This window comes from Schistocerca gregaria, chromosome X (genome assembly GCF_023897955.1).
Source record: "Schistocerca gregaria isolate iqSchGreg1 chromosome X, iqSchGreg1.2, whole genome shotgun sequence".
NCBI classification, from domain to species: Eukaryota; Metazoa; Arthropoda; class Insecta; order Orthoptera; family Acrididae; genus Schistocerca; species Schistocerca gregaria.
In genome coordinates, this window is record NC_064931.1 from 224322649 (window position 1) to 224466827 (window position 144179).

The following is a 144179-nucleotide window of genomic DNA, read 5'->3' on the forward strand; positions in this document are numbered from 1 at the left end:
CTCTTCAAAGAAGAATGGATTGAGAATCTTCTTAATCACATGCGGTCAGTGCACTGTCTCTTTGTGCAGAATACACAATTTAACAGTACCCCAAATTCGAAAATTCTATATATTCACTGAATCCTGGAGCGTAAAGTGTACTTCTTCCCTCCACAGAATATCACCCAGCTACATGCCATGAGCTTCGATCCGTGCCACAAAAGTAAGAGAAATTTCAGAACGTTGATATAGCTCATGAGGTTTGAGTTGTTGCACTATCTGGATCTTGTATGGATATCAGTGTGAAACAGACCACAAAACTAAACGTACTGTTGATCATGGGATTAACAATTCTTGTGACACTGCACGAGCACGAGCTGGAACACATGCTTGATTCTCAGTTACAGCAACAGCAGCTTCGTCAATGACTTTCATTGGGAAAAGAAGTCTTCTCCGTACCGGTGCCACACAGATCTCCCCCATGTTTTCGAAATTCATTATTGTCTTCTTTAAACCGTTTAATGACAATGGACCTCTCTTCATATCTTTCAGTCGGTGATACTCTGTAATGGCTGCCGTTTATATAAGACTTTTTCACTGACATTACATGGTCTCTCTCCTCGAAAGTCATATTGTTCAATCACGTTATGGCTTCTCAAATGACCGTCATACAAGCAGTGTACAGAGCCAGATTTGCATCTGGTGGCCACAACTGCAACTAATTGTTCTCCCGCGTGAATCAGTCCTCCATTAATGCATTAGCATGTCTACGAAGTTACGCTGCCATACGATAATTATAGTCAACACTTGACCTCCGTGAGTTGCTACATTTTAAATGGTTCAAATGGCTCTATGCGCTATAGGACTTAACATCTGAGGTCGTCAGTCCCCTAGAACATAGAACTACTTATGTCTAACTAACCTAAGGACATCACACACATCCATTCCCGAGGCAGGATTCGAAATTGCGACCGTAGCATCAGCGCGGTTCCGGACTGAAGGGCCTAGCTACAATTTAACTATTGCCACTCAGTAAACAAAGTGCTGTTTCCCACCGCGTAGAAACTCTAGGGATTGATAGATCAGAGGATACGCAACAAGAAGAGTCTAACGAACATATGTCCGGAAATGTATGGTTGCCATGCTAAAGACCATGCATCTCAATCGTGTCTTCTCTGCTCGATGGATCAGAAAGGGGGTGAGGGGGGAAGGGGGAGTCAGTTACATGGCCTGCTCGTTCACCGCATCTCACCCCGTGGGATTTCCGGTTATGGCGCCATCTCAGAAGTATCGTTTATACAGAGCCCATTCCAGGTGTGGAGACAATGGAACAGCGTATTCATGCTTCCTCTGACACTTTTCGAATGCAGCCTGGACGATGTGAACGTGTGAGACTGAACATGTTACGCGCGTGCACGCATGCGATGAGACAAATGGAAACCATTTTCAACGCATACTCTGATTGTGCCTGCATGGTACAGCGCGTATTAGACCGCAATCTCTGTAACAATGTATGATGGAGTAATTGGTCTCTAGCATGGAAACCATGAATTTCCGGACATAAGTTCACTAAAACTTTTATGTTCCGTATCCTTTCATCGATTAGTCCCCAGAATTTGTACAGGATGGAAAAAATCATCCTGTATAAGCAGAGCAGAAGAGAATGTGGAACCATTCTGGTGAAAATAGCGGCCACCAATGAAGAAATCCACTGATATAACCGACATTCACAAACCGTGGACAGCTATTACCTGGTGACTGATAATGAAGATCTCGTAAATGACGAAGCAGGCCGCATGTTCATGTAATATCTTCGGAGGCATCTATGGAACGTGTTTCAATGACGGTGAAAGAACGAGTAGGTGACTAACTCCTGTATGTCCATGCCTCATGACATTACGTAGGAGACGGAGAGTAGTGCACTGTGTGAAGCATGATATGCTGTTTCTCAGAAGATAACTAAATGTATTTTATTATTCATTTACGGCACTGTCTATTGATGCTCTGTAGTGTTCCCAGCTACTCTGGTCTGTCTCTTGCTTCCCAGTCTACGAATTACTTTAGTGACCTCCGGAGATGCAACAATAACTTGGTGACGAGGTCTTTTGCTGCGTCCACACTTCAGTACCTGACCTGTTGCCCAAAGCAAGTGTTAATGGCTTACTTGTGAGACACATACTTGAAAATACTAGCCAACCTAAGAGCGTACTACTCGTAATAGTTATAATGATTGGTCTGCAAATTGTAGTCTCATCTTAAGACGCCACTCGAGCACTGGCCGTGTAAACCTCGCCAACGTGAACGTCAGTATCTGTGGATACCGAGAGGTGACGCCAACGTGGCAGTATACGCAAATCAGGCGCCTCACTTCCCCCTTGCCAAGAAGTTTGCTTGACACCAGTGCCCTTCCCGTCGCTGGCATAAAGGACGCAGACGACAGCGCTCGGTGGTGGTGGTGGTGGTGGTTAATGTTTAACGTCCCGTCGACAACGAGGTCATTAGAGACGGAGCTCAAGCTCGGGTTAGGGAAGAATTAGGAAGGAAATCGGCCGTGCCCTTTCAAAGGAACCATCCCGGCATTTGCCTGAAACGATTTAGGGAAATCACGGAAAACCAAAATTAGGATGGCCGGAGACGGGATTGAACCGTCGTCCTCCCGAATGCGAGTATTGTGTGCAAACCACTGCGCCACCTCCCTCGGTGACAGCACTCGCGGGCCAGTTCGTCAGTGCAGATCGTCTCCTCAGTTTGACAGCTCAGCTTCGAGGACAGCGGCTGCCGACGTCATAGTTAGGTCTGCGAGAACTAGCGCAGCTAGAAAGTTAGATTACTGTTGAAATGACGAAAGACTTTTTCAGAGGTGGCATATGCTTTTTATGTTCCACACGACTGCTTCTCAAAAGATAAGTAAACGTGATTATTCTGTTGTAGCACTGTGTATTGATACTCTGTATTGTGCCCAGCTACCCTGGCGTGTCTCGTGCTTCCTAGACTACGAATTACTTGTGTGACGACTCAAGATACAGCAGTAATTTGGGGATGAGTTCTGTATTTGCATCTTCCGCGAAATCATCGAAAAAATTACGTGTTGTTTTTGCCTCGCGGTACCCGCACCTGGCTGTGTTTGTGGTAAGGTAAGGTCCTAGGCCGGCCGTTGTGGCCGAACGGTTCTAGGCGCCTCAGTCCGCAACCGCATTGGTTCTACGGTCACAGGTTAGAATCCTGCCTCGGGCATAGATGTGTGTGATGTTCTTAAGTTAGTTTAAGTAGTTCTAAGTCTAGGGGACTGATGACCTCAGATGTTAAGTCCCATAGTGCTTAGAGCCATGTTGTTGTTGTTGTTGTGATCTTCAGTCCTAAGACTGGTTTGATATAGCTCTCCATGCTACTCTATCCTGTGCAAGCTTCTTCATCACCCAGTACCTACTGCAACCTACATCCTTCTGAATCTGCTTGGTGTATTCATCTTTTGGTCTCCCTCGACGATTTTTACCCTCTACGCTGCCCTCCAATACTAAATTGGTGATCCCTTGATGCCTCAGAACATGTCCTACCAACGGATCTCTTATTCTAGTCAAGTTGTGCCACAAACTTCTCTTCTCCCCAATCCTATTCAACACCTCCTCATTAGTTATGTGATCTACCCAACTAATCTTCAGTATTCTTCTGTAGCACCACATTTCGAAAGCTTCTATTCTCTTCTTGTCCAAACTATTTATCGTCAATGTTTCACTTCCATACACGGCTACACTCCATACAAATACTTTCAGAAACTACTTCCTGACATTTAAATCTATACTCGATGTTAACAAATATCTCTTCTTCAGAAACGCTTTCCTTGCCATTGCCAGTCTACATTTTATATCCTCTCTACTTCGACCATCATCAGTTATTTTGCTCCCTAAATAGCAAAACTCCTTTACTACTTTAAGTGTCTCATTTCCTAATCTAATTCCCTCAGCATCACCCGACTTAATTCGATTACATTCCAGTTTCCTCGTTTTGCTTTTGTTGGTGTTCATCTTATATCCTCCTTTCAAGACACTATCTATTCCGTTAAATTGCTCTTCCAAGTCCTTTGCTATCTCTGACAGAATTACAGTGTCATCGGCGAACCTCGAAGTTTTTATTTCTTCTCCATGGAGTTTAATACCTACTCCAAATTTTTCTTTTGTTTCCTTCACTGCTTGCTCAATATACAGATTGAATAACGTCGGGGAGAGGCTACAACCTTGTCTCACTCCCATCCCAACCACTGCTTCCCTTTCATGCCCCTCAATTCTTATAACTGCCATTTGGTTTCTATACAAATTGTAAATAGCCTTTCGCTCCCTGTATTTTACCCCTGCCGCCTTCAGAATTCGGCTTAGAGCCATTTAAACTATTTTTTGTAAGGTTCTATGGGACCGAACTGCTCGGGTCATCGGTCGCGTTTGTGGACAATATTATGGCAGACCACGGAAAATACTTTGCAACGCGACAGCGCTAAATTTACCGCACACTGCCGTGATGTCTTCTGTGTCGGATTAACATAGTTTATATAGTTTCAGGCGCAGCAGATCTCTTCACTTTTGGACAGCATGACTCGTCTGCTACGGACGATAGTTTCCGCTCATCAAACATCACCACCTCCGACTGAGTAGCAGCCGCCCCACTTATACTCAGCATCGCCATTGCCCGAATGCGATGAGGCTAAATAAAATTCGCAAGACTAATACTGATCTTCTACAGACCACCTTCATTGCACATCACATTACAGGTGAGGCTAGAGTTCCATTTTCTCTGCCAAATGCATATGTATGCGTCTATACACAAACAAAAATGTTGTTTCCTACGTCCCAACGCGAAAACCTTTCTTTCGTTACCTTACTAGTGGCCCTTAATAAATATTTTTAAAGAAAAAGTGCATGTGGCGGCTGACGTTACAATTTTTTTATTGAAGAAATAGCTCGGACACACATACCGTCAATGTTATATTGACTTGCAAGGTCCTCCACGGAAATATCGGTTCACGTGTGTGGCAAACATTATTGCAACGGATCACAGACGCAATCACCCAAAATGTGAAGAATTCTCTTATTTACGAAGATATCTTCAAATACCCCAACCCGATCCTGCAGAAAATATTTAAAATTTTAGTCTATCAGGACCCTACGAAGCTGCATCGGATACCTTTGGTATGACGCCCTAAAGATAACACTTCTGTTCCGTCTTCCTCACCGCTAGTGGCCTGATCTCCAAGGCCGGCCGCGACCGGCCCAGGAAAACGCAGAGTTCGACAGCTGGCCCGTGCACTTCACCGCACAAAACCCTTACACAGCTCAAAACAATGCTCAAACGAGAAAAAGCTGTCCTAGCTGTACTACGGTGGGAGGTGTACAAATTCTCCATTCAGCAGGCCTGCGTCTCTCTGCGCCGCAACCACTAAAGCGGCTCAACGTGCCGCAACGGAGGCACAAGAGTAAATGTGTACTGAAGCACAGTTCAGTCTGCTGAACCTGCCAACAGATTGGGATGTCAGTACATAGTGACTACAGAATATCTAAGTATCTGTATGTCTGCGTAGGTAGTTTCACAGCAACTCAGCTGTCTTAACGGTGGGAGTAACAAAATGAACAAACCAAACGTAAAGGAGACTGGAAATAATTAAAGTACTGGCGAATACATACCAGTCACGAAACAGAGCCAAATTCCAGCATAGCAAAAGTCTTCATGTGTCTATGAGGTAGCTACAGACAAATCGGCAGTTGTCTCGCAGAGCAAATGGTGTAAAAAGTTGCAGAAGGCTCATCCAGGAGCCTTTAGTATCTTACGCCATGTTGGTAAATTTGACCATCAGCTTCCTCAGTCTATAAATATTTTGAATGATGACAAAAACGTAGGGGCTGATAAGTGTGTGGAAATGTTTGCTAAGGACTTCAGGAAAATTAGCATTACATAAGCCTTCTAAACTTATGAAGGACATTGAACGAAAAAGGAAAAACAAACATCTGTGGATATTAAAAACCACATTCCGGTGGTATGCAACATTGTGACAAGAAAGCTTAGTATAGAAAACAAGCTTTTCCTTTCTCATATATAATTTTTACATTAACACTATGTGAAAAACGAAATTTGTGGTTGCTGTTCATCATTTGGGAATTTAGAATGTACTATTTTGGCAACTTAACATGAATTCAACACATCAAAAACTGGTTCAAATGGGTCTGAAAACTATGGGACTTAACATCTGAGGTCATCAGTCCCATAGAACTTATAACTACTTAACCCTACTAACTTAAGTCCATCACACACATCCATGCCCGAGGCAGGATTCGAACCTGCGACCGTAGCAGTCGCATGGTTCCGGAACGAAGCGCCTAAACCCGCTCTGCCACAGCTGCCGACTATTTAGCACATCCTACAAAAAGTAATTGAAAATGGTATAACTGGGCTCATATTTGGCTGAAACACACTGATGTTTCTAAAACTAGACACACAGAACGCTACTTTAGTTGGCGTTGCAGTATAATAGACATTTTCAGAGTCTTAAGTGCAGCGGATCTCGACTTTCAAAGACGGTTTTGCTTACTGCAGTAAATATGTGTTAGAGGTGACCTGATGGTTAAAATTGAGCATGGCCAGTACTAGTCCAAAGAGAGTAATGTTGTAGAGAAGACCGTTCATATCGAAATAAATAAGCTGCGTTGAGCCGAAAATGAACGATAGGACAAATAAAATCCACAGTTTTCTGTGATAACAATGACCCAAAATTAATATACTGTCTATCATATTGAGTCTCGTCTTAGGATACTATGCTAAAAATTCTTCCGACCCGTACTCATAACACTAGAGTGAAAGCACACTGAATAAACTGCTACATAGCGTAGCACAGCGGGAAGATGGAGTGGCAAGCAAAACTCCTACAACTAGCTTGGTCTGGGCAGGAGCAGAGCAGTCTGCCCCTCCTGCTGATAACGTGCGGCAGCTGGCGGCCAGTGTGGCCGAGCGGTTCTAGATGCTTCAGTCTGGAACCGCGCGACCGCCACGGGCGCAGGTTCGATTCCTGCCTCGGGCATGGATATGTATGATGTCCTTAGGTTGGCTAGGTTTAAGTAGTTCTAAGTTATAGGGGACTGATGAATTCAGATCGTTAAGTCCCAAAGTGCTCAGAGCCATTTTGAACCGTGCGGCTTCTTGCCTGCCTGGCTAAAAGGCAAGTTTGGGCGTGTTTTAAGCGGAATGTGTACAACTCTGACTACAGCTCACATGCATAGCTCTTGTCCTTCACGTGAGGCTACTTATGTTGTGGGGAGCGAGGACACATAGAAGTGGTGTGCTTGCAGCGTGGAAAAGACCATGAGCCGGTTTCCGAATTACGATCGCGGACATACCAGTCAGTACAGTGTGTCGTCTAAGCTGCACACAGGGGCACTTTGCACACAAACTAGTAGTGCGTGTGGCGCACAGACTGGCCGCAACCAGCCCTCCTCCCCATCGTCGTTATGGTAGGCGTCCGTACTCGATTATAGCACACAGGTCTGGGGGGAAGAGATGTGCTGTCATCGAAAGACGCCACTAGCGCTCTGGCCGTCAAAAAACCGCCAGCGTGAACGTCAGTATCTGCTGACCGCGAGGGGTCGCACTAGTGTGCCAGTATACGAGACGCACCTTCCCTATCCGGGAAAACTACACGACACCATGTCCTCTCTTGCGTTAGCATGAGGTTCGAGGACGACAGCACATGGTGGCTAGTTTGGCAGCGCAGATAGTCTCCTCAGTTCGATAGCTCAGCTCCACGGGGCAGTGTCTGCCGACGTCATTGTTAGTTAGGTGTTCGGTAACCAGCGCAGCTTGAGAGACAGGTTACTGTTGAAATGATGAAAGATTTAATTCAGAAATTGTTAATATTTGTGATGTTCTACATAACTGCTTCTCAAAAGATAAGTACATTTATTTTATTATTCATTTACAGCGCTGTCTATTAATATTTTGTAGTGTGCCCACCTACCCTGATCTGTCTCCTTCTTCTTGCCTCATAGTCTACGAACTACTTTTGTAACCACCCGTAGTACAACACAAATGAAGAAATTACTTACCTAACATTGTTCAACACACTTTCTTCAGTCATCATTAGAAGTACCTGCACGTATACCGGTAACACCTGTATACTGCGTTAAAAATGTGGACCAACATTCTATTAAGCAGTTGACCATAATGTTTAGCCATATTAGCATAGTTTGGAGGAAATGTCTGGGATCGCTGACATGGATATCGGCTTGGCTTCGGGTAGTCTTTGCAAGGGCTGTTCCTGTCAGGAGCAGTGCTAAAAACACATTACTCCTAAGGCCGCACTGATATAGAAATGGCTACAATGCTCTGGATGAGTGATATACACGTCAGGCATCTAGAAATGCTTGCAAGAGGTGCTAGCCAAGGAAGTAAGAAGTAGCTAACGGGATATAGCAGTGTTGCTAACTACTGCTGGGCCATGACGTAACATTCTTTTCAAGTCTACTTTTACTTGTACGATACAGTTCAGTAGTTGTTGGAAACTAACGAGAAAAATCTGGGGAACTGCGTGAAAATTCAGGTGGACAGTAATAAAACGTACAACAATAACCAGCATTAGGTCTGCACAACCGAATAACAGCTGAAGAACCGAACCCAATACGCGCTAGAGGCGATATATTTGTATATACAATATTTCGGCGTCACATAATACGGTAATCACGGTTGTGACCTACTAGAATTTATACCTCATGAATGGTTTGACAGAGGACTCCTACAAAGCGCTCATTTAGCAGAGTATTACGACAACCGAGCATACATAAAGTGGTATTAGTAGCATATTGAGGCAATGGGCCTAACAGGAGTACGACAAAAGACGTAGGCCTACAGGCTTCCAAATGTAAAACTGCCATTCATGAAAGATAATCAGGACGTCGAATCGTCTATAAGACGAATACTAAAGGAAAGGAGACCAGTTTCCTGTGACGTCTATCAGTCTCGAACCCAGACAGCCAGATGAAGAAACACTGACTGTCGAACACCGTCAGAATGACGATGCATCACTTATGCAAGAAGATGTTTGTTGATGATTGGCTCGAACTTTAAAAATCAGTTCCATAATGAGGAATGAAGTCGGTAACCTAGGACTTGTCCCGCAAGAGGTAGCTAATATTGAAAGATCTCGACAACAGAGATACAACCGACTGCTACGCCAATTTGATGGTCGAGCAAAAATACGTACTGTTGGAGAACTGAGAACAACTCACGCTTTATGTAGCTATTGTGGACTAGCAGGATAAATCGTAAGCCACTGGCAAGAAAGAAGAACAGTGTTTAACGCATTGTCACGTCCTAAATATCAAACTACAGAGCACTTGTGAGCACGCCAGGCAACTGGAGGTACCTATAAGGTAAAACACTTCGCAGCTCCTTACTCGATATTGCTCTTTAGCCAGCCGTTGTAGTAACAAATCACCATTCATTGGTTTCAGCCACTCGCCAAGCCTCCGAAATCAGAACACAAACAAGTCACCTATCTATAGATGTTTACCTTTCTGGAGACTATCTAGCTATATACTGCGGAAGGCTGGAGCTCCAGACTGACATATAACTCTAACTACTCCACGCAACATTGAATGCTCAAGGCGATTGTCTTCCGTTAAAGATACACTTACCCCACTCTCATCAACAGAGACGAGTTATAATTAGCTATCTAGACCCACAGTTAAACTGTGAAGTTGTAATCGAGTACAGTTAACGTTAACAAAACATTACTGTTTCAGTGACGATGATAATCAGCACAGACGGCCAGGGAGTCTCTGGGTCCCCTACTGTCACGAACAGCCGTAATTCATTCAGAAGGTATGCGCACAGGAACAGCTGAACCAATCTTGGATGGACAGCTCAGTGGCAATGATGGAGATTCATGCTGTGGTGCCATTATTGAGAAACAACTAAAGGACTATACTACTCAGCCACCTATAGGTTACAGCTTCACTGAGAAACAATGTCAGCAACTGTTGCCTATTCAATTAGAATTTAAAATTCAGTACTGAGACAAGGTAGACCAGAATTGTTCCCATTGTGATACACCATATCTACAATCGGACCTTTCCTCGCTCGGTCAGCTATCATATAGCGTTTCTCCAACTAAGCGACGACTAATTCATATGAAAGTGGACGAGATACTTCGAGATGATGTCATGCAGCCGTCGGAGATAACGTGGTTCTCCGTGAGGTTCTCGTGAACAATAGGGATAGAATATGGCACTCCTGTGTTGCTTACTGGTGAATGAAATAAGATCACGAATTCAATTTAAATCCGTTGCCATTAGTGATGACACTTATTTTGAAGGAAGCTTGAAATGATACCAACTGTGCCGTTCCCCAACAATGGTAACAACATAACATCGAACGCAGTAATTCAGGCGGCTGCTACGCCACCTTTCATATGACGCGGCCCTGCCATGTCAACGTATGACATTAGTTAAAACATTGTAAATAGGTTTTATGAGTATAGTTATTATTATGAGGTTAGTACTGAAGCGCTATTTGTGTGTATACATCCCACGTCCTACCCCAGACGACTGTTCGCAACAGAGAAACTCTACAGAGTAATACCAACTTAGTTACTTCCACTCTGGGATGTGAGCAGAGAAGAGACAAACAAGTAGTAATCAGAGACAGTCAGTTGACTGGAAAAGCTTGGAGGAGGAGAGGCTGGTCACGGCAGTTTTCTGGCGCGTTCATTCCTTCCACCGAAGCCCAGTAAAAATCCTTAGGTGCCCGCCAATTCGGCAGACTGGAGGAGAGTATAAGAAGACAGGTAAGGGATCAGTACGTCTGTCTGTAAATTTAGGACAATGGTATTGGAATATTTGATAAATGTACTAAGCCGTTCCTGTACATCGTTGCGCATGGAAAGACTTCATGCTTGCTTTCTGTGAAATTTATCAAGATTTGATTCAAAATGTGTAGGAGAGGACTCTGTTCCTTGTTCCTCGTCACGTAGTAGCCACTGCTGAAGTTTAAGCCTCTTACATTCCCCTATAACATTAACTACAAACCCTTATAGCGTGTGAAATGATTAACGAAGGATAAGATCTCCGTTCTGGCTACTGAATTTAGTGACGGTTTGTTCTTTGTGGCCCATATGAGGCTTCACGTGGACCACGTGCGCAGTGCCGCTCTTAAAGCGACTGTTGCCCACCACCGATAAAATCTGATGCCGAACGGAATCGATTCAATAATCCTATTTACTTCAGGGCCCTTTTTCCACACGCGTTAGGTCGATTTTGCAAACAGGGTACCTGCTGATATATTTGACCACGAACACGTGGTCATCAGCACAACAATCGAGCACAGTAAGCTAGGCGCGCACGGACGGAAGAAGTTTAGAAAGAAAAACGTTTTCCTGTGCGCAAAACGTAACCTAATGTTCGTTAAAGATCAGAATGCTAGTAGTGAATCTCTGCTCTCTCCCCAGCACTCTCTATCTTATTACATTCCTGTCATGTTGTATATGATTTCTCATTTCGCGTATCTGAATCCATCCACGCTACACTAACGAATTACGGGTTGTGGGAAGTGGACGAAACGCAATCCTAACCACTCCCCGACGTGGTCACGCAGTGAGCGCTCATAATGATTGGGCGTCAGTGAAAGTTTTATATAAATCGTAGTGAAAGTTTTGTCCAAATCGTAGTGAAAGTTTTGGTTAAATCGTAGGGTTGTTAATAATTGTCTTAACTGTGGTGTATGTCGATTACACTGTTACGTTATTGAGTTAATAAATAAATAAATGATGAATAGAAGAATCTTTAACATGCAGACAAATATCCCCCGGAAATCAGTAGAAAAAGTTGGATGTCATTGGCACAAGCCAACATTGGAATTTGCCAGATCAATCTATGTACGTGAAAATAGTACCTATTTCAGCTGAGTTAATCTGTTCTGTTCCATGTGCGTATTTCATGGTTTACAATAAAAGTGCACTCAGTGATAGTTCTTGTTGGTAATCCTACTCTCATAACAGGAACCCGATTTCAGATTCTACGTGAGAATGTGTTTATGATATTAACATGCACGATAGGACTTCCAAAATGTAGTTGTTCTTTCTTACTGAATGCTGTACTACACTTTAATGTGACACAGATACATGTCACAGTTTTCCAGAATAGCCACTAATTACCTGCCAACCACATTTGGGATGTTCTACCAACTAATCACTTCCTCGGAGATAGAAAATCGCTCGTTGCTCACGGAGTCGTCCGAGAATCGCTGTGTGAACGTCCTCATTTCTGGAAAACCTGCCACTGCTGCGAATCAGTTCCTTAACTGTCTTGACGTCGTCCTCTGTGGTCGATGTAGAAGGCCTTCCTCCCCGACCAGCATCACCCAGTTCTGTGGGGCCTTGGTCAATTTGTTGGCACCATTACATTACGGCTGGACAGGACATTCGATTTGGTGCATATCGCACTAGAATTTCCAGGTGAATTTGCGTAAAATTTAGATGTTTTGCCCACAAGAATCGTACTCTCCCATGTACTTCGTCTTAGGAGTACGTTTCCAATAGCCGTGTCAATTAAATCCCACATAGTGATTTACCTGTTACCCGCATCTCAGGAGAGCTGTATCTGCTGGGAACACAGAACTCGTACTCCCTTCTGACAGTGTGAGATAAACACAGAGAGAGAGGAGGGAGAGAACAGGGACATGGGTGGACAAGAGTTAGAGAGGATGAGGAGGAGATATAGGGGACAGGAAGAGGTGGACTTGAAGGAAGGAGGAGCGGATGAACAGAGGGGAAAGGGCGGATGGACATACAGAGTGGGAAGGAGCACATGGACAGTGAGAGAGGGGTGGAGCAGATGGACAGAGCGAGGGCTTAGAGGAAATATACTGAGAGTGGAGGATGGATTATATGGACCCAGAGCGGGGGAAGAAGTAAATAGATCGAGAAGAGAGGTGAGAAGTGAGGAGGGGGGGGGGGGGTGGAAGAAGGAGATGGACTAATAGTATTGGAATAAATACATAACTGGACAATGCCAACTAATCAGCTAGTATATGAATTAAGCAGAGACCTATTATAAAATGAAAATCTAGAGTAACTTTAGTCTGATCCACCTTTTAGAATCGAAATGAAACTAGTTATAGTAAGGTATTCTTTGTGGCGAATGTCAGATGCTTCAGTTCTTAGAGCTTCACTATGGATAACAGAGAAGCTCATATGAACGTATTAATAATATAAATATAGTGATTGTTATTGCAAGTTACCACATTACAGTATAGGGCTGATCATTATCACGTGCTTTTTCTTCGTTCTACAACAAATGCAGCATGAAATACGAGATGTTGTTAAGATTTTGTTACTGTCGTTGTGGTCATATTCAGCTGCCTTAGAGCAGGAAGAAGAAACTGATATGAAGTATACCATCTCCTCAGTGAGCTTCAAAACTACGGCTATAGCTTTATTAACTTTAGGAAATGAATGTCATAACACATTAATATTGAGAGGGTGGTGAGATGCTCACGTAGTTGTTCCTTTAGAAGCAGCTACGTCAAAGACCGAGGCAAATACCTCACATAACGACAGATAAAATCAGTTACAATTTAACCATTAAAATTATCCACTTGAAGACGAAATTTAATATTTTTAATTTTTTGACATATTTTAGGTAACAAATGCACAGAACATTTCCTCAGAATAAACAGAAATATCAAGCAAACTTAGTAGAAAAACTGGGTGCCAATTGAGAAGAACGTTGATGATCGCAGAGTTGTCAAACATATATTATGATATCGCCAGATTCGGCTGCTGCAGAAACATAGAAAGTTTCTGCGATACTCTCTAAACCTCTCACACTCATGCTGCCATGCAAGGCTGGCACAGCTGGCCATTAGTTTTTCTGGGCTAAATATTTTTGGAATCCTGAGCATACTGTGACACCAGGTATTTATCATAATTCCCATTGTGAACACTGTAAAATGCTGGGAACTCTTCATTTTTACATCCAACTGCCTATTTTGTATTCATGTATTCCTACCGCCTGAACATTTTTATTTGTGGACTTTCTGTCATTAAGTGTTTCAGTAGAGTGAGCGCTGTGATATTTTGCTATCAATAGTATGGGGAAGGTGCAGTCAAAAAGAGTTAATTCATGACAACAGTGAAAACATTTGTGAATAACTGCATCCAGCCCTAAATTCCAGCTGCTACAACATTCCACAAAATTTACAGTGCATTGAAAAAGTGATTATACAGTTTCAAGAACATTAATTAAATATCAACTTTTATATGAAAAACATTTTGTAGTGTCTTCATTTCTATGTATCTCCTTTGAAACTTAAAATGACAAATTACCGTTCAGGGTGCGTTTAACCCGAAAAAGCGAATTTGCGAACAAAGAAAGAATGAATATTGCCTTATTTTGCCCGTTATACAGCCCGCCAGATATCATCAAGCTCGCTTTCTGACACTGGGGAATGTTCCCTTGTGAGCCATATTCAACACAAACTGGAATATTACTTAACACAAGGTTGTGTTCTATCAATTACGCAACGATAATTATCGTACACATTTTCTGATTGCCTAAAGGAAACAATATTGTGAAACTATTATGAACTAAATGAAGATCGAAGTGTAAGAACTTGAAAAAAAATGCGTAAAATCTAGGCCGTTTGCTCAATTTCGTGAGTCTATCAATTTCGTTAGGTCCTATCTTTATTAAAAAAATAAAACGAAATTAAAGTCTTGTTAATCATACTGATTACACTTTTGGCTGGCTTTCAGGTGCTTTCTTGTTCTGTGAAATTCGTTGAGGATCTCCATGTATGCCTTGGAGGTGTACAATGGAAATGCTTCAAATGGAGTAATAATATTGTTAGTGTTTTTAGCTACTCTTCATCAATTATTACTTCAGTTACGTTTACCTTATAGATATCTCCCTCCCCTCGGGTACTATGTGTTGTGTTGTTCTCATCAGCATTTCATCACTGTCGACACACAAGTCGCTGAAGTGGCGTCAGATACAATGATTTGCACCTAGTGGACCAGCTCCTCGAAAGGAAGCTCCTGGCCTAAATATACCATATGCACGTTTCATTTCATCGAGTAGATAAGAACAAAAGTTATCCACCCTAGATCCAAATATCCCAAACTAGGCCTAAAATCCAAACTAATGATAATCTGTTTTAATTGGTGAACGGGAATTGTACTTTATAGTGTAGCGCGAGATGCATTAGTGTCTTCCCCACTAAAATGGTTGTTGGTGAAGTAAAACATTATTCAAAAACTTCTAAAAACATGAAGTGATGGTAGTTTGTTCTTAGTACCTACAGTTCATTGAAGATTATTTACAGTAACAGACGCTGCTCGCACGCTGCAAACAACACTGTAATCTAAATTCAACGAGTATTACTCTGAATAGTGCAGAGTGTAGTATACAGGGAGGTTTTTCAGTACGCGGGAAAACTGCAAGAAATGGTCTTTGAGACTATAAGAAGAAAAAAAGGTCAGGTGAAAATATGGTGACAAATAAACGTAGTCTATGCTACAGGGTATATATTAATTTATCATGTATGAACAGTACAGTGCACTGCATGAAATACTGTGGTGAGAACACCTTTAGACAAAGTGTTCGAAGTGGGCCCCACGGGCGCTTATGCATGCGCGGACACGACGCAGCAGAGACTGATGCATATATGATAAACTCAGACATGCCCATACATTAAACGAAAACAGGAACTGACCAGCTGTCCTATGAAAAAACCGGCTTGGTCTTGGTACAGGCAACCTAAAAGCCGTAGCTAATTCTGTTGTCCCAGGCGAAGAACTTTACCAGTAATTCACGTCACCTAAACCATATTTGAACGGCAGTCGAAACACAGACTCATTGATTACTTCATGGAAGTAAACGACTGTAACCACGAAAAATTGTATGTAAAGCATGTTATTTACTATACCGTCAAAGAAGTCAACATCTATCGGCATCTACTGAACACAATGGCGTCATATTCCAAATGAAGCTTTTTATTGATCCAATACTGCCCACTATAACATATTTTCAACCACTCCTCGCCGGCCGGGGTGGCCGAGCCGTTCTACGCGCTACAGTCTGGAACCGCGCGACCGTTACGGTCACTGGTTCGAATCCTGCCTCGGGCATGGATGTGTGTGATGTCCTTAGGTTAGTTAGGTTTAAGTAGTTCTACGTTCTAGGGGACTGATGACATTAGAAGTTAGGTCCGATAGTGCTCAGAGCCATTTGAACCTTTTGAACCACTCCTCAACAACATGTGTTTCCATAGAGGCCTGAAAACAGTTACTGTAGCCCTGGCCAGGCGTACCGACGGGTGCCTACATGCGCGATTATGTAGTACCTGTTTCTAGCCTCGCTTAACGCTCTCTCCCAACTGTACGAAAACTACACTGTTGCCTAATGCCAACTACAGTAGCGCGGCAATGGGGAGACGATGTGTATGTTTTTGCACAGTTCTTGTTTTCCATTCCGGAAGTACATCTCGCAGTATTCGACCCAAAATGGGAGCCTTAAGGTACCTGTAGGGAAAGCGGTTAGTCTGTTCTGCATATAGGATCACCGAATACTGGTTTCCTTGAAGAAAGTAAATTAGTGTACAGATGTATTGGAACAGACAAATTAGAATGTTTCCACTATGAAATCAACGCAGCTGATTTTCAGAAAAAGTTTTGAGTCCAGTTTCTTGAATTTGTTGGAACAAGGTTCCTTCATCGTCATGAACAACGCCAAGTATCTGCCGGGTTACTCTACTTTTCACCGTAAAGTGCCCGGCAGAGGGTTCAATGAACCACCTTCAAGCGGCCGGCCGCTGTGGTGGAGCGGTTCTAGGAGCTTCTGTCCGCAGGTTCTAATCCTGCCTCGGGCATGTATGTGTGTGATGTCCTTAGGTTAGTTAGGTTTAAGTATTTCTAAGTTTAGGGGACTAATGACCTCAGATTTTAAGTCCCATATTGCTTAGAGCTATTTGAACCATTTGAATTTTAATGTTTTGGCGTTGGATGGGTTGAACTTTAATGCTGAGCTGAAAATAGCTACTCAGGAGGTCATCGACAGCATCCATGTTCCGACACTTCAGTTGGTCATGCAGAATTTGGCTACTCGTCTGTGCCACATCATCGTCAATCATGGCAGGCGTATCGAACATGTCATAAACTAAATCCGAATATCTATAGTGATGTTCACATGTTGACTAAAGTGTGTGCACTTCGTAGTTTGTAACTAATTTACACTTTTTTAAAATATCGTTTAATAACTCAGCTTGTACGTACCTTATTTTCTGAATAATGGCACAGTCGGACATCAGCCTCCCATGGAACACGATGTAATATATATATATATATATATATATATATATATATATATATATATATATATATATATATATATATATATATATATATGGGTTTTGGTTGCGAATGAATACAAAACAGTTACAACACAAATTCTTTAAAACACAATATTTCATAAAATTATATGTTATGAAACGTTGATTTAATAACTGCATAGTAAATTGAAAGGAAAATGTAAAATTTTGCAGATCTCCCGTCTCAATTTTCTTCAGTTGTTTCATCCTCTTCATCGCATTTCAATTTTTCATTTTCTTCTTCGATGGTTACATCGTCTGTTGCAGATGAGTCACCACTGCAGTTGACGTAGGCAGACTCGATTACAGTGTTTCGGGCGTCATCTTGCTCAAAATCTTCTGTCTGTAGATTTTCTGCATGCACAACACATTTCTGTCATTGTTCTATGGGGACATTTGCCACTGCCTCGGAAATAAGCGCTCAACATATACTATTTCATATTTTTGTTTCTGGCGGCTACTTCTTCTTGACTTAAGCCCAGATGAGCTTAGTAGGCTTGTACTGGCAATAATGAAGGGGTAAGCTTCATTTACTATGCATCTAGCTAATAAGTAAGTTCCCCTTTGTTTAAATGAACCTTATCCAACATCTCTGTTCCTGTGCCTGTAGGTTAAAAAGCAATATTTTTCGTGTTAGCTAAGCGGCTATGTCAGCCCTCAGTGAAGTCACGCTTCATGACTACGAAAAGTGGCAGCTGACTTGAATAAAGAAATATGTGAGGTTATTCACATGATTACTAAAAGAAATCCGCTAAATTTCAATTACGCGATAAGGTCACACAAATCTTAAGGCTATAAATTCAACTAAAAACTTTTGGATTACAATTACAAATAACCTAAATTTGAACGAACACATAGATAATATTGAGGGTAAAGCAAACCAAAATCTGTGATTCATTGGCAGAACGCTTAGTAGGTGCAACAGGTCTACTAAAGAGACTGCTTACACCACGGTTGTCCGCCCTATTATAGAGTAATGCTGTGCGGTGTGAGATTCGCATCAGGTGGGACTGACGGATGACATCGAAAAAGTTCAAAGAAGGGCGGCTCGTTTTGTACTATAGCGAAATAGGGGAGAAAGTGCCACAGATATGATATATGAAATGGAATGGCATTCATTAAAACAAAGGCGTTTTTCGTTGCTACTGGATCTTCTCATGAAATTTCAATCACCATTTTCTCCTCCGATTGTGAAAAAATCCTGTTGGCACCCACCTACATAGGGAGAAATGATCATCACGATAAAATAAGAGAAATCAGGGCCCGCACAGAAAAAATTTAGTGCTCGTTCCTCCCGAGCGCCGTTCAAGAGTGGAATGGTAGACAGCTTGAAGGTGGTTCAAAATAGTTGAAATGGCTCTGAGCACTATGGGACTTAACATCTGAGGTCATCAGTCCCCTAGACTTATAACTACTTAAACCTAACTAACCTAAGGACATCCACACACATCCATGCCCGAGGAAGGATTCGAACCTGCGACCATAGCCGCAGCGCTTTTACGGACTAAGGCTCCTAGAACCGCTTGCCACCGAGGCCGTCGGTTAAAGATCAAACCACCCAACACCTGATTGGTACTGGTTGGTCATCCTAGGGTCATTAGCCCCAAATTTCTGGAATTCCTTCCATCTTTAACCCTTCATGGGACAAATACCAACCTCTCTCTCTCAGCGAAGAGTTTAGGAGTGATATATGTAAATCTGAAATCAGCCGGAGTGCATAACTGCAATGTGCGAGAAGGTATCTGCTGCTCTCTACGCTCTAGAAAAATATTAAAAGCTTTTTCCTTCTGACCTGAAGAAGAAACTTGACAAACACATATACTCCCAGTTATTGACTACAGAGATCTTATCCCGCAAGGTCTTTCTCATGAAAGCTCACGGCACCTGGATCTGGTCATGAATGCCTGAGTTCGTTATATCTGTGATGTTCGATCCTTTGAACATATTTTGCCATCATATGCACAGCTATACCGGTGTCTGCCTGCAGCGACGGGTGGTCCCATACGACCGACCGTCCGACGCATCGGACGCAGCTATGGGAGGCGAAGCGACGGCGGCCACTTTCAAAGCTAAGCTGTCATATTGGGTACGAGTTTTCGGATGCGCAAATAACAGAATAGACTGGCTGATTCTGATAGAGACACAGTAAATTCCATTTCAACAGGGAAAATAGACTTTACAACTGGCATGAATAGTCTTAACAAAGAATTATCCTTATCAAGAATATTAGATGATAAGGAAATGTTCTTAGAATCTCCAAGATTAGTCGAGTTATAACAAGGGAAAGTGGAGTCAGTGAACTGTAATTTGGTGATTCACCGCACTGCAGGCATTGACAAGACTTAACTAGCGACAGTCGAAGTGGAATTTCAGTTAACTTCGAGGGCAAAATCGAAAGGGCAACATGTTTTGTTGTCAATTATCAAAGCGTTAAGCAATCTCCAGAAAACAGTTTACCCAATGGCGAACGGTATTAGAAGTGGAGGTAGAGCAAACGTTGAGAACAGTGGTTTCAAAGGTAGATTCAGGTCTGAAAGAAGTACGCCGAAACTATTATACTCAAGCTAAGGAAGCGGAGAATGTATAGCACATCTCACTAAGATATCTGGAGCATCAGAAAGCAGTAAACATAAAATTAAATTATATGGGTAATAAGATAATACTTGACGAAAGTACTAAATTTGATGAACATGTAAATGAGAAGAGGCGCTTGCAGGATGTGGAGAGCACAGCATGCACGTTGTTCCAAACAGAGTAGCTGGCACACGGTGACTCTAAAACTAAACTGAACTCCGCCAGAACAGGCCATGAAGGCCCTACGGTATCGACCGGCCGCCGTCTCATTCTCAGCCCACAGGCGTAACTGGACACTGGATGCCGATATGGAGGGGCATGTGGTCAGCACACCTCTCTCGCGGTCGTATGTCAGTTTACGAGATCGCTGCCTCTAGCTCTCAATCAAGTAGCTCCTCAATTTGCCTCACATGGGCTGAGTGCACTCCGGTTGCCAACAGCGATCGGCAGACCTGATGGTCACCCATCCAAGTACTAGCTCAGCCTGAAAGCGCATAACTTCGGAGGCGGAAACCGTTGGCCACAGAATAAATCAGTAGAGGATAACCGTTCACACAAGGATTTATGGACGTAGAATTCGTACCATGGCTTGTGCCGGAACAAATTTCTTCTGTGGTATACATTGCAGGGAAGACGCCGTGAGGTGGTCAAATGGTATGCCTAATAAGGGCAGTGGTTTACGAGAGCGCAAGGACAAGTTTTTTAAAGCACTATCGGATGGCAGAAATTAAGGGAGAGCGGCTAGTAAGTTTGTGGAGTGCGAACAAGTATGAACCCGAACGCGCGCGGTACGATGAAAGGAATACTGGTAGCAGAGTATTAAGTATCTAGATGGAAGTATTGCTGTATAATTGTTTGGGGCGGAAATAGAATGAGTGTTGCAGTTTAATACTCAGTGCAAATAACTGGCAGCGCCGAGAGATGATTATGAGAACTACACGAGGTTCCTAGAAAGAGTCGAACGCTTGAGTGGCAATTATAGCGAACGGCCAAGTATAGAAACAATTCCGCAGGAGTATGTAAGAGCGGTGAGCGGGACGTGCGGAGGCGGCCGCGGCACATATTGAAGCAACCGACGTCACAGCAGAATCAGTAGTAATAACGATGTTGAACATGGCAGTTACCCTAGCCCATGGGAGCCGTTAAACTAAATATAGCCTCATCAGGGGATCGGCCAGAGAGAGATGTCTGAGACCCCATTTTTAAGGGAACATTGGGAAGTAATGGTAATAGCTAGAGAGCAAAGCCCGATGCCGAATGTAGCAGGGACCGGTTAACTTGGTAGATAAGACGAAATGGCTGGTGGAGATCCTAGGCTTACTGCGTGGCCTGGTGGAACATCACATGGAGTTTTATAGAAACGTGGGCATTAGGCAGGGGAAAACCGACCAGTTAAAACCGATACAGGTGTTTTACTTCCGAGTAACTGGTATTTTTTACTATTTATTTGTTCACGGTTATAGCAGGTGTTTTTTTACTATTAACCGAGTAAGAAACAAAATATCAGTAAGTCATAGCGACAGTGCAAAATTTTTTCATTTTTAAATAAACCTTTCTTGAAAACGAGGTATTTTTTATGAGTAAAATTTATGTTGTTTTGAAATAATGCTTCATTACAGAATATGTGGAAAGTGATCAGTGCTATTTTAGTCACAATACCGACAGAAACAATCAAAAAACACGCGGTATAAGAATTGGTACAGTATCGCTGAGACAATGCTGTCCCCGCTGCAATGCGTCGTGGCTTAAGGTACGTATGTACGTGCAGTGTGCTAGACTTGCCCCGACCTGGTCTATAAAGTAATTTCTCGCTGTCGTCGCCAGGCATCCATTGTATTGCAGATCTGCACCAACACTGGTGTGGAAATATTTTCACAAAGTGGCATTGCAATGAATTAAAATGCTCAATTTGCTATAGTAAATTAAAGATTTGTCTTCCTTTTCTATGAAATAATAAAACGGTAATAAGATGACAGTAACAGTAATAAATTAAAAACCTAACAACAACTAATGCACAATGCACAATAACAATAGAGAGCAGCATATGTACTGCCAGTGTCTACATAATATCTCTTCGTCTGTTTGTAGCTCTTGAAAACGGACAAATTAACAAGAAAAAAAAGACTTCTTCAACCTCAGTTTTCACCCGTTAACTCTGACTGTTCGTAATACACAAATACTGTTATTATCCCTGATTATAACATTATTTTTAGGATAGTTTAAAAGAACTAGAATCTGTACCAGAATTCGTGTGATTCAATCCCCATTCAACCACTTTCGTCTTTTATTAGATCGATTTCGATGTTTATTACAGGAAATAACAGGGACAAAAAACCGAAGATCGAGTTTGCAGCAAGCGAGTCAAGTTAAACTGGTGTGGAAAGAAACCGATATAAAGGAAAAGTTGTTGCTTCAGTGGTAAGCGTCATCTCTACTGGGCAGGCGTTGGAGCGACTCCTTCAAAGCAAACGCGAGTGAGCGTGATCATAGAAACTGCAGTTCAAGCGACCATGATCTGCTTAACGGTGTGACCACGCTGATAACAGCGGTGTGGTGCAATTGTTTTAGGAACCAGAACCGATTGCACCCACTACTATAATAGATAATAATTCAGGGAGTGAGAAAGTATGTTAACTGTTGGCAGTGGAGCAGTCTATTAAACGAAACGAAATTTTGTAATCTTTCAGAAAGCAAGAAAGAAAACCTAAACAAGCAATGGCATTAGCAAGTACAAGTGTGGCTTTAGAGGAAATCAACGCAACTTATAAATTCGTATTCGAAAAATATACTTTACGGTTTGATAACGATTCTGCAAAGCTATCAGATCCCAAGGCCGAATGTTAGGAAGCCCGGCGCATTTGTGTCCTGTCACTTCACGACAGAATTCTAAAAGATGTTAAATGTCAGCCTGTAGGAAGAGTAAATATAGATAAATGGATATTGATGCAAAAGTTTTATCGGAAAGCCATAAACAAGGATTTTTATATGAATCAGGACCATTGCTCATACCACCTGATGTGTACGCTGTTGCAAATATAGCAATACGAAGATTGCACAGTGAGTTATTAATAGACAATGGTTCAGAAATTTCCACAGTTTCGCAGTATGTTTTTCACTGTTGCCAAACAAATGGTATCTCCGGTCTATAATTTTGAAATTGATGGAGCTACAGGCAAGGTGTCCAAATCATTACTGCATGAGGTTACCATGCCAGTGCAGTTCAAGGGTGTTGCTATGGAGCATGCGTGTTTAATCTTCTCCAAACTCCGATTCAACCTGTTTATCAGGACCGATTTTCTGAATTTGCTTCATTATGACGTAATTTTGAACTTGGTTATTTGAAAACTTATGTCAAAAGCAGAGCGTTTAGGATACTGTTTACACTGTAAAAATAATCAGTTAAGAGCACCTCTGAACGTCAGAGTTGGGTCGCGAATAATTATGACAAATATGTATAAAATACAACGCGTAATTACAGGGTGTTTCAAAAATGACCGGTATATTTGAAACGGAAATAAAAACTAAAGGAGCAGCGATATAAATACGCCGTTTGTTGCAATATGCTTGGGACAACAGTACATTTTCAGGCGGACAAACTTTCGAAATTACAAAAGTTACAATTTTCAACAACAGATGGCGCTGCAAGTGATGTGAAAGATATAGAAGACAACGCAGTCTGTGGGTGCGCCATTCTGTACGTCGTCTTTCTGCTGTAAGCGTGTGCTGTTCACAACGTGCAAGTGTGCTGTGGACAACATGGTTTATTCCTTAGAACAGAGGATTTTTCTGGTGTTGGAATTCCACCGCCTAGAACACAGTGTTGTTGCAACAAGACGAAGTTTTCAACGGAGGTTTAATGTAACCAAAGGACCGAAAAGCGATACAATAAAGGATCTGTTTGAAAAATTTCAACGGACTGGGAACGTGACGGACGAACGTGCAGGAAAGGTAGGGCGACCCCGTATGGCACCCACAGAGGGCAACGCACAGCTAGTGCAGCAGGTGATCCAACAGCGGCCTCGGGTTTCCGTTCGCCATGTTGCAGCTGCGGTCCAAATGACGCCAACTTCCACGTATCATCTCATGCGCCAGAGTTTACACCTCTATCCATACAAAATTCAAACGCGGCAACCCCTCAGCGCCACTACCATTGCTGCACGAGAGACATTCGCTAACGATATAGTGCACAGGATTGATGACGGCGATATGCATGTGGGCAGCATTTGGTTTACTGACGAAGCTTATTTTTACCTTGGACGGCTTCGTCAATAAACAGAACTGGCGCATATGGGGAACCGAAAAGCCCCATATTGCAGTCCCATCGTCCCTGCATCCTCAAAAAGTACTGGTCTGGGCCGCCATTTCTTCCAAAGGAATCATTGGCCCATTTTTCAGATCCGAAACGATTACTGCATCACGCTATCTGGACATTCTTCGTGAATTTGTGGCGGTACAAACTGCCTTAGACGACACTGCGAACACCTCGTGGTTTATGCAAGATGGTGCCCGGCCATATCGCACGGCCGACGTCTTTAATTTCCTGAATGAATATTTCGATGATCGTGTGATTGCTTTGGGCTATCCGAAACATACAGGAGGCGTCGTGGATTGGCCTCCCTATTCGCCAGACATGAATCCCTGTGACTTCTTTCTGTGGGGACACTTGAGAGACCAGGTGTACCGCCAGAATCCAGAAACAATCGAACAGCTGAAGCAGTACATCTCATCTGCATGTGATGCCATTCCGCCAGACACGTTGTCAAAGGTTTCGGGTAATTTAATTCAGAGACTATGCCATATTATTGCTACGCATGGTGGATATGTGGAAAATATCGTACTATAGAGTTTCCCAGACCGCAGCGCCATCTGTTGTTGACAATTGTAACTACTGTAATTTCGACAGTTTGTCTGCCTGAAAATGTACAGTTGTCCCAAGCATATTGCAATAAACGGGATATTTCTATCGCTGCTCGTTTAGTTTGTATTGCCGTTTCAAATATACCGGTCATTTTTGAAACACCCTGTACGTGCGAGTTCAAAGAGAAGCAGAAACAAAACCTGGGCCTATCAAAGTGAAAACGAATCACTAACAGCAGAACGTGAGTCAGATAAATGCATGAGAGGGGACGATAAGTTGTTTTAATGTCAAACTGTAAGGGGTTTCTTGTGCTTTATGAAATCTCATATTGAGGCAGGTCCGCACACCTGAAATTTAGTGGAAATTCTCTTGTTTCTGGTTCTGTTATCTTCCTCTATTGCTTTATCTGATTTTTTTAGAGAATGTCTAGAAAGCAGAGAAGTTTCGGGAGAAATTACATAAATAGCCAAAAACAGTCGAAAGGATCAGAGGGTGTTATAATAGGTTATGAGGGTGACAGTAGCAACAGAGAATACTAGAAGGAAAGCCAAGTGAATGAAGTTGTGAAATGTAAGGAAAGTAACCGTATGTAAGTGATGTACAGATTAGATGCAATTCCTGGGAACCTAATAATTGGGATGAACTGCTCTGAAATGTTAATGTACGAATAGTGATCCTGGCAGTTAATTGACAGAATATCAAGAAGTTAAATGTGAAAAGGAAGGTAACTTGTAACTGAAGTAACATGTACGAGAGAAAGATATGTTACGTCAAAATGGCCGGCCGGGGTGGCCGAGCGGTTCTCGGCGCTACAGTCGGAGGTTCGAATCCTGCCTCGGGCGTGGATATTTGTGATGTCCTTAGGTTAGTTATTTTTAAGTAGTTCTAAGTTCTAGGGGACTGATGACCTTAGAAGTTATGTCCCATAGTGCTCAGAGCCATTTGAACCTTTTTTTTTTTTACGTCAGGATGACGAGTACAGGGTGGCACAGATAAATTATAAAATTGAAAGTATGTATTTAGCCTAAGTGAACCAATACTGTGCAGCATAGAGAAAAGAACATTATTAAGAAGGAGACATGAGCAGGTAATGGTTGAATAACTACTGGACTAAGCTGTATAAATCTCACGAATAGAGCTAAGTTTCTGTTTTATAATTAGTTCTAAGTTGGCCAAATAGAAATAATGGACTCCGTAGCATAATGCGTCAGAATAGTTGTACGTTTTGTGTTGTTATGAGTTCTAAGCTGGTGAGAGTACAACATAGATGAGCAGCCACAAGCACTAAATGAGTTCACTAAGCTTATATAAACATAAGGAGGTCTACGATTTAAGTGACAACAGAAAGGAATGCTAAGAAAGTGCGATATTCGGTCTAATAAAAAAATGTATGACGGTACATTAAATGTCAAAGACGGCGAAATGAAATTCTGAGTAAACGTCAGAAGAAGGAAACCGGACGTGTAGTAACATGAAATTTCCTACATTTTCCTTATCCTGTGTAATTATTCATCCAAAAAGCAAAAAATTGAACTGAGAAATTGGGGTCTTGGTCGACAGTTCTTATTATTACGCCGTGAGATAAGTGATGGCCTTCCGGCAACATAGCAAGGTCGAACGCCGGAGAATTGTAAAGCTCGTCAGCAACTGAACAAGACAATAATTTTATCTTGGAACTGTCCCTTTTCGTCCGTGCTTGCATAAAAAAACCACGATATCAGAAACTGAGACCGCCTTGATGCAAATACCATGTTATTCGTTTATTTCTTTATTCTTCCAAACTAGATTCGTCGACAAATGTCACCATCATCAGTTAGTTTTTTAATCTAAAACCTGCAGAAAATAGCATGGTTATACAAACACAGTGTCACATTGAGTAAGGGAGTGAAGAGGCAGTGTTTGGAGCTGCCAGCTTCAGTTACAAGGAAAGAGGTGACGTCACCAATGAGCTGAGATGTATCAGTACCCATCTTGGTCACATGGATAGTGGTAACCCTCAAGATGGAGATGAAGAGATGCTCCTCTCATGTGATTTCGATTGCTATATCAACACTAGTATGTGAAATATTGTGGTGTGATTTGATTTGAAATGGTATCTAATATGTCCAATTAATTGAAAATAAAGGGAATAATTAACCAGGAAGAAATTACATGAGTATAATTTCATGCTCTAGTCTTAAGTTTTAACTAGAATTATTTCCTGTGTTAACCAGTAAAGTAGGGAACCATAATATGTGAAGCGTAGAATATTATTTGGCATAAGAAAATATGGAAGAAGACGGTATTGAACCGTATGATTGAGTAACCACCGAATTAGAAAGATTTAGTATGGTTGTTTTCAGATTCATGATAGTTTTAAAATCAATGCGGCCACGGTTAGACCTGACCGTGGTATTGGTGTCCACTGTCCTCGCTCATGGTACTCCTCGTCCATTACTGGGGAAATTAAAATAATTAATGAAATTATGAGCAATTAATTTCATAGTCCGCAGCTCGTGGTCGTGTTGTGGCGTACTCGCTTCCGACGCCCGGGTTCGATTCCCGGCGGGGTCAGGGATTTTCTCTGCCTCTGATGGCTGGGTGTTGTGTGATGTAGGTCCCATAGTGCTCAGAGCCATTTTTTGAATTATTTTCATAATTAGTCGCATAAAAAATTTATTAGATTAATCGAGGTGAAAACTGGAATGGGATCCGAATAACTGCTCACGGGATATTTGCGTTCTTGTTAAGATTGTCTCTGTCAACGAGGGGCGAAAAGCGAGCGGGCGCCGCCCATGTCGCGTCTTCGGGAGGTATTGGTGCGCAGACATCACTTCTCGGAAGTTCGAAGGCTGAAAGATGGATAGGATATGTGTTCTTTCTGAACGGTTGCGGGAGTCCACAGTAACATATAAAGTAGGGCTTAAGTATGTTAAGGATTGTAATGGTAAGGAGAGGTGTAAAATCCTGCCCGACATCATACTGCAACGATCTCACTTGGAGCTATCTAAGGAAGATATTTTAACATCAAAATTATTCACAATTATTAAAGGTTGTAGCGTGACGTAAGACAGGAGGACGCGCCGTTGTTCGAGGAGAACTCGCCTGGGGTGGAGGCGAGTGGATGTAACAAGAGGTGGCTTCAATTATAGTGGAATACACTTTGTCTTTGCACATACTTCGTAAATAATGTTTTAAATAGTCTAGTGAAGTAGGAAACCATATTGTTAGGGACTAATTATTGTTTTTTGCTTTGTGACATATGCATAGGCTTTCGCGTTGTCAGACAATACGCAAAGCTTTTGCCAGTCTTGACGCCATTGCTACAATGCAAGTAAGTAAGTAGGATGTCTTTACTGTTCCACTGTGTGTTCTCTGAGTGTTATATAATGAACACCGCTGTGATCATTTGTTTGCGACAGCGAAAGATTATGGTCTTTTGTGTTCGTTATGAGATGCCCAGCATTACCAAAACTATCTTATCAGGATGCGGTATCGAGAGCTTCAAGTGAAGAAGAACGGTAGGAGATTATTACTGCGCCTGCTCAGACAAGTAAGTTGTTTTGTACATCGTAGTTTTGGACGAAGAAGCAAAAGTTATGTTCACAAGATTAGTTGGCAATTTATGCTAGTGCTGAAACGAACGTCTACATTCGAAATTCGAGGACGCTGCCCCTCCACAATATATAAAGATTTCATCAACTTTGTGTGTGGTTTGTTTACGAGGATAACCACCTGCAATTAGTATTATTTTCGAAGTTCCTTCATACTCAGAATTCCCAGGCCGGGGTGCAGCGTGAAGTTAGCTGTTATGTAGGTAAATCAGTTAAGTTTGACAGGTGTGCATGGTGCATCGGGATGTCAAATTTTGAGAAAAACAAAGGTATGTCTGTTAAGCACTTGATCCACGCAACCCTGCTATATCATAGCGTCCTGATACAAGCAGTTGATGTGTTACTCGTTGCTGGTTACAGCTGGTATCTCCGCTCGTCACATACTGATGTGTTTTCGTTTGGTAGAGACGGAAAACGTAAGAAGAAAATGTTACTTACAATACGAGAGCGAATATCGTGAACGTTTCGTGCCCATGACCTCCAGCTGCATCTTAGTGCAAAATCGAAAGACTTAAAGACTTCTATAGAGAATCTCATTGCCGACCTGTGCGCAGTACCAAGATGGGCGCCGGATGTAAATTTAAAGTTCAACCCATCCAAAACCCAGGGGCTATTGGTTTGACATTATAGGCCCATTACACTCAATTATCGGCAATTCCTACCGTATTTAATTTTACATGGGATAAATATCCACTTCTCTCCCTCAGCAAAGAGTCTAGGAGTAACTGACTAAAATCTAAAGTGGACTGATCACGTAACTGCAGTGTGCAAGAAAGTTTCGGCATCTGTCTATGCCTTATAAAAATATAAAAATCTCTTCCTTCTAGACCTGAAGAACAAACTTGTATAAATACTTTTACTTCCAATTATTGGCAACAGCTACGTTATCCTGCAAGGCATTTCTCAGGAGAGCTCACACCACCTTGAAGTGAGTATGAATAACTTCTTTCATTATATCGGTGATGATGGACTCTTTGATCATATTTCAACACCATATGCACAGCTATCCTGGTTGCGTGCTGACAAGTGCAAACATTTCCATACGCTCTATCTGCTCCACAGCTTTATCCACATTCATGAACCCCCATATCTCTCCACGACCCTAACGTTCTTATCTGAACAACATGGCAGGAACACCTGTTCCCATTAGAGAAAATTCTTTCTACATCCCCCACCACTTCCTCTCGAAGTCCATCTCACTATCCGGAGCCATAGTCTGGAATAATCTGCTACATTATATTAGAGAACTGAATAACAACTCCAGCTTCGTAACACAGTTAATGTCATATCTAATAAAGAAATAATTAAGATTACGATGATCCGCGCACACACTGGTTAACCCTGTGAATTCTTCTTTCCATCCAGATCTTTCTCATTTCCTAGTATTCTTAGCTGGAGCAGTCTCCTTAAATTTGCTTCATTTAGAAGTTATTATATCGGAAGACAACTATTTTGTACACCTATAAATTCTTTTTACGTATATCAACATCTATCATTATAGTTATTACGTCATTTATTGTTATTATTATGTTCATAAGTTCATGATCAGTACTGTTTACTCGCATGGTCGCTATGGACACACAGATCATCCTAATACTGCTTGTCACATTAAAATCGTTATTTGTTAGGCAACTTTAATGTAAAATGTTTCTGTGTATGTGAAACCGTTGGTTCTATATAAGAGAGGACCTCACGGCCGTAAGCAGATCAGGATACATAAATAAATAAATTATACATTCAAATGAGTCATCCTGCTTCTGAAAGGCATGACGGATAACATAAATGCGCTGTTACAATGTCTGTGTATCCGCTATGGGCTCAGCATACATGACTTGTTACAGATGACCCTAAAGGTACAATCTAAATTGTTGTGTCCCACTAATGAGTGTGCAGTGTTACTGTATCACCTGGACCGATCTGTCAGCCAAGATAGGTGTTCAGATGGCTCTGTATGCAAAAGTGGAGGTGAGCCTGGGTAATCATCATATTGCAGCCACATTACTCTTCGTATCAACAAAGGCACTTGTTCCAGCAGAGTACGCAGACTCACTTGCTGGAAGTGCTGAGACTTCTCGCCTGTGAGGCGTTGTGAAAGCTTGACTGCTACCACGGAACGTCTCCCAATAATCAGTGCTCACACATTGACGTTGAACCTGTACTTACGCCTCGCTACCATCGTACTAAGGGGATTCCGCGTAGTTCACTAGTGGGAGCTGTGAAAATCGACAGTACACACTTTCTGAAAGCAGCCTCATTTGCGTATATTGGATAAATGCCAGAAATCCCAGCACCGTGGTTGCCTGTTCTATGAACCAGGAATAAAATCATCGCTGCAGGGGAATTCCATTGGTAATGAGGATTGTGTGCGTTGTATGTGAACGTTCCACATGATGATTGACCGCCTGACAGGTGCTGATATGGCTGACTTATTCTACAGTTTTCAACATCTGCACATTTGAAGCCTCTGTAGGTATTGAGTGCAGCAGTATTTGATGATAACACATTCCTGTAAATGAACTTGTCTCTCACAAACGATGAAACGTTGTTGCGAACAGTTTATGCTGCAGGTGCCGTCAGTGGGGATACTTTTCTTGGTAAAGTTTCCAATTGCTTAGCTGAGCGGTAAAGTGTTTGCCTACCATGCAGCATGACGGAGGCTGGAGATTTTCTCAGCACGTGGACTGGGTGTTGTGTTCATCTCATCATCACTGACGCTGCCGGCCGCGGTGGTCTCGCGGTTCTAGGCGCGCAGTCCGGAACCGTGCGACTGCTACGGTCGCAGGTTCGAATCCTGCCTCGGGCATGGATGTGTGTGATGTCCTTAGGTTAGTTAGGTTTAAGTAGTTCTAAGTTCTAGGGGACTGATGACCACAGCAGTTGAGTCCCATAGTGCTCAGAGCCATCACTGACGCCCAAATCGCCCAATAGGCGTCACCAGAAATAAGACTTGCAGCCGCACTTCCCCGGATGGGGCCTCCTGGCCATCAATGCCACACGATCATTTCATTTCATTGTTTTCCCGGCCCGCCTGCCAGCTGATACTTGCCTACCCGTATGGAAAGATTACTTTCTTCTGTCCCTGGTTAGCGTACCAAGTCATTGTCTCTCAGCGCTGCACTATACGACAATCGTCCACACGAGAGTGAGTCGGCAACAGCTGTGAAGCGGATGCCCTTAAAATGGAAACTACCCATCGTACTCCAATGAGATTCAATGGTACGATGGTCCAGTGGATAGATCGTCAAAAACTGAATACGGACAAAGCATGAAATAAGGTAGAAGTTGTATGAGATGTGAAAAAAAGCAAAATCGAATCAGTGAACGGTATAAGCTCGACATGTGCCACATCGAGCTAGTTTGAATAGCCAAGGCATAGTGGTCATGGTGCTGGACTGCGAAGGAGGACATCCATTTTCAAATCTCCCTCGCCTCCCATTTCGTTTTTCTATCTCCACAAAATTATGGACTTTCTATCTGGTTATTGAAGTGTCTATTCGCCGTATTCGAATATGTGTCTGTGTCGTGGGATAACGTCCATTTGCAACAGAAATATGAAAAGAAGTGATCTCCAGACATACCTACCTCCTGTTTGTTCTACACAAGTACCACATTTTATGACTCTTGCATACCATTTTGGACGTTTTCAATCTTTAATTCCCTTGTTGTGATATAGTTGAAGGACGTTTATTTGTTTTTTTCCATTTCAGTGAGAGGTTTATACGGAATGTCGCCTGCTCTCACTATTCATCACAGTTGCTTGCGACAGTGATACATTCTTACCACATGACTCATATTCTATAACCAATATATAGTTGTAAAATTGCCAGTATTACAGAAGGAGAAAAATCACGTTAATGATGGGACGGAAAATTCATAATTTTGTAGTAAAAAAAGGGGTGGCAAGATGATGATTTCAACACGGATTTCTCACTCTGCTGACCAACTTCATAACTACTCAACCACGACGTGGTGATTCTTACAATTGGCTCGATGATGCACGTCATAAGTTGGACCGTTCACTGTTTCTATTTTTCTTCTTTATTCATAGTTTAGTATACCTCCTTCCTATTTATATGCTTGATCTGTGTTCAGTTTCTGACAAGCTATACACTGGGCTATTTTACAACTAAATCTCTGGTGGGTGTTCATGAAAGTTTCCCTCTTTAGTACCTATGTCTGAGCGCGCCTTCGTTATGGACAGCATTACTGGACAGTTGAGTGTGATACTAAAATACTAACACAGACATAACATTCGCATCTGCTATGTTCTGATGTGCGCTTTCCGTTATTGACACCTGCACTATGGAAGATGTATTATCTCCGCCTTCAAGTCGGCATACCTCCATGTAACACATTTTCCTTAATGCTCTAACGAATCGTTTTCTGCAGAGTTTCTACGTTTAGCAAAATTACCCTGTGTAGTAAGGAAAGAAACCCGCTCAGAAATAATTTCAAATACAAAATGACTCTGAGCAATATGGGACTTAACATCGGAGGTCATCAATCCCCTAGAACTTAGAACTACTTAAACCTAACTAACCTAAGGACGTCACACACATTCATGCCCGAGGCAGAATTCGAACCTGCGACCACAGCGGTCGCGCGGTTCCAGACTGAAGCGCCTAGAACCGCTCTGCCACATCTGCCGGCATTTCAAATACAACAAAACATAAATAAGTTGTTGCCGTACCTATAGAGATGACCTTAAATTCTATTTTTCTTTAGAGTGTGAAATAAAGCCAAATAGAGCATTATGCTGCCGTATGTTTCTGACGCCCAATACCTCTACGCGAATATATCCGGCCGCTGTGGCTGGGTGTTTCTAGGCACTTCAGTCCGGAACCGCGCTGCTGCTACGGTCGCAGGTTCGAATCCTGCCTCATGCATGGATGTGATGTCCTTAGGTTAGTGAAGTTTAGGTAATTACAAGTCTAGAGGACTGATGACCTCAAATGTTAATTCCCATAGTGCTTAGAGCCATTTGAATGTTGCTGGCAACATTGTCCATAGCACAATGCCTCATCATGTTAGGGCCCAACTACGGAAAACGATCCAATATTTTTGATGACACAAATACGTCGAACGTAAGGCAGGCGCTATTCAATAGTCAACACCCCTGGATGAGAGAGGTGTCAAGCCCTCCTCAAAATGGTTCTGAGCACTATGGGACTTAATATCTGAGGTCATCAGTCCCCTAGAACTTAGAAATACTTAAACCGAACTAACCAATGGGCTTCACACACATCCATGCCCGAGGCAGGATTCGAACCTGCGACCGTAGCAGTCGCGCGGTTCCGGACTGAGCGCCTAGAACCGCTAGACCAACGTGGCCGGCAAGCCGTCCTCACCCTAGCTCTAGGAACAACACTGATTTCCCTATTTCTAATATGTAGGTATGGCTTAAGATGTGAAATGTGATCCAATGAGCTGATGTGGAAGTAAAATAGTGATCTGTGACAGGGCGAGCTACACATATGGGCTGGCTTGGCATTCCTATGATTGAATTCGTTCCAAAAATGTGGTATGTCCTAGGAAACTGCAGGGGACGGGAATGGGACAACTTGAGATTGGGGATAAGACGACGAGGAGGGGGAAGTGGGTACAGGGGAAGGGGCTGGGCGCGGCTCAGAGAGGGAAAGCGAACGGAATAATAGGCCTTAGTCTATCGAAAGAGTAACTTACTCTATCACTAACACTCTCCTCTATCATGGTGACAACTGCTGTGTTCACAGACTACCCGTAACATTTGTACTTTGAACAATCTTAGGCACTCTATCGCATCGCGGCTGGCCCGCTAAATAACTTGATCTTAAACACATGAAAATTTTTGGGAGTATTTAAATAAGAGGCTGAAACGTAACAGTATCTCACATCAAGTACCTCTACGTGACTTAATCAATTAGTGACATGGATGGGTAAAGAACACATGAAGAGACGTTTGGCCTCTTAGCCGACTAATCGGCGCCAATGTCATGACTAAAGGCGGCAACACTCTATATTAGCGTAATGTCTCCCAAGGGTGACTAAGATTTTATGAGATGCTTACCGTTATGCACAGCAGTAAAAGTGTCGCTGTTGTACCTGTGTCACGGGGCTTTTTCGCTGGCAGAGAAGTGCTCATCACAGGCGCGAGTCATTTAGTGTGGAGCGGCCTCGTTTGCAGACACAGTATGCGCGCCGTATGGTGCGTGCTTGCGCTGCGCAAATTTTAATGAGACCCTGGCCCCGCCGTCTGCTTCCACCACAACGACAGGCGAGCGAATGGTTCCGGGAGTCAACAGTGCTCGCTTCCCGAAAGACAAACACACGTCATCCTCGGCAACCCGATGTGCTGCGCTGTCTCTGGGCCTGAGCAGCTCTTAGGGGCCTGAAGGCAGACGTAGAGCTAAATAAGCTAAGAAGCCACTTCAAACAGCGTATACGAAATAACTCTTACTAACTGGTATCGATGGAAGTAGTAACTGTTGTCATATTTCTTCCGAACCGATTGCTGCAACACCAATAAACTTGTTTAGGAAGTGTTTAAATCGTGTTCCAAAATATCACTGTTGTTCCAAGCTTCCAAGCGTTATTTGGAAGGCTAATGTATTGAAACTACAGAAATGTACTGTTAGCAAGGTCTTTTGTAGAAGAGTGTGTTTGTAAAAGGCTCTCGGTACCACAGCAGCGCAAATTTAGAAATAACACTAATCGTCTCTATGATTAGCCCCACCATCCTAACTGGGAATAAACCTGACTGTTTGCACTGTTTTGTAAGATGTATCGCTGTAAGTACGCATAGGTCCTTCTATCGTTGGCCGCTGATTGGGTCTGGTTGTTAAGAGGAACATAAGACTGTCACATGTGAAACAACAAGTGCTACAAATAAGGAGGGAGATCTGTTAGTATCCGCATCCAAGGTGGCAGGAGGTGAGAGAGGAATGATTTTCAGCTAACACTTAAGTTAATTAAGAGGTTCAATAAGTTGATCGACATCACAGCGGCTTTCGAAGCTACGCATTATATATATATATATATATATATATATATATATATATATATATATATATATATACTCCATTCCCCGAAACAAGAGACGTACTGTAAACACGGCAAGGCGCATGACCACAGCGCTGCCGTCGAGGGGTGTACAAGGAAGGGGCGTCAGGAATTAAAAAAATGACAGTCTTGTTTTTTATAATTTGGCACCTGAACATGATAAAGTGATCCGACACCTTTTTTTACGTTATATTAAAATTTATTGTCCCTGAAAAAGAGAAATATTTAAGATTTCAGGAAAAGTTGTTTTTTCGCGTTACTCTATATTTATCACGCCATATCTCCTAAACTGTTTGTCGCACAGCAAAATAATTTTATTATTGCCTTCAGTGCTATATGTTGATGACGTAGTAGCAGTGAAGTAATAAATTAAAATCTCACGTCTGAAGCAGAACTTTTACCAAATCATCATCCGTAATATAGTAAGCGACAAACTTTTCCCCTTTTAATTTTTTGTGGGGGCGTGGGCTCCTTAGTGGGTGTTGTACAGCGGCGATTTCAGGACATCTTAAGTTCATCTGTAAATGCGCTTGAAAGACTAGTTATTGATTATTAGAGTACGTATATGTATTTTTAGCCACGCTGATCATTCACTGTTTATGTGCGTATTCAATAGCATCGCATGGTTTCTTATTTTATATATTCACTTATTTCATTAGCATCACATATGGCTGTCCTCATTATTCCATCCACGGATTCAGCGATCGAGGTCGACGTGTCAGTTTTGAGTCCACCAAAGAAGCGAGCAAAGAAGAAATCATTAAGTTCTTCTGAGAAGCACATGGTGCTTAATGTGTATAAAATGGAACTGTTACATCCAGAGCAGTCGATGAGTGACATTGTTTCGAAAACAGCTGCAGCTACAGGTGTTGGACATTCTTCCGTGTATCGTGTGATGAGTCAGTACAAGGCCACACACTCTTTGGAGTCCCCCGAGAAAGGAAAATTACGACAGAAACTTTCTGAAAGTGTTGATGACTTCGATAGAAATGCGATACGAAGGGAAGTACACGATTTTTTTTTCGTAACGAATTGCCAACAATTGACAAAGTGCTTACAGTCGTGAACGTAGATGCAGATCTGGGCTATTTTCGGAGAACTACATTTTACAAGTTATTGAGAGAAATGAATTTCAAATATGTCCGGCGTGTGCGCGATAGCATGCTTATAGACAGGGATGACATGATCTTATGGAGGCGGCGTTATCTTCGAACCATAAAACGTTTCAGAGATGAAGGCAGACCTATTTACTATTTGGACGAGACGTGGGTGAACGCAGGACATACCCGAAGTTACGTCTGGGTAGGTGACACTATAAATTCCTCAAAACAAGCGTTTCTGTCCGGATTATCCACCGGAAGCAAGGGCCCATTAGGTAAAGGGAAACGTCTGATTATCGCACGCATTGGCAGCAAAGCAGGGTTCGTTGAAGGATGTGTGTGGACTTTCTAATCCCAGAAAAGTGGAGATTATCATGAGGAGATTTGCACCGAAACCTTCGAGAAGAGGTTTCAAGATGTTCTTCCTCGGCTTCAGGAAAATGCGGTTATTGTTCTTGATAACGCGCTGTACCATTCTCGGAGAAAAGAAAAAGTTCCCAATGCGAATTCCAATAACCGCGAAATATCAGAGTGGCTAAAATCTAGAAACATCGATTTCGAAGACGGTATGTTGAAGAAAGAACTTCTAGATATAGTTAAAAATCACAGAACAGCGCACAACGAATACGTAATAGATGAAATGGCGAAGAATGCAGGGAAAACTGTTCTCAGAATTCCTCCGTACCACTTTCAATTAAACGCCATCGAGTTAATGTGGAGAGAATCAAAGGCTATGTTGCAGCGAAAAACAAAACATGCAAAATGCCGGAAGTTAAACTACTGCTAGAAGAAGCAGTAAGAACAGTGACTGCACAGGATTGGAGCAAGTGCGTCCTCCATGTCGTAGAAAAAATGGAAACTCAAATGTGGCAATTAGACTGCATTATAGAGAAGAGAGAGGAGCGGTTTGTTATAAACCTCAATGAAAACAGTTCAAGTTCGACAGAGTGAACCTTGTTTCTCCTTTATCATTATTATTACTGGTATTGTTATTAAAATTAACAATTAATTGTGATTCAATGGAGCGTTTTGTCAGCAACCTGAATGAAAATAAATCTGCCTCGACAGAATGAACTCAGTGTAATGTTATTTTAACATTATTGTTAAATTTATTTCGTACATTGTTGCCCAGGTTTCTCACGGGGCCCTGAGAGAGCTCGGCAGCCAGCCGAACGACGCCAGTTGCAAAGCGTGCGCCAAGGATTTTCCACACCCCCTACGTATCACGTGAACACCTAATGCTTTCTCTGGAAACGAACGTAGTCACTCACGTGACACTGTTTATGTTTCGTCCCAGCTCTCGGTGAATAGACTTGTAATTAATTTATTTAAATTTATTGAAATTCTTTCTAATTTTACTACCTCCCATAGCTAACTCCCAGTAGAGTGGTGATTGTATTTCCCGACTGAATATCATGCCCTTTCGTAGGAATAAGATCTGGAAATAGGCAAAGCATAAAAGTTTGTGAGCGTAACTTGTAGCCAGCTCTCGATACATGGTCAGCGTTAATGCGGATTGTGTTCTCACGCCTCCGTAGCGTGTAACCTTGCCTGTTTCAGGAGGCAGTGGATGTACTGTCCAAATCCAAGTCACCACTGTATACTATGCTCCACCGAATGGGAATGATTCATAGGTAGGTGATAGCGTGCACTGATTGGTAGAGACTGAAAGTGTGATCCTGTCTTTCGTCCTCAGTTCGCTCTCCACCACGTGAATCGTTTTTAACACTACATTTACATCTTCTATGTCATAATGTGCCAAAACTATGTTCTAAAAAATCACCGACGAAAAACTACGAGGATCGTCTGTTTGATTTTAAACGAAAATTGGAGGAGCTGTATTGGTGGGTCGTTTTCTGCACTTTTATGCACTTGAGCGAGAGAATAACGGACGAGATACAATTTTAAAATACACGTGTCGATATTGTGTACAAACGTGGGCTTAGAGTGGGCTAAAAATTGCTATTTATTAGAATAGATTATTACATTATAAGGCACAAATGTGAACATGAGTCCTAGACTTATACGTATGCTGCTTAACAAACAAATACGGGAAAAATTCCAGCGTTTGTGGTGGGTGTTCTTAAAACGATATTAAGGGCAGGGAAACAACTAGCCACTTATTGGCTTGTATATCTTCGATGGTGTGTTGTGTCTTTGCAGACGTTTCATGATTTTGGTTCTCGTGCTAACGTTGTGCATCTTAATTTGCACTAGTGCCTCAGCAGGTCTTAATGTGGACTCCAAGTGGTTTCTTACTCTCTTTCAGGCAAAAGTCGGTTTCATTCCAATCTCCGCCTCAGGAAACACACACGATGAAAACAAGGTAATAAAGACAAGAAAAGTGTATTGATATCAAGGACACTTTTTCCATTTGGCAAACTGACGACTGTGGCATTAGCAGATCTAGAGGGACACCAAATTAATGTTAACAACTGCCACAACATGAACTAGAGTCAACCCTGTACAGATGGGCAACTGGTAGGGACAAGAAAGAGAAATAGTTACAGATACAAAGTACAAAAACTAACTCGAGATAGAATGTTTTTCCTTCCAAATGCTCACTCAAGTGATGCCTGAAACTCACAGCTGTCATAGAATTAGCCGGCCGGAGTGGCCGTACGGTTCTAGGCGCTACAGTCTGGAGCCGCGAGACCGCTACGGTCGCAGGTTCGACTCCTGCCTCTGGCATAGATGTGTGTGATGTCCTTAGGTTAGTTAGGCTTAAGTAGTTCTTCGTTCTAGGGGGCTGATGACCTCAGAAGTTGACTCCCATAGTGCTCAGAGCCATTTTTTTTGTCATAGAACTATCGACGCTGTCATGTTTGGTATGACCTCTACTGCTATCAGCATCTTATATAATGTGAATCAAACGATTATTATCGAAACGAACACTAGGAATACTAACATGTTTACGTAATCTGTCGCTCAATTCTGAAACTCCTCCGCAATTCGTCACATAATTCTTGCAATGTTGCCATGTCCAAATACACTGATGAAACAAAACGTTGTGACCACCTGCTTAATAGCTTGTTTCTCCGTCTTTGGAACAAAATTCGTAACTGATTCAGCATATGAGAGAAACGACAGTTTGTTGGTAAGTTTCTGGAGGTGATGATGATGTCGTGTGACCAGGGCCTCCCGTCGGGTAGACCGTTCGTATGCGGCACTACGTGTCTACGCACAGGTAGTGTAATTCATGTAAATAACGGGCTGCTGATTTGCACACGATTGATGGCCCACGATAGCAGCTCAGATGGGTTCCATAGGATAAACATCAGGCCAATTTAGTCGCCGAGACATCGACGTACACTTCAAACCGCTGTAAGACGGTACTGGCTCCGAGACACAGACAATTATGCTGCTGAAAGATGACACCGCCGTCGGTGAAGACAAAAAGCATGAATGGATGCAGGTGGTTCGCAACTGCTGGCATGTGGCATGTCTTCAGATACTACCACAGGTCCCATACAAGACCAGGAGAATGTCTCCCATAGCATAATACTGCTCCCACCAGCATGCGTCCGTGGCTCGCTGCACGGTTCGAGACGCCGTTCATCTCGACGACGGCATTTGTGGAAACGCGCATGGTCCTAGTGTAGCAAACATGTGGTTTGCCCGAAGAGCCGACAGGTTTCCACTGATCGCGAATCCAGTGCCCACTGAAATCTTATCTGATGATGTCGTTGGGCTAACAGGGATGGTGTGGTGCAGAGCACCATTTTCAACAATGTACGATTAATGGTGTGCTGCGGACACTTGCTCGCACACCAGCATTGGAAGAAATATCACATGTAGCCACCCGTTCTACTTCACAGAGAACACAAGCCTCCGAAACCCATGTTCTGTGAAGAGTCATGGACCTCTAACCATGTAGGGTCTAGTGGTAGTTTCACTGTCCGTCTACCTCTTTTCGTAGATGCTCACGACAGTAGCAAGTGAGCATTCGCCCAGCTTCGCCGTTTTCGAGAAACTCATTCACATACTCTGCGTAATAATAATGTGCTCTTTGTCAAAGTTCCTTATCTCAAGGGATTTTTCCATTTGTCTTTTCCGCTTACATACAAGACGTCTCTTACCGCATTATGTGCCCGCAACGTCACCATGCAGCATCCAATGTGGCGGTGGGCAGTGGTCATGATGTTTTGGCTGATCAGTATGTGTGCAAGTAGGAAAACTAAACGAGTGAATACGTGTTCATTCTCTCGTGTTGCAATCAAAAAGTTCACATACTAAATGTGTACGTTCTATTTTCCGATTAACGTAATTTACCATTTCTCCTATAACACAGTTTTGTATAACTCAGACTGCGTGCAGAAAAGCTTGTGTGCCTAGACAGGAAAATAGGTTCTCCTATCGTATCTCTACCTCTTAATAAGCCTTCCCTCACCGTGTGATTACAAAGAGATTGGGTGAAGTCGAGCGATTCGCTCTGTCGGCTACAGGAAAGCATGCTACATTCTAAATCACTTCATATACTGTGGAAAATGCGAATTAGTAATCGGCATTAAATGAAGCTAAATACAATTTTGAAACAGATTTTTTGTTCTTGTAATGCCACGGATTTCTTAATTATACGGATTTATAGCAGGTATCAGATAGCACGGACACTTCTGATGTTCCACAGGTCATTCAAAATGTCCAGTCGGGAAGTTACACAAATATTAGTACAAAAGAAATCGAATTTACCTATAACGATACTGAAGGCAATACAATGTTTATAACTGAGATAATGTACGCTATTAATGGAATTTTAGATTTGTTTACAGGAAACGTAGAGCGGTATAAAATCCTTCGACGATTTATGTGAAATATTTCGAATAACTTTTTGTTTTTGCGGTAAGTTCCTATGAGATCGAACTACTGAGGTCATCGGTCCCTAGGCTTACACACTACTCAGTCTAACTTAAACTAACTTACGCTAAGGGTCACACACATACCCATGCCCGAGGGAGGATTCGGACCTCCAACGGGAGGAGCCGCGCGAACCGTAGCGAGCCGCCCAAGACCGCATGGCTACCACGCGCGTCGTTTCCCTAAATTACATAGTGTAGATTTTACTTAAGGTATAGCTTAGGAATGGTCGCACAATGCAGCTTCCTCTCTCTTATCAAGAAAGAAAGAGAGATTTTGGCTACTTCTGTGATATATTTCAGTTCTAACATTAAAAGTGATTGTATCACTCACAAATGACGCATTTTCTACTATTTTAGCGGAACATTTTTCTGTAAATATTAGTCAATGAAGGAAGGCGCCTAGGGATAAACTTGTCGTTGACGTCGAGGTCATTAGTGACGAAGTACAGGTATTATTTGCGCAAGGATGGAACAGGGAATTGTCCATAGATTTATCACGGGGACCATCTCAAGAGGTTAGGGGGAATCATGTAATAAACATTAAACTACCACCTTGAAAAATTCGTGATGCAACCATCATAACTGGTGATGGTGTTAGTCGTACTCTATACATCCACCCTTCATTGCCACTTACTTTCCCCAACGATTAGTGACGCAACAGTTGGTGGTTGCAGAAGTCTGCATTTCGGCTGTTGTGAAAACGTTCCACATCGAAAATGACCTAATCATCAATTTGGATTTGGGAATGCCTGCCACGCAATGGCTTCTTCATCCAAGCAACGAGGAAGAAGTCTCTGAGTATCATGTCAGGGATCATCGGTGGAACACAAAATTTTGTAACTTAAAAAAAACAGTATTTGTGGATGTGTTCTACGCAAAAAAAAAAAAAAAAAACTGAAGCGTTGTCGTGGGGCAAAAATACTCCGTTCAACAGACTGCTGCGACACTTCCTCTAAACTGACATCTATAACGTTGTGAGAAGACTTCGGTTGTACGCTCCCGTGGCGGTTTACCTTTTAAGACGATAATCTGTTATCATCACCGCACGGCTTTCCGTATAAACGCACTGAGCAACACATTGCCCGCCACTTTCAGTGGTGGTGAATCCGTATGTTTCCACAGTTTGTTTTTTACCTTTGTCGGTTATATTGATACCCTCAGCACTCATCGATGATCGTTAGACAGCTGAAAAATGTACGGATCGGCTTGCACAACTGTTACAGTTCTTCTAATGCCTGAGTTCGGCTAGTGTTAGGTATTTTTGAGTAGTTTCGGAACTCACCTGGCAGATACCTTCGTTGTGAAGCATTTAGTATTTCATGTCTGCAGTTTTGATACTACGGTGATCCTTTCTATGACAATCTTCAAATATGCCTATAGTAAAGGTATGTAAATGTATAATTACCATTTCTTTAGTTGTAATTTGTAATAAAAATAATAATAGCAGACGCGATACATGTAAGCGCTTAATGTTACAGATCTGAACATGATATACCTGTGGAAGCCAGTCAATGAAATACAATATTGACTGGGACCTTGCCAGTAAAAAAATTCTTTAAGGTACGTAAAGATTTCTCCTACTCATTTCACATTATGAGGAACTTCAAGAATGAAAACTGTTGCGACGTTACATTACGGTATTATTCTGTTCAAGAACAGTTGTCGTGCGGGATTAGCCGAGCGGTATAGGGCGCTGCAGTCATGGACTGTGTGGCTAGTCCCGGCTGAGTTTCGAGTCCTCCCTCGGGCATGGGTGTGTGCGCTTGTCTTTAGGATAATTTAGGTTAAGTAGTGTGTAAGCTTAGGGACTGATGACCTTCGCAGTTAAGTCCCATAAGATGTCACATTAATTTGATGAACAGTTATCATTGTGTTCTGAGACTGTAAACGTATCTTCTCCCTCTCATGGGCATGGATTTCTATTTAAGAAAAGTATTCAGTATTAAAGAGATCTACTGACAAGCAGCCAATATTATCTATATGCTCCAGCTTCCTGTAGACCCCCCCTCAAGAAGTTAACCTGATTCGAGTGTTTTGCAGCCTTGCGGCGACGTACATGTATAAGACAACGAGTATATTCCTACATTTGCGGTGACAATTACTGACTTACATAAAAGAAACGCAAATCAGATACAAACTACGGGGTGCAAACACTTAATTCAACATGTAAACGTCACTACAGATATTCTGATTTAGGTTATAACATGTTCCATACGATTGCTATCATTGATGTTGATGTGGCGCAGACTAACAGCGAAATTATGCATGACACGCTGACGTATCGAAGCATCGATGCTGCCGATGACATTCTGAACGGCTGTTTTCAGCTTACCAATAGTTTTGGGTTATTGCTGTGCACTTTGCCTTTAATATAACCTTACAGAAAGGAGTCGCATGTGTTCAGATCTGGAGAATATGGCGACCAATCAAGGCCTATGGCATGCGGGTAGTCCCAGAGCCAGAATGCGGTCCCCAAAGTGCTCTTCCAGGACATTAAATACTCTCCAGCTTCGATGGGGTCAACCTCCGTCTTTCATGAACCACATCTTGTCGAAATCTGAGTCACTTTGGATAATTGGGATGAAATCATCCTCTAAAACCTTCGCGTACCGTTCTGTAGTCACCGTGCAATAAAGGAATATCGCACCGATTATTCCGTGACTGGACATTGCACACCACAGAGTCAGCCGTTGAGGGTGAAGAGAATTCTCGATCACGAAATGCGGATTCTCAGTCACCCAAATGCGCCAATTTTGCTTATTGGCTAAGCCTTCTGAATGAAGGTGACCGTCTTTATATCAAATCACGCATGCACATACTTATTCCCGTCATGCTCACGGTCACCAGTGCAGTTTGAACGTCCTAACTCAAAGCGTTCAGAAGTTATAACGATTTGGATTGGACTTTTTGGGGGAAGAGACCAAACAGCGAGGTCATCGGTCTCATCGGATTAAGGAAGGACGGGGAAGGAAGTCGGCCGTGCCCTTTCAAAGGAACCATCCTAGCATTTGCCTGGAGTGATTTAGGAAATTCACGGAAAACCTAAATCAGGATGGCCGGACGCGGGATTGAACCGTCGTCTTCCCGAATGCGAGTCTAGTGTGCTAATCACTGCGCCACTTCACTCGGTTATATACTTCAATAACAGTAACCCTGTATGTTCAAGTGGTTTCTCGTCTGTCAAATATGAACATGGCAACGAGTGCTGCTAAACAGACTTCCGCTCCGCCTGCCTGGCTAGACGTGCTATGGTAGCCGCTGAGTCTCCGTACATTTCTTTTGTTTGCAGTGCACAAGATACTCAGTCTACAGTTAATACAAAGCAATAAAGTGATTAAAACAGGGCTCTGTTTAAGGCCAAAGGTGAAACCTTTCAGTCCAGTTGTAAGTGAGGTATACTTCAAAATAAGATGAAGAGGTGTAGCCGTCAGTGCGTTCCTGCTAATGACATAGAAGCAAGTCCTTGTCGTGAAGCACAGACTCTCATGTGTGGTAAGCAAGGTCATACCCAGAGAGCCTGTTTACAACATCATTAGGCAGAGAAACACTCTCAGATGAAGCCACAGAGTGGCTGTCAGCACATGAATCTCGCCACAGTCCAGCCAGTAGGGTCAGCACAAAGAAAGTCTCACTTTCTGCTATGTTAAAGCCTTCTGGTGCAGTGCATAGAAGGTAGAGCATTTTTTCCAATTAACAGTGGCTACTAAGAAAGTTAAATTTCAATTTAATACAGGTGCGTCTGTTTTCCTGATCAGAAAAGATAGCTATGATATGGTTGATAGCCCATAACTGCAAGAGCCTACTTTTGTTTTGTCTGCATATGATGGACGTGCCATACCAGTACTTGCTGTGAAAGCTTGCGAGCAACAAAGTATACTACGTTGTGGAAACATTGTAAACGTTTTTGGCTAACGGAAATACTCGAGTGCGAGGTCATGAGTTGAATCGTTAGTAAAAGCTCATTTCATAGTGTTGTGTTAACAATGATGACAGAAAAAAATTAGCTCACCATGTCCATCACGAGGGTTGCATAAAATGAGTGTGCGGGAGGTGCAGAGATCAACCTTCTGTGGGATGTATGAATTACACTTCACAAAACGGACGTCGACGACATTCAAGAAATGTCCAAAATAAACCATTAACTAGCACTATGAACATCGAACACAAAGTGATCACAAAGCTTCGCACCATCAAAATCGAAGACGAGTTCCTTAGGAGTTATAAATCGTGCAGGACGTTCAGCTCGGTATCCACTCTTAAATAATGCATATAGAATCATATTGGTGTAGCGATATGATGGGAACTGATGGAATGTGTTGGCATGCAACCGAATGACAAACAGTCTGTCGCGGATATAATAGTTAGACTGGTATCCACCGAGCCGTAGCTGTAGAAAGGACGATGACATGTTTTATAGGCACAGAAAAAAAACTCCGGTGGCTGAATATGTCTAACGGTTCCAGATGGTTTGAACTGTAATGTCACATACTTTGCACGAGGGTAAATGCTCTAAAGAAGTATAGTATTTATACGCAGACCACGAATCAATCAAAATCAAATTATTTTGACTAGCTATTGGCCAAAAGCAGTACTCATACCACAGTTGTAGTTCTATTAACCCATTTTCTCACACTTCGTTGCTATGAAGGAAGTATTCCCTACTGCCCTTGGAAATTTACGCATAAGAAAAAGAATCTTAGGGGGCAGAGCACCTCCAACTTCCCCTAGCACAATGAATAACTTGCCAGCCAATTCAAGATCCAGAGTAACAATGGCATAATCTATGCGATTGTGTTAAGGCACTGATGTCAGCTGATCTCGATGCCACTCCCCTGGAACCTGTACTTTCAAGGGTTCGTTTCATATGCATTTCCTCTTCAAATCCTAGATGGTCCGAATCGAAAATAAAGTCTTTACTGAACGATAGGTTAAGTATCTTTATGTCATCTATTAATTTTCATGATGATTCCGCAGTTTTTGTGCAGCGTCAGATTTACGCTTTGTTTGGAATTTCGTTATCTTACGTCTTCAAATTTTGTAACATTGTTTGAAGTTATACGACCATCCACAGCTTCACTTGAAATCACTGCAATTTATGTCGCGTACAGTTTGATATGTGTAACGTAGTACATCACTATCGTGCACGTCTTGCAATTATATCGACCATGCTTGAAAATTACAGACACCAATTCTTGTAACAAGTGTGCTTTGCCAATCCTTGAATGTAATTAGTTTTATTTTTATTTTATTGTGCTTTGGATGATCTTTCATGTTCTGGAACAGCGACTGCCCTTTACGACGTTTAACTGGAGACGGGCTTTGTGGCTCCCTGGGAATAAGGCTGATGAACTACATTGCTCCACACCTGCTTTCGTATCACTTTTACTTGAGAAGTATGTATCTACATCACTGAACTTCTCATGTACATCGTCCACACAGTCGATTATATATGACGCCACAAATATCACTGGTTCATCTTGCAGAAACGCTAATATTTCATCTGCCACTTCTTTCTGACTATGCGAAATTCCTTGCAGTCCTTTCTAATGAAATGCCAATTTTCGCGACTGTAGTTTCAGACATAATGCAAAGCTTGCTTTGTTTATCGTTGTCATTTCTCTGCTCTGTACCAACACCAACAGCACTGTAACACTATTGTGGGTTATTGGTCGACTAAACAGTTCAGCTACGCTTCGTAGCCACATTATATGCTAACCAATGGATACCTCCAGTCCCGCCCCCTGTTGCTATTAGCAGCCAGTAAACGGTTGCATGGCAGACAAGATGTGGGGCATTGAATGCCGTAAACGTCATTGACCTTTTGCGACTTGGCACTCAGAGAGTTCCTTGTTATACGTGTTTGATATTCTCAACCTGTGCATAAAAGACATTGTGTTACAAGTCAATTACTCAGTTTGTTTTTGACTTATTCAGTAAGTGTGCCAAATGTTTTGAAACAGGATTAGGTAGGGATAAAGGTTTTGAGGCACACATTACTATTAAAACTATGTGTAACCACGATGTTACCGAGCTTGGTTTCTCCTTCATGCTATAGCTACGTGAGTTGGTAGCGAGGGGACTGGGACGATGGAAGGACAATGGGGTGATATAACTCATTTTGACAAACTAGCGGGTATCCCCCAACGTAATTCTTAAAAAGACATCAAGAGATTTATGTCTATGCATTTATTTCAAAGCCACAGTGAAACCACAAAGTGTCGTGCTTAATTTTATTCTTCCAAGACCGAGGGAATTAATATACAGTGGGAGAAGGTACACTCTTTTTGAAGAGTGAGGAATATTTACAGCTACCACTGGAGGGTCAGTCCAAGCAAAATTTAGTGATGAATACTCACATGTGATTGTTCCTGTGCCGCGCGGGATTAGCCGAGCGGTCTAGGCGCTGCAGTCATGGACTGTGCGGCTGGTCCCGGCGGAGGTTCGAGTCCTCCCTCGGGCATGGGTGTGTTAGTCCTTAGGATAATTTAGGTTAAGTAGTGTGTAAGCTTAGGGACTGATGGCCTTAGAAGTTAAGTCCCATGAGATTTCACACACTTTTGATTGTTCCTGTTTCACAGGTTATCGTCAGTTCCTCTTATTCTTCAACGTTTCCTGGAACAATTAGTAGTCACTGTCCCTTCATGTACGAACTATCTGCTGTCCCACATAATAGGCCTGCTGGACATTTGTTCCATTTAGAGTGCTTATTTCAAGTACTCTCTGAGGTTGGCTTAAAGTGCAATCAGGAAAAGTGGTCCATCTTCCATGAAGAACTTGCATATTCGGAACATGTCATAAACGGACAGGAGGATACTTATCCTGATCATTGGCACTTGTCTGCGGTTAAACAGTTGCTGGTGCCCTTGAGACATCAAAGAGTTACAGGCAGTCATGTTTAAATTAACATATTGCATTAAGTTCCCTTATTTCAATTAAATAATTTGTTTATTTACCATGATATAATTAGGCTCTCAGGCCCTCTCATATATCGGACCAGAGTTTCGAACATACAATACATTTAACTTTTCAAATAGTATTTAAATGATTTAAGTGTCTGTAGTGAAAATGCGAGTAAATAACACTGATTACAAACAGATAAAGTTAACATTTGCGGTACTTGTACTACCTTTTCTGCTGCCGCTAATAGAGATAACAGTAATGATACAGTGACGGAAAATGTAGCAGCGCCAAGGAGGAGTTGTGTGACATAAACGAAAGTTGGTAGGCGTATTTGTACACCTGGAAGATGATGTATGACCTAACATCACACCAGTCGCATAAGAGTGGCGCTAGCACCGCCATTATGAGGATGAAAATCCGGTTTACTTTAAACACATGCTGTAACAGTCGTGAGCGTCTGCTATCTTTCAGAATCTACGTGGTGAGTTGATGTTGGTGAAACACGTCTTTGGGGCAACGAAGTCGCCGTCATTAGCACGTCACTGATTTTGAACGAGGTCGTGTAATAAGGCTACTAGACTCATATTGTTCCTTCTGCGATACTGCAGAAAGACTTGGCAGGAATTTGGTCACTGTACATGAATGTTGGCAGTAGTGATCACGAGAATGTTCGGTCGCAAGGATGGCCAGCTCCAGGCAGCCACATGGTCTTACGGAGAGGGAAGACCATCACGTTTGGCGTATGGCTCTGCAGTAACGGTCTCCATCTGCAGCAGCAATTTGAGCGGCAGTTGGCACCACATTGACACTACGAACCGTTACAAATCGGTTTCTTGAATGAAAGCTCAGAGCCAGACACCCTGTAGCGTGCCTTCCACTGACCCCAAACCACCGCCATTTTCGACTTGAGTGGCGTCAATTGAGAACTCTCTGGAGGACAAAGCGGAATCCTGTTTTATTTTCTGATGAAAGCTGGTTCTGCCTCGGTGCCAGTGATGGCTGTGTGTTTGTTAGAAGGAGGACAAGCAACCAACCTGAGTGTGTATGTGTGTGTGTGTGTGTGTGTGTGTGTGTGTGTGTGTGTGTGTAAGATATAGTGGACGTATACTTCGACTTATGGCCTATGGTGTGAGTTCGTTTGACAGACTGAAACACTCTTGTGAGTATCCCACGCATCCTGACCACAAATTTGTGCGCCAGTTAGAGGATTCGATCTGTTCTACTGCCGTTTATGAGCAGCATTTCGGGGGATGGCTTCCAAATGGATAACGCTCTCCCACAAACCGTTTTTGTAATGCAACATGCTTAACATATTGTCGACATGTTGGCGTGGCCAGCTCGATCATGAGATCTGTCTCCAGTGGTAAACATATAGGACACGAAGTCTCAGACGGTGTTCAGGAAAGATAGATTAGGCAGAATTGGTGGTGGAGTGTTGGTGTCTGTCAGTAGTGGTTTATCTTGTAGTGAAGTCGAAGTAGATACTCCGTGCGAATTGGTGTGGGTGGAGGTTATACTTAACAGCCGAATTAAGTTAATAATTGGCTCCTTCTACCGACCCCCAGACTCCGATGATACAGTTGCGGAACAGTTCAGAGAAAGTTTGAGTCTCGTAACAAATAAATACCCCACTCATACGGTTATAGTTGGTGGGGACTTCAACCTACCCTCGGTATGTTGGCAAAAATACTTGTTCAAAACCGGTGGTAGGCAGAAAACGTCTTCCGAGATTGTCCTAAATGCATTCTCCGAAAATTATTTCGAGCAGTTAGTCCACGAACCCACGCGAATTGTAAATGGTTGCGAAAACACACTTGACCTCTTGGCCACAAACAATCCAGAGCTGATAGAGAGCATCATGACTGATACAGGGATTAGTGATCACAAGGTCATTGTAGCTAGGCTCAATACCATTTCTTCCAAATCCATCAGAAACAAAGGCAAAATAATTTTATTTAAAAAAGCGGATAAAGTGCCACTAGAAGCCTTCCTAAAAGACAATTTCCATTCCTTCCGAACTGACTATGCGAATGTAGACGAGATGTGGCTCAAATTCAAAGATATAGTAGCAACAGCAATTGAGATATTCATACCTCATAAATTGGTAAGAGATGGAACGGATCCCCCGTGGTACACAAAAAAGGTCCGAACGCTGTTGCAGAGGCAACGGAAAAAGCATGCGAAGTTCGGAAGAACGCGAAATCCTGAAGATGGGCTAAAATTTACAGACGCGCGAAATTTGGCACGTACTTCGATGCGAGATGCCTTTAATAGGTTCCACAACGAAACATTGTCTCGAAATTTGGTAGAAAATCCGAAGAAATTCTGGTCGTATGTAAAGTACACAAGCGGCAAGACGCAGTCAATACCTTCGCTGCGCAGTGCCGATGGTACTGTTATCGACGACTGTGCCGCTAAAGCGGAGTTATTGAACGCAGTTTTCCGAAATTCCTTCACCAGGGAAGACGAATGGAATATTCCAGAATTTGAAACACGAACATCTGCTACCATGAGTTTCTTAGAAGTAGATACCTTAGGGGTTGCGAAGCAACTCAAATCGCTTGATACGGGCAAGTCTTCAGGTCCAGATTGTATACCGATTAGGTTCCTTTCAGATTACGCTGATACTATAGCTCCCTACTTAGCACTCATATACAACCGCTCGCTCACCGATAGATCTGTACCTACAGATTGGAAAATTGCGCAGGTCGCACCAGTGTTCAAGAAGGGTAGTAGGAGTAATCCATTTAACTACAGACCTATATCATTGACGTCGGTTTGCAGTAGGGTTTTGGAGCATATACTGTATTCAAACATTATGAATCACCTCGAAGAGAACGATCTATTGACACGTAATCAGCATGGCTTCAGAAAACATCGCTCTTGTGCAACGCAGCTAGCTCTTTATTCGCACGAAGTAATGGCCGCTATCGACAGGGGATCTCAAGTTGATTCCGTATTTCTAGATTTCCGGAAAGCTTTTGACACCGTTCCTCACAAGCGACTTCTAATCAAGCTGCGGAGCTATGGTGTATCGTCTCAGTTGTGATTTCCTGTCAGGAAGGTCGCAGTTCGTAGTAATAGACGGCAAATCATCGAGTAAAACTGAAGTGATATCAGGTGTTCCCCAGGGAAGCGTCCTGGGACCTCTACTGTTCCTGATCTATATAAATGACCTGGATGACAATCTGAGCAGTTCTCTTAGACTGTTCGCAGATGATGCTGTAATTTACCGTCTAGTAAGGTCATCCGAAGACCAGTATCAGCTGCAAAGCGATTTGGAAAAGATTGCTGTATGGTGTGTCAGGTGGCAGTTGACGCTAAATAACGAAAAGTGTGAGATGATCCACATGAGTTCCAAAAGAACTCCGTTGGAATTCGATTACTCGATAAATAGTACAATTCTCAAGGCTGTCAATTCAACTAAGTACCTGGGTGTTAAAATTACGAACAACTTCAGTTGGAAGGACCACATAGATAATATTGTCGGGAAGGCGAGCCAAAGGTTGCGTTTCATTGGCAGGACACTTAGAAGATGCAACAAGTCCACTAAAGAGACAGCTTACACTACACTCGTTCGTCCTCTGTTAGAATATTGCTGCGCGGTGTGGGATCCTTACCAGGTGGGATTGACGGAGGACATCGAGAGGGTGCAAAGAAGGGCAGCTCGTTTTGTATTATCGCGTTATAGAGGAGAGAGTGTGGCAGATATGATACACGAGTTGGGATGGAAGTCATTACAGCATAGACGTTTTTCGTCGCGGCGAGAGCTTTTTACGAAATTTCAGTCACCAACTTTCTCTTCCGAATGCGAAAATATTTTGTTGAGCCCAACCTACATAGGTAGGAATGATCATCAAAATAAAATAAGAGAAATCAGAGCTCGAACAGAAAGGTTTAGGTGTTCGTTTTTCCCGCTCGCTGTTCGGGAGTGGAATAGTAGAGAGATAGTATGATTGTGGTTCGATGAACCCTCTGCCAAGCACTTAAATGTGAATTGCAGAGTAGTCATGTAGATGTAGATGTAGATGTAGATGTAGATGTAGATCGGACGTCAACTACAGCATCATCCACAAACAGCACTAACTGTACTTGTATTGCCCGACCAAATGCTACAGCCGTGGAACGCCATACCAGAAACTGATATCCAGCACTTGTGCAACACAATGCGTGCACTTTTTCATACTTGTATTCAACATTCTAGAGATTACACTGGTTATTTATGTACGACAATTTCACCATTGGAATGGCTTACCTCGTGTTTACGTTAACCTGTGACCTTACTATGACAATCACTTAAATATATTACATACACAAATGTATTCGCGAAATTTCATTAATCGACATAAATCATTTTATTGTGCTGCGATATCTTCTGTCAGAATGGTATTGATGAAAGTAATAACAATAATGGTAGTGGCAGATACAAAATGATTTGTAGGTGTACAAAGTAGATGTTTTCTGATAGCGAGTTCTGGGGACACAATATGTACGGATACTGCACCAGCTAAGAATACTGAAACATTATAATATTTAGCTGGAAAGAGGGCCGTTCGGGTGTAAAGAGTGCCTACAGGGCCAATGATAATTATTATTGGTCCCTTAGTAAATTTTCCATTACCTTTATTGTCAAGCTGAGGAAGTTACACAGTTTTCTATTATGCTGCGGCAGCTTGTTCCACAGTTGAATTCCTAATACAGAGACAGATTTCGATAATAGGTTTCTGAACATTGGAGTGGGGCGAAAAAACTTCGCTCTGATGGAAACTCGTGTTTCTGCCTTGTTTTTCAGAAATGAGCGTTAAGGTCGAGGAAAAATATTGGGAACAGTGAACGTTGAGCATAGAAGGTACGGCCAGACAAAAGACAGAAGGTATGGAAATCCCAGCACTTGTCTCCACACACCCAGGATCGCTGTGCATATGATGGATCGAACGTCCCTGATATAACAAACATAAGCATTCATAATTAATTTCAGGCGTCGTCAGCGTTCTTGACAAAGGCCTTGATAAATAACAACGCTGTAATCAATAATTGGATGTAGTGTTTGTACAGGTTCCTTCTTCAGCTCAAGAAGGAAGAGCTTTCTGTATTGTTGTATGGTAGAGAGAGAATTTAATACCTTCTTGCACACTGTAATGACTTACTCAGTTCAATTTAGATTTTCATGTATTTTAGCTTCTAGACTCTTTGTTCAAGGACGGAAGTTGATAATTGTCTCATACAAGGTTAACGATGGCAGTGTTCCCCTATAATTACGTCTGATGAGCCTAGAATGATAAACCAGTACCGCTTGGGTTTTGGATTTGTTCAGCATTAACCCTCTTTTATGCACCCATTTGGATAGTTCACATTGGTTGGTACTGACATTCTCGACAGCTGTCTTCAGGTGTATTGGTATTGCGCTTAGATACAACTGGAAGTCGTCAGTATACATGTGGTATTTCCAGTGGAGTAAAAATAATGATACATAATTTTCATACAGCGAGAAGAACGTAGGACCTAATACCGAACACTGGGGGACGCCTCAGACCACCCGCTACCATTGAGACTTTATGGTGGCAGACACGATGCACTGCTAATGCTTCACAATTTGCTGCTCTAATGAGCTAATTGTGCTGGAAGGGTGTACCCCATGAGTGGTCCCAAAAACGCCAGGCAGCATTTCAGCTGTTTAAGGACGCTTTGTTAAGCTCTCGTTGCTCTATTCATTTTGATACAGCTACGTCTGTTGTGTTAGCTGTTGATGGATGTTGTTATGGGACTGCAGTAGTGCTTTGCCATAGAATTGGTTCATCTGATAAGCTAATTGCAACTGCCTCAAAAAATTTTCAGCGAAGCGCTGTTCAATTACAGACTAATTGGAAAAGAGGTTTTCACTCTTGTCTAATGTCTTATTAAGTTCCATCACTATCTGAGCAATTGAAAGTTCTATTTGATTGGGCATCATTGGCTTTTAATTGCTTTGTTCAAACCACCCAACTCCAACAGGCAGAACAAAGATTGTAACTTTGGGCTTCGTTATTACGTAATTATGAGAACGAGTTGTCGTACAGACACACTGCACAACATTCGAATGCTGAATTGTCGTTTTGGTTATTGGTAGGTACAGACACAGTGTTTAATTCGTCTGAGGAATCATGTTACCAATCTGACACTTAAGATTTGGAAATTCCCAATATTTTCCTCTTGAATTCTGTTGTAATACTCCAGCAACTGCTTCCCTCAGCTCTTTACGTAGTTTCTAAACGTGAGCCATGAGTGGCCACGTAGTTCCAAAGATTTTCCCCACCCAATGGTGCAGCACTACTTTCTGCATCTTCCTGCGCTATCCATGCGGTAAATATTCCTTTTTTTCATGCAGAGAATAAAAACGCAGAGGTTTTGATACCTTTCTCCCTTCAATGGGGAGTTTTGTCTTTGTTTCACGAAGATCGCTGGGGCACAGTTCGCGGAAAACAGCTGGCTTGACGTTGTTGTAACTAGCAGAGCATGGATGCCCAAATTCAGCAACTGACGTATCATTCCTCTGTTTGTGCAGAGCGTCAGTCGGCTCCACCGCAAGACTTTTCTCAGTAGTCACGTCCGTCCATGTTGTGGGACCGCATACATATTCATATCACGAGGCCTTTCTGAAATACGTGATCGTTGTTGATGGTTGATGCATACAGTTACTCTCCTTTGGTAGTCTGCATCCGTTCACCGTCACTGCTAGTACTGTATTGACTTTGACATTTATTTCTGGACTCGAAGGCCTCCTTGAGGTCCTTTTTTCGGACAATGATCTACGGTTCACGTCAACCGATTTTCTACGGTTTTGTGCCGACAGGGGCAGACATCGCGTTGCTACTGCTTTCTTTCCCCCTTAGTCTAATGGTGTAGCTGAGCAGTTCGTTCGGAAGTTCAAAAGTCACTTGGACGAACTTCGTTTCTCCCACTTTTAGGAGCAAGTTTTAAAATTTTTCCCCTCTACTGCTCCTCGCTGTGGGATGGAACATTACCAGAACTATCACAACGTCGTCGTGGCTGTACTATGTTGCATCTTCTGCATCTGCCTAGGGCTAGTTTGTTACGCTAGATCATACAAAGCTTAAGCGAGAGAACGAAATGTTTTTGTTAAAGCTTTTGGCAAGAAACAGTGTTGGAAGAATAGCTTCATGACACAAGTGGCGGGTTCTTCGTCTTATATCACTTGTGGATCCTCTAGACTGCATCGCAGACAACAGTATCAGCTGCCGCTCTCTTGCCAGTGATTCCGCCGCAAGATTTTGGCCGACAGACACAGTTCGCCGATGGGCTGTGCAACAGCAGTGATCTCCGCTTCTCTGCGTATCGCAGTCAGCACCGTACAGAGTAGTGGAGATGGAGATCGAGGTAGCACCACCGCCGCAGCCGACGCCTAGCTGTGAGCCCTGCACCCAGAGCGTATGTCCATCGGGGCGCCGCCTCCGGACAGCCGTCGAGAGGTTCCTGGGGTTCCGCCAGCTGTCCTCCTGAGCACAGCATCTGCAGTCCTGTTGCCCCTGATAAACCAGCCACTTGCTAAGTAGATATCGTGGTGTGGACAGGGAGATGCCATCAACTATCGTTACAGTTTCCGTCTCCTCATACACGAACGCACACAGGCATCCTCCTACACTCCTTCTCACCCAAGACCACCACCGCCAGTTGTCGTGACCTGGCACTACCCGACGACGGTGCCGAGAAGTGTGTGTGAGTGGGGGATGGGGGGGGGGGGGGAGGAATGTGGTGTCGTTCAAAGCGTGAATGAAGTCCCATGTAATAACTCAAAAGGTTCCGTACACAACAGCTGCTAGGAATCTACTTACGTCAGAGTACAGCCACACTCGCCCACTCTTTGATAGCCGTCAGTGAACTTTCTGCACAAGAGTTAAGAAAGTCTGATCCAAATGCAGGTTTAATTTCTACCGAGTATTAACTGAGTGAAAGTTGCTTATTCTTGGGAATAAGCTAATATTGTTAACAAGAAATGACAGTAAGGAATATATATATTGAGAGGCCAAAATCAAAATCCCGAGACTCGTGAACAGTGGTTTACAAGGGGTTCGTCAACTTACACCACTTATTGCCCGAACAGCCCATTTCCGAGCCGAAAATATTCCTTTAGAATGGAAAGAGCTACCCCAAAATATTATACCTGACGACATAAGCGAATTAAAATAACCAAAGTAGACTAATTTTTGTGTCAAACGATCACTCACTTCAGATACCATTGGAATAGTAAAAGTGGCAGCATTAAGTCTCTGAGCAAGATCCTGAACGTGGGCTCTCCATGACAGTTTACTATCAATCGGAACAGCTATAAATTTGAACTCTTCAGTTTCAGTAATCATATGGGCATCCTGTGACATTAAAAAGTCAGATTATTTTCAATTCTGTGTTAGAAACTGCAAAAACTGAGTCTCACTGTGATATAGAGTTAGTTTACTTTCAACAAGCCATGAAGTCATTTCATGAACTGCACTATGTGGAACCAAGCCAATGTTGCACACAACATCCTTTACTATCAAGCTAGCGTCATCAGCTAACAGAATTTTCTTAGAGTTACTCGTAATACTAGAGGTTATATCACTTATATAAACGATATGATCTTTGAAAAACGAGCATTACTCAAGAATAATACGGATGTGGTGTTTGTAAGCTTCTTCTTTCATAGGAGATTTACGTATCCCTATATTTCTTCCATAGAATATTAGTCGGCACCAGCTTTTCCAACAATTATGTTTATGCCGACGGCTTATTTCAGGACACTGAAAGAATATTGTGGATTTTCCGACTGGAACTGTTTACAGAGATTGAACGCCAAAAGGGTTGAAGAAAAATGACTAGATTATCCTATTTGTGTGCAGCTCATTAATAAAACCATCTAGACTGATAAGGATTACAGTAAAGCTAATTTCTTCACCATTAAAGTGACATCTTATGGCGCAACCAACTGATAGTGTATGTAGGTAATTTTCTTGGTAACTTCTAGAGCTTTCTCAACTAAATTTTTTTATTTTCTGCCTTTCATATATTTTTCGTCGACTGACATTTTCATCATTCAAAGTAGTCTAGGTATTAAATTAAATTTTACCACATCATGCAAATTATGTGAGTTATAGCTCATATAAGTGGCCTATTTAGTTTAGGTGTTAAATAATTCAACAGTATTACATATTAGCTAAAAACCTACATAAACTTTAACATAGTGGTAAAAGAACAGCAGCGAGTAATCATTAAAATCCTTCTTAAAACAGTGAAAACTGCAGCCTTTAAACAACGATTCAAACTGTTATTATATGTGCTCCTATAAAGCAATAATAGGATTAGGAGATGCAGTTCCAACGCTGTAGTTTCTACCTAGTTTTACTAGATTCCTGTGGATACTGTAGTAATTACCTGAAAACACAAAAAAACACATATTTAGCCTGTAACCCAGGTAATGATAACGTTAACAACCCAAGAGCATGTACGTATTTTTAGTATGCGTGTTTTCAATGATTAAAACTAAGAGCAAGAGAATTTATTGATTGGGTTTCACGCATTCATATCAGAAGTTTAACGTTAAATCATATGCCCACAGTTTCAAAAAATACATTTCAGCCAACATATTGCGTTTCACTGGTGGAAAACAAAGGTAAGTCTCCTTCCATGTAAGAGATTCCCCATTCGTTGACAGTAAGAGCACATATTAATTCGATTTAAAATCCAAATTTGAATTACACTTACCCCCGTTGTAGGCCAAGGTCGGTCTTTTGCTGGAATCTGGAAGAAAATAAATAAATGAATCATTACTCTTTGGAAAAAGATTACACTCTTTACGTCTATGTACACAAAATGGTGTTAGGAAAATGTACAGCATTTCCTTTCTCAGAATAAATTACAAGTCAGTGTTTTAATAATTGTTGCAAGGCATTATGAGAGTCATGAGGCGAAAAATATAGACCACATCGAGTGATTTATTTTCGTGAATTTTGAACGGGTGAAGCTGCATTCACTGCTTAAAATAGTCGCTATAAATTATAAAACTACGGAAGTTATTGAAAATAAGTGAAACTACGATAACTTAATTCTGAGTTTCTGTGCTTGAACACATGTATCATCGACATTTTTAACATCGTTAATACGCAGGAACACGTCAACAAAAATATGAGAACACGCAACGACTATCGCCGAGCATTTACAGAGGAAAGGACAGAACATTACTCTTTACAATGGATAGTGTTTTGGCTAAATGCATATTGTATTATAGACAGAAGAGCGACATATTGTATTTACAGTACTCAATATGGCGTGTTTTGCAATGGTCCTTCCACTCTGTATAGAACATTATGCTAGGTAATGTTAAAAGACAAAAACACAGAAATATGAGGATTACGAGTCAGATAAGAGACCTTGACCTTGTAGTAACAATGTGGTAGTTTGATACTGTTGATGGACATGGTTCGGTTATTGTGTCCAAAACGTATGTTATTGCTTTCGACATGTCTTTTCTGATTATATTCTGCCACTAAACGTTTACCTGTAGACAATACATTCGCTAATCACTTTCACTGAAATCAAGGCTGAATCCGTTCTCAACACTTAACGCAACACATTTTGTACCAAACCGTAACGGTAAGGAGGCCGGGGGGGGGGGGGGGGGGGGGGGAAGGGGGGTATGAAGAGTATTATCAGAGGACCCCAAGAGATCAGCATACTCCTCATGGTTCATAGCAACATAAGATAGGAACAAACGCTTCCAAATGGTTTTTACATTCACGATAAGGATTTATAACAAATATTGCTGTGGTAAATATAATATGGGCAATGACTCCTTGGTTGATGTCATGGTACGGAAATGAAGTTGTGCACCGCTGCAGTCTGGAACCAGCATGCCAACAATACGAAAGCTCCTTAGACCCCAGCAGACACACCGATATACAACTAACCCCTCAGATCAATGGTTTCAGCCAATACAGGTATTAAAACCACCGTGATGGTCGGTGTGTTCGGATTTCTAATGACATGAAATGCAGCAACCACTAATTGGATCCATTTCATTTCCATCGCCCTGTGGAAGTAGCATCACTTTTACATTTAATGCTGAAAAATGTCACTGACAAATCATTGAGTATCTTATTTCCTAATCTTTACAGATATTAGTTTGGTTTTGGTTACATGTACCATCTAAGAATACTGATGACGTACATTTGTGGAAGTATAGTAAATACAAATGCTCACATTCCTTTACTTCTTGGAAAGTGCAGATTAGTCAGATACTTTTTCATAACGTGAATATTCATTGTCCGTTTTATTCAAATAATTATACATCATGTAAAAAAAAGTGTCATATATTATGAAAGGTGATAGTAAATATCAAAACCTGAAGATATGTCCAGTAAATATGTTCTATAAAATGCATAACGTAAGAGCTATGAGCATTCATTCAGTAGAAGAGATCGGTCTTGCGGTATAGAAAATGAACAAGTCCTCATATCATTTAAGGTATGCATTATAGGGCCCACTTTTACTGGACTTTCTTTTTTGTTTTGATTGTTACTGCCACAACTCAAAATATTCATCACTTAACACCCAGTGTGACACTTCATATCTCAATATTGAGTTCCGTATGTTGATTTTAATATGATGTTGAAATGTGCTAACTATTCCTTCAGTTTATATCCAATTCCTCTTGTGGTAAGTACCCATAAACCCATGTAGTTCCTGGAAAAAACACAAGTTTCATACACCACAGGGAACATATCTCATTACTAGTCTTCACTGTACTACATTTTAAATATAATTAACTGCAGTAATTGATTATATAAAATTCTATGAAAGTTTATATAAGTTGTTTGTTACCTACAGCCCTCTTGCAGTAGTTAAAGTCCAATATGATTCTATTTACAGAAGTGAGACGTTTCATGCTAATATCTGTGATTTGGCATTCTTTACAACCTTATCAATTTATACAGCTTCAGTGAAAATCAAATTACAGTTCCTCATTGTTTCTCGATACCATACAGCTACAGTACGATTTCATATTACTCTCTAATCGCATGTAATCTCTCATAATATCTTTAGCAATATCAGATAATTATTAATTCTGTTTTAAACATTTCAAATACTTAGCTAACAGCTTTCTTCAGTGATTTACAAATAGGATATAGAAAGATGCTTTCTAGTGTTATTCCTCTGTATTATATTCAAAATGCAAAACTACACCATTAAATGACAGAATTGTAAGATTTTTGTTCCTCTCCGTGGAGCACTACAACATTCTGAATGAAATAATTTTAATACCACAAAAATATTGTATGCCATATTAGAATATTTTCCGTCTTTTCAGACTATGTCAAACGTTTTATTGGTGCCAGAAACATTTCGCATTTTTATAGCACCTTGATTAAAACAAAGTAGATAAAGTATACAAAATCAGTTGCGAACTCAAGAAGACATAAAGACTAAAAATTATTGAGTGTTATATAGTGAAGGGCCGTGCACCAAAAGACGAACTTATTTCAGTGTTTCTGTCATACACAAACAGCAGTTAATTGCTAAAATATAGATCAGTCGAGAGAACCGTAGAATATGATCCTACAATCGCAGCGACGCATAAAACTACGACACGTAATCAAGTGGTCGTATAGAAGCAAAAATACTCTCCACTGAAGATGCCTCAAAATAAAGCAAAAACAGGCTGGTATAAATAAGACTTTTATTACAGACGTATAAGGCAGAATATATCTAAATATTAATGGTAAAACAGCAGCTGTCGAATAGAAGCTACGGATATAGAAAAGACAATGTGAAATAGCATGTGTGGTTCACCAGTGGTCGTTCTCAATCGCAGCGACTGTCTTCATCTAGTGTTTCATTCTGCAACATATCCTTTCACTTCTGCACTTGTGCCCCTATGTTTATATGGGATGGACTGTATCATCTTGTCCAAGTGAACAGATTGTACTGGCAATGACATGGTGGCAAACGCAGAACTGTATGTCCATATTCCTGTGATATATAATCGATTTCGTACACTTTCACACAAGACTTATGAAACCCTACAGGATTTAACAGTTCACCCCGAGTGTCAAACTCGGCAGTGTGCTGAATCTTTGATTTGCAAGTCACCGCGTGATATCGCCTTTTTTTGTACTTGTTGTGGGATCCTTGTGAAATCAACCGAGTGGCAACTTGCATTATGCATAACAATAGCTGAGTTTGCAGTCAAGTAAGGGAGAAACTGTTTCCTAAACCATAATGTAAATTTTCTCAAAAAAATTTTGAATGTGTGTGAAATCTTATGGGACTTATCTGCTAAGGTCAGCAGTCCCAAAGCTTACACACTACTCAAGCTAAATTATCCTGTGGACAAACACACGCATCACTGCCCGAGGGAGGACTCAAACCTCCGCCAGGACCGGCCGCACAGTGCATATCCGCAGCCTCTTAGACCTCTCGGCTAAACCCACGCGGCAAATATTCTCATTTCACATTGATAATCACCTGAATTAAACTTTTTTGCCCCAAACCCTAGTTTGCTTTCTGGAATTAACCCTAAAACAGAATCAGTCTGAACCAGAATTACTCATCCCCTTTTGCCAAGTGGTACTTTAAAACCACCCGAATCATACCCAGTAGCCGAGCGGGTCTAGGCGCTACAGTCTGAAACCGCGCAACTGCTACGGTCGCAGGTTCGAATCCTGCCTAGGGCATGGGTGTGTGATGTCCTTAGGTTAGTTAGGTTTAAGTAGTTCGAAGTACTAGGGGACTGATGACCTCAGAAGTTAAGACCCATAGCGCTCAGAGCCATTTGAACCACTTTGAGCACTCTGTTTCCAACACCCATTCCTTGTATGCCCTGGTCTATCCATGTTTCGTCCAAGTAAAAAATGTTCTGACTGCCAAATTTTCTTATTACAAGAGCACTTCTTAAAAACTGCGACCCTGAAGCAGCGATATCGCGGAGTTCCACAAAAATTTTGCGTCCGTAATTTGTAATTACATTCCTGAACCCAATGTCTTTCAGTATTCTTCCCATTGAGGTAACACTGCCTTTAAAATATATAGTTTCCCGCATTTTCAACATAAGTTTTTTAACAGTTGGAAATTCCCCTGTCTCGTACCAATTTAACACAACTCGACTTAGGACATCTTTGTGGTGACAGGCTTCTCACGACTTGATGTTTCCCTTGCGATCTAAAAACTGGGCTTCAGTTGTCTGGGAAGACAAATTACCTTCACTGGCAATCCTCTGAACAGTTCTCAAGCTGTCACCACTTCTTCCGCTGTCTGTTCCTAAGATCTGGCAACATTTCTGATAGGCCCACCTTTTTCTTCTAAGTGTTTGAAGAGAGCGTGTATCCTGTAATTTATGTCTCTTGCTTGTTTATGGAGAATTTGTCGCTTACCACCACCATCAGAAATGACAAATAGCAATAAACCGAAAAAATCCCCTAATAACTTCTACAAACACGTTTGACACTCACACTGGCCAAGATGTTTACAGCAGAGTGCTGAGAAAACTACTGAACGTTCATTGGCTGTCGGAGGATGACGTCACGTCAGATGCGCAGAACTAGCCAGAACCCCACCGCTGCTGTCCATGGCTCCAACTATAGCACTGCATCGTGCACCAAGTAAAGAAACAAATATCCCAGTACTATCCAATGCCGAGGCAATATACAGGGTGTTACAAAAAGGTACGCACAAAGAAAGAAAATATATTATGAGGACATGTGTCCGGAAACGCTTACTTTCCAGGTTAGAGCTCATTTTATAACTTCTCTTCAAATCACATAAGTCATGGAATGGAAACACATAGCAACAGAACATACCAGCGTGACATCAAACACTTTGTTACAGGAAATGTTCAAAATGTCCTCCATTAGCGAAGATACATGCATTCACCCTCTATCGCAAGGAATCCCTGATGCGCTCATGCAGCCTTGGACAATGGCGTATTGTATCACAGCCGTCCACAATACGACCACGAAGAGTCTCTACATTTGGTACCGGGGTTGCGTAGACAAGAGCTTTCAAATGCCCCTATAAATGAAAGTCAAGAGGGTTGAGGTCAGGAGAGCGTGGAGGCCATGGAATTTGTCCGCCTCTACCAATCCATCGGTCACCGAATCTGTTGTTGAGAAGCGTACGAAAACTTCTACTGAAATGTGCAGGAGCTCCATCGTGCATGAACCACATGTTGTGCCGTATTTGTAAAGGCACATTTTCTAGCAGCACAGGTAGAGTATCCCGTATCTGGCGGTGAATCGAGGAAATACAGTACATACTGACGAAACTAAAATGAGCTCTAACATGTAAATTAAGCGTTTCCAGACACATGTCCACATAATATCTTTTCTTTATTTGTGTGTGAGGAATGTTTCCTGAAAGTTTGGCCGTACCTTTTTGTAACACCCTGTATATGGGGAAATTGAAAACGTGCTACGTACCACGATGCAGAGGGGTGCGCCGCTGTTATCCTTACGTGTCATCATCCAGGTACTTTTTCACGAATGTCGTAGGTTATTCCATCGATATTCTGTCGTGTTGTCGTCAGCCCAGTTAATGGGTATCTTCCCCTACCTGTTTATGATCCATATGCGCGGAAGATCGCTTAGGATACTCCCATACTACTAAGAAAACTGTTGCCTACATTTCTGGTTCTCTACAATCTTAGTACGCAGTAACTGAAGGCAGTTCCAAAAGTCCAATACATCTTTAGGTGCCGGCTGGTAGGGCCGAGTGGTTCTAGGCGCTTCAGTCTGGAACCGCACTACCGCTACTGTCGCAGGTTCGAATCCTGCCTCGGGCATGGATGTGTGTGACATCCTTAGGTTAGTTAGTGTTAAGTAGTTCTAAGTTCTATGGTACTGATGACCTCATCTATTAAGTCGCTTGACTTTGTTGTTTTGACTGTGTTGGTTTTGGTGCGCAGGAAATGTATGTCATCTAGAAAAAGCAGATGCGGAGGTGCGAAATGTTTCGTTTTCTCTCTCAGAAAGTACGCCAAAATTTGTCGCAGCAAGTACCATACGTCTTCCTCTGTGCCACATCTGACACGGCGCTCATCCCTATCTGGTTTTCCGTGATCCGCGCACTGAGGCGTAGTCGGGTGACCTGTGTACCGTTGACTGTGAAGTTCCATGTCCTTCGGACGTCTGTATCCCGTGTAACCACGTGTATCGTCCACCACACCACCTACCAACTAAAATAAGTGTTCTTTGCCTTCCGGATTTTTGGAGGACGGTTCCGTTGTAGGACACGATAAACCTCTGTTGTCGTCGCCTGTTTCTTCGTTGGTAGTCCTATGAGGACATAACTGTGTTCAAGATAAAAGTAACCGAGGCAGCAGAAAGGCGTCATCAGTGAGGCCTAAAGGACGGCGTAGTCAAGGATTCCAGCAGCAAACCCATCACACTTCCAAGGCGGAGCCACCACAGTTTAATTTGCGAGCTGACAAACAAGGCCATCATTCTGTCTTGGACGTGGACTAGGCGAAGACATCTTCTTTCTGGAAGAAGGATCTGAGCTCAAAACTGATTTTGAAGAGCATGGCAGTAATGACCTAAGCTGCAAATGCCACTAATACACTCACAATGAGATGAAAGAAATTAAGGGACAGGGATATGTACATATACAGATGGCGGTAGTATCGCATGCACTAGGTATAGAAAGGGTAGGGCATTGGCGGAGCTCTCATTTGTTCTCGGGTGATTCATGCTCTAATGTTACTGCAACTGCAGTTCTGGCTAAAATACTTCTCATTACGACAGATTCATTGTAATGTGAGAGTGATGTAGTTTTTGCTGTGGAATACTTTGCTTTGAACCGTCGCATCTCTTCTACCAATAAGTTCCATTAATGGATGTATATTGCAGATCTGCATTTTAACAGTAGATGTATTTTCTGTAAGCATTTCGAAGATGTTCACACACAAAGAGTAACTGTTACAGACTTTTCGTCGTTACATTGGCCAAACTGCCACTGACTGAAAGTACTTTGCTCCGCGCAATCTGTACCCTATCTTAACAATGTATATTCTTTGGCCTACTCTAAAAAACAATTACATTTATTGATTTATAATGGAAAGTTAATCATTACAACAAATTGTTTCTGCGGTTTGGAAGACAGTAAATGTTTATTCATTCTGAATACATTTTCAAATTTTCTTTTGACATCTGTGTGGAAATTTGGTTATAAATTTTCAGTAGTAACATTAATTAAATCTTGTTATCACGTGGGATTTTATTCCTAACATTAATACAGGTACAGTACAAAATGCAAAAACGGAATTTCAGGTTTAAGTTCGTAGTATCAAAGTATCTGGCACCCAATAGTATTTACATCAGAATGTTGGAGGAATAATAGTGAAAACGTTGATAAAACTTGGTTTTTTCGCTATTGACATGATACATAAAGTGGACACGTAACTTTAATAACGTCAAATGACGGATAAATGTTCCAAAATCCTGTTTTTTAGGCAACTCGATATTTACGAACTTTTCTAACTAATTATTGATTGATCCGTTAGGGCAGTGCTGCGAAATTTATTGTTAATGGGCTACTGCAGCAGACAACGCCGCGAGTGCCTTTGTTAACAGCACTAAATCGCCTGTAGCTCCACTCCTGGACTCGTGGCTATAACGATTATATATTAGACGACTAGAAGACCATCTCCTGGTCACATGAGTCCCGATTTAAGTTGGTAAGAAAATGTGGGAAGGTACAAGTGTGGCGCAGACACTAGAAGTCACGGGCCCAATGTTTCAACAAGGCATTGACCAAGCTGGTGATGGCACCGTAACAGTGTGGGCTGTGTTTACATGGATGGACTGTGTCATCTAATCCAAATGAACTGATCACTGACTGTAAATAATTATGTTCGGCTACTTAGAGATTATTTGCAGCCATTAACTGACTTTCACATTCCCAAACATGTCACAAGGCCACAGCTGTTCGAGATTTGCTTCAATACCGTTTTGAGCGAATTAACTGGCTACCTAGATTTCTCGACATAAACCCCAACGAAAATTTCCAGGACATACTCGAGACGTCATTTGGTGCATAGCATCCTGCACCAGCAACACTTTCGCCGTTATGTACGGCTATAGAGGTAGCTAATCTCAGTATTTCAACAGGGAACTTCCAATGAGATTTTGAGTTCATGCCACATCAACTTGCTACACTATGAGGGCAAAAAGATGGTCCGACACGATGTTAAGAGGTATTCCATGACCTTTGTCGCCTAAGTGTATATGTTGAGATATCAGTAACTGTATTGGAAGTACATGCATTATTCGTGGAATGCGTGATGCTAAATAAATATTGTCGCATTGCGTTCTTTCGTGACCGTCAAGCGCCTGTAGGCTAAAATTGGAAATCTGGACCAGATTTTGTTGTAACAAGCGGTGCTAGTTAAAGGCCGTGGTGCGCCATATGTTGTCGTGTGGCTCTACTCCGGGGTCGACACACGCTGGGGCTAACCCGACACCTGTGTTCATGGCGACAGAGCTGGTGACATTGAAGCAGATGCCGAAGCAGAGGTGTGCACCGAGCCTGCGCCTCCCTCCCTCCACCCCAAATCCCCGTGACCGTGGCCTCGACTTACTCTACCCGGTCGACCGGTCGAACGGCAAAGGCGCCTGTCGGGCAGTGCGGTGGCCCGGCAGAACGCGAGTCTCCCAGGGCGCCCGTGCGGCTACGCTGCTCGTCAAGTCACGCGCCCGCCAGGGATCACATTGTTGCTGGCGCGATATGAAATCACTGTGGCCCGTTTGCAAGCAACTTTTTACTTCGCACTGTTCCTTACCTCCGGTCTTATATTAAAATAATTGATGGCTGTATCATCAGCTACAAGATGGTTACTGAAATCTCCACCATTTCTTGTAATTATTACTGCAACTTATTGTTTAGGTACATGTGAAAATCATCTTTACGTTATGATGAAGTGAAAATAGATAATTTTACTAATTAGGGAATTTTTGACTGACGCAGATGAAAAACGATTATATCACAACAGATTTGTTCTCATATTGTATGACGTTAATCTTTTTCTCACCAGGTACGTCTTTCCCTAGGCAAAATCTAGGAACCGACTGTAGATTTTTTGACAGAAATTTTGTTAAAAATCTGCAGTAGAAATTTTTTACTTCACGGACCAAAAACAAACCTGTGTAATGTGCAAGACCATACGAATCGTTCATTGAAAGCCTTGCAGTTTGGGAAATCTTTCTAAATTCCTATCAAATTGAATACTTCCTTATCCTTCACGATTTCCTAGTAGAAATTCATCTCACTTCGGACGATAATGCTAATATTGAAATTAAGGAACATGTGAAGAGCTTTGGAAAAACTTTCCCTACTCTATGTAGTAATAACAACTGGATTCCCAGTCTCTTGGAATAGGCAATATTTTTGGAATCCACATGAAGTGTAAACTGAAACGAGCAACTACTCGAGACTTTCAGTGACTAATTTACAGAAAACAGATCTTCGTTTCTGGTTAAGCTTAAAGACGGAGTTTCTAAAACCGGTAACAAGTTTATTACCTGGCTCATCCACATATATGTGCGAAAAAGCTTTCCTTCTTACATCTAGGAACAAACGCCATGGCGGAAGCAATCTCAGGCTGTCTTTACCTTCTGTGGTTCCTGATGTCAAAGTTATGTCACATGCAAAGCGGGCGGATCCTCCCCAACGAATTCCGAGGAGGCGTTGAGTCAGTCAATTCCATAATGAAAACTTTTAAATGAAGAGAAAAGTGTAAAATACTGTAATATTGCGTACTACACCTACTCATTCTGCAAAACCGTCTCCAGCCGTTTTGATGTGGTACATGTGAAATGAAAAGCATTATAAAAGCATTAGGGCTATTAAAACGTTGGTAAATACATAAAACTGCTAGCAGCCTCGTTTATGAAATAGTTATTTACTCATTCAATTAAACGATTTTCGAACCTTTCCACGTTAATCTTCAGATGGTGTACAGGACGCTAAGTAGCTATTCCAAACATAATGTAGGGTGCTGGCGTTGTGACAAGAAGATAGAACATGCTTTGATGCATCGCCGTGAGTACTGATTATCTGCCAATGTCGTGGTCTCGCTTCCCGCGCCCGGGTTCCCGGGTTCGATTCCCGGCGGGGTTAGGGATTTTCTCTGTCTCGTGATGAGTGCGTGTTGTGTGATGTCCTTAGGTTAGTTAGGTTTAAGTAGTTCTAAGTTCCAGGGGACTGATGACCATAGATGTTAAGTCCCATAGTGCCATTTGACCATTTGACTCTGCCAATGTGGTTCCAAAATTTAGTCTTGTACATACTGTGATGGTATGTGCGGGTTTTGTCGTTAATATCCATCTGTCTGCTTCCATTATGATGGCCAGGTGGTACCAACAAAGGCTGCCCATACTGTCGCTGTAAGCAAAAAACTAAATTTTTGAACCAAATTGGCAGGTAAACAATACTCATATCATCGCTTTAAAGCTAAGTTGATCTCCCTGCCCCCAGAATTATGCTTGAAATAGCTATGTAACGTCCTGCTGTCATCTGAAGATGAGCCTGAAAAAGTAAGAAAAGAGGTTAATGGAATGAATTAGTTATTATTTCAAAAAATGAATGCCGCATATTTATGTATTTACATTGGATAAACAGTCACGTGTTATGTAACATACGTAATGAACGAGATTTCTTAAACCATCTGATTTGAATTCAGTTACCTCAGTGACACACTACGTATTTTTTGTGCTACATCCATCATTTTACATTATGCGTTACTTGTCTTTGAAATGTTCAAGAACGCCCTCTTCCTAGCATATCAAACCTTTACGATTCTCAAAGGGGTGCAGACGATTCATAAAGCAGTTCCGCACGTGTGGGGCCAGTCAGTCTCGCCATCCCAGTGCTTCCTGTGTCCTTATTGCTCCGAACCTTGATAACATCCACGTTTCGTCGGGTGCCCGACGAGCCGCATGGCTCGACGACACATCGCGGCTCGTGCACTCCGTTGCCGGTACACTTGAGCTCGGCTACCCGCAGTGCGGGCTACGGGACGGAGCGGTCGGCCGCAGCCAGGGTCAGGTGGGTAAATGTGGCGCGATTCACGGCTCTGGTCGGAAGCTACACCGTATGTGTGAGTTCATTATAGTGCATCCGTTACACCGTCAACTTTGCGGAGCACTAGCGTCTTGTCGTCTGTGTACGCTGAACAGCGAAATGTGACGTCAGGTAACGTGCTTCCGGTGAGGCGCTGAAGTACGCTACAGACGAGTGGTTCCAGTTAATGACCGTACAGTAACGTCGATAGCGGGTAGCTTTGACGCACCGATCTGGAAATGAGGGGGCCTGTGTCATACACCCTTTGACGAAGTCCCTCGTAAGAGGCGCGTCACGATGTCTGTGAATTGCTATGAGTGCAGCATGCGTTGGGGATTGGACGTCATGTACGCGTAAGCCACTCGTTTGGCTAAAATCTATTAACAACAATGCTCCCAAGATGTGGCGTGTCCTCGCTAGGACTGCTATGTCACATTATCGACATAGTTCTGTGTGAGTATTATTCATGTCTGTAGTGAAGCCTGATGGTAAGATGAACTGACGCAGGGTTAGTCGTATATGAGTCACTACCAGTCTGATGTACATATTCATGTAGCAGTTAAGAATGTCAGTGGGCAGCAATCATGTACTCGAGCGCCACCTGTCGTTTTGTGGACTGGTATAAGCTTTCCTTCGACGAAGGCTGCAGGTAGTGGCACCGAAAAGTTTCCATTCACTTCAAAGCCATGAAGTACTCAACGGTGAGTCAATAGGGGCCAGAAGACTTGTTCGGCGTTTCTTTACCTACGGCGTCGATGCCTTCGTCTTCCATTATTTCACCCAATAATTTAGTTTGTTAGTACAGTGCAAGACTGCCATAAATCGATCGTGATACAACTGTCAACATCGTTGGGTCGGAATACTGAGGCGAGTAAAGTCGTGAGTAATGGTCGAAGAAGGTTGTACCAATACCGCTTCGCACGGCCAGCGGTGGCTCTCCGCAGTAGTGATGGCCTGTACCAGTGCCCGTCGTCGTCGTTTCAGTCTCGGATGACGTGGTGCATAGTGGGTCTTTTCATCGCTCTTGTGCCGTGTGTTCGCGTTCTTTCCTTCTAGGTGGAGACCATATTGGCTACGATCTTTGCCTTCGCTTGATGGACTGTCAACTGGCGTTCTGGCGTTGATGACCGGGATGCACATTCGCGTAGGAGAATGACTATGACTAAGGAGCGCTGCCTCAAAGCCAGTCTCGTGAGCGTACGTAACCAAGGTTTTTAGTGTAGCCTGTCTGGCGCTATTTAACTGCCAACCGATCCCTGTAGGATACATCGGTAGATGGCGGACGCAATAACTACATGTGTTCTCTTTAGCGTACATTTATCACCTGGCGATAGCTGATGCGTTTCCCAACTTCGGGTGTCTGAGTTGCGTTCCTGTTTATCTTTGGACTCCTGGATACTATTGAAATCGCCCGTACCCACCAGTCCTCGCGCCTGCCATGAAAGAGCGGTGCTACTCCTTCCGCGAAGAAGAGAAATCGTTCGCGACGTCGATTGTTTCTGTAAGTACACATTGACAGACGATATGCCTGGTACCGTTATGACCATTCCTCTAGCACTGGGCAGATATCGTACTTCGTCCGACTCAGGCTCTTCCTGAGGAGAACTGCTACACCTGTTAGTTGATGAAGCTTAGGACACATGAGCCATATAACATTATATGCAAGTCTTGTTAAACTAAATGTTCTTTTTTGCAGCAATTTCTTTTAATTATCACATGATCTTGAACTTAGCAATTGATTTAGTATCGGCATAATTCATGCAAGCAGCCGAGTTTTATGATTGATACAAGTGAATATTATTATTTATTGCCCTTTTATGAATCTGTAAAATTAAAGAAAAACTAGGATTAGATACCTCATTACTTTAAATTTTAATTATACATACCAAGGTACTACTAGTTAGGGGCTTGTAATCCCAAAGAATAGGGCAGTATCTCATTCGGTTTACAGGAACCTATCCAATGCTTAATACTGCACAATTTACTCTACTTAATGTACTTGTATCTCCATTATCTCCATTATCAGAGAATCTTTTTAGAGTTAAAAGTCTCAGAATTTATAATTATAAAATATATCAGGTCAAGGTGCAGCTTATAATTAAGAGGAGGTAGGCAGTGGCTTACCGTGAGGGGAGACTTTGAGACTTAGTCTCCCCTGTATTCGTGCTTGATAAAGATGCAATAGTAATTCATAACAAAAATATAAACAACTTCCTACTACGGGCACTAAATGTGAAAAGACGTCAGTTCTGTAGCCCGCGCCACCGCACCATCAATATTGGTGTATCTGCCTGCTTGACACTCGACGGCTCTCAGTCTCTGCCCTTCCCTTACCTGGCTGTGTGCGTCTGAGTGTTAGTGGCACCCTCAGCTCCCCACCGCTTCCCCTCTTCCACGAAGGCCGGCGCGCTGCCCTTGCTAGCAGGTATCGAGACTAGTCTCTGCCGCTTCTATGCTGGCGTTTAATACGGAAATGAACAGTTGTGCGGTTTGTGTTCGTAGACATTCTTGTGTGATTTTAGTGCACATTTTCGTTGTGTCGCCACCATGAGTGAGCCAGCAACTGAACATCTTACACAATTTTTATTAAAAACGCCTTCTTCCACATTAACGTACGAAAAAAGGGCGAATTGAAGGACAAACGACCTACTCCTATACGCACTATAGTTGTAAGTGAAGCCAAACGAAAACGCACTTTTCAGACAGCCTGGTACGAAAAGTATGCTTGGCTGACTGCGAATGCCGTTAATAACAGATTATAATGTGATATATGTCATATGTTCGGTGGTAAGAATGAATGAGGAAATGAGGGCATTTGTACAATAAAGAATGTTGAGACGAAAGCACAAAGGCATCAGATATCAAAACGTCACCTGCAGAACAAAGAAATATTCCAGTTATCTGGCAAAAGTAGAACTGAGCAAGCCCTTTCTGAAACCGCTCGTCTGACAGCAATAAAATACAACAAACAAGTTGCATCCAGCAGGAGAGTATTGGCTCGTCTTATTCAGGCAATTGTATTTCTGTGTAAACAAGAACTAGCCTTTCGCGGCCATCGAGAAGACGAATCCTCCAGCAACAAAGGTAACCATCTGTAATTGTTGGATTTACTAGCTCAAGGAGAGCAGCTAATCCGACACCATCTGTCATCATCTTCAACCTTTAAAGGAACTTATCCAAATATATAGAATGATGTAATAGAAATGATAACTCTGGCACTTAATGAGAAAATAAAATCTGAAATTCAGAACCGCAATTTCATTTCAATTCAGGCTGATGAAACATTAGATGTGTGACGCAAGAGTCAAATGCGTATCATATTCAGGTACTGTATAGCAGATGAAATTGAGGAAAGATTTGTTGGATTTTACGACGTTTCTGGAGAGAAAACTGCTGAACATTTGTCGAACATTGTTCATGCAGCACTGAAATAAAGGCTTGTGGAAGAAAAACTGCTTGCCACAACTAAATAAGAACTGTTTTGAGAAAGTTACGACAGTTAAGATTGGAAACATTTGTTGATAAATGCATTAAATGCAGCTTGTTAGAATGACAACATATCATTCCGAGACAGTCAAGACATCTCTCAGGGAACTAACTTACAAGATATTGGATTTGCAAATACTTCAGATGGAAAGAAGGTTTCAAAACTTTCCCCAAATTGTTTGTAGAACTTTTGTACAAAAATTGTTTCCCAAACTATCAAAAAGAATTCCCAAATTTGAAACTGCTTCAATTATTAGAACAGTAAGCTTCTTTCAAACAAGAGCAACTTGAAAATGAACTGTGTAACATATACGCTTATGAGAAAAAAGAATCCTCTTAAGGTACATTGTCAATAATGATTTAGACTCGGTTGATGAGGAAACAACGAAGTTCCTGTGTTTGGTTTTGACTCTACCCACAACTACAGCAAGCAGTGAACGAAGCATGTGTGCTCTTAAACGAGTGAAAAATTATTTAAGGAATTCAATGTCCAACATCCAGCTGTTGTGTTTGAGCAATTTAGCAATAGAAAAGACACTACTTGGAGAGCTATTCAGTGATCAGATCTTTGTAGACCGAGTTATAAAGTTATTCGTGGAAAGAAAAGACAGGCGAATTGCCTTTGTGTACAAGACAATATATGTTCTTCTTCTCTTGCTGCTGGAGTTTTACAAATTTCTCATCGTTTCTGGAACAAGTTAGTTAGTTATTACTATTATTATTATTATTATTATCATCAGTGGCGATGGTAGTGGTAGTAGTAGTAGTTTTTGTAGTAGTTGTTGTAGTTTTATTTGATGCATTTTGTTTCATTTGTTTAAATTATTGTTTATTGTACTATTTTGTCTCCCTATAATAACTGCAGAGTCTTTCCGGCGTTTACAAACATGCTATGCCACTGGAGGTAAGTTACAATAGGTTTTGTTTATAATGGATACTGTTAACAAAGGTGGATTTGATAGTAATATGATTTATTTAATTTAACTGATATTGGCCATGAAGTGTCTACACATCACCCGTCACACTCATTATTGACTATTCTATTGAAATTATATTAAGGTAACTTCAATCAGCTAAGGTATGTCGTAACATTGTAGATGTACTGAAAAGTGTATCTAGGAAGAGGATCAACATACAACTTATTAATAAATAATTTCACTTACACTGAAAATTTCCCATTCAAATCACAATGTCTGGATTTTAAAATTTATTACATTACATTTTTATTTATTCATCTGTTTAAAATAGTTAATTTTATTGTTTTCTTGAATTAGTATATTTTTTGCTATTCTGTATAACTGATTTCTTTCATTGTAGTATATTTGTAATATAAACATTTTATAAAATATTATTTTAAACTTTTCAAAATATATTTTATTTGTTGTAGCTTTTGTATCCGGGTTTATCAAACTTTTAGAATTTATGTTAGAGGTCTCGATTTGAGTTCTTCAAATAATATATGGTTAATGTGTCATAATAATTTTAAATTATTTATAGAAATGTAATATTAAATGTTTTCTAACACACCTGGTTACCTAAGAAAAAAATTCATTCATAAAGTTGATTGTTTTTAATTCAGATTTTAAAAATAAATATTCACTTATTTATTCTTTAAGTGATAAGCTTTAAAATTGTTAACCTATAATGTGATTGCTTTGGAATATAACAGTAGGCCTTAAAACTGCTAACTGTAGGATTACATTTTTGTTCTATTTTTTTATATTATGATTTTATTATTATTTTAGGTTTATTATTAATATTCTTGATTTAACTTAATAATCATTGTAATTATGATCGAATTAGTACATTTATTTGTATAAAAATTTTACCATTGTTAACTTATTATGAGGAACTAGACAAATTTCATTTCTGCCTGTTTACCAAAAACGTGCGCTCTTGAAAATATTTTGAGGTCTGATCTGCTCTATGAGTGAATTTTTAAGGAGATTTTGACTGTGCAAAGGCGGCAGAAATATTAGTCTATTAATTAGTGGTTGGGATGAATGGCTTGATGAGTTTTCAACTGTTTCTTATAAATTTTTGAAATTAACTTTTAAGTTAAAAGGCTGAGATTTATTTTCAAGACGAGAAGATCCTTTAGAGCTTAACATTTTACTTTTATGTAGTTATTAGTTAATGTTTCTACATTTAATGATAATGTTGGGGTGATGTGGAGAATAAATAATCTCACCATTATTATATAAAGGATTTGCCATTATTTTTTTCATTTACCTTCAGCTTGTTTTGCCTCTTAATACCTGAACTCATTTTGATTTTTTTGAAGGTGAGTCTGAAATAATTTCGGGGTTTAATATTGTATATGGTGCTGGTGGTTTTACTTTATTTTGGGTGAATAAACTAGAATTGCCATTATGAGAATGATGTTGACTTTAATTTTGTTGGCTGGTGTTTTCTACTCTTTTATATTTTTTGTTAGGCTTGCTATTATATCTTTTGGATTTATTTAAGTTCTAGATACTTTACCTCTATTTTGTTATGATAAACTAATATATTTAGCTTGAAAGAGTTTTTCTTTATTGGTCGAAAGATTTTGTTTACCTTTTTAATTAGTGAAATTTTTTGAGAAAAACTAATAGAAGCGTTAAACTTTTAGTTTTATGCTTTCAAAACATTTGGTTTTCATGAGCTAATTAACTTATTTAGTTTTATTTCTTTTTGTCTCATATGTCTACAATGTGTACAATAATTAAGAAGTATGTAAAGTAAACAATTTTTAGCAAATAACCTGTTATAATATATGGTTCTTCAACTTTTTGCTGATCAATTTATGTCAGTAAACATGCAAGAAATACTATGTTTCAAAGTACGATTTTATTGATAACTTAGAATTGAGTACCTGTAAATTGTGTTTTGTTATAAAATGATTGAATTATTACGATTCTAATTGATAGAAATAGTGCAATAACACCTCTTAATTTATTGGGAACTGGCCATAGAGAATGCATAAGCAAATAGGAAACGTCGTTCTGGTTGAATGTGAATTGATGACAGTAGGGGGCTGGCAAGTACAAAGATATATGGGTGTCCTACAAGGTAAGGTGTAATTACTGACAGTATAGTGAACAATGATGTTATTAATACAAATGTGACAGAATTCTTAAAAGTAAGGTACAGGTGGAATAGATTTTTTTTTCAATATCTCCATTTAATCCTAGGGGTTAATATGATCCTGTGTGTTATCGGAAGAATAAATGGATTGTGACCATAACTGCAACAATGTATGGTAATACAAAATGAAATGTATAAGACCGATTTAATGTTGCAATATAAACAGCAAACCTTCCTCATACTCAGTGAACTAGCTCTGTTCCAAAGTGTGGGTTTCCTGATAAATAATTAGTAATTGCTGTTGCACCTCAGAATGGTATTTGGTCTCAAGGTGATACATAGCATATTAAGGCAGTTTCTATAACTAGGAACAGAATTACTGTCTCAATTATTCAGGTGTATATGTTCATATAAGATGCATTATATATCCCTTGTACTACATGTACAATGAAAAATTAGGGATGCCATATTTGCATGTAATGATCGAATAATTCAGCCATTATTTACATCCCAACAGATGTAGACCACAATACGTAAGGTATACCAGTATTTGATGTACAATGTATAACTAAAAATAGTTGTCACGATTGAATTACTAAACATAATCCTAATAGACACCAAAAATGTCATCAAAATGAAGTGTTGATATGGGGAATTGTGAATAATTTTAATTAAAGGATTTTAATTGCAAGGTTTTATTTTACAGGGAGGTCCTTGAGTAGTATTAGTGATCATAACTACTGCTAATAATGCTAAAAATAAATAAATTACTCTAATTATTGAAAAATAAATGTCGCTCTACTACATAATTTTTACAAAGATATTATTATTTCTGGGTTACTGATAGAATCATAATATTTGTAGTTTCAGTATTTTTGAAGAAACATATAAATGTTACTAAATGTTAAATAATTAATGTTCATATAGTGAAGATTCATATCATAACAATTATAGTAATTGATTTAGGGTGAAATATTTCATTTCATGCAGTTCTTGGGATAGAAATAAATATAGCTATTATAACACCAAGAAATGTTAAAAACACAATACATTACAATCAACATCTTTCCCTTGTTATTGCAGTTATTAGTCAAACTAGAAAAGTTAGAAGAATAATGAAATTTGTTATTGATATTGTCTGTCTTAATTTAATATTATGATTTGTGTATATTCACACTCTGATTTCAGCATAATTAGATATTATTTTGCTGTTGAGTATTTTTCTTAAAGTTTAATTTTACTGAGTTTTAGGATTTGTTCATTAATAACTACTGCCAGAGGTTCAGTTTATTTAACTGCTGATCATTCTATTTCTTTGTTCTTATGATTTTGATTTTAAGAATTATTCTTTATTCTTAATTTGCTAGATTGAGTCTTCTTTCTTACTCTACTTTTTTTAGGCTAAATTGGTTCCTACTTTGCCTTTATGTTTAGGTTGGGGGTATCAATCTGAGCATTTATAGGCTAGTTTTTATTTAAGTTTTACATATTTTGGTAGCTACATTTCCTTTATTGTTAGTTTTGTTTAAGGTTTATGATTTTGCTAACAGATTACATGTCCCTTTGTTGTTTTATTTGTTTCTTATAATTGTATGTTTTATGTTTTGATGATTTTGACTTTTTTGTTTAAGATAACAATGTTTTTGGTTCATCTACAGCTTTCCAAGGCTCATGTAGAGGCTCCTATTTGTGGTAGAATGTTTCTTGTGGTGTTCTGTTGAAGTTAGGTGAGTATGGATTTTTCCATGTGATGGGGTTATTTGTTACTTGGCGTTTAAGTTTAATTGTTTCTGGTGGTCTCTGGGATTATGTGGTGGCGTTATTATTAGATTTCTTTGTTTTCGTAAATTTTATTTAAAGTATTTGTTTGCTTATTCTCTTGTTGCTCATATAAGCATTTTTATTAGGGGCCTGATACCCATGAACTGATGGGGTGGTATAGGTTCAGTTTCTTTAATGGCTGGTTATGGTTTAGCTTCTTCTGGTTTGATATGTTTGTCTAAAATTAATTATGAGTGCATACATAGAGAAAGAATATTAATTAACAAGGGTATAATTAACTTAATACCTAGAATGGCTTAGGTGTGATTTTTTTAAGATCATCAAATATGGCTGCTCCTCCATTGTTAAATTTGTTAGGTGAGCTGTGACTATTAAATAGACTTATATCCTGACCCTCTTTAAGAATTTTGATTCTTATTTTTTTCGTTTTTTGCAGCTGTTTATACATCATATGCATATTCTGATTCTTAGTATGGTAATTATTAGTTTGGGGATTATGTTTATTGTCTTGGTTATTTTTCGGAGTATCATCTTTCACTTTTACATTCACTGCCTTTAAAAATTCATTGTTCAGAGGGTTTTTCTTTGTTTAAATTGATTAAGTATTCTAATCTAAAATATCATATTGTGGGATCTATGTTAAAAAAAATTCATTTTAGACTGTGTATTTATTTACTAACTGTTCTTTTAGTTCTTTGTTTTATTTTGTTCTAGAATTATAATTTCCATTTTGGCTATTTGTTATTTAATAACTGATTATAAGGTTTTTGTTGAGTGACAACTTTTTAACTTAAATTTTTCTATGGTTGTGGTGACTTTCATTTTGGATGGAGTATATTTTATTTTTATACATTTTTTCATATAGATTTCTCCTTTGGTAATTTATTATAGAGAGGGTTATGTGTCAGATAAGAAGAAAAAACCTTTTTATTGTTATTAATTTAATATTATTTCCTTCAACAGGACTTTTAATTATTAGTCCTAATTTGATAAGAATTTTGTTAGGTTGACATGGTTTGGGATTCATTTCTTATTGTTTAGTTATTTATTATCAAAATGTACAGTCTTATAGTGCTTGTATATTAACTACTTTATTTAATCACATTGGTGGTACTGCTATTTTAATTTCTGTGGGCTTGTCTATTTAATTTTGGTGGTTGGAATTATGTTTTTCATTATGATTTTATTGTGAGATCTTTTGAAATAAAGCTTATTACTATATTAATTGTTCTAGCTGATATAGCTAAGAGAGCTCAGATTCCTTTTTTCTTGACTTCCTGTTGCTATGGCTGTTTCTACTCCTGCTTCTGTCTTGGTTCATTCTTCTCCTCTTGTTACTGTGGACATTTATTTATTAATTCGTTTTACACCAATATTACAGACTTATAATTGTGGTTGGTTCTTACTTTTAATTTGGTTGTATAGCTATATTTATTGCTGGCTTGGGGTCAAATTTTGAATCTGATTTAAAGAAAAACATTATTGTTTTCAGACTTGGCAACTAGGTTTAATAATGAGAGTTCTGTCTATGGGTTATCCAAAGATTGCTGTGTTCCATTTGTTGGCTCTGGCTTTATTTAATATATTATTATTTTGTCTGAATGTTCAATAATTCATAATTCAAAGGACTTCAGAATATTTGTCTTATACATTCCATTGATAAGCTTATACCTGTAACTTTTGTTGTTTTAATGTTTGTAATTTGTCTGGTATGCCTTTTAAGGCTGGGTTAATTCTTGAGATGATTTGTTGTAGATGAATGAATTGTTAATTTTTTCCTTTATTTTTTGCTACAGGTTTAACTGGTTTTTATTCTTTCCATTTGTTTCATTATTCAATATCTGTGGATAAGTTTTTAAATGTTTCCTTTTGATGTCAAGGTGTAATTATTTTTCACTTAGTATCATTGTTTCACTATTTGTTGCTTTTTTGGTGGTAGACTTTTATCTTGACAAATTTTTTTTTATTCCTCATATGATAGCATAAACTTATTATTTGAAATTTTTAATAACTACTGTTGTTGTTTTAAGTGCTTATCTAGGTTATCTTATCCAAAATTTTTATTTTTCACATAATTTACTTCCTTTGAATATATTATCTTTTCTTAGATATATACCTTCAAAAGTGGGTTATTATTAATCAAAGTCAGTTGATTGTGCTTGGTGTGAGTTATTAGATGGTCAACATTTATATAGATAGTTTGTTTATTTCATTAATTGTATTCCAGGATGTTACAATTCAAATTTTAAGGTTTATCTATATTTTAAATTTAATATTTTTAATGTTTATTTTTCTTATACATAATAGCTTATAATTAGAGCATGACATTAAATATGTTAAAGAGATATTTTTATTTTTAGGTATTCATAAATATGGTTTATATTATTTTTACTGTGAAAGTAAATGTTTTATTTAAACTACACAATTGTTAGAAATTTTAGCAGAGTTTAACCGATAATATGAAAAGTTACTGGCTTTCATATTGGCTTTACATTTCCTCAATTGGAACTTTATATTTCAATTATATTATGAACAACATTATGCCTCCTTTAGGCTTCAATTAATGAAAATAATTGTAATTATTTACCACCATTTCAGGTTGAAACTGACTGTAATACATTGCTTCTTATTCTGTTTAAGTTTGATTGATTATATCAACACTTTTTAATGCAATTTAAATGTAATAGTTAACTACAACCTGTTTACTCTGCTCCTTGTAAGGCTCCTTGATTTCATTCATGGTATACTCCCAATAGGACTGGAGTGAAGAATATTGTTGATACTGTTCAGATTATAATGTCTCACGTGTTTATAATAATTACAATTGGTAAAATTAAGGCGATGTAATATATCAAAGATCAGAAAAATTACAGTGATTAAAAAGAATTGGAGGGAAAATGGTATCTGTGCTGATTATTTTGGGTCTACTTCATATTGAAATGGTGGTGTTTTTTCTTAGTAATTAATTAATTCCTTTGATAGTGATGCAAGGGTCATAACAAATAATCGGATAGTAAAACTAATAAAAACACTTGTAGATGGGACTAGGATTGTTTTTCTTGATTTATTTCATTCTTTCTGATTGGATGTCAAATGTATTATTTATACTAGAAAAACCATTATCTACCTCATCAGTAAGCTTAGATATGTAGGAATAATCATACTACATCTACGAAGTTTCAATATCATGCTTCTGTTTCGAATCCAAAGTGGTGTCATGGTAGGAACTTTTTCTTTCAGACTGTGGCTATGTCATGTCTCTGAAATATAATTTCTTCCAGTAGTCTTAGTCCTGCAAGTTTCATCGAAGACCTTTTGTGAAGTTTGTAATGTAGGAGATTAGGTACTGGCGGAAGATAAACTCTGAGAACATGTCCTGAGTTATGTTTTGGCAGCTCAATTTGTAGATCAACTGCCTATGAAAGGCGAAGGTTGTGTCCGTACTGGCACACAGATTTGATCTTCCAGAGGGTCTCAGCTTGTTTATTGACTGTTGAAGTAAGGATGTTGTTAGAAAGGTGGTTGCAATAATTAAACGAAGTTCAGGGAACCAGATTGCAACAAATAATGTCGATCCTAATACTGCGACTGCAAGTGTGAAAGGTACTTCGTACTTCTCAATAATTGTTGATTGAGGTATTGTCAAATATACCCCTACATAATACTGTAAAGAGTAATCCTTGTCGTGCTTGAGTATGATTAGATTCTATAAGCCTGTGGTGTGGTCATGTACCAATTAATCATGAAGCTAAAAGAATTGCTGTATTAAGTTGCAGTATTTGTAAGTAATTGAAATGTTGAATTGCTGTCTGTGGTCATAATATTCTAAATTCAATTGTTCGGCCTAGTCTTCTGCTGAAGAAAACTCAGAAGAATGATACAAAGAATAAAAGTTTTAAGCAATAAATATAATAATCCCTCATTGTAATCCAATAGATTGAAATCATGAATGTAATACATGAACTACATCTCACATCATTGAATTATTGTTAATTAAGTAATTCCATATCCAATTATGAATGGGTAATACTGAATAGAGGAAACTATTTTGCTAATTGTGACACTACAACTATTGCACCAATTGCTCCTGTTAATGGTCAAGGTCTATAATCTGCTGAGTGGAATGTTTGGTTTGAGTGAGTTGTTAACATAAGTTTAGTATAGATCTCTAGAATATAAAGTTCTTAAAATTAATAAAACGTAAGCTGGATTATGGCTACTGCTTATTCTAGAACCAGTAGAAGTATGTAATGAAAACTTAATAATGAAATGAGATTTATTATTATAGATGGCCCTGTATTACTGAATAAGGTTAATAGTAAATGTCCACCAATTATATTTGCTGCTAGTTGTACAGCTAATGTATCTGGTAAATTAATGTGTCTAATTATTTCAATTAACACTATAAATCATATTACAGCAGTTGGTGTACCATGAGGCACAAAGTGAGTAAATATATAATTACTGTGATTAATTCGTCCAAATATTATAAATCTTAATATTATATGTAAAGCGATTAGAAATGTTACTGCTAAGTGTCTTTTTCTAGTAAAATTTTAGGGGAATATTCTTATAAAATTATTGAATAATATAATAATGAAAATTTAAGTAAAGATGACTTCTATGTGATTGAATGATTTTGCTCCTAATAATGTTTTAAACGTATTATGCGAGATTAAATATAAATTGTTTGAAATAACATTAATTTGTGATAATGTAAGTGAAAGTAATGATGGGACTAATGACAGTTCTAGGAATCTTGTAGTTCAATTTAATGATAAGTTAAAGATATCAGTAAATGGATCAGATTTTGAGAGTAAATTTTTTTATCATTTTCATGGTCGATTTTTTATCTTGGTAGGTCTTTTTTATGCTCTTTTAATAATATTAATGGTGAAATTTGAGGAATATGGAATAAAATTCCTAATCAGAAGTAGGTAATAACTTACTCTTCTTTGGTTTAAGAGACCATTACTTAGTTAATTCATCTGATGTTTCAAAGGTGTACTAATTAGTTAGTTATATTATACTGACGCTCTGATTTCATATGTTTTAACTAATTCCTTAAATTATAATAGATAGTCGCTTGATAATAAAAGTACTGAAGTTCTTTGAATCACAGTTCTATAAATCTGTGGTATCCCCCACAAATTTCTGGTTACTGACTGTCAAATAGTCCAGGTCGATTTATTGTAAATATTTCCTCATTTAGTCAACCAGGAGTGGCATCAATAATAAGTCCTTGAGCAAGTACTAGCCCATAAGTGGAGAATGTCTGAAGCCCCTGTCAATACTCAGACTACTGCATTTATAGGTACAATTGTCTGATTATCTACATCTAATTGCCGAAATCCATAGTGTCTAGATTTGTTGTGATGTTACGCATGTTTTAAATTTTATATCTGTAAAGTATTCATATCTTCAGTATCATAGTAATCCAGTTGTTTTAATTGTGATTATTGAGTCCACTGAATCTACAAGCTATTCAAATAGTTTCAATTAATTGTCCATGAAGTATGTTTCTAGTTGTGTAGACACTAAATAGTACATAATTTAGGGAGCAGCCTACAAGTACTGTTAGTCACAATAATACAACTATAGTAAGATTATGGAAGAATGATAATTGCTCAATTAATGGTGAAGCTCCATCTTGAAGAGTTTCATTTTATTACGTTGAATTAACTTTTCTAATAAAAGGTCAAACCATTATTTGTAGAGCTTTAATCTACTGCACTAATCTGCCATATTAGAATATAGAAATTAATGGTAAGTAACCATGTTTTGCAGGGGGATTATTTTGTAACCATTCTTTTGATTACTTATATTAGCTCTGAATATAATGGCTCGAATTGTTACCACTCTTTCTCATATACTTACAATAAATATGACCATTCCTACAATAGAGATGGTTGATAAAATTCTTGAAACTACATTTCAGTGTATATATATATATATATATATATATATATATATATATATATGCATCTGGGTAGTCTGAATATGATCGTGGTATTCCTGATAATCCTATGAAGCGTTGAGGGAAAACGTTAAATTTACTCCAATACATATAACTGTGAACTGAATTTTTAATCGTGTATTGTTCTTTGCTAATCCTGGAAATAATGGATGCCATTGAATAACACCTCCTAAAAATGCAAATACTGGCCATAATGATTGTATATAGTTAAAATGGGGTATTTCATAATATGTATCATGGATATCAGGGATAAATTTGGTAGTACTAGACCTGTTAGTCCACCAATTGTAAAAAAAAAATCCTAGACCTCATAATAATCATGGGGTGAACATAAATTTAGTTTCATATAATGAAGCTAATCATCTTAATACTTTAATCCCTGTAGGTAGAGCATTAATTTTTGTTGCTGATATGAAGTACGCTTGTGTATGATCGTCCCTTCCTGGTATGAATATACGGTGTGCTCATAAAATAAAACCTATTAATGCAGTTGAAAGTATGGTATAAATTATACCTGTTGTTCCAAATGATTCCATTTTTCCACTTTCTTGGCATGTTGTTGTTGTAGTGGTCTTTAGTACAGAGACTGGTTTGAAGAAGCTCTCCATGCTAGTCTATCATGTACAAGCTTCTTCATCTTCCAATACCTACTGCAACCTACACCTTTCTGAATCTGTTTCGTGTTTTCATCTCTTGGTCTCCATCTACGATTTTTACCCTCGATACTGCCCTCCAATACTAAATCGGTGATCCATTGACACCTCAGAATATGCCGTAACAACTGATCCCTTCTTCCTTGATATATAATATGTGTAATGATACTAAATCTTGGTAAAATTAAAATGAAAACCTCTGAGTACCCAAAGATTCAGAATAAATTTTGATATAGAAGAGCATTTCCCCCTCCTGCAATGTCAAAGAATGATGTATTTAGGTTTCGGACCAATAATAATATTGTAAGAGCTGATGCTAAAATGGGAAGTAAAAGAAGAAGCAGAAGGGTTGTAATGGCAACAGACCAAACAAAGAAGGCTGTATTGTCAAGAGTTATACTTATGGATCGTATATTAATTCATGTTGTAATAAAGTTTACTGCACCAAAAATAGACGAAACCCTGCTAAGGGTAATGAGGAAAGAGCGAGATCTAATATGAAGGGTTAATGAAGGGGGTAATAGTCAAAAACGTATCACATATGTCTTTATTCCTTCTCTTTCTTGTTTGTTTTCTTTTGTTTATACATAAGTTATGTTTATTTGTTATGTTTATACATTGAGGTGTTACACCCTTGTAAGCCATCAATCCGGTGGAGGTACAGCATGGTATAGTACACCTACATACCTGTGTCTGATGTATGTATGTGTTATTCTTCGGAATAAAGACGGTTATGAGTATTTACTGAGGGAAATGCTATAACTGATGCTCCAATTATTAATGGTAAAATTTAATTACCACATCCATCAATTATAATGGGCATTACTATAAAGAACACTATTACAAATGAATGGGCTGAAATAATAATATTATAAACTTGGTCATCCCAAATTAGCAATCCTGGTTGGTGTAGTTAAGCACAAATAAATATTCTTATTGATAATTCTACTATTCCTACTTGTGCTCAAAATATAAAATATAAGGTACCAATGTCCTTATGGTTTGTTGAGAATAATCATTTGTGTGGTAAGATGGTTGAAGTTATAAGTGGCAGTCTGTAAATTTACTTACGAGATATTTTCTCTCTTACTATTAATTGGTCTTATATTCAGTTATGACTCTAGACTGCAATTCTAAAGGTGTAAAATTATACTAATGCCTAAAAGATTATTCTTTTAATTACAACTCTGAAGGTTATTAGTTTGATTAACTTAAGTCCTTAAAATTTTGAAAACTAGGGTTAATGTTGAAATTAATCCCATTGCTGACATTATAAAAAATATAGGAAGAATAAATTTTGATTTTTCGGAATTAATTTTTATTAATCACGAATTTTTTGTACATGATATGACTGGTGCTGAAAGTCTAATTCATATGTAATAATAAAGTGTGAATGCTGTTAGTACAACTATAATTGTTATGATGGTGAGTGACTGTATAATACTTTATTTTGGTAGGAATCCAAGAGAAGGGGGTAGGCCTCCTAATGATAAACATGAAAAGAATATTACAAATTTAATTTCAGTTTTTATGTTTCTTGCTGAGTTGATTTGGCCTATAAAGAACAAATTTATTTGCTTAAATAGTAAAACCATAATTAATCTTTTAAGGTTTAAATAATGAAATATAGTTCCAAGTATTTTTGTAATTGTTAATGATTTAATTATTCATAATAGATCTCTAATTGAAGAACAATTATTCTAATTGTTAGAATAATAGAGGTTCAAATAAATGTTAAAAAGTATGATAGAACTATAATAGGAGTTGCTTCAACTTGGTGAATCTATAACGTCTGTAAATGAGAAATGGAAAACTGCAGCTCTAATCTTTAATAGTAGTAAAGATCTAATTAAAATTAAATGGATAAATCACCTTTCTCATCCCATGGGATATTTTTTTGGATGTGTGGGATCGAAAATAATAATATTTTTGATGCTATTGCTTGGACAATAAAATACTTAAATGATCATTCACTTATTATTATGTTTTTATTTCTTGTTAGATGTGAAATAAATGAATGAAAATTGATCTTTAGTCCTATTCTAAATCAAATCAGGAATGTCATTAAATTGACAGGATCGTTCCTCTCATTAGTGTTGATAGGGAGAGAAGTTTTGTAGAGTTGTTCATCATTAAAAAGGAGAGAATTGATACCTCTGTAAGTGGGATATGAACCCATTAGCTTCTTTAGCTTACCTTTTTTTGCTTTAAGATATACAATGCACATTAAATTTTGATACCAAGAGAGTTAGTTTACTTCTGTACTACGAAATTCGTTTCATGAAGGTACTTTTACTTACTTGATTTATCCTATTAAGATAACCCTTTAATCAGGGACTTCATTTGAATTGAATATGACAATTAAAATATTTTTATTGAGTTCAATTAAGTATAATTATGTTTGTTGTCCATTACCTAGCTGTGAGTTCAAAAAAATTCCGATTTATTTGTATCTATATGTAATAAGTGATTTATAATAATATAATACATTTAACACAATACCTAACTATAAGTTTTATTTTCTTAATATTAATTGTTTATTTTGATACATACATTTACTAAGTTTTATGGTTACTTATGTTTTTTGGATTAGAATAGGTTATTACATATAAAATATATATTTGTATGTAATTAAATATTTTACATAACTGTAATTGGGTACAAAATATATAATTATTTAATACAGTATAGTATATTATTTTAATAGGAACCATTATATTTATTATAAAAATGAAATTTAATGGCTATGAAAATAGATTATTTAATTTTCGTACACTTAAGTTAACTTTATATAAAGTTAATAGTGTATTAATAATGTATTATTATAGAGAATATAATTACCTTCAATATATTTGTTATATTATTTAGACTTTGATAATGTAGAAAAGAAAGATTAAGTAGAAAGATATAACATAACGCATGCATTTCTACACAGGTTTCATATTCAACTTTATTTATATATGATAGAGAAATAGCAAAAGCATGGCACATTTCTTTCTTTCTTATTATGGTTTGTCTGTTTTGTTTTATTTTGTTGAAATATTTATATTTCCTTCCACCTCTTGTGATATTAGATTTCTTACATATTATTATTTTTTGCTAGAAGTTTTATTCTTGCTTGTTTACTCAATTCTTCTTCATATTATATGGAAATTTTGTTACACTAAGTTTTCTTTTTGTAGTAATTTGATTTAATTATCAAGTGACTTTGGATTTAGCAATTGATTTAGCGTCGACATAATTCGTGCTACCAACCATGGTTATACGACCGATATTAGTGAATATTATTGGTTAAAACAGTAATTTACATTATTTGGGTGAAATATAAATTTGTTATGTGAAATGGGCCGAGACACAGCACCATATACTGCTGATAGATGACATCGCTGTCAGAGAAGGCAGCAGGCATTAAGGTATGCAGGTTGTTCATATCTGTCAATGTGTCGTCAATTACTATCACAGGTCCCAATGAAGTTCTGCAGGATGGATCCCATAGGATACCACTGCTACCACCAGTCTGCATCCTGGCACGTTGCACGTTTTGAGCCAACATTCACTTCGATGAGGGTGTTTGTGGAGACAACCATCGACATAGGTGATGTGATTCACCTGAAGGATTGACAGGTTTCCATTAATGGACGGTTGAATCCTAATGATCCAGTGCCCACTGCAATCATAACTGACAATGTCGTTAGGTCAACTTATGAACACATAGAGATGGTCCACTTCGGTGCTCGATGTTCAATACTGTATGATGAATAGTTTCCCCCAAAACATTTGTGCGAGCACCAGGACTGTACTCTTTCGACAGCAATGCCAGAGATTACTATCTGTTCTACTTTACAGGGAGATGAGCCTCCAAATCCCACGTTCTGTAAAGAGTGGTGGAACGTCCAGTCATTTAATGTCTCGTGATAGTTTCACTGTACTTCTACCTTCCTCTGTAGATGCTCACAACAGTAGTTCATGAACATTCGTCCAGCTTCGCCGTTTTCAAGATACTTGTTCACTTGCTCTACGTAATAATAATCTGCTCCTTGCTAATCTCAATAGATATCCCCATTTGCAGCCCATATCTTCGCTGTGGTTATACCCTGTCCGAGTCAGCTCTGATTACATTCGTGACCGCAATATCATCACCCTGAATCTAACATCGTGGTGGGCAGTGATCATCATGTTTTGGCTTATCTGTGTAGATGGCATGTCGCAACGTACCAACCACTTTTCTCCAGACCAACACGTCAACGAAGTGGAGACTGCCATCCTTTTCCAGTCCCATCATAGACTAAACGTTCGAGCGGATAGTATTAAGGTTTTCTACAAAGTCGTTCAGATTACCACAGTCATGTGGCCAAAAAACAAAAGTGTCGTCTACATATCTGAAAAAACATCCAGATTTGGAAGCCATCGACGCCAAGGAATGATCCTCAAAATCTTCCATAGATAAAGTGTCAATAACAGTTGACAACCACACTTCCCACTGCAACTTCATCATGCTGCTCTTTTTCCTGGGCATTGAATAAAAGGTTTGTGGAAGTCACCACATGTCGAAATACTTCCCTTAATTAACACCAAACATGATCTTAATCAACAATAATGAATCAGTCAGGGCAATAGGAGTCAATGTACAGACCACATCACGACTCAATGGAATATCAGAATCATTGAAACGCATTCCCTCTAATCTACTTAAGAAGCCATTCGAGATCTTAATGTGGTGCTCACCCCGACTTACTATGAATCTCAACAGTGTAGCAAGGTGTTTCTCTGTACGATATCTAAGAGCACTAATGTTACAATAGGTCGAAAAATAACCCCTCCCCTTTGGACCTCAGAGGGGCCACATAATCTAGGGGGAGCTGCAGAATAATAACTAAGATTCCTGATAGTCTTTGCGGTATGGATGTTTTCTTTAGGTAGCTATCTGTCTTCCTCTGAACACTTTTGTGAGGTCAGCACCGATCCTGCAATACGCCGAATTATATTGTAAATTTGTAAATAGTGCTCATTTAGAAATTAATCTTGCTTGTCCAGAAAACGGTAGCATTCCAGGCGAGATAACAACAACCAGTTCAACTCTAAGTGAAAAGTAAAAACAGATAAGACATGCATTGAGATATCGACCAACTGTGCACCTGATATTTAATGCCGCGTGGGATTAGCCGAGCGGTCTTGGGTGCTGGAGGCATGGACTGTGCGGCTGGTCCTGGCGGAGGTTCGAGTCCTCCCTCGGGCATGGGTGTGTGTGTTTGTCCTTAGGATAATTTAGGTTAAGTAGTTTGTAAGCTTAGTGACTGATGATCTTAGCTGTTAAGTCGTATAAGATTTCAGACACATTTGAACATTTTTGTATATGAAGATAATACCGAGGTGATACTGAAGTCAGAGGACTTTTTGCGTTAAGCAGCGGGAATATAGAACAGTGTCGGTCATATCATGCGGAAATATGAACTGAAGGGTATTTTTTGGCCGCTACCTAAGATCGGAGTCCTTTAAGATTCCATACAGGATAATGTTTATTTGCGTGAGGCGAGTGTCTACCGTATTTCTTGCAGTTGGGGCGTGTCATAAGTTGGGCAGACTTTCAGGATTATGGAGAACCGGTGTAGTGAGAATAAGCGACCCACACACATACAACATCCAAGAAAACTCGCCATTGCAGAACATTGTATTGGAACCGGTCATTCTATGGAATGTAACAATACCGAGATTCTGGCATACACCTCCCGCTATTGGAATGGTGTTATTAGGGTAGCTGTTGAAATTAAATGAGAAGATGCCCTAATAAATGAAGATGGCGGCTTTGCTTCATTTCTTAATGGGATCCGGCACTATCGCCCGGTCCTAAAACAGAGAGCCAGAGTTTATGCTAACCCTCCCGTTAGTTATTAATTTCGCTGTCGATAACTTCTGATGTCGGTCATCTTTGGTTTGTGATGGCGCTATTGTTACAGTGTATGTATTTACGAGTGTGATGTTTCCGGAATTTCCATGGAAACCAAGTTTTAAATTCCCTTACACAACGCTTACTTAGTGCTCGTGTCGAAATATCGGTTGTAGCCTACGGCGTCCTCCCGCTGCATCACCGTAAGTAATTTTAGATTTGTCACTGAGTTTGATTTAGTGTAAAACCGGAGCATCGTAGATACTCAGATGTGGTTGTAGAATGTCTACAGAGAAGTGGCAGTGAACAAAATCGTGGCGAGTTGTTGGGCGTAGCGTCAGTCATCATCGGAACAAGGTCACAGAAACCTGTCCAGTCTTCTGCGTACCAGCTGGTCGCACACAACCGTGGCTCCCCAATGTTTGAACATGCGGACACTCTCATTGGTGTTGATCGACAGAACACACATGTTCACATGTGTGTGAAATTTTATGGTACCTAACTGGTAAGGACATCAATCCCTAAGCTTACACACTACTTAACCTAAATTATCCCAAGGCCAAACACACACACCTATGCTCGAAGGAAAACTCCAACGTCCGCCGGGATCAGCCGCACGGTCGACGACTGCAGCGCCCCTCACCGCTCGGCTAATCCCGCGAGGCTGGCGGATCACAGTCAAACACGTCACTGTTGGACGCCTCCGTTGGTGATGGTAGTATTCTGTTTAATGACCTCCTTCATGTGCAACGATTAACACTGATATGTATTGTGCTGTCCTCACGAAATTAAAGTAACGACTTCAGAGTGTTCATAGCCACAATAATTCAAACGAAATTCTTCTTCTCCATGAGAATGCAAGGCCTTGTACAAGTCTGCGCATCCGAGAGGAGATCACAGAACTTCACTAGATAGTTCTACCTCATCAACCCTACAGGCCATATTCCGAACTTCTCACTTCCGTCTGTTTGGCTCAACGAAGAATGCACTAGTACGTCGATGTTGTTCATGCAAACAATACGTTGGCTCTGACGTCGACTAATAGAGTGGTGCCATACGGGCATACAGGCTTTCCCAGTAAGTTAGCGTAAGGCTGTCACACTGAACAGAATTTACGTTGAAAAATCTCTCATTTAGAGGTTTCCTTACAAAGATGGTTCCAATGGCTCTGAGCACTATGATACTTAACACCTGAGGTCATCAGTCCCCTAAACTCAGAACTAGTTAAACCTAACTAACCTAAAGACATCACACACATCCATGCCCGAGGCAGGGTTCCAATCTGGGAATGTAGCAGTCGCGTGGTTCCAGACTTAAGCTCCTAGAACCGCTCGGCCACAGTGGCCGGCGTTTCCAAGACACCCAAGATTTAGTGCTCCTACTGTGCATATGGAGTACACGAAATGATTATATATACAGATCAGCTGCACAAGCGGTTCTGATGTACCAGGTATCGACCCACCCTCAAACACGCATATTAATAAGTGGTGTAACATCCATGGGTGGCAATGCAGGCGCTGACAGTGGATCGTACAGATGGCGAATACTGTCTTGGGATACGTTATTCCACGCCTGCTCGACCTGTTCAGGTAGTAATGTAAGAATTATTGGTTGACGAGTCGTGTCAGTCATATACCATATGTGCCCGACTGGGCACTAGTTCGGAGATCGTGCTGGCTGGGAATGTTGCTGCACGTCTTGCAGAGCACGTTGAGTTTCACGGGTAGTTTGCGTGAGGAAATTATCCTGTTGAAATAACACATCATCTTCCTATTGTAAACCGAGCGAGGTGGCGCAGTGGTTAGCACACTGGACTCGCATTCGGGAGGAAGACGGTTCAAACCCGTCTTCGGCCATCATGATTAAGGTTTTCCGTGATTTCCCAGAATCGTTTCAGGCAAATGCCGGAATGATATCTTTGAAATGGCGCTGCCGGTATCCTTCTCCGTGCTTCCCTCATACGAGTTTGTGCTCCGTCTCTAATGATCTTATTGTCGACGGGACGGAACGTAAAACACTAATCTACTCCTCCTCCTCCTGTTGTAAGAACGGCAAAACAACAAGTCAAACTACGTTCTACATCTAACAATTGCTGGTAGCGTCTCCTCCAGAAACACCAAAGGTAACCGAGAACTGTAGTGTCGTTAAATAATGCGATACAGCAGTTTACAATAAGAGCAAGAGCATATAAATTCTTACGCGTTTGCATGCAGACTAAAGACAATATCGCTGATAACCTCGCCGTTGAGCGCCCTTAACCACCAACCAACCATGGAACATAATGGAAAACGAAAGACCTTACAAGTCTGCCTAGGGTTGTGGCTGGTCGCTGCTGGAGCCTCTAAGACGAAATTTCAGTAATGGTAATAATATTAAGTTTCATTTTTTATTAACAAATACCCGCACACTGGTCATTTTAACGATGAAATTTCCGTGAGTATAGTAATAAAATTAATTTATAACAAATAACACCACACAGACCATTTGCATGGACCTCGAATAAAGTAACTGTAAGAATTATAACAAATTTAATTTATCATTGTGTATAACAAATATCAACATCCCGACACCAGACAAACCCAATAGTCCAGTCCCTACGGTACACAGAGCTCGAAAGAGGCCGCGCGGTGTAGCCGCGTCTCGTCACGGTCCGCGCGGCTCCCTCCGTTGGAGGTTCGAGTCCTCCCTCGGACATGGGTGTGTTTATTGTCCTTAGCGTAAGTCAGCTTAGGTTAGATTAAGTAGTTCGTGAGCTTAGGGAGCGTTGACCCCAGCAGTCTGGTCCCATAAGACCTTACCACAAATCTCCAAACTTTCCTTGAATGAAGCCACCCACTGAAGTGCTCTACTTGTTAAAGCAGGAGGGGAGAGTGATGGGGAGGTTTAGTCTGATTAGTCCAGGGCTCTTCCCTTTTCCACCAATATTTTCGTCCTGCAGTTGTTGTCGAGGTATTAGGTTACGACCTGACAACAAATGTCCACGTGCTCAGGGTTCCAGTAGTGACCGGGTCTTGCTTTGAATTTGCAGTACCATAAGTGCGTGGGTAGGAGAAAGGGAGGGAGTGAAAAAAGTTGTAAATATGGAAAAATATGAAAAATGGTGAAAATGTGGGACAATATAGAAGAAATTGAGAATGAGAATACATCCATATCTTCCTAGGGTTGTGGCTTGTCCTTGCTGGCACCCTGAAGAAGAAATTCATGTAATTCTAATAATACTACGTTTTTTGATTGTTAACAATTAGCTGCACACTGGTCAACTTCTAGATCTCGAATGTTGCAATTTACATAATTATAGTATAATATATTAATAAATTATATTATAATTGCATCTAACTTGCAGAGCTGCCTCAGCTGTAACGTGATACTTCGTCCCAAGGGCCAGTATAGCGAGACACTGATATTCCTGATCTCTCCAGTTCCTTCTCTTATCAGTGTTGTTGAGATAAGCTCGTTATCTGTTCCAAAACATACACTGCATAGATGCTGATACATGCTAGGTATTATATATGACTGATTTGGAATTCCTGTGCACTTGTTTGTCCCACAGTTAGCTTCTTATGCTTGTTAATAACTTATCCGCTCTGCTACCACTTTCTTTTATTTCTTTTCTGTTTCTCTTATCTTCCTCAGAGTACTTATAGTTCTCTTCGTTTTACAGCATCCTCCTCCAATGAAAATTTAAGAATCGAGTTTGTTCTAGATCTTATTAATATGCTCACCCTTGCTGGTAATCTAATTCGACAACGAGCAACTGTATGGTGCCATATCCTTGCTTTGCTGGAACCGCAGTCCCAACGAATTTCCGTAGCTACAAGAAATTTGCTATTAGAGTTCCCTTCATTTCACTTTCTGCTAACTTCTCTGCCTGATATTCATGGCTATAATAAGCAGCAGTGGTGACAGAGCACTTCTTTACCTTTTTCCATTTATTACTACAAATTATGCAATTGTGTCCCTTCCCATGAGTAGATTAGTGTTTAACATTCCGTCGACGACATGGTCGTTAGAGACGGACCACAAGTTCGTATGAGATAAGGATTGGAAAAGAAATCACCATGCCCTTTCAAGGGAACTATCCCGGTACTTGCCTGAAGCAATTTAAGGAAATAACGGAAAATGTATATCAGGATGGCCGGACACGTTTTCGAATCATCATCCTCCTAAATGGGTGTCCAGTGTGCTAACTACTGGGCCACTTCACTCGATGGTATGTCCCGCATCGTTTGCACCCAGCTATAACACATAGCTTGAACCCTGTCAATTGTTTCTCTGTCACTGTTCCGGCTCCTTGAAATCCCCAGATTTAAATTTTCCTGTATCTATTGTGTGCGTAAAAGAAGTACTGTCGAATGGTCCTTGGCCGAAACCAGTCGCAGCTTAAGACGCTACATAATTTCATTTCCCCAGGTGTCGATTATATATGTACTTGAGGATGACCTCTATATAGCCCTGAAAAATATTATATATTCGGAAAACAAAATGTGCATGAACGTGCGTCCGTAAACGAATACTTCTTTAGCTGTGAGCCATTTTCCATGCTACGAGAATGGTTGCAATTCAGTTCTGTAGACTGCCTCCCTATTGACATACAATGCTCTTTTCTTATTGGCTGTGTTTGCTTCCGTACTCAGTCCAATACTGTGGTATTTTTCGTTATACATCTCTTACAATGGTGTCCGGCATCAGCGATTCAGTAAGCAGTGTTTTGGCGTACTGCTCACAGAAGTATAAGAATAGTGATTTCGAGGTTTGTGAAACGAAGTCTATTACTACAGCCGGGAAACAATATACACTCCTGGAAATTGAAATAAGAACACCGTTAATTCATTGTCCCAGGAAGGGGAAACTTTTTTGACACATTCCTGGGGTCAGATACATCACATGATCACACTGACAGAACCACAGGCACATAGACACAGGCAACAGAGCATGCACAATGTCGGCACTAGTACAGTGTATATCCACCTTTCGCAGCAATGCAGGCTGCTATTCTCCCATGGAGACGATCGTAGAGATGCTGGATGTAGTCCTGTGGAACGGCTTGCCATGCCATTTCCACCTGGCGCCTCACTTGGACCAGCGTTCGTGCTGGACGTGCACACCGCGTGAGACGACGCTTCATCCAGTCCCAAACATGCTCAATGGGGGACAGATCCGGAGATCCTGCTGGCCAGGGTAGTTGACTTACACCTTCTAGAGCACGTTGGGTGGCACGGGATACATGCGGACGTGCATTGTCCTGTTGGAACAGCAAGTTCCCTTGCCGGTCTAGGAATGGTAGCACGATGGGTTCGATGACGGTTTGGATGTACCGTGCACTATTCAGTGTACCCTCGACGATCACCAGAGGTGGACGGCCAGTGTAGGAGATCGCTCCCCACACCATGATGCCGGGTGTTGGCCCTGTGTGCCTCGGTCGTATGCAGTCCTGATTGTGGCGCTCACCTGCACGGCGCCAAACACGCATACGACCATCATTGGCACCAAGGCAGAAGCGACTCTCATCGCTGAAGACGACACGTCTCCATTCGTCCCTCCATTCACGCCTGTCGCGACACCACTGGAGGCGGGCTGCACGATGTTGGGGCGTGAGCGGAAGACGGCCTAACGGTGTGCCGGACCGTGTGGGACCAGCTTTATGGAGACGGTTGCGAATGGTCCTCGCCGATACCCCAGGAGCAACAGTGTCCCTAATTTGCTGGGAAGTGGCGGTGCGGTCCCCTACGGCACTGCGCAGGATCCTACGGTCTTGGCGTGCATCCGTGCGTCGCTGCGGTCCGGTCCCAGGCCGACGGGCACGTGCACCTTCCGCCGACCACTGGCGACAACATCGATATACTGTGGAGATCTCACGCCCCACGTGTTGAGCAATTCGGCGGTACGTCCACCCGGCCTCCCGCATGCCCACTATACGCCCTCGCTCAAAGTCCGTCAACTGCACATACGGTTCACGTCCACGCTGTCGCGGCATGCTACCAATGTTAAAGACTGCGATGGAGCTTCGTATGCCACGGCAAACTGACTGACTCTGACGGCGGCGGTGCACAAATGCTGCGCAGCTAGCGCCATTCGACGGCCAACACCGCGGTTCCTGGTGTGTCCGCTGTGCCGTGCGTGTGATCATTGCTTGTACAGCCCTCTCGCAGTGTCCGGAGCAAGTATGGTGGGTCTGACACACTGGTGTCAATGTGTTCTTTTTTCCTTTTTGAGGAGTGTATATGATATTGTGTTACGTTTTAATCAATGACGTTAATCGGCAGGCACTTTTTATATAGACCGCATGACATGCAGAACTGTACATCCCATGCGAAAAAAAATCTGATGGTCTTTCGAGACGCGGCAAACTTTGAAAAATGAACGGATATGCTGGAAAACACAAATATGCCTAGTGGTCGAAATTTCTTGCTTAACCCATTCAGTACGTCACAGAGAAAATAAAATATAGCATTATCAGTTGTTAAACGACTTCTAAGGCCGAACTGGACATTTTATAGCAAATTATGCAACATAAAATTATCAATTATCCTTACATACACAGCCGTTTCCATAACTTTAGCAAACACTAATGTCATAGAAGTAGCTCTAAAACTGTCTACATGATCTATTTCTGTATATTTAAAATGCGCCTGTACTACTGAGTACTGTAATCGTTCAGGAGACTGACCATGCCTAGAGGAAAAATTACAAATATGACTAAGTTCTGAGCTAACATACGCAGCACAGTACTTTAATATTCTGCTAGGCACTCCATAATATCCATGAGAGTCTTCAGTCTTCAGTGATTAAATTATTGACTCAATGTCCTCCTTGTCTGTATCACAGATTTGAGTCCCGGAAAGGCCAACAGTGCTATATGATTCCCTGTAGAAACTAAATTTTTATGCAATTCACCAGCAATTATAAAAAAGGATTGTTAAATACAGTACATAAATCTGATTTATCAGTAACAGAAATATTTTTCCTACAAACTCACTTTACATAGTCGATGTTGTGCTGCTGAAGAGACACTTCCTTCAAAACTGACCAAATAGTTTTGCTTTTATCCAGTGAATTAGCTATTCTATTTGCGTATCACATACTCTTTGCCTTCCTGATAATATTTTTAAGCATCTTACAGTAATGTTTGTAATGGGCTATAGTAGCTTGATTGTGACTACTTAATATTTTGATATAATTTCCGCTTTGTTCTGCAGGATATCCTTATCTCACTAGTCAGCCACCCAGGCTGCCTTACTGCTAGTAGCCCGTTTATAACATTTAATTGAAAGCAACCCTCAAAGAGCACGAGAAATGTGTTAAAGCGTTATATTTGTCACCTATGTTATTGGCACTATGAATATCCTGCCACTCTTGTTCCTTTATGAAGATTGAAAAACTCTCCATTGCCGTTGGAAAGCTTTCCTACATAGTTTGTAATTATATGTGACAACTGTTTGAATACAAAAGCCTTTCAGTGTTAAAATTTGTGAATAATGGTCTGAAATGCCATTCTTCCTTTTACTAACAGAATATCCATCTAGTAATAAAGATTGAATGAAAATATTGTCTATAGCTGTGCTACCGTTCCCCTGCACCCTAGCTGGACAAACACAGTTTGCAGCAGAACATATGAATTTTGGAGATCTATTAACATACTTTTTCTTGCACAATCATATACAAGGAAAGGTAATTTACTCTTTTACCTTTCCTTGACGTCTTGGTCAAGAGAAGGGCTGACGGCAACCTAGGTCATGGGGTGTATCGTAAGACAACTCAAACTGATCTGTATTTGCACGCAGACAGCTGCCACCACCCTTCACAGAGGATTGGGGTACTTAAAACTCTAGTACATAGGGCGCGCACTATCTCTGACGCACAGAGTCTACCCCAGGAATTGGAACATCTGAGAACTGTATTTCGAAAAAATGGACACCCAGAGTTGCAGATTCAACGTGCTCTCCACATAACCACTAGAGCAGAGCCTGTGGAGATGGATCAAATCACGAGGGAGGGGGTAGGCACTGTGTTTATTCCATATACAAGCGCACTCTCGGGGAAAATCGCCCGCATTTTGAAGAAATACCGGGTCGGAACTGTGTTTTGTCCTCCTAATAAAACTTGTGCACTGGTGGGGAGCGCCGAAGATGACCTAGCTTTGAGGAAGGCCGACGTGTACCAGATTCCGTGTCAATGTGGCAAATCGTATATTGGTCAGACGATGCGTACCGTCGAGGATCGATGCCGTGAACACCAGAGGCAAACTCGACTGATGTATCCAAGCAAGTCGGCGGTCGCTGAACATTGTTTGTCGGAAAATGACGCTATAGAGTATGAACGAACGAGGATTCTGGTACAGACGTCGAGATACTGGGACAGCGTTGTTAGATAGGCCATCGAAATTCGCACCAATGACGACCTCATAAACCGTGACTGTGGCTATAATCTTAGCAAGGCTTGGGAACCAGCGATTGGGTTAATCAAGAGTTAATCGAGCAAACGTATAGTTGTGAAGACCACTGCGGACAGAGCCATCACTCCGACGTCATCTCAGACGCCGTCGCAATCTGTTCCACGGCGCGACCGTGGCGCAGGGTGCGGACAGCGGAGGGAGCGCGCCGCGCGCGGAGGGTACTTCTTAAATCGGCCGCCGCCGCGACCGAACCCAGTTCCCTCTGAGCAGCCATAGCGTACGGATCTTCGTGCCGGCACGTTCACAGGAGCTCAGTCCGTCAGTTCACCTGATGATGGCGACATGTATGACCGCCGAAATATTGTGCCCGTTGGACACTGTACACCTGCAGTACACCTGTGGATATTTTAATTATCAAATACGCCGGGAGAAACTCAAGAATCACATATACAAAATTAATACTCAAATCACCACATATAACTAATTTCCTTTGCTTCCCATAAAATGAATCAAGAACCTTCTCTAGCTTGAGCAGAAATGCTCTGAAATTAGAGTTGTGGGACCTAAAAATAATAACAGTAAGAAGTTTAGTTTCACTAAATTCAACTGCCCCTGCACAAAATTCAAATATCTGTTCAGTGCAGTGGCACGATACGTCTATAGACTCAAACGGAATACGTTTTTTTTATATACATGGCCACTTTCCCACTCCCCAAGGAACTCCTTGAAAAACAGCCAACTAATATGTATCCTGGTAAAGGAAGCATGTGAACTATCAAATTATTTAACTGGTGCTTCGATATACCAATAATTTCAGAGTCAACATCTGTAAGCAGTTCACTAACTTTATCTGCAATATCTCTTCTATTTTGACGAAATATGCTAATTCCTTCTCTACTTGGAAACATGACGTCCTCTGAAAGTGATTCCTTAGTTAGAGGGAGTTCCATTAAGCAGGTATACATATCAGCTGACTTCAGTCTAAAAAATATACAGCTCTAGCAGCAACTACTACAGGAATTTTTCCATGAGTGATCACACTACAACCCATTACACTGTCGCTTTTAAGCTTTTCCCGCCTCCCCTTCCCATACCTATCGAGGTGCAGGCCATGCGTAGTGAAACCTGATCTACTGACAGACTCAGCTGCCGCCACTGCAGTGTGACTCATGCCCTCTGCCATCAGTGCCTTCTACAGCCGCATGTCAACACGTCTAACAGGTGCATTAAGATGAGACCGCTGAAACAGTAGCACGAAACGCACATTAGTGCCACCAGTTTGAGCAGCTATCTTTACCAGGTCATCACCAACATAATGTTCCCTGTCCCTATCAAGACTATTCCGTGTTCCACCCACTATCACTACCTCTTCCTCCTTCGCAATATTCCTATATGCTTCCTATATGCTTTCAGTCACCTGAGCCAACCCTTCTCTATGCTTCACAATGCTCGTGACCTGGTATTCACTCCCCAACACTTGCTGCAGCTGATGGCCCACACATCTATCGTGTGAACAACTTATCAGGAGAACTTTCTTTTTTCAGCTAGACTTTGCAACAATGGTAAGGCGCCACAAGCCACGCGGCTACCCTGCGCGGCAGAGGTTTATAAGTCTACTATGCTGATACTTATGAGACCTGCTGTTTCTGTGCCAGATTTGGTTAAAGTCGATCCAGTGGCTTGGAATGAGATCTAAGACAAACACACAAGGGTGATCTATTGGTGACGCCATCTCCCACAAAGCGAAGAAAGTGGTCCAACTATATCATTCGTATTTCTTTACGTACTATACGAATATGTAACCAAAAAAGGGGGTTCCTATTTTAAAAAATGCAGTTGATATCCGTTTGACCTATGGTAGCTCCATCTAGCGGGCCAACCATAGCGCCATCTGGTTTTCCCCTTCAAGCCAGACAAGTTTCGGTCTTTGTAATTTTTTCGTTTGATGCTTACTTCGTGAGAACTTTGGCCCGGTCACTATCAATGGACCACCCTATATATATGTGTGTGTGTGCAGTAACGCTGCATAAGGCCGCACGTACGGAGACAGAGCTCTCGTGAAAGGTAAGTCACTTAGGTTGTAATTAATTGTAGTTGAACACTTTTAACTAATTAAATACGTTCTTTAGTGTTCTCTTCAAGCTCACCATTAAAAGTTTTTCTTTCACTTGCGTAGAGTTCTAGTGAAATTGAAAAGTTCCTTTGTTTACTTGCTGCTGCTTAGGCCTAATTTTTGGAGTGTGCATATTTAGCGTTATACCGCACATGGAAGAGCATTTGCTGTAGTTTGACTGATGAAATACGTTCATTAGAGTGGTTTTGAAGCTCACCATTAAAGGTTTTTCTTTTATTTGCGTATTGTTCCAGTATTCGCGAAAAGTTCGTTTTGTTTATATTTCGCGGCTTTGCCTTACTTTCCGAGTGCGCATACTTAGCGTTATACCGCATTCTTAAGTGTAGTAGGTGTAGATTAACTAATTAAATACGTTCATTAGTGTGCTCTTCAAGCTTGCCATTAAAGGATTTTCATTTATTTACGTATTATGTCACTTATCGCAAAAGTTTGTTTTGGCTACATTTGGCTGCTTAGGCCTGATTTTTGATAGTGCTTATTTAGCGTTATACCGCAAATTTATGTGCATTTGGCAATAGTTTACTTACATATTAGTTTCTAAAACATATTTCGTGTCCTTTTGCGTATGTATTTAATATATTATCGTTATCACTTATTAAATCTCTTAACTAATTTCCGGACTACCATGGATACTAAGTGTGTGAGCTGCAGTAGGAAAGTTAGTTCAGGGGTTTTGTGCAGCTGTTGTGACAGGTGGTTCCATTGGGAAATTGTAGCGGTGTGGGAATTGGGTAAGCAAAAGAGACTTCAATTCTTTTGCAGGCTGTGCTCAAGAGATAGGATTATAGCTGATTAGGAGGAGAAAAATAGAGCCCTTCAGGCTGATTTGGACAGAGCGAGGGAGGAACTGAAGAGGTTAACGGTGGGGGGGGGGGGGTAAACATCGGTGGGAAGTGGTAGCTGGGAACAGGGGCCACAGAAAGTGGACAGTGTCTCACAATTTCCCAATTGGGACAACCAATAGATTTACCTGCTACCACAGTTAAGCAAGGAAGAGGCTCCAGTAGAGGTAGATGTAGTTAAGATGCAACAGAATCACACTAGGAAATCAAATGTTTTAAAAAAAAGTAGAAAATAAGAGGAAAGTTCTGTTGCTAGGTAGCAGCCATGGAAGAGGTGTGGGCCAGATTTTGCAGGAAAAATTAGGTGACAGGTAACAGGTCACAAACTTTTTCAAGCCAAGTGCAAGTCAGCCAGGTGGTAGAGGATATAGGTTCCTTGTGCAATGGTTTCACGAAGCAGGATCATGTGATGATAGTGGGTGGAGTGGGAAACATCATTGATAGGGATCAGGGCTACAGTATCGAGTGTGACCTGGTGAAAATAGCCTCAACAACGACCCATACCAATGTTGGGCTGGGGCCTGCTTTCGTGCGGCTTGATCATCCTGAGTTGAACAGCTCTGTCAGGAGGGTAAATATGGAGTTTGATCTGTTGCGTAGGGCGGCCACTTTGTCAGACATTGGATTGGTTCCCGTCAATGCTATTGATAGGGGTGATTTCACAAGGCATCTCAGTAGGAAAGTGGAGGGTAAACTGGCAGGTTTGTTAGTGAAATCCATGAGGGGGGACACAAGTGCTCATGGATGTACCTCTTTTTTAGACTAATATCAGTGTCCAATGAGAAGTTCAGACAGGCAGGTGCTAAAGAGGTCCAAAACTCACAAAATTCTGACCACAGGAAAGTAAATAATAATGTTACTATATTTAACCAAAATATTGGTGGATTAAAGAAAAAAGTAGATTCTCACAAAAGTAAAGTAAAAAATAAGTTACTATTTTTCACCAAAATATTCCGGTATTGAAGAGTAAACTAGATGAGCTCCTGGTTTGTTTAGATGACATTGAATCTGATAATGTAATAGATATACTATGCCTCTCTGAGCATCACATTGCGTCTGATATGGAAAAGGTAAATATCAGTGGTTATAAACTAGCTGCACATACGAGTAGAGAAAATGAAGTGAGAGGAGTAGTTGTCACATATGTCAAAAGTTGTCACTGTGTAGAAAGCTTAGATACAAATAAGTTTAGTCTACAGCAACATATAGGAGCATGTGCCTGTCACCTTAAACTGAAGGAGGGCTCTTTTATAATTGTAGCAGTATATAAGTTCCATTCAGGAAACTTTCATTTATTCCTGGAAAACTTGGATGCCTTGTTGTGTTATCTGTCAGATAGGGGAAAGCAAATTATTGTTTGTGGAGACTTCAATGTTGATTCACTGAAAGAGTGTAATAGGAAGAATGACCTGGAAACCTACTCAGTTCTTTCAATTTGACATGTGTCAATAATTTTCCTACTCGAGTAGTAAAGGACAGTAGCACATAGGTAACACTTTGGTAGACCAAGATAGGTTTAAAAACATAAATTCTTGTCCTGTTGTGAATGGCCTTTCTGATCATGATGCTCAGCTAGTTGCAGTATATGACATAGCTCCAGTCAGTAATTCAAAACTACCCTCCAAAGTTGTGCGTTCAAGTAATGACTCAACAATTAGAAATGTCAGAGAAAATGTTCAGCAGTTAGACTGGGACGAGGTGTACAACGAACCCGATGCTAATTTAAAATATAACTTTTCATGATACACTAGTAAGAGACTTTGAAAACTGTTTCCAGAAGAAAGTAGTTAAATCTAATTATAAGAAACCATGTAAAAACCTTGGCTTACTAAAGGGATAAAAATATCTTGTAACAACAAAAGGGAACTGTATCTAACAGGGTGTTACAAAAAGATACTGCCAAACTTTCAGGAAACATTCCTCACACACAAGTAAAGGAAAGATGTTATGTTATGTGGACATGTGTCCAGAAACGCTTAAATTCCATATTAGAGCTCATTTTAGTTTCGTAAGTATATACTGTACTTTCTCGATTCACCGCCATGATTTCATACGGGATACTCTACCTGTGCTGCTAGAACATGTGCCTTTACAAGTACGACACAACATGTGGTTCATACACGATGGAGCTCCTCTACATTTCAGTCGAAGTGTTTGTGCGCTTCTCAACAACAGATTCGGTGACCGATGGATTGGTAGAGGCAGACCAATTCCATGGCCTCCACGCTCTCCTGACCTCAACCCTCTTGAATTTCATTTATGGGGGCATTTGAAATCTCTTGTCTACGCAACCCCGGTACCAAATGTAGAGACCCTTCGTGCTCCTATTGTGGACGGCTGTGATACAATACGCCATTCTCCAGGGCTGCATCAGCGCATCAGAGATTCCATGCGACGGAGGGTGGATGCATGTATCCTCGCTAACAGTGGACATTTTGATCATTTCCTGTAACAAAGTGTTTGAAGTCACGCTGGTAGGTTCTGTGGCTGTGTGTTTCTATTCCATGATTAATGTGATTTGAAGAGATGTAATAAAATGAGCTCTAACATGGAAAGTAAGCGTTTCCGGACACATGTCCAAATAACATATTTTCTTTCTTTGTGTATCAGGAAAGTTTCCTGAAAGTTTGGCTGTACCTTTTTGTAACACCTTGTATATATTCACTTATGAAATTTGTTATTAAAAATCCGAACGAATTCGAAAGTAACAGCAGTGTACATGGCTACAACACTAGGAGAAAGGATATTCTTCACTACTCAAGGTTAAATCGAGCTTTGGCTCAGAAAGGAGTCAATTATGCTGCCACAAAAGTATTTGGTCACTTACCTAATAGCATCAACAGTCTCACTGATAGCCATACAGCATTTAAAAGCAAGTTAAAAGAATTTCTTAATGGTAACTCCTTCTGCTAATTAGATATAGTAAGTGGGTAACTTCCTCAACCCCACAAAAAAATATTAAGTGTCATGTGATATTTTGTGTAATGTATTATCTTGTTTAGACACCTTTTATTAACCTGACACGTTCCACATCATTACGAAGTGTCGTATTCATGATCTATCGAACAAGTACTAATCTAATCTAATCTCTCTCGCTCTCTCTCTCTCTCTCTCTCTCTCTCTCTCTCTCTCTCTCTCTCTCTCGCTCTGTGTGTGTGTGTATGTGTGTGTGTGTGTGTGTGTGTGTGTGCGAGCAGTAGTTGTTACTAACAGATTCCTTGGGCCATACACTTCACTGAACAAGTTAACATTTGCTGTTTATCATCCATTCTTGATCAAAATCACCCACTATATTGGTGAACGTAATGCTCGCAAGTGAGAAGTAATGTGGTTTATGCACAATGGGCCATTACATCATTTTCGATATCTAGTAACTAACACAAACGTCTAATGAGCAGTGTATTGGTAGAAGAGGTGCTGTAGCAGGAACCACCACTCCCTTGACGTTAGTCCCTTTCTGACAATGGTGACATTTAAAGGAATAGTTGTATTGAACATCCATTTGCTTCCCCCTCCATACATACAGGTGTATGTGTTCCTCGAGTGTGAACAGGTCTTAAGTATGTCAGGGGTCTTTGCATAAGTCCACGGTTGTTTCAGAAGTAAGGCTCAGGGAGGTGTATGAGTGATAACCATACGGAGCATCTCCTGTAGTGTCAACAGATACATGGCTGTCGTAGGCCACAACGACGCATATCTCAACAAGTATTTGTTTCTGGACTAACGTTTATAGGAATTTATCTGATTGTCTTCAGTAATAGCTTCTATAAGAAGTAAGGACTCTTTAATGAAATACCAATTACTTTCTGCATTCATAAAGTCTTTTTTACATCATAGTAGATCTTAGGTACGCAGTTAATATTCCTCGTCTGAAAACACGTTGCGCCCCTCAATTCTGGGCTCAATGAGTTTCCCTTTTGTCTTTAAGTAGGTATCTCATACAGCTTTGTATTATGAGAGGAGAGGAAGACTGCTTCAAAAGAGAATGATGACAGTAGATGAAGCAATGAAGAACATTCCCCAAGACTGGAAGCAAGCGCAAAATTCTATCTATCTTAAAGAAATGAAATGTGTCCCGGAATTTGAAAACTTAGCACGCACACGTCTACAACGTTATACACGTTTCAAAGTATATGATGTGGAATTGGAGATGGTGAAATAAGTAACTTTCTTTGTGCTTTTCTCTTTTCCTTACTTTAAGATGCATCAACAAAACTATTTAGAGACTGTGTGATAAGGTCAATGAACTAAACAGCCAATTACTATCACTGCAAAAACGCCCGACACGCATTGTAATTCAGGCCAGACTTGGCAATAGAAATCAATGCCCAACAGAACGCCGGTGATTATGAAGAAGCAACTGCTAACTTGACGAATACCTTTTAATTGCGAATCAAAGATAGGCTCTCCAGGAAGGTAAAATAAAATAATTTTCGAATGATTTTTGGTCGTAATCAAATAAAATATTTCCAGGAACATAAAATATATGTTTTTGCAAACTGTTGATTAAAAGCTTTTATAATCCCCAAATTACACATGTTAGACAAGTGAGAAATGGCTGATTATAATTCACTAACAAGTCAAAAAATTACCTCCACCAGCTTAGCTGTGATTGGTCCACAGTTGGAACGCATTACAGCAGCTATTCGGCGTGACAACGATTCTGAAACGCCCTTGGCTGGTTTCCGGAGGTATGTACAACAGACGTCTAGGCACAGGTCGTGCAATGAGCCCTAAATCACGGGCTGGTCATTTCTAACATGGAGTTGGTGCCTGACAGCATCCAAGATAGGTCCCATCGGGCTCATATTAGGTGAATTTGGCCGTCAAGAAATCAACGTGTGTTAACTATCATGGTCCTCAAACCAGTACAACAGACAATAGTCTTACAACAAACAGTTTATCTGCTGGAAGGTGCCTGTAACTTCAAAGAAGACATCATTCATGATGAGGTGCATATGTCCTGTAATAATGTTCACGTAATCCCTAGCAATCGTCTTTCCTTTAGTTACCACCACACGTCCCAAGCAATGTCCCCAGGCACGTTTCGAGCAGCTGTTCACTTGGATGACAGCGTACCTTGTCATGACCACAGTCCTGGTGCAACATTCATCAGACCAATGGAGACGTTTCTGTTCATACACAGACCTACTTCAATTATCCTGTGCCTGCTGTATTCGTTACACTGTGCTTGGGTCGGAATCATACGCTGCTATCATATCTTGCAGATCACCACCTCTCGTCCTATACACAGCAGACATCTTTCGATCTCCACGTCCCGCATTGAGGCATCTTGTTCCCAGGCGCTGTGCGGTAACAACCTGCTGTTTTTTGCAGTCGGTGGCACTACCCCATTTAGCTATCCACATCGTGTGTAGAATGAATCCGAATACGTCTCTGCTCAGCTTATGAATTTTACTTACTGCATCACGTGCCCACAACGCCACCAGATATCTTTCGATCTCATGGTGTTCAGTAATTATAATATTTCTTTTGTCAGTATAAGTAAAGTATAGAATACTTCAGTCGAACCCTGTAGTAAGCAACTTTTGGGGAAATGTCTAAAAGACCTTATAGATGTTAGTACCGGCAGTAGCATGGTGCAACGGCATTTCATAACAAAATGGTAGGTTAAACATAACATGCTAGGTGGCCATTGAAACTGAGATAATTTCACGGGGAATAATTATGTACACTGATGGAAATGAGAGAACAAAACAATTTTTACGACCTCCATTCGACAACCACTTGAGCATTAGCCTTCAAGGCTACACTATAGATGTTGTACAGGCATTCAGTTTTGGGCAGTTCTTAAGTTGAGACCCTGTGCAAGATGACACCGAATCGGTTGTCGACGTCTCGCTATTCAACATCTAACGGGGGCTACCATTCGACTTCTATTAATAGCGATTGGCGTTCTGCCTCAGAGCCTACACAATAAATATATCCGGGTCACACGACCTCAAGAATATACAAGGTCAGTCACTAACTCTGACCACCTATAATAACTCCGAAAGTATGATAGTAGCTGAAAAGTTTGTGAGAAAAACGTTTCATGGGACAACGGGGGCCAAAATATGACGTTGATTTTTTGTTGCTAGGTGGGGTCACGTCAGAGATATGAAAGTCATCTTTGTTTTTTAAGTGGTATTCTATAGTTTGGTACTTATCTTCTGATAGCGGAAATCCAGACAATTCCAATGCTGTGTAACAGCAAGGTCCTTGAGGGCCAACGAAGGTCAAAAAAGTGGTATCAACGTCCATTTATAGAAGGCGTTCGAACTGATGACCATTAGTGGCAGTGCAATGATGTAATTTTCTTACCATGGATTGAGTGGTATTCCTTATCATTTTGTCACTTATCGAAGCACATGCAACCGTGGGACCGCTACGGTAGCAGGTTGGAATCCTGCCTCGGGCATGGATGTGTGTGATGTCCTTTGGTTAGCTAGGTTTAAGTAGTTATCAGTTCTAGGGGACTGATGACCTTAGAAGTTAAGTCCCATAGTGCTCAGAGCCATTTGAACCATTGAAGCACATGCTCTGACAATTCTTTCTCGTAATATTCGCCGAATACGCAGTATCCATCTAATGTGCCATTGACATGTAAACACTATTCGATAGTTTCGCAATACAAGACTCGTATCATCGAATCAAGCGAATGTGAGTGATATATTCCTTCGAAAAACAAGTCTATATGCTTCTCATTTACACAGAATGCCAGCGAAATTCAGTGACAGCAAGAGACCTATACGCTGAAAGATATCCTCAACGTACTCATCCTACACGTCGTACATTTGTAATAAACTGAGAACAACTTGATCTCTAACGCCTCGGAAACATATCCGAAAAAGGAAAGTTACTAACGAGGAAACGGATATCGGTTCTCTTCCCACTGTGGTTCGAGATCCTTGAGTTAGTTCGCGTCAAATCGCAAGGGCATCTGGTATGAACCTGAGTAATTTTTGTCGTGTTCTGCATAGCCATAAATATCACCCTTACCATATCAGTCTCCACCAAGAATTAACTGGTACGGATTGTACGTGTCGGATTGAATTCTGCCGATGGGCTCAACTTCAGATTCAGAGGGGTGACACATTCGTTAATTTATTTTATTTACTGATGAGGCTACATTCACTAACCATGGCTATGAGAATTTGCATAAGGTGCATCATCGGGCAACTGCAAATCCATGTTGGCTGGTGCAAGTTGCACACCAAAGCCGTGGTAGGTGAATATATGGTGTGGGATTCTGGAGGACAGAATTAAGGTAGGAAGTACACCACATTCCTGCAAGAAACATTAGGTATGTTATTGGAAGAAATGGCTTTAGGAACAAGGGGCAGAATGTGATGTCAACACGATGGATGTCTTGCACATTTTTCGCTGATGTTTAGAAATGAGTTGCAGAGACAATTCCCAAATCGTTGGATTGGACGCAGATGAGATGTGTGGTGGCAAACTCGTTCGCCAGTCTTGACGACCGAGGATTATTTTTTGTGGTGATTCGTAAAAGACATTATTTATAAAGACGTTCCAACTACACCTGAATAAATGCGAGAGAGAATTGTCAGAGCATATGCTTCGGTAAGTGTGGATCTGATAAAGAATACCACTCAGTCCATGATAAGAAGATTGCAGTACTGCATTGATACCCATTGGTCATAACTTGGAACACCTTCAGTACATGGACCTTCATGCCACCTCTCTGACCTTCGTTGACCTTCAAAGACCTCACTGTTACACATCATTGGATTCGTCTCGATAGCAGCTATCAGAATATAATTACAAAACTATAGCACCCCATTAAAAGAAAAAAACAAAGTTGACCTTCATATCTCTGAAGTGACCCCACCTAGCAACAAAAAACCAACTTTATATTATGGCCCCGTTGTCCCATGCAACTTTTGTCCCACAAACGTTTCAGTTCCTATCATATTTCCGGAGTTATTCTTGGAGGCGATTGTTAGTGGATCACCCTGTATAGTGATATCGGTGATTTCTTAATCGTTAATTCATCTGCAATGCAGTATCACTCATTTTGAGCTCAGCATTACATCCAGGCGTCTTAATATCCTCTCAAGTGTTAACAACGTTTTCCAGTCATAAAATGTGGTCATCTGTCGAAGGACCTGAATTAAGAACGTTTGCAGCGCGAAACACTGCGAGACGAAAAATCTGGGATGAGGATCAATGGTACAAACAGCACAATCGAGGGAGTGCAGCGGATTCTAAAAAAATGGTTCAAATGGCTCGGAGCACTATGGGACTTAAGATCTGAGGTCATCAGTCTCCTAGAACTTGGAACTACGTAAGCCTAACTAACCTATGGACATCTCACACATCCATGCCCGGGGCAGGATTCGAACCTTCGACCGTTGGCGGTAGCACGGTTCCAGACTAAAGCACCTACAACCGTTCGGCCACCCCGGCCGGCGGCGGATTCTAGATTAGATTTAAATCCGAGGTGTTTTAGGACCACGAGAGTATTTTAAACTCATTGTAGTGCCCTTGGAGCAACGCACGTACACTGCGAACTGTTTGAGACGATGCGTTGCCCCTGGAAACTCTCGGCCACACCGGCCGGCACCCAGGAAATGTCACGAAGACATTACACAGATCATTATGCTCCCACATCCTTCTTCACCATTTTATTTCAAACGTTTCACGCCGTACGCGCAAACCGCCATCTGCGTGACGGAGCATATAACGAGATTCGTCTGAAAAGGCCACCTGTTTCCACTCGTTGGACTCCAGTTGCTTTACAGGTGCGTAAATTCCAGTCTTCGTAGACGATGAACAGCAGTCACTATGGTTGCAGTACTCACCTGCTGCGGAGTCCCGTACGCAGTAACGTTCGCTGGACAGTCATTGAGGAGACGCTGTTGGTAGCACTTCGGTTGATCAGGGCGGTCAGTTGCTCGACAGTACCACATCTGCTCGCCCTCAGTTAGCATTCACCCCTTTCATCAATGGCCTATGTCGAACCACAGTTGCCTCAGCGCTGGTTTTGGATAGCGTTATTTTTTCATACACGTTATACTTTAACCACGACGGCAACCGGACCGTCTACACACACTTACTCGTCTCGGAAATGCATCCAGTTTTGGTCGGAAAGCGAATGGTCAGGTCCTTTAGGAAGTCAGATAAATCCTGCATTTCCGCATTACGACAACGAATGGACTGTCTTCCGTGACACCTAACAAGCCTTATAGACCCTCCACTGCTAGTGGTGCCACGTGCCGCAGGTGTCGAAAACAGAAGGCTGCCACATTAATGTTATTGTACAGCGTATAACAGTTTACCACTGATACTTTCCAGACTTTCAGTTTAAGGTACTGAAACCTGAGGCCTGCCGTGAATATTACTCCTGATTACACGCTATGTTTTTAGTATTATCTCTGTCTTGATGTATGTACATATATTTAATGCAATGTAAAGTTAACAAAACAAAATGGCTCAAATGGCTCTGAGCAGTATGGGACTTAACTTCTGAGGTCATCAGTCCCCAATAACTTAGAACTACTTAAACCTAACAAACCTAAGGACATCACACACATCCATGCCCGAGGCAGGATTCGAACCTGCGACCGTAGCGGTCACACAGTTCCAGACTGTAGCGCCTAGAACCGCTCGGCCACTCCGGCCGGCGTAAAGTTAACAGGGGGCAGTGTTAAGCTAAGATTTACGAAGTCTGATGTAGACAGGCAACAATGTCATTTTCGGCGAAAAATACGTTCAGCTGGACAGACTATTACGCCATCTTCACACATTGCGATTTTTTCGTACGACGAACTGCTATGTGACTTGCGTAGTGCTGACGACTCATACGTTCCGGCAAAGCGACCCGCTCGTATAGCTCAGTCCGTTAAAGTGCCGTTTCCAGGGCACGGGGCGTGAACCTTACCCAGAGAAAATCCGCCTCACTGATTAACATTGAGAGCTGGTTATCTGTCCACCCTGCATGTGGCTCATGGGTGGTTTCCCATATCCCAACAAGTGAATACCGGGCAGGTACCTTTAGTATCCCGCCTGGAAGGCGGCGAGTGGGTCAGCTCTAAAATCTGACAAAGAGGCCGAATGCAGGAAGCGAGCAGGAGCAGGTTAGGTAAAGCACGTCGGTACTGCAAGTAAACTAAACGTGGTTTTTCTTTAGTATAAACATATGCAAACATTTCATAACTTTAGGTGATGAGCACGTAGGTGTGCAGCCAAATTCCAGATACGATAGTCTCAAGTGCAAGCTATCTAAAGCGATGGTTCTCGGCCGTCCGCTCTTTATGAACTGGGCGAAAGTGGAGCAGTTCTCACAGAGCTGCACAGTGTCTGCTAGAGAGCGCTGTGGTCGGCGAAGATCTTCCGCTCTCGTAGTGCCAACATGCGCTGAGGCATCGGAACTATCGATACCACAGTACCCACGTCCCACCTCAAATACAAGCTACACAAACATTCAGTACAAGTTCTCACATGTACAGATGAGATTTATTGTTTATGCAGACAGACGGGGTACACAGATTCCGTCCGGGGGATGAGTAAGAGAATGAGGCGCTAGACGTTTACTCTGCTTAAGTTCATAGTCACCATGCATCATCATCTAGAGAAGTGCAGCTAGGTATTGGTTTGTTAGATTTCACTGTCGTAAAAACAAAGTTAATAGTTTAATAACTGGATTACCATGATCTGTTATATCTAAAAGAAAACTTCTTTTTCCCATTTCGAGCGATATTTCTCGTCGCTACTTTTTCTACACAATTTTCACTGCAGTCTTGCCTAACACATTTTTCTGACAAGCGGTAAGTTAAATCATTAGCTTCGTAGAGAACACCATACGTTATTAGTGTCTGTAACAATGATATTGAAATCTTGCCACTACTCAAGACGGCGCATTTGATCCACAAATGTTATATTCAGCAAAGTGAGAGTTCGTTACCTCTCAGACTACACATTACAGCGTTCGAAGCATATCTGCAGGTTCAAAAAGAATTTTCAAGTTATAAAGATACTGAGACCAATCTCCTTTCTTGAGTATTGGCATATTATGTGAAAGCGTCAGTTACTTAACGACTGTTGTCTTAAGCTCTCCACAAACGTTTATTACTATAGTCGTACCTCAGCAATCAGTTTAAATACATCGAAGGGTTTACTTGGTTTATGCCTTCTTTATCGATGACAACACCATTAGTGAACCCTTGACTTAAACCAAATAATCAAAAGTGAGAATCATTCCATGATTTTCAGCTTCAGTTTGAAGAACTAATGAACATTAAATAATTGTTATCTCTAAAAATATCAGTTGTATGCCTGTTACTACTTTTGACGAGCTGCATTGTCAGTGGAAGAAAATTTTGTGATAAAAAGAAACTGCAACATAGCCTAACGAAGAAAAAGACTTTTTTTGCTTTCAGAATACATGCATTAACTCAAAACGAAGATACTATGGTGTAGCTTAATGTGGATTACTGATGCTGATGAGTTCATAATTAAATAAATACGAGATCATGATGAAAATTAATGCCTCCGGATGTCTTATGTGAAAACGTGTACAGCTTTTTAAATAAAATAAACATTGTTTAGATTCTGCATCTTTAGTCTTCATGTCTACATATTTCGTTTTCAACATAGTCACTCTGGGGACGTCCACATTTCTCCTAATGAGAGACGAGTTTGTTGACACCGGAAATGTAGAGAATTTGACTTTATTGACGGAGCACAGCCTCACCTGTGCTGACACCGCTCCATCACTACGAAAATGAAGTCCTCGAAGTTCGCTTCCAAGTTTTCGAAACAGATAAAAATCGGATGGTGCCAAGTCGGTGCTGTATGAAAGATGGTCGATGACTGTAGGATTGTAGTAGATGTTGCAACGTTCTTGGATGGCCTTGCATTGTCATGCTGAAGAAGAGGGTGCTGCATGTGGGAACGAACTCTTCGGATCCAGAACTCGATTACAGCACGCTCTTTCTCACTCACCGAAATCGTTACGTTACAAATCATCATGTAACACATTACAATTCGGAAAACTCTAGTGGCAGAGGGATGCAGTTATATAGATGTGAAGTGTAAATATGTAGAATATTACTAAGCTTTGTTATATTTATAAATGTTTAAGAGTCTTCACATAAATAATTTGGGGGCATTACTTTTCAGTATGTCCTCATATGTAATTTGATATTTCACTGTGTCTATGGCCTCGAATTCTTCGATACTTCTCTTCAGGCATTCGTTGTGGTATTGTAATCCTCGTCCACCTTTTATTCCTGCATTACAGACCTTCCCTGTACCAAAGCAATTACTGCTTTTGTGTCCATTTACAAATCCAGTTTCACAGATCCTTAAACTCAACGAAGAACACAGTTAGTAACACAGTCCTATATCCGACAACTGCTCACCGTCTGCCTTTCAGTGCATTGTGAGCACAACATCACAGCTTAACGTAGGCTACTACAGGTAGGAATGGCAGTCTGCAGCGTGGCTATCAGCCTCATCGGTGGCAAGCCATACAATGAGACATACGGCCAGCAGACTTCGTTCCGGACATATGTCGTAGCGTGAGGAAAACTCCATTGAGTGCTGTGGGTTATCGAAAAGCTGGGGCTTTCTCGTGCGTTAGAGACTGTGGAGTGGGAAACCGGCCTTAGTTAGTAACCTGGTCGGTTTCGAGCGCTTTTGATGCCCTGGACGTCGTAGCAGGCGGTCACGTGACTGCAGACGTAACATTGAGGTGAGTGTACGTGCTTGTTGGTTGTATGGAAATAACGCAGTACGGTGGGTCGATCTGAATAGCAGGGAGAAGCTACGACTTTGACCAAATTGACAAGGATAGGTTTGTTGGTGTAGCAAGGCGGATTGTACAACGCGTCTACGAGGAATGCTGTACTACTCGCTGCCATTTAACACAGCAGAAGAAAAGTGCTCCCAAAAGGATTCTTGCTAACCAAGACTGGCGTATCGTGTTCTCAATGATGATCGTTTTCAAGGCTATTAGAAATTTCTGAGGTCAATGAATCAAATTGCCCAGCAAACATTGTAACGGGAACAGCCTAGTAGCACCACTACCATATCTGTGAGAAGGTGCGGCGGATAATTGCATTAGACACACCAGTAGATGATAAGCATGGCGTGTCACCATTTGAGTTAAGGCAACAACGATGCTGAATTATTGCGAGATAGGCTAGACGGGTTCCATGTAACCTCCTAGTATAGCGGAAATGCATGGCATATGCAAGGGGATCTCTCCATCATCAGGATTCTGGTGAAGTTGATGAGTACTAGACCAGCAGCGGCACGTTTGCGTAAGAGGTGCACTGTTACATGGAATATATAGCTGTCGATTTTCTATTAATCTTTTGCAGGCCAGCAGTTTACCAGAACAAAGGTTCTACGTCAGAGGGGGAGGTGACATTGACCATAAGAAGCAGTCACGAGTTAGACTCTTCGTCATGGTACGAACTTCCTGCATTGAAGCCGCGTGGGGTAGCCGATCGATCATAGGCCCCTTGTCACGGTCCGCGCGGCTCCCCCGTCGAAGGTTCGAGTCCTCCCTACGGCTTGGGTGTGTGTGTTGTCCTTAGCGTAAGTTTGATTAAGTAGTGTGTGAGCTTAGGGACCGATGACCTCAACAGTTTGGTCACATAAGACCTTACCGCAAATTTCCAAAAAAAATCCTGTATTGAATCCGCCCTCCAGACTAGGTGCCACATCGTGTTTTAACTTCCTGGCACGCTACAACCGCAGATATGTCTCTGTCTGGGAGCAGCGGGTTGACCGCCACTCACGGCAGCTGCCTTTTGACAATTTTTGATCACTGTGTAGGCTTTCTCTTCAACTTTTCTGTCTGTCTCTACGCACAATTCATGTTGTTATGGTGGCTTACATAAGAGGGGAGCGTGCTAGCCACCACGTGCAGGAGCAAACAAAGCACGGCCTGATCCATCGTGTTATTAACAAGTGGAAAATACATTACTGATTTTGACAGCCACATCGGTGTACATCTCATCAGCCAACCACCCATCCTGAATCTTCAACCATTGTAAATCTTGACAAATGGCCATCTCATCAGCCCCGGGTTCGGCTATAGTGTGCAGTGGACATTTGGAGTCACAAATACACATCTAGAACGCATGAGATTGTTTCTAAATTTAATTTTTGGCAGTTATTAGATGTCTTACAAATATTATTCGGTCCACACATCTATATGAATTGTGTGCATCCATCAACTTGGTGAGGTGAGCCTGCTGGGGACACGTAGCAGAAATACGGCATTTCGATGTATAAATTCCTGCATTGCCATCCCTACAGTACTGTCGTGTGTTAAAACGAGCTCAATCTAATATGGGTGGAAATAATGACTACAAGAAGTACCCACGTAGAGAAGTGAGCACTATCTCAAACTATCTCCCAAGTAACCTGCTGGATGGAGCACCCTTCGAACTCCGGCATGTGATGTATAGCTACGGTCATTGCTTCCACTAAGCAAAGACCGAATAGATGTACAGCTACATGTTTAGTTATCTCCTTCCCGGGGGTGGTGCAGAAAGCACAGCTACGAAAACCAGGCAATCTGGGAGGTATATCCCGCCACAGCAAACCGGTTGTAACTTGCTGACGCCTACACGTTCACAGGTGTATCTTTGTGTACATCTCTGTGAATAAACGTTGCTAAAGGTTTAAGAGGCAAGCATTCCCCTCCAACCCCCCCCCCCCCCCTCCCGCCCTTTCTCTCTCTGGAGAAATCATAATACTGCTCCGGCCGTTGTGTCCAAGCTGTTCTAGGCGCTACAATCTGGAACCGCGCGACCGCTACGGTCGCAGGTTCGAATCCTGCCTCGGGCATGGGTGTGTGTGATGTCCTTAGGTTAGTTATGTTTAACTAGTTCTAAGTTCTAGGGGACTGATGACCTTAGAAGTTAAGTCCCATAATGCTCACAGCCATTTGAACCATAATACTGCTTTCAAGATTAGCGCTTATGCGTAGGCTAGTGTCACACTCTGTCTGCCACAGCTCTGGGCCGTAATGAAGACACTTAACACGACATAAACAATAGCACTATTATTATTATAATCATTAGTGAGTGTATGACATTGCTAGAGAGCACAAAATGATTCAAGTAATGGAGCTAACAATCCTTTTGTCTCCATGACAGTAGTAAACTTAGTCTGGGGCTCCCGTCAGACGTGGTCAGGAGTGTCCCAATGTGATGACAATACTTTATTCCCCAGCACTACACATTAGTCTACTCGGGGAGATATGCCAGTGCTCCAAGGCAGAATTAAAAGACATGCAGCTCTCGCAATATTTGTGTGTCACGTCAGTATAACACTAGCAAATAGTTTTGGAGTATATGTACACGTGCCCAACACGCAAATGAGACTGTGCACTCGCAAGAATGAGGAAAAAGTAAACTATTCTGACACAGAAAGGGGATGATTCACAGAGGTCACAGCACCTCCCTCTCATACGATAAAATGCAACCTTAGAGAGCTGCAGCGTTCACATACCATGTGTCAATTATCAGATTCTTCGAAGAAGAACAGTTAACCCACCACCAACGGAATTCAGATTGTGAACAATAGATGCACAATGACTGCTGGGAAAAGTTGGTCTGCACGTAACTGTTAACGGTAGAATCACCACAATTCCTTCTCGATTCCTGGAAATGTCACCACTATAACTTCAGGTAGCTCTGAGCTGTCGTTTATGAAGATGAGCTCCATCACCGGTGGCCTGCCAGATTTCGAGACCTCACACCTTGTATCTTTCGTCTGTGGGGTTACGTGAAAGACCCCGTTTTATTCCCTCCTATGCCTGACACTCTTGAAAGTATGCGACATCGCAGTATTGGTGTTGTGAATTATAGAATTTGAACTTTTATCTTTCCTGGAACGTTGGAATTGGGTTTCTATCTCTCATAGTTTGGAAGCAATAATTGATTGAAATCCGTTCCTTCTTTTTGACTAGCCCCTTACGTGTGTGTATATTCTAAGTAAATTTAGGAAGGTACGACATGATCATGTGATCCTCTTGTAAACAACCTAGAGGTCTTAAATGAAAAAAAAAACTACGAATCCAACACATGCATGATGGTTATGTTTCAACAGCCATAGCTGTGAGAGCTTATTAACCCTTAACTCGCGAGGTGACTTTTCTGTAACGCACACCACGAGGTGGGGTCTTTGGGATCCCTATTTTTAAACCGAGATTTAATTCAAAAATAATTTGAAATTTTTCATTTATGCTATATAAGGTTTATCTTTACAATTATTTAAGTGTTCTTTAAATGCTTCTTGTTTATTTTATTGCAATAAAAAAGCCTGCAGCACTTTAGTATTGATCACACAAAACCACATAATTATGTGTGGTTCTTTTAAATAGTACACATAAATAGGTTCTTAGAGTACTGAACTTACATTGTGAAAAATAATACAACCTCTGTTGCCAATAAATGTCCAAATGAAAATCAATTCCAGGGCTTACACTTGCGCATAAAAAATCCTCCTGACAGGTGCAAAAAAAGTCTGTCAAATTGGCATTTATGGCAGGGAACTACATTTTTCTTATTATCTCGCAGAATACATTCGATTTTAACATATACTTTAAATATTTCATTGAAGAAAGAAAGAGATCCCCGTTACAACTATCCTCAAGTTCCTCCTCTGAATGATACTAATGTTCTATAGCAGAACTGTGATCACTGACTAATGCAAAATAGTCGTGTTTTTCGTTTATTTCTTGGTCTATATCATTGACACCTTCCTCCATAGACTGACTAACAACTTCATCAAACTCGGGAAAGTTAAAAATAACAAATTCGTGGCAACACAATTTGAGCTATACGGTACCGTACTGAAGAAAACAGGGACGTAATTCACTAGGCGTTGTCTAGGAGACTCCAGCACCTATCAGTATCACGTGCTAACAGTAAACACAGAAGGCGATAACGCATCCGACAACAAAACATCGTAGGCTTGGCAATTTAAGGAGGGTAGCGTGGGTACAGAAGCATTCCACCACAACTGGGACTTGGAGAGCGAGTTCGAAAATTTTCGCGCCGTCCGAGAGACCACAACTCGTGAGTTAAGGGTTCTAGCATGTTTCCCAGTCTTGGTCCTATAGTAAGTAACGGTGCAGAAGAAATAATTTCAATAATCCAGTTTCATTCCACCACTTTATCATCTACAAAATAGCTGCAGAATGGCTGTATTGTCTAATCGATTTCCATGTTGAAGCTATAGGTATACAGTGCATAGCATTACAAACCAGACTAGCCCATGAAACTTCCTGGCAGATTAAAACTGTGTGCCGGACCGAGACTCTAACTCGGGACCTTTGCCCGAGTTCGAGTCTCAGTCCGGCACGCAGTTTTAATCTGCCAGGAACTTTCATATCAGCGCACACTCCGCTGCAGAGTGAAAATTTCATTCTGGGAACATCTCCCTGGCTATGGCTAAGCCATGTATCCGCGATATCCTTTCTTCCAGGAATGCTAGTTCTGCAAAGTTTGCAAGAGAGCCTCTGTGACGTTTGGAAGGTAGGAGACGAGATACTGGCACATGTAAAGCTGCGAGGACGGGTCGTGAGCCGTGGATGGGTAGCTCAGATGACACCGGCACGGTAGCTCAGCGTGTTCGGTCCGAGAGCTGGTTGGCCTCTGTAATAAAAAAAAATTGAGTTGAAGGATCAACAAACGAACTTCCACGGATGTCATGTGACGTCCGCAACGACCAAACACTACGATAAACAACGAACAACCCCCCCCCCAAAAAAAAAAAAAAACAGATGGTAGAGCTCTTGCCTGCGAAAGGCAAAGGTCCCGAGTTCGAGTCTCGGTCCGGCACAAAGTTTTAATCTGCCAGAAAGTTTCATAGCAGCGCACACTCCGCTGCAGAGTGAAAATTTCATTCCAATATAGGTATTGTCGACATATGGTATTGCATCTTGCCATTACCGAATAATCAATCTAAACTGCTGTTCTCCAAATTGTAAACATCCACCTAAAAGAATAAAACATTTGTATTATAACCTTAGGAGTCAGAACCAGAAAAGACGTCACTATCCCATAATCTACAATATATAAACTTGTTTTATATCCCAGCAGATAAAAATGTGTTGGCTAGAAGGCCAGCTATGGGCCTGCAACCAATCTTTCTACATGCTAGACACGCTTAACTTACACCAGGGTTGCGATTTCGTATGGCAGCAGAAGCACTGTCGTGGTTGTCGAACGCAGTCTGGGAGGAAATTTGTACGTCAGTCTGGTGATTCGACCTGTCGTGCTACCATTCATGAACTAAATTCCAGAGGGTGTAACGCTCGGCAACATACCGCTGTTGTAGCCCAACATGCTCTGCAGAGGGTCGACATGTTACCTTGACCTGCTCGATCACCAGATCTGCCTTCAGACGAGCGTATAAGGGACATTACTGGACGACAACACCAGCAACATCCGCAAACAGCATTAACCGTCCCTGTATTGACAGACCGAGTGCAACAGGCATGGAATTCCATCTCATAAACTGGATTCTTGCCCCTGTACAACACGACGCATGCACATTTCCATGATTGTATTGAACATTCTGGCGGTAACACCTGTTATTAGTGTATCAACATCCCTCATTTGCTACAGATTACCTCGCGCTTACACTAACCTGTGTTCCGGAAATGTTAATCTCTTAAAAATGTTGCGTAGACAAATATTTCCCGAAATTCCATTGTTATACATTAATCACTTTTTAGTGTTGTGATTTTTTTTTTCCTTCAGCGCAGTCTCTCTGTCAAAATCTCTCTAATGTGATTATGTACCCCTATAGACGTTTGATCACAACGGCGTTAGCAACTTCCCTTCAAACTATGCAACTTAAAAATGGGCAATTTTGTTAGTACAAGCCTCGTTAAATACCTTAAAAATCATTTTCGATTAGCGTTAAGTTCCCCGAGAAACCGCAAATGGGCCTCAAAATATGCAGTCGGGCAGCACTCCTGATTATTCACATAGTTTATCACATACATTTACGGTAAGGACTCGAATAAGGACACTAAAACATATTATGCGTTACTTAAACACAGTGTCTTGACGAAAGAATACGAATTCATGACGAAAAAATGGCACGAAGAATCGTTTTTGAAAGGAAAAGAATCAGTATTTGAAGCAGTAACTTACCATTAAGCAATGCAGTGAGGTATTGTGAATGGATCACAAACTATATAATTAATTTTGAGCAATACTCGTGCCTTGCGTATTAGTGGAGTTCAACAGTCATCACACTAAAACGTGGCGTTTGATTTTATTACTACGGAGTGTGAGGTAAAAATCGTTGCCTTTATTGTAGCGCATCACTTAACAGGAGAGCAATTTATACTATCCGGAAGAAACAGCGGTGGCTCGCGCTTTCGCAGAGGATGGGTTAGCCCAGCACCGCCACCGATGCAGCAGCTAACGGTTCCCAGCTAATGGGCCCCGGGAAGCTCTGGTGCACTGGGCGATGACAGGCAGTCTGTCCGCCAAAAAATCGGTCGCAAAATATTGTTTGACGTAACTGTTATTTCCGATGTGTCAGAAAATCAAATACGCTGTAGCTGTGCTGCCGTTAAACTCAAGACTTTAGTATTTAGACAGAAGGTGCTACAAAAATTAGGCACTGAGTGGTCCCAATCATGATACGTCACATTCAGACAACATGGAGTTTACCGATTTTTCTTTTTCTTCTTCCAGTGGAACTTTCCAGGCACCCAAAGGAAGGAGCGGATGCAATGTGGGCACGTGTTGCAATCCGAGACCGGGCCGCAGTGTCCTGTTCCCTCCACAGGAACTAAGGAAATTGTAGGAAACGAGGAGTAATAGAGGTGCAAAGCATATCAATTTTATTTTGCTAACACCATCACGCGTAGTAGGAAACCGGCATCGTGAAGTGGCGGAAACGTCAATTCCCACACTCGATGGGACTATTGATGCATATTTCCTCGGAGAAGAATACTTCAATGAGAAGAGAATAATCGGTACCAAGTGTGGAAAGTGCATAAAGCAACTGCATTAACTAGGACTGCCGACAACTGCAGAATGCCGTTCATGAAGGAAGTGCCAAAAATGAAGTACACATTTCTGGCCGTCAGCAGACAAGTAGTGAACTGCGTGTTCATGAATCCACTTCACGGAGTTAGCCTTCGATTGTGGGAAGTAGCCTGAGTCTGGAAAGACCAGCAGGTGAGGAGGTATCGGATGAGGACTCGTACAATTAATAGAAGCCTGCATCTGACACACCAAGAACAAGACACCTATGCTGATCCACACACCAGGGGATTCTCGTCCATGTGCAGAACATCACAAGATACCCGCTTTCGGGCGTCTGTAATGTGAATCCTGTGAAGCCGTGCGTGGTACAATTGCTTCCCATGGCTCATTAGGTACCATGCAGACTGGACGTCAGTCAGTGGCAAGATAAAAAGCGCATACCGATCGTCAGACGGCCCTCCCATCGAGTCTGGATGTTCTCCTCCATCAAATTTGCTAAAAAAAGCCATAAGTCGCCTTTCTGGACATCAAGCGCTTTAGCAATAGAGTATTACGGACATAATTTAGTTCGAGGAAAAACAAGTGAGGTAGAAGGAGATCGGCGTGACGTCTGAAAGCTGGATTGGGACTGAGAGTGAGCGTGGGGCGAGGTTCTTCAGCAACAAGTAGGTCAGGCTCGTGGAACAACAGTACCACAGCATCATCTGAGAGCTCCAAAAAGGACTGTCGCTCCGTCAAAGACATGACACAGGGATAGATCATCCCTGCACTGTTGAGGGTGAGGGTATCGTAACAAATACCGACCAGAAAACCATGGCAAACGTTTGAACCTAAAGTCGCTATCATGCGGCGGGCCATGGATGGCGGAATGGAGAGTGTCTCTGTCATGTGGGGTTACATGACACCAAATATACATTAACATACTGCCTCCCTTGCAGAAGATCGACGGCTCGTAAACGATGCCTTAGGAGCCCAGTTCATTGTTAATACATTAGGAGCTGGTAGTAGCAGCTATACTCAGAGGAGCAGCGCTGCCCTCATAAAGCTCCGCACCTATATCCATAGCGCTCGATTTGTGGATGTTAATGCAGCTACCAGAAGCTTCGTCGTAAGCGTGAGCCACGCCAGAGGCTCCTTGACCTCAGCACCGCTACGAATAACGAGGACGATTTCGTTCGTATAAACAGTGCAGTAAAATATATGGCCACCTGGTGTGACTTTATTGGTATATTACTAATTTAGTAGCAGCTAGTATGTTTTACACCACGTATGCTTCAATTTAGAAAGACGCCAGAGATAGAGATGCATGGTGACACAGTCGACAATGTCGTAGTCCCACTTGTTCTGTGTGCATGAGGAAAGCACTCCGTCATCAGGCCACAAGTGGCCCACCGGGACCATCCGACCACCGTGTCATCGCCACTGAGGTTGCGGATAGAAGGGCATGTGGTCATCAAACCACTCTCCCTGTCGTTATGATGGTTTTCTTTGACCGGAGCCGCTACTATGCGGTCGAGTAGCTCGTCAGGTGGCATCACAAGGCTGAGTGCACCCCGAAAAATGGCAACAGCGCATGGCGGCCCGGATGGTCACCCATCCAAGTGCGAGCTACGCCCATCAGCACTTAACTTCGGTGATCTGACCGGATCTGGTGTATCCACTACGGCAATGCCGTTGCCTGTGCGTGAGGAAACGGTAATGTTAATTCATTCTGAGTGCCGTTGTATTCATCCTCGCTCCCCTCCCCCCCACCCCTCCCACAATACATGGGAGTTGCAAGTCACACGTACTGTTTGTAATCTTAAAAATGGTTAGGCCTCCTATAACTATTGATCGTCCTTTGTCTATTATTTAAAACTATTTCCATTGCATTTAACTAATTTTCCGATTTTTCTCTGCAGCGGATTCAGTTGCGTAAAACTTACTGCTTGCGACACAAATGGGATATCCTAGAAACGTCAAGATGCTCCGTTACCTCGGTGGATGACGGTATCGGACGGGGTTTCGATCTGCTATTTACTTTGATTTTAATTTTTTTCCAATATACCGATAAACACGGGAGATTTTAGAGAGTGCCGGAAGAAACATAACAAACGGCAATGGAAAAGCCGTGTCCAAAACCGTCAATTCAGCAAGGCAATGGAGCAACACATGCATAGGAGACAAGGGCAGTCTACACAGCAGCTAGCTCCATATTTTGTACTGGCGGTCGTGGCAATCAATCGCGACCACTGAATAACAAAGAAGATGGCGAGACGTTACGTCTGCGGTCCGTCAGCGCACATAGTCACGTTTGTTGCCGAAAGGGTGCCCTAGTGGCAGGTACCGAGATCCATAATTCGATGCTCTGTGGCGTCGTTAGATGACGTTTCAGGACACACGTTCCGATCCATGATTTGTCCACTCTACAACCCCTCAAACTCTGGAGCAACATTTCTGGGATATCCTGTATAGAATTGAATGTTTTGGATGAGAGTGGACACATGTTGGAAAAAGAGACCATTGGAACTTACAGTAAGTGCAGTTGTTTCATATCTCATCGCTAGCCCCACTTCCACGGGCAGCATTGCAGGAGAGACAGGCAAAATCTCGTACTCAAGACGAGTCAACGTGGTGTAGCCTGATTCAGAGAGAATGCCGTAGACAGCACAGTGGCGAACGTGTACGATAGGGTTAACATAGTGGGTGCCACAGAGAGAGTGACGCCTGCGATCGGCGTCTGAACCACTCTGCGTAGTAGACATTCTGAAAGGATATAGCCTTATTGATCGCAGTACGAACAAGTACGCGGCTGGCAATCATACATGACGACAGCCATTAGCTCCCGTACCAACGAAGAACGACTACAGCTCTGGTAAGCAGCGCTGTACAACATCTGGAACAGCTCCCAAAGTCACACAGTGAACCTATGAAAGACGACACCACTGCGGACCACGAAATGGAGGAAGCTATGCCATACGAAGTTTATTCATCTTCTTAAAGCGAAGATGAAGCGGAAACTGGAGAGTGAAACACGAAATCAACAGGAGGAATGATTTGAGCCAGTGCAATATCAACAAAACAATCACCGACAAGGAACAGAGAAGGAAAATGCGAGCAAACGAGAGGCGGAGGCAGAAACGGCCAATCGATTTACTCCGAATGGCTCCTCCCTTCCTATACAAGGACAAGCTCCCGTACAGACGAACAACGCCCCTGCAGACGACACAGGACCTACTGAAGTGACACCACCACACGGCAAAGTACCGCCAATAACCTTATATTATACGGTGTATTATGTACAGTCGATTGCAACCCTCAAACAATAGTTACAGGGTTCACTCAATGCAGTTTATCAGAGATATAGAATAAAGTAGTATTTGGAATCCGCTGAAGATCACCAAAGGGCAATGAAGTTCTTCAAACAATACCAACTTCCTCTTTCCCCCCACCAGTCCTCTGAGGCAAAAGAACTTGAAGTGGTAATTTGACGTCTACCTGCTTCGGTTCCAATGGCGGAAGTGACGCGGGCTCTACAGTGAAAAGGCTTCAGTATAAGACGAGGATGGAACCATACAGCGACTTGGTACCAATGCCAATCTTCGTCATGAATATTCCAAAATAGAAGGAAAATGACAAGATCAATTGCTTACATATTTTGTAGACAAGTGTGCGAACTGAATCATACTGCGACAACGATGGACCAAAACAATGTAAGAAGTTCCAGAGATTTGAGCACACAGTTAATTACTGGTAGTTGCCAAAATGATGTGTCCGCTGTGCAGGCTTCCATACATCGAAAGACTGCACAGTGCCGCGCACAGCAAATCAAAAAGCGGGAATTGTGGGAAAGACAATCCGGCTTCTTGGAAAGGCCGTGCAAATTCCAAGAATTACTTCGCTAGACCAGGGCTAGGAAACCGAAGACGCCAAAGTAAGTACGGACAACGGAACCGAAGCTAGTGTTTGCACTGCAAGTGGCACCATCTAATCAGGCGCAAACCTCACCACTGACGAAGTGATAGGCCACAACTTCCAGTACAACTGCTACACCTGCAGGAGGCCAGCGGACAACAAGAACCTACTATGTTGGATTCCACAACCGTCAGGAACGAAGGAATAAACACCCGCTGCCGCAAGCCACCTGACATGGCAAAGTATTTTGAAGCCATTTTCACAAACTTTGACGACATCGCAATGCTCCTAACAACGTCCCAGCAGAAAATTTCGTCCTTTCTGAGCACGGTGAAAGGAGAAATCAAGTCGTTCGTGAAGCCTAAAATGGATCCACGAACGCCAACTGGACACCTCCGCTTTATTAACTGAAATAAGAATGTCGTTGACACCCAAACAGGGAACGAAACGACTTTATAACACGGCACCGCATCGACGTTGCGATGGTGACGGATACCAAGCTTACGGACTCAGTAGTCTCCCGTCTCCGTAATATGCAGACGTGCTGGTCAGATAGGATGGACCGGAGTGGAGGTGACACAGCGATTTTCGTACAAATTCGAAACGACACCGTATGGAGACATTCACACCACTGCTGGCGTTGGAAGCTACAATTTTAATGGTCCACACAGCAGTAGAAAATATCACGTTGGTGGCGGGATACATCAGCTCAGACCGCCAGCTCATTAGAGGAGACCTACTCACATTATACGACAGCTAACCACAAATTTTTCTAGCCGGGGTATTGAGAGCCAAACACCCCACCTGGAACTCCAGAAAGAACAACCGGAAGGGTCTCACACTTTTTGAGTTTCAGGAGAACCTAAACTGCACCGTGCTTCGATCACTAAAGCCTACCAGTATCACTCACTTCCGGGGGAAAACAGATGATGTCCTAGACAATGGATTGATATAAACACGCAGGTAAGCACCATAAATTATTTGTTTTTGGACTACCTGTCAGTCGTAGAAATTGTCAGTTGTGGCTGGTTGCTAATCTCACCCATTAACCAAACGCAATCCAGCTGGGACCAATTCAAAAGGTACATCTCTAATAGCGTCAAGCCTTCATACGACAGCTGACATCAGCGCGCCAGCAGAAATTTTGTCAGTGGAAATCCAACGGGCACATCGAAGGGCTGCAAACGTCACAGTGTCACCAGACCCGCAATTAGCCATCTAGTCATGCCAACTGCAATAGCTGAATGCGCTGCGTCACAGAGTGAGAAACCGTTGGATGGCATACAGAGACAGCTAACACACGAAGAATAACACGTAAGTCAAGACAACTCCGAAAATGAGCGGTAGAATGGAGACAATAAACATGGGAACACTTAATGACCCAATTTGTTTTACAAACAATGGACGAGTGGAAGTTTGTAAAATGACTCTGTAATGAAACACCAGCTAAGCGAACCATTGGGGGAACAAATAGATTGATATACGATGCTGTAGAACAGGCCGGACTGTTTCCAGATTCTTATGTCCAGTAAATGACGTCTCCGAACTCCAAGATTTAGCACAAATCATCAGGAGGACAAACAACTCTGCACCGAGAATCGACCGTGTAACAAATGCTGGACTCGAGAATATGCCGCGGAAAGCCCTAATCCTCACAAGGATCATAAAGAGAAGCTTGACGACCGCGTATTTCGAAGCGGCACAGATAAGAGGTAATTTGTACCAGTACCAAAGCCGATAAAAGATCTGGCGGTACCCACTAACCAAAGGTGCATAACATTGCTGACCACAAAGGGAAAAGTCCTGGGAGATGTGATTTTTGGTAGGATGGCGTACTATTTCCGGAAACACGGAATTGTCAGGTCAGAGCAGTCTGCTTTTCTGCAGAAGATGTCGGTAGGATTACAACTTGTACGACTCACTGAACATACAGCATATCTATTCAACTTAAGCCAGTCAACGGTCGGCGTGCTTCTTGACATCGAAGAGGAGTACAACGAAGTATGGCGTGATAACCTCATAGCTAAATTATATTCAAGAACACCGTTAGTGGACTGTTACATGAAGCTGGTATAAAGTTTTTTTTTATAAGGGAGAGACATCTATGTTACTGTGGATAGCAGACACTCATAAACGAAAGCACCGGAAGCAAGTATCCTGCAGGGATCTGTTATCTCACCACTGCTGTTCAACTTGTACATAATGACCTACTAACGATTCCTCTGGTGACCTGCAGTTTATTTGCCAAAGACATTGCCTTTGTACGTCGCGCCATATCTTGGACCAGGTAATAAACAGGACTCAACGCCAGATAGATCACATGGAACAGTGTGTGTAGTTCAGCAAAATAACGATCAATCTCACGAAGACTGCTGCAGTGTTCTTTGCTAAGAAGAGGCTACCGATACTATGGTACCCACTAAGGGTTCTAGGCAAGCCTATCCCTTGGACGTGCACTTCAAATATCTGGAGTTGATTCTAGAAAGGTCCCTGACATTCGCTAAACATTCAGCAAAGAAAAAGGACACCATGAAGATGTTTAACATGATATTACCATTCTTCACCATCCCCCATCTCAACGCCAGGACCAAGTATCAACTTTCTAGATAGACATTCCAGCCAAAAGTTCTATACGGATGTGCTTTGTGGGGAGTCACATGTGATCCTAATATATATGCACTCCAAGCAATACAGAAATGGTGCCTAAGGTGAACGCTGTGAGAGATGAGAGCCACTGAGCTAGAAGAAAGTAGTGAGGTAAACCCTTTAAGACGCCACAATATGGGTTGCATGCATTCGGGGGCAAGCATACATTGAGGGAAAATTATCCCCATTCCCCATCCCTTATCCTACCATTATACTAACTGATTTACAACCTCTTGGGGATAATCCATCCTGAGAAACTGCCCACTGAGTACCCATGGCCCTCCTCCACCCCTCTCCTCAGGGTTAGTCATAACTTGCCCCCCCCCCCCCTCGTCAATGAAGCACTTTTTCATATTTCATTAACTGACTAATTAATTAAACTGAACAATTAATTAACCCCTGGCCTTCTGGGAAATATTGCAACCCTCCACTCCCATCCCCCACTTCCTCCTTCTCATCCATCATCAGGAAACTGCCAGGAAAAAAATACTCAGTCTATGCTGCAGGGAAAGGATTCAATGGTACTAAATGGAAATCACTGACAGCCATAGTATGTCGATGCATATTCTTTTTTTAATTACTTTGTGGTAGACAGGGCTCCTCCATGTGGGAAATAACTCAATTTCAGTACCTCCACTCTTATGATGTCTTCTAAAATTCTGTTGGTGGTACTGGCGCAGTTAGGTTAAAATCCTTACTGCGTGAGTCCCACAAAACATTGTGTTCATGGAAATACTGAAGCATTGTTGATTGATCGCTTTCATATTTTGTGGTCATTATCTCATCAAATTGACTGTGTGAAATATTGAAGTTTGTGCAAAAAACTATCGTCATGTACAGGGTGTTTCAAAAATGACCGGTATATTTGAAACGGAAATAAAAACTAAACGAGCAGCGATAGAAATACACCGTTTGTAGCAATATGCTTGGGCCAACAGTACATTTTCAGGCGGACAAACGTTCGAAATTACAGTAGTTACAATTTTCAACAACAGATGGCGCTGCAAGTGATATGAAAGATATAGAAGACAACGCAGTCTGTGGGTGCGCCATTCTGTACGTCGTCTTTATGCTGTAAGCGTGTGCTGTTCACAACGTGCAAGTGTGCTGTGGACAAAATGGTTTATAACTTAGAACAGAGGATTTTTCTGGTGTTGGAATTCCACCGCCTAGAACACAGTGTTGTTGCAACAAGACGAAGTTTTCAACAGAGGTTTAATGTAACCAAAGGACCGAAAAGCGATACAATAAGGATCTGTTAGAAAAATTTCAATGGACTGGGAACGTGACGGATGAACGTTTTGGAAAGGTAGAGCGACCGCGTACGGCAACCACAGAGGTCAACGCACAGCTAGTGCAGCAGGTGATCCAACAGTGGCCTCAGGTTTCGGTTCGCCGTGTTGCAGCTGCGGTCTGAATGACGCCAACGTCCACGTATCGTCTCATGCACCAGAGTTCACACCTCTATCCATACAAAATTCAAACGCGGCAACCCCTAAGCGCCACTACCATTGCTGCACGAGAGACATTCGCTAACGATATAGTGCACAGGATTGATATGCATGTGTGCAGCATTTAGTTTACTGACGAAGCTTATTTTTACCTGGAGGGCTTCGTCAGTAAACAGAACTGGCGCATACGGGGAACCGAAAAGCCCCATGTTGCAGTCCCATCGTCCCTGCATCCTCAAAAAGTAGTGGTCTGGGCCGCCATTTCTTCCAAAGGAATCATTGGCCCATTTTTCAGTTCTGAAACGATTACTGCATCACGCTATCTGGACATTCTTCGTGAATTTGTGGCGGTACAAACTGCCTTAGACGACACTGCGAACACCTCGTGGTTTATGCAAGATGGTGCCCTGCCACATCGCACGGCCGGCGTCTTTAATTTCCTGAATGAATATTTCGATGATCGTGTGATTGCTTTGGGCTATCCGAAACATACAGGAGGCGGCGTGGATTGGCCTCCCTATTCGCCAGACATGACCCCTGTGACTTCTTTCTGTGGGGACACTTGAAAGACCAGGTGTACCGCCAGAATCCAGAAACAGAAACAGAAACAGTACATCTCATCTGCATGTGAAGCCATTCCGCCAGACACGTTGTCAAAGGTTTCGGGTAATTTCATTCAGAGACTACGCCATATTATTGCTACGCATGGTGGATATGTGGAAAATATCGTACTATAGAGTTTCCCAGACCGCAGCGCTATCTGTTGTTGACAATTGTAACTACTGTAATTTCGAAAGTTTGTCTGCCTTAAAATGTACTGTTGTCCCAAGCATATTGCAACAAATGGTGTATTTCTATCGCTGCTCGTTTAGTTTGTATTGCCGTTTCAAATATACCGGTCTTTTTTTAAATACCCTGTAACTGAGGCCTTTGCGATTGCGTGTTTGTGTACGCCATGCCACACCACATGTACCTGACAACTAGAAATCCTTTGAGTCCCAAGCGCAGGACTGAGAGGCCCTGCTTGCCTGTACAGGAATGTGTGAAACTTGATGTCAGCTTCCTATGAAATTTGATACCAGATGCAATTCCTTCCACACCAGATCAGTGGAAGCAACTGCTCTATGTTCACAACACGACCAGAGGACAATTGGAAAAGCATCCTACTCATCCCTCCTCCCTATATCCCCTTCGGTTACTTCCTGTTGGACAAAGCATCAAGTAGTTACAACTCATTCACATTAATACCAAAACTTACTTCCCCCCCCCCTCTCTCTCTCTCTCTCCCTCTCCCTTTCTCTTCCCCCACCTCTCTCCCTCAATAGGCCACTTACTGATTAGCGAGAATCTGCCACTACTCACCATCTCACCATTTGAAACCACACTAACTCCTCTTTTGTGCAGAACAAAGTAGCGGATACCTGGCAAACCCCTAGCGTGGATGTCTTGGATATACTCCAGTTGCGCTACCCACACTCTATCAGATTGATTGACTAATTAATTAAATCGATACCCTCTTTGTGGGACAGTTGTTCCTTGCTTCCTATTGTTGGATACTACGAATGTCATATGTCATGGAAACTGTGGTACTATCCAGGATTTGAAATCATACTGCCCTCATTCTGGATTTTCCTTTCCACCTAATGGTGGATACTGGCTCAATTGCGTTGTTTGGAGGGAATAAATTATCTTTGAGGCAGCTGAAAATCATAGTGAAAGCTTCATATTTGAGCTCAGTTGCGCTTTGTCCTTTAAAATGTGCAGGATACTGTGTAGGGGTTTGACTGGAGTGTACCCACAATATTACTATTGGAAACAATAAATTGATCAACCAGGAATCTGACATAATGACCGGAAGCTGTATATTAAAATTTCGGTGGTTATTTGTACTGTAATGGTTGTATATTTCCTGACTACCTACAGGTCTGCTAAGTGTGTGTTTTTAAAGCACTACAGAGCCTCCCAGCTGGTTCTCTCTGCTGCACCAGGAAGAAGAACGAGAGAGAAAAGGCAAACGGCTTAACAAGGTAGTACAACAACATTTATTTAAGCAAGTACCACTCTACCTTTCCGCTGCAAGACAAGGTCTACTTGGATGTATTGAGAACAACACAACGACACACACCGCAAGTATCAATACATGGAGAGGGCACTTTATAAACAAGTCGGTTTAAATCAAGATCCATTTCATAATAGTTTGCACGGTTAGATGTCTGAGATCGCGAAGACTTTAGTAGGCCACTAACTCCGGTCATCTTTGCCCACACGTCTCCTGGCATCCATATCCTGGCCGTACCAAACACTCAGAGGATGGAGAGACTACTGCCGGGCCCACAAAGCTGTCAACTGGTCATTTTACAACGCAGATGGTGGAATAATCGTCCAGTGTAAACACGACATTTGAATCTTCACAAATTTTCACATAAAAATCAGATAATACTTGCGATACAAGCAATCGCGAAGACTGCCTAACTCATACTGAGATAAGGTTCACTATTTATTGACCCAGAGGGCGATAAGGTTAGGTCAACTGCACACTCTTACCCTGCGTGTTTGGTTTGGGAGGCTCAGCAGAGTCTTGCGCCGTAAGTCAGATATGTCAATTTTTTCTACACACCAACTACCTCTGCAGAGTCGTCCTAGGAAACTAACCACATATTTACCATTACAATTAAATGTTACAAATAAATATTGCAATGTTACAATCACAGCACCAATCAGGTGAAATTAAACAATGAGGGAAGTATCAAAAACTCTCCTCCTGACGATTGTCGCTCTGGAAATATTAATTTCCTTGTCAATCTATAGCCTCCTAGTGACTAGACACAATTTTCAGTATAAAGTGTTTCATACCCTGTACGGCTAGCAAACAACTGAAATCGCAGTTTTCCACATCTGATCTGTACCTCAATTATGAATGGATATAGCCTCTCCCATATCATTTTATTTCTGCATGTTGGAACAATGACCAGTTTAAAAATAAAACCATATGGAAAGTTGTGAAGGAGGTGTTTGGTCGACGATATAAAGTCCGTTCATCGTAAAAATATTTCTTTTGCTGATAAATGAGAGGTATGTACAGTATTTAAAAATCATTTACTGAGCATTGCTGGTGATTTATACACTCCTGGAAATGGAAAAAAGAACACTTTGACACCGGTGTGTCAGACCCACCATACTTGCTCCGGACACTGCGAGAGGGCTGTACAAGCAATGATCACACGCACGGCACAGCGGACACACCAGGAACCGCGGTGTTGGCCGTCGAATGGCGCTAACTGCGCAGCATTTGTGCACCGCCGCCGTCAGTGTCAGCCAGTTTGCCATGGAATACGGAGCTCCATCGCGGTCTTTAACACTGGTAGCATGCCGCGACAGCGTGGACGTGAACCGTATGTGCAGTTGACGGACTTTGAGCGAGGGCGTATAGTGGGCATGCGGGAGGCCGGGTGGACGCACCGCCGAATTGCACAACACGTGGGGCGTGAGGTCTCCACAGTACATAGATGTTGTCGCCAGTGGTCGGCGGAAGGTGCAAGTGCCCGTCGACCTGGGACCGGACCGCAGCGACGCCCGGATTCACGCCAAGACCGTAGGATCCTACGCAGTGCCGTAGGGGACCGCACCGCCACTTCCCAGCAAATTAGGGACACTGTTGCTCCTGGGGTATCGGCGAGGACCATTCGCAACCGTCTCCATGAAGCTGGGCTACGGTCCCGCAAACCGTTAGGCCGTCTTCCGCTCACGCCCCAACATCGTGCAGCCCGCCTCCAGTGGTGTCGACACAGGCGTGAATGGAGGGACGAATGGAGACGTGTCGTCTTCAGCGATGAGAGTCGCTTCTGCCTTGGTGCCAATGATGGTCGTATGCGTGTTTGGCGCCGTGCAGGTGAGCGCCACAATCAGGACTGCATACGACCAAGGCACACAGGGCCAACACCCGGCATCATGGTGTGGGGAGCGATCTCCTACACTGGCCGTACACCTCTGGTGATCGTCGAGGGTACACTGAATAGTGCACGGTACATCCAAACCGTCATCGAACCCATCGTTCTACCATTCCTAGACCGGCAAGGGAACCTGCTGTTCCAACAGGACAATGCACGTCCGCATGTATCCCGTGCCACCCAACGTGCTCTAGAAGGTGTAAGTCAACTACCCTGGCCAGCAAGATCTCCGGATCTGTCCCCCATTGGGCATGTTTGGGACTGGATGAAGTGTCGTCTCACGCGGTCTGCACGTCCAGCACGAACGCTGGTCCAACTCAGGCGCCAGGTGGAAATGGCATGGCAAGCCGTTCCACAGGACTACATCCAGCATCTCTACGATCGTCTCCCTGGGAGAATAGCAGCCTGCATTGCTGCGAAAGGTGGATATACACTGTACTAGTGCCGACATTGTGCATGCTCTGTTGCCTGTGTCTATGTGCCTGTGGTTCTGTCAGTGTGATCATGTGATGTATCTGACCCCAGGAATGTGTCAATAAAGTTTCCCCTTCCTGGGACAATGAATTCACGGTATTCTTATTTCAATTTCCAGGAGTGTATAAAGACTTAGTTTCCGCAGGTAATCATATAACTCTCTTGGAAAATGCCTTTGCGAGACTGATGTCTGATATACTCCTCTGTCATACTGACAAGGTGGAGATTTAGTCAATAATTAAAATACTGAAGACTAGGGACTCCCATGGATATGATAGAGAGCCTAGCACAATATTACAGTACTGTCTCGCACATGTTAGCCATGTACTTACCCATATTTGCTATTTTTCCTTTTGGAATGGTCAGTTTCCTCAATGTTTAAAGTACTTAGTAGTAAAGCCACTTTATAAAAAGGGAGAAATGGACAATGTAGACAATTTTAGACCTATTTCTACCCTATCAGTATTTGATTATTGAAATGGCTGTCTATGTAAGGATAATTGATCATTTTATATCACGTAATTTGTTATCAAATGTACATTTCGTCTTTAGAAGTCGTTTTACAATGGAAAATGGTATATTATCTTTACTCTATGAGGTATTGGATGGATTAAACAAAAGGTTTCGAACGCTAGGCATATTTCTTTTTATTTAACTAAGGCGTTTGATTGTGTCGATCACAAAATATTACTCTGAAAGTTGAACCGTTATTGAGTACGGCGAGTAGTTCACAATTGGTTCACGACTTAATTTAATAACAGACAGCCAGAGTTCATTATTCACAGTGTGGAGAATGGTTGTGGTATGGGATCTGAGTGGGGTACACTCAAATGGGGAGGCGCCCCAGGGATCAATGTTTGGGCCACTCCTGTTCCTTGTTTATATAAATGGTATGCCCTCTAGTATTATGGGTATTTGTAAAATATTTCTGTTTGCTGATGACACGATTTTGATAGTAACGGATACCATGTGCAACATTGTCTCTGTTTCAAATACTGAAGTTCGTGACATCAGTTCATGGTTTGTAGAAAATAAACTAATGCTAAATCACAGTAAGACACAGTTTTTACTGTTTCTATCACACAATTCAGCAGAACCCGAAGTTTTAATTTCACAGAATGGGCATATGATTAGTGAAACTGAACAGTTCAAATATCTAGGTATTCAGGTAGATAGGAAACTATTGTGGAAAGATTACGTTCAGTATATTATTGAAAGACGTAATGGTGCTATTTTTACTATTCGAACGGTATCTAAAGTAAGTGATCGTTCAACACGAAAGTTAGTCTACTTTGCTTATTTTCATTCGCTTACGTCGTATGGTATTGTATTTTGGGGTAACTCTTCCCATTTTATAAGGATATTTCTGGCTCGGAAACTGGTAGCCTGGGCAATAAGTGGTGTAAATTCGCGAACCTCTTGTCGATCTCTACTCACTAGTAAGGATATTTTGACATTTCCATCTCAATATATATTTTCTTTACTGTCGTTTCTTGTTAACAATGACAGCTTATCCCCAAGAATTAGCAGCTTTCACTCAGTTAATACTTGGCAGTAATCTTATCGGCATTCGGATCGAACTTCCTTAATTCTTGTACACAAATGTGTGCAGTCTTCTGCTGCATTCATTTTCAATAAGCTACCAAAGGAATTCAAAAATTTTAGCAGTAATCCATGCGCTTTTAAATTGAAACTGGGGAGTCTCCTCATGAGTCAGTCCTTCTATTCTGTTGAGGAGTTATTTAAAAAATTAAGCTAATTCGCATGTTATATTATTGACTGTTTTTACTTAAGTTATGGCTTGACTTTTTTTGAGTATTAGAATGTGTCTAATCTCATATTATACTGAAAGGGGATTGTATGTATAGAAACAAGATCTATAATTAGTATAGGTGGGCTCTAAAGTGCATATCTTAAGAGCTGTGAGCACTTGTTCACCTTCACCACTGTGAAACACATGTCTTTTACTGAACAAGTGCTCATAGCTCTTAAGGTCTGCATTTTAGACCCACCTATACTAGACATTTCATCTTGTTTCGATCCATACTACGACCTCGCAAAATCTGGAATACGTTTTCTTTAACCACCTGTACACTTTGGAAAAGCCATTGGTTCGAAGATCACTATCTTTTGAAATGCATGAGATATAGGTACTTACTTAATAACATCCTTCCCCCATGAACCATGGACCTTGCCGTTGGTGGGGAGGTTTGCGTGCCTCAGCGAAACAGATGGCCGTACCGTAGGTGCAACCACAACGGAGGGGTATCTGTTGAGAGGCCAGACAAACGTGTGGTTCCTGAAGAGGGGCAGCAGCCTTTTCAGTAGTTGCAGGGGCAACAGTCTGGATGATTGACTGATCTAGCCTTGCAACATTAACCAAAACGGCCTTGATGTGCTGGTACTGCGAACGGCTGAAAGCAAGGGGAAACTACAGCCGTAATTTTTCCCGAGGACATGCAGCTTTACTGTATGATTAAATGATGATGGCATCCTCTTGGGTAAAATATTCCGGAGGTAAAATATTCCCCCATTCGGATCTCCGGGCGGGGACTACTCAGGAGGATGTCGTTATCAGGAGAAAGAAAACTGGCGTTCTACGGATCGGAGCGTGGAATGTCAGATCCCTTAATCGGGCAGGTAGGTTAGAAAATTTAAAAAGGGAAATGGATAGGTTAAAGTTAGATATAGCGGGAATTAGTGAAGTTCGGTGGCAGGAGGAACAAGACTTCTGGTCAGGTGACTACAGGGTTATAAACACAAAATCAAATAGGGGTAATGCAGGAGTAGGTTTAATAACGAATCGGAAAATAGGAATGCGGGTAAGCTACTACAAACAGCGTAGTGAACGCATTATTGTGGCCAAGATAGATACGAAGCCCACACCTACTACAGTAGTACAGGTTTATATGCCAACTAGCTCTGCAGATGATGAATAAATTGAAGAAATGTACGATGAAATAAAAGAAATTATTCAGATAGTGAAGGGAGACGAAAATTTAATAGTAATGGGTGACTGGAATTCGAGTGTAGGAAAAGGGAGAGAAGGAAACATAATGGGTGAATATGGATTGGGGCTAAGAAATGAAAGAGGAAGCCGCCTAGTAGAATTTTGCACAGAGCACAACTTAATCATAGCTAACACTTGGTTTAAGAATCATGAAAAAGGTTGTATACGTGGAAGAACCCTGGAGATACTAAAAGGTATCAGATAGATTATATAATGGTAAGACAGAGATTTAGGAACCAGGTTTTAAGTTGTAAGACATTTCCAGGGGCAGATGTGGACTCTGACCACAATCTATTGGTTATGACCTGTAGATTAAAACTGAAGAAACTGCAAAAATGTGGGAAATTAAGGAGATGGGACCTGGATAAACTGAAAGAACCAGAGGTTGTACAGAGTTTCAGGGAGGGCATAAGGGAACAATTGACAGGAATAGGGAAAGAAATACAGTAGAAGAAGAATGGGTAGCTCTGAGGGATGTAGTAGTGAAGGCAGCAGAGGATAAAGTAGGTACAAAGACGAGGGCTGCTAGAAATCCTTGGGTAACAGAAGAAATATTGAATTTAATTGATGAAAGGAGAAAATATAAAAATGCAGTAAATGAAGCAGGCAAAAAGGAATACAAACGTCTCAAAAATGAGATCGACAGGAAATGCAAAATGGCTAAACAGGGATGGCTAGAGGACAAATGTAAGGATGTAGAAGCTTATCTCACTAGGGGTAAGATAGATACTGCCTACAGGAAAATTAAAGAGACCTTTGGAGAAAGGAGAACCACGTGTATGAATATCAAGAGCACAGATGGCAGCCCAGTTCTAAGCAAAGAAGGGAAGGCAGAAAGGTGGAAGGAGTATATAGAAGGTTTATACAAGGGTGATGTACTTGAGGACAATATTATGGAAATGGGAGAGGATGTAGATGAAGACGAAATGGGAGATACGATACTGCGTGAAGAGTTTGACAGAGCACTGAAAGACCTGAGTCGAAACAAGGCCCCGGAGTAGACAACATTCCATTAGAACTACTGACGGCCTTGGGACAACCAGTCCTGACAAAACTCTACCAGCTGGTGAGCAAGATGTATGAGACAGGTGAAATAATCTCAGACTTCAAGAAGAATATAACAATTCCAACCCCAAAGAAAGCAGGTGCTGACAGATGTGAAAATTACCGAACTATCAGTTTAATAAGCCACGGCTGCAAAATACTAACGCGAATTCTGTACAGACGAATGGAAAAACTGGTAGATGCGGACCTCGGGGAGGATCAGTTTGGATTCCGTCGAAATGTTGGAACACGTGAGGCAATACTGACCTTACGACTTATCTTAGAAGAAAGATTAAGAAAAGGCAAACCTACGTTTCTAGCATTTCTAGACTTAGAGAAAGCTTTTGACAATGTTGACTGGAATACTCTTTTTCGAATTCTAAAGGTGGCAGGGGTAAAATACAGTGAGCGAAAGGCTATTTACAATTTGTACAGAAACCAGATGGCAGTCGTAAGAGTCGAGGGGTATGAAAGGGAAGCAGTGGTTGGAAAAGGAGTGAGACAGGGTTGTAGCCTCTCCCCGATGTTATTCAATCTGTATATTGAGCAAGCAGTAAAGGAAACAAAAGAAAACTTTGGAGTAGGTATTAAAATTCATGGAGACGAAGTAAAAACTTTGAGGTTCGCCGATGACATTGTAATTCTGTCAGAGACGGCAAAGGACTTGGAAGAGCAGTTGAACGGAATGGACAGTGTCTTGAAAGGAGGATATAAGATGAACATTAACAAAAGCAAAAGGAGGATAATGGAATGTAGTCAAATTGAATCGGGTTATGCTGAAGGAATTAGACTAGGAAATGAGACACTTAAAGTAGTAAAGGAGTTTTGCTATTTAGGAAGTAAAATAACTGATGATGGTCGAAGTAGAGAGGATATAAAATGTAGACTGGCAATGGCAAGGAAAGCGTTTCTGAAGAAGAGAAATTTGTTAACATCGAATATAGATTTATGTATCAGGAAGTCGTTTCTGAAAGTATTTGTTTGGAGTGTAGCCATGTATGGAAGTGAAACATGGACGATAACTAGTTTGGACAATAAGAGAATAGAAGCTTTCGAAATGTGGTGTTACAGAAGGATACTGAAGATAAGGTGGATAGAGCACGTAACTAATGAGGAGGTATTGAATAGGATTGGGGAGAAGAGAAGTTTGTGGCACAACTTGACTAGAAGAAGGGATCGGTTGGTAGGACATGTTTTGAGGCATCAAGGGATCACAAATTTAGGGCAGCGTGGAGGGTAAAAATCGTAGAGGGAGACCGAGAGATGAGTACACTAAGCAGATTCAGAAGGATGTAGGTTGCAGTAGGTACTGGGAGATGAAGCAGCTTGCACAGGATAGAGTAGCATGGAGAGCTGCATCAAACCAGTCTCAGGACTGAAGACAACAACAACAACAACTTAATAACATAGTACACATAACGGAGGCAACTATATACGATGAACTAAGGAACACAGATATATGGACACAATTTACCGCAATTGCCAGCAACATCTCAGAAGCTGAACACGACATATACAAATGGACTCAGCAATACAAAAGGCGCAGAAGACGAAAATAGGCCGATATACGTAGATCGAGTAACTCCAATACTGACGATAACACTAGTGACACTGACACACCGAGATAACATAGACATACCATGTACATAACATAAAACTGGTAGTACATGCAGAAGCATCTACGTGACCATTAATACAAAATTGGAATTTATGTCTTATTAGGAATACATATAATTAAAAGGAGGAGTAATTAGAAAAATCCGTGGAAAATTTGTTCCTATAATTCATGTTAAACTTGCACCCAACATTGTTAAGTAGTTACATAAATGAACACATCCTTGTGAATGTACTAATATGGATGTAATATAATTTTTTTATAAAGTAAGCAAGCACAATAAAACTGTGTAAAATCATGACAAGAATTGATCATGCTTATTACCCAATTACACAAAATTACTGGGTCCACTACAAAAACAAGATCTAGATTTATTCCACAAAAATGTTTCTATAACATTAATAATAAGTTATTGGTGACTTGTTATTTCTGCTACAGCTTTGGAGGGACAGTACATAACAGAATTAGATTATGAAGAGGCAGAATATTGTTCCAAAGCCATAGGGAATTATTGTACTAGGTAACCCTGTATTAATAGTTCTGTTATGTATCATAACAAACATCAACTTCTAAGGTGTCAGGCAAATCCAACACCTTTTATGAAAACCCTGACATGATAAGTAAATCCAGTAGTATGGCACATAGCTCAGAATAAATCGTGACATTAAATTAACCAAACTAATACGAGTAACGAGTGAGCAAATGGAATACCACAGACTAACACAAGAATGCCTAAATGCATGTCATACCTTCCCACTGTGAGACAGACGCAGTTCCAAGGGGAGAAACGAGAACAGAAGCCGAGAGCTGAACTGTGTGAAGCTAGAATGCCCTACGATAAAGGACAGACACCCACCGCTAGGACCACCCCCCATCCCATGAAAAAAGCTAGAGCCTTCCAGAAGAACAGTATACATCTTACGATAACACTAAAAGAGCCACCCCAGCCGCAAGTTTTAACGTGAGACTTTTTCGCGTCTCTGTTATGTTGCAAACTTTAAAAACATTGCCCCACCACGAAAAGTATAACGTTTCTCATTGGATAGACAGAATTTTTGTAGGCGGAGCTTAAGGTTAACATTGAGACCCTGATTGGTCAGATGAAAACACAGCCAGATAGTTTTTTTAAAGCAACTTCGGTAAACTGTAGTTAGGAGCAGTTAGGAGAGAGTTACTTCCGAGACGGCGAGGTGAGCGGAGCTGTGCTGTTCGCCACCCCCTGACGAACACCGACAAGCTAATGAACAAATGCGATGCCGCATAACATCTGTTATACCCTCGTTTTGTGTAACCCTAGTATCGATCATCAATTAAAGCTCATGGTATTCACATTTGCTACATAACTTAAAATCTGAAACGCGATGATTTTTCTGTTATATAATTATTGAGAAGCCACGTCAGCCACTGTATTTTACAACAAGTTAGATAAGTAACTAAAGATAATTGAGGGTCACTGTAGATCATTTTGATAGTTTTCTCTTTTGTGAAACTTAATTTAAACCTAGATTATAGATGTGATATGGCATAGGTCATCCTTCGATCCATTGTGGAACTTGGAAACCCACTCAGGAAATATTCGTTCACATTTTTGTTGAACGCAGTTGGTTTCTATCATCCTGTATTAAAATATTTCCTTTTATCAATAGTGCAATTCATAAACAATGTTTTGTGAGTAGAATAAAATTTCCAATGGTAAACGTAACTGCTTTTTCGACGTTATTTTACCAGCTAACTAAAAATAGGAAAGCCTTGAACCCCTTCCACTAAATTTAGTTAGTAATAAGATCCTTTTACATGGGGTGCTGTGGAGCTGATGCTGAAATCATTAAGTATTTGGTTATATCATCGCTAGTCTCACTGAACTCTTCTGAACTCTATATGTCATGTGTGGTCTGGTGTCTCCTTTCCAGTAACAGGTCTCGGGTTCAAACTAATCAATTCCCCAAGAAACACGCTCAGAGCGTCTTTGCGCGAAAGTGGTAGGGAGAAAAGACAGACACCACGCAGAATGTTTGAAAATGGCGATCCTGCCAGGATTCTAAAATACCATGATTGAAAGTCGACCACCTGCCTTACTAGGTCAGAAAAATATCCTGTTACACATTTACGTAATAAAACCGTAATGAAAGGCATAAATAGTTCAAAACTGTAGCTGCAGTGATAGATAGTAATAAAGTATTCAATAAAAAGTGCGACATTCTAGCTGAGACAATAGCATAATTAAGTTACGAATGTTAAAAATTGTTAGAATTAAGTTTTCTCTCCAATGCAAGCGCACAGGTGGTGGATACATCGTTGACAAGTTGGTTGTGACCCAACAAGTAAGTGAATGGATTGTCAGTCTTGGGTATAATAAGTGTCAAGTCGTGTGTGCAAAAAGTTTATGAAACGCGTGAGATCGTATGAGCGCATGTTGATTCGAAGTAGGGCACGTGAATTGCTTTTAAAACAGAAAATAAGGGATTCGGAAAGATTAGCAATGGTAGGTCGAGACCTTGACCGAACTGATGTAGAGACCCAGCATGAAAATGGACAGAGAATAGCGGACAGTACAACAGACGATGCAGTATCGCGAGAATTATGACATATAACGCATCATAACGAGAATAATGTACGTCAAGGCTTAGAAAACGTAAGTCAGCATACGACAGAGGAGCATAAAAGTAGAGAGACAGTCGATGAAGATTCTAACTGGCGTCTTGAATACGTAGAACCCATAGTACAAGTAATCAGAGTTCCCTCACCACAGAGTACAAGGAATGCGAGCAGAAAAAATTCAATGCAATCGGTTGCGAACCAACACTTGGGCGAAAACACATTGAGTAGGACGTCGGAAGAAAACGCAATAGGACCCACCAATCTGGCAGAACTATTACAATTAATGACGGAAACCATGACAAGACCAAATAAAGAAATTGCGAACCAAATTAAAATTCAGAATGCAGAAACGACGAACCAAATTGCAGAGACCAGAGACAAATGCGTGAGATTAAAGAAGAAAACTAAAAAATTCAGTTACACGTAAGTCATATTGAACACGAGGCAAAAGAATCTCGAGAAGTGATAAGAAACATAGTAACAGGTCACAATCAATTGAGAGCAGACATTGACAAGGTACAAGCGGACGTACAAACATTGCGTAATGACATTCAGGATGAGATCAAAACATTACGTAACAACACATAGGGAGAAGTCAAGAAACTAGAGAAACAGATAAACGAAATTACTAGACAAGCAGCAGATACAGCGCGTGAAGTTGCTGAGAACAGTGTGTTACACAAACGTATCACAAAAGCAGCGGTGAAAAGATATGATGACCGCATAGTCAAAATAGAAGCGCAAACGAAGCGACAATTTCAGAAATTGCGAACAGAGTTGTTGAAAACCATTGAAGAGCATAGTGAACAGGATAGAACAAGCACAGATTCTGCAACCACATCCGTATCTGTAACAGCACCAGAAAAACAAGCAATTAACGAAGATGTTATGCATTTGCGATTCCAATCACAGGCGGAAAAGTAACATACGTGAAATCAGACAGCCTGCACAGCAACAAACACGTTTCGAAATTCTTGATGAACAAATATCATCACAAACGCATGCGGAACCGAAATGTATGTTTCAAGACAGTTTGGATCGTGCAATTAAGCAGCAAGGTTAGCCAAAGGTTAGCCAGACAGGATACCGAACCAATACCAGACAATGGAAAGACAGGTCGCAAAGAGTACAGTGCAATGCATTCAGCTACACGTTCACAACCGATGGACGAAAATTATTGCGTACCACTCCAACGATACTACGCAAGGGTAGGCAAAAGTTACAGTGGACAGTATCCAATGGATCAACCACAACCGGAAAGAACGACGGGAGAAATGATCAGAAACAAAAATGGCAAAGAATCGCGAATTTCATATGGAACTATAACGAAGTACGACAACGATCATTTCCTCACAGTCAAAAAATTTCAACACTTTCGAGAAGGAAACTCATTACATCCACGAACGTTTATTGATCAATTCCGAGTAGGATTACCAGAACACTGGACGCTAGCACACAAATTAGACTTTATATGTGCACACATGTCAGGAACAGTTGCAGAAACCATGCAGAATGTTGCAGCGACATGCCGATCGTACGGAGATTTCAGAGAGAAGTTTCTCTCACGATATTGGTCCAGTGAAGGACAGAACAGAGTGAAGTACGAATTACTACAGAACCCATATTTTGAAAATTCAGGAGAGAAGAGTCCCGTCAAATTTTTCGAATTAATGGCAAAGAAAAATCAATGCTTAGATGTACTATACAGTGACGGAGAGTTGATTAAATTATGCACCATGAAGCTACCATTGAAATACCAGCAATCATTAGTAGGTCGCGGAGGGAATGACGTCGAAGCATATAAAGGTATTCTAAGGGAACTAGAGTTCATATTTTCGGAAGATGACGCAAGAAAAAGACGAAGCGCACGTGAAAACCCAAAGAAACCACTATCAACAAGCTGAA